This window comes from Perognathus longimembris, chromosome 3 (assembly GCF_023159225.1).
Source record: "Perognathus longimembris pacificus isolate PPM17 chromosome 3, ASM2315922v1, whole genome shotgun sequence".
NCBI classification, from domain to species: Eukaryota; Metazoa; Chordata; class Mammalia; order Rodentia; family Heteromyidae; genus Perognathus; species Perognathus longimembris.
This window is the reverse complement of record NC_063163.1, coordinates 67,214,355-67,327,878: the sequence shown is the minus strand read 5'-3', so window position 1 is coordinate 67,327,878 and position 113,524 is coordinate 67,214,355. Positions and strand designations below refer to the sequence as shown.

Below are 113,524 nucleotides of genomic sequence, written 5' to 3'. Positions count from 1 at the left end.
AATAAATAAAAATTCTGAAACCAGTTGTCCTGGTTTTGTAACCATCCAATGCAAATCCAACTTGTGAGTCTCCAGACCCCGGGCTTTTGACCAGGGCATAACATCCTCCTTTGAGGGGACTTAACCTAGCATACCCAAAACCCTCAGAGTCCCCCAAACCCCACTCCAGCCTCCCATGCCCAACTCTACATGGACAAGGGCTCCCAGATCTGAGCTGTGAGGACTCAGCCCCTGGGTTCCTGCTCAGGCCTTCAGCTCCATCCAGCCCCTCTGGTGTACCCGGAGCAGGTGCCCATGTGACACAGCGGAGACCTGCCTATGCAATCTGGGACACGAGGGCTGGCAGCAGTCCACTGGGAAAATGACACCCAGGCAATGAGCAGGGTTTTATTTCCAGCTCAACCCCAGGATGGCAGGAGGGAGGGAGGGAGAGAGGGAGCAAGCCACTGACAACCCACCCTAGGGACAAGCCATGTATTTGGGAACGTCCCAGGCTCTTGGGTCTCAACTCTTCATCCCTCCTCTGATGCCTGCTTAACTGCCTGCCTGCTTTCTTTTCCTTCCTTCCTTCCTTTCTTTTGTCCTTTTGTGTGTGTGTGTGTGTGTGTGTGTGTGTGTGTGTGTGTGTGTGTGTTGGTCCTAGGGCTTGAACTAACTCAGGGTGCTATTCCAAAGCTTTTTCTCTCAAGGCTGGCACTCTACCACTTGAGCCACAGCTCCATTTCCAGCTTTTTGCTGGTTCGTTGAAGATAAAGACTCCCAAGGGCTTGCCTGCCTGGGCTGGCTTTGTGCCTTTGTCCTCTGTTCTCGGCCTCTGGAGTAGCTAGGAGCACAGGCACAAGCTGCAGGCACTGGACGATGCCTACTTCACGATGAAGCAACATCCGCTTAGATTCAGTTTCACAGTTATTTATTAACCATCTGGTGCAGATTCTTGTGAGAGGAAACAGGGTCCCATACTTAGCACTCCAGGAGCCCCTAAACTAAAGGACATGAGGGTAGATTAAAAAGCAAATGAACAAACAATAACAGCTCCCGTATGTCAGCCAGAGGGAGGGACAGAGGGGCTGCAGGCAACCAGAGAGCACAAGGTGAGGAATGGCAGGCAGGAAAAGAGGCCTCAGCCAGCAGACAGACTGACACACAGGGCGGGAGGGGTGGGGGTGGTGGGGAGTGGGGGGAGGGGTGGCTGGACAGCCTGTGTGGGTTTGGGGAACTTGGTTGACAGGGGACCCCAGTAGCAGTGGGAGACTGGAATTGGCCTGGCAGGAGGTGGTGGTTGCTGCGTGGGGGTTCTCCGTGGGGTTCTCCCACGCCCGCCCCAGCCCCGGGCCTCACTGGGAGCTGGCCACTGCCAACAGCGGCTGTCCTTCCAGGGTTTCCGGCCGGGCGCAGCGCGTGTCGTTGAGGGAGAACATCTTGTGCTGGTTGTCTCGCAGCCAGCGGTAGAGGTCGCGCAGGTCCGGGCCACAGAGCCAGGGGTTACGGGAGAGGTCGAAGCCATACTCCATGTCCCGGGCCGGCCTCCCCAGGGCGGCCCAGAGCCCCGGGGGCACGCTGCTCAGCGCGTTGCTGGATAGATCTAACAGGTCCAGCCGCCTCAGGCCTTGGAAAAGGCCGGCCTCCAGGGAGGCCAGGCGGTTTTCTTGGAGGAACAGGAAGCGCAGGCCGGGCTGTGGCCGCAGCAGGTCCCCGGGCAGGCTGTGCAGCTGGTTCCTGTCCAGGAGCAGGCGCTGCAGCGCCAGCGGACCCCGCAGGAGGCCGGGCGGCACGGTCCGCAGTCGGTTCTCCCCAAGGTCAAGGGTGTGCAGGGCGGACAGGTTGGCCAGCAGCCCGGGCGGCAGGGCGCGGAGGCCGTTCCCGGAGAGATCCAGGAAGCCGAGCGCCGTCAGGCCCCGCAGCCAGGAGGCCCGCAGGCCCCGCAGCCGATTCTCCTTCAACACCAGGGTGTGGAGGGCGGAGGCTGCGAGGAAGAGGCCCTCCGGGAGGCTGCCCAGGGCGTTGCGGGTGAGGTCCAGCACCTGGAGCCCGGGCACTGGGCGCAGGAGCTCGGCCGCCAGCGCCTCCAGCCGGTTGCTGGAGAGATGCAGCTCCCGCAGGCCCGGAACCCCGCGCAGGGCGGCCTCCGGGAGCGCGGTGAGGTTGGAGAACTCCACAGACAGGTGCACGGTGTCGGCCGGGAGGGCGCTGGGGAACGCGGCCACGGAGAAGCAGGTGGCCGAGCTGCCGTTGCCGGAAGGCGCGAGGAGGCAATCCCCCGGGTCGGGGCGGCCGCCCTGGGCCCAGGCCGCGAGCAGGGCGAGGAGCAGCAGGGCTGGGCGCCAATGCGGGCCGCCCGCGGGGCTGCAGGCGGTGCAGAGATGCTTAATGAGCTTCTTCAGTAGGAGCACACGCGAGCGCGCACACTTACACACACACATATGCAAGCTACACTCACACTGCCACCACTTTTCTTTTTTTTTGGCTGTCAGTCTTAAAGAGCTTGAACCCAGAGCCTAGGTGCTCTCCTGAGCTCCTTCTGCTCCAGGCTGGCGCTCTACCACTTGACCCACAGCTCCACTTTTTGGTGGTTAATTGAAGATAAAAATCTCATGGAGGGGCTGGGAATGTGCTTGCCTGGCATGCAGGAAGCCCTGAGTTCAATTCCTCAGCACCACACACACAGAAAAAAGCCAAGTGGTGCTGTGGCTCACACCTGTCATCCCAGCTACTCAGGAGGCTGAGATCTGAGGATCACGGTTCAAAGCCAGCTTGGGCAGGAAAGTCTGTGAGACTTTTATCTCCAATTAACCACCAGAAATCCTGAAATGGTGCTACGGCTCAAATGGTAGAGCGCTAGCCTTGAGAGGAAGAGCTCAGGGACAGTGCTCAGGCCCAGTTGAAGCCCCATGACTGACAAAAGAAAGAAAGAAAAGAAAAGAAAAGAAAAAAGGAAGGAAGGAAGGAAGGAAGAGAAAGTTGAAAGTGGAGCTGAGGCTCAAGTGGTAGAGCACTAGACTTAAGCAAAAATGCTCAGCGAGAGAGAGAGAGAGAGAGAGAGAGACAGAGAGGAAGAAGGAGGAGGAGGGAGGGAGGGAGGAAGGAAGGAAGTTGGGATGGGGGCACGGAATGTCCCTGAGGCGGTGTGGCCTCCCCAGGATGGACAGGGTAGGCAGGGCTGCGGGGACCCACCTCTGCTTTGCACTGTGGGACACCATGATGGCTCTTCTCCTTCCTCCCAGGAGGTGTTGGGGGACCTGGGACAGGCAGCCTTATACCTGCTGGGACGGGGGGGGGGGGGGGGGGGAGGGGGACAATGGGAAGTCCCCACCCCATTCCTGACAGGCAGAGGAGGGCAGCCAGGGTTGCAACACTGCTTCCTGGCAAGGCTTTCTGCCCAGTCTTTCTTGGGCATTGAAGCCCAGTTTGTTATCTTTTATTATTTTTATGGGGGGGGGGTGCACCTGAATGTCTCCTGGGCTGGATCTCCCCTTCCATGTTCCCAGAAGTCAAAAGTCAAAGATACAAGGGCACAGGGGAGGGGCAGGGGAGCAGGAGCGTTACTTACTGGAACAACCAGGAAGCTCATTATAAGTTTTTTTTTCTTTTAATCCTCTCATTGTTTTAATGCATAAATACTTGATTATGTCACAGGGAGACTTTCAGTACAATCATGAGCCTTATTTGAATAATATAAAATTTTAAAAAAGAAAGGCCAGGACACCCAGTGGCTCACTCCGGTCATCTTAGCTGCTGCTCAGGAGACTGAGATATGAGGGTCGAGGTTCAAAGCCAGCCCAGGCAGGAAAGGCCAGGAGACTCTTATCCCCAGTGAACCACCAGAAAACCAGAAGTGGCGCTGTGGCTCCAGTGGTAGAGCACCAGCCTTGAGCACAAAGCTCAGGGACAGTGCCCAGGCCCAGACTTTTTTTTTCTTTGTTTTCTGATAGTCTCCTGTTTTGCCCAGAACAATGTCAAAAAGAAATCTTCCAGCTCTCTACCTCTTGATTATCTGAGATTACGGGTATGAACCAAAATGCAGAGCAAGAAATAGCTTTTTTTTTTTTTTTGCCAGTCCTGGATCTTGAACTCTGGGCCTGGGCACTGTACCTGAGCCCTGTGTCTCTACCAGTTAAGACATAGCACCACTTCCAGCCTTTCCTGTGTGCTATGTGGTGCTAAGGAACTAAACCCAGGGCTTCATGTAGGCTTGGCAAACACACTACTGATAAGCCACATCCCCAGCCCCTAGAAATAAACAGCATCTTTTATTTATTTATTTATTTTTCAACAGTCCTGGGCCTTGTACTCAGGGCCTGAGCACTGTCCCTGGCTGCTTCTTCTTCTTCTTCTTCTTCTTCTTCTTCTTCTTCTTCTTCTTCTTCTTCTTCTTCTTCATTTTTCCAGTCCTGGGCTTTGGACTCAGGGCCTGAGCACTGTCCCTAGCTTCTTTTTGCTCAAGGCTAGCACTCTGCCACTTGAGCCATAGCGCCACTTCCGGCCCTTTTCTATATATGTGGTACTGAGGAATCAAACCTAGGGCTTCATGAATACAAGGCAAGCACTCTTGCCACTAGGCCATATTCCCAGCACCTAAACAGCATTTTTTTTAAGCATCTCTAAAACTGGGCATCAGTGGTTCACACCTATCATCCTAGCTTATTAAAGAGTCTTAGATTTAGATAATCTCAGTTCAAAACCAGCCCAAGCACAAAAATCCATAAGACATTTCCTGCCATAACCTATTTAAAAAAAGCCACCCGAAGGTATGGCTAAAGTGGTAGAGCACCAGCCTTGACAACTGAGTGAGCACAAGGACTAAATTCAAGCTCCGTCCTGGCAACAGAGAGAAAACAAGTGCTTTCTAAATAAGATTTAGAGAATAAAGCTGGGTAGTACTATAAAGCTGGGTAGTACTATGTCTGTTTGCATCTGCTCATTTCTGGTAAATATATATGTGGGGGGGGCATGCCTGGAAGCAATATGCCAATATGCGGAACCCGGAAAGGCGGTTCTAGCTGGCCCCACCTCCCAGCCTTGGGACCACGTGTGGCCAAGATGGCACCTGATGGTGAACCTGGAGGTGGTCCTGTGGGCGGTGACGTAAAATAAGGCCACCTCTTAGGATTGGTCCCTCGGCCCTCCACCCTTGACGGATAGCTCAGGCTGCCTCTTACAGTCCCTAGATAGGTGCACGTACAGCCCTTCCCTTCCTGCCGATCTTTGACCTGATTGGCTCCTGTGCCTAATTTAAGAGCAGGATCAACCTCAATAAACGACCCTTTGCACTGACTTAGGCTCCCGGGCTGTCTGTTTGTCCTCCAGTGAAGGAGGGCTGGGTGTGGACGGTCTGCTAGAGACCCCGACATGTATGTGTATATATATATATCTCCATCCATACATATATATGTGTGTATAGTTGGTCGTGGGGCTTGAACTCAGGGCCTGGGTGCTGTCTGTGAACTTTTTCGCTCAAGGCTTGTGCTCTTCCACTTTGAGCCCCAGTGCTACCTCCTCAGCATTTCTGATGATTCTATGTGCCAGATCTTTCTAATAAACTCCAGTGAAGCACAGTGGGAGGAAAACAAAACAAAACAGAACCTCTTGTTTTGAATGGGCTACATTGCTATTGTTTCCCTAATGAGTATTAAAAAAAAAAAAACTACCAAGTTATGCCAGGTCCTTGAACAGTGGCTCAGGAAGAAACAGTCATAATACAAACTCTGCTATGAATTTCACTGCCCTGGAAATTTAAGTGACTCAGACTCAGTTTCCCTGTGAATGCAGTTGCATTGGGTTTCCCAGGGTCCCTTTCCCTGTTTGTTTTTTGTTATTGTTTTGTTGGTTTTTTCCTCTTTTTTTTTTGCCGGTCCTGGGCTTAAACTCTGGGCCTGATTACTGTCCTGAGCTTTTTTGCTCAAGGCTAGCACTCTACCACTTGAGCCACAGTGCCACTTCCAGTTTCTTGGTAATTCATTGGAGATAAGAAGCTCTTGGGGATGGGAACGTGGCTTAGCAGTAGAGTGCTTGCCTAGCATGTGTGGAGCCCTGGGTTTGATTCCTCAGTACCACAAAAACAGAAAAAGCTGGAAGTGGCGCTGTGGCTCAAGTGGTAGAGCACTATTCTGGGACAAAAGAAGTTCATAGACAGTGCCTAGGTCCTGAATTCAGGCCCCAGGACTGGCAAAAAAAAGAAAATAATCTTTTCTACTTGGGCTGGCTTTGAACCATGATCTTCAGACCTCAACCTCTTGAATAGGTAGGATTATAGGCATGAACCAATGGTGCCTGTTTTTTTTTTTTTTTTCACTTTTCATATGCTACTACTGGGGTGTGAACTCATAGCCCATGTGCTGTCCCTGAACTTTTCTGCTCACGGCTAGTGCTCTACTACTGAGCCATAGCTCCACTTCTGGCTTTTTGCAAGTTAACTGACTTGTCTGCCCCGGCTGGCTTTGAACCACGATCTTCAGATCTCAGCCTGCTGCCTAGCTGGAGTGGCCCACATGAGCCACCAGTGCCACGTTTTCTTGATTGCTTTGGAGATCTGGAGTCTCATCATAGGCTTTTCTTCCAGGGCTGGCTTTTCAAACTGATCATGTGGATCTCAGGGCACAGCCACAGGCCAGCCTGCAGAGGACTGAGGAAGGAGGGAAGGGTTGGGAAATGGAACCACAGCACCCAAACCACCTCTCCAGTGAAATCTGACCGCATACCTGGCTTACAGCCCCACAACTTCCTGCTGCACTTGCTCAAGGCCTGGAACAGGAAGAACAGGGTTGTTGTGAAGGGGAGACTTGGGTTGGGGGAGGAGAAAGTCCTGGGGTTGCATGGTGGGGACTGTTGTACAGCAACGTGAATGCAGTTCATGCTGCTGAACTGTGTACTTAAAAATGAAGAAAATGGGGCTGGGAATATGGCCTAGAGGCAAGAGTGCTTGCCTGGTATACATAAAGCCCTGGGTTCGATTCCCCAGCACCACATATATAGAAAATGGCCAGAAGTGGTGCTGTGGCTCAAGTGGCAAAGTGCTAGCCTTGAGCGGGAAGAAGCCAGGGACAGTGCTCAGGCCCTGAGTCCAAGGGCCAGGACTGACCAGAAGAAGAAGAAGAAGAAGAAGAAGAAGAAGAAAGAAGAAGAAGAAGAAGAAGAAGAAGAAGAAGAAGAAGAAGAAAATGATACTTTGTGTTATATCTAATTTACCACAATAAAAAAAAGTCCCTCTGCTCATCTGTAAGGCCCTGTTTCTCTTCACACCTCTGTAAAGTTGGCTCAGGCCTCAAAGCCCTTGTACAGTCTGCTGTCTGTGGTCTAGAGGTGCCCACTCCCCCCAAACCTCTCACCAGGTACCATTAGCATTTCATCTTTTTCTGTTACACAATTTTGTGTATGTGCCGTCTTGGGGTTTGAACTCAGGGCCTGGGTGATGTCCCTGAGCTTTTCTTAGGCTCAAGACTACTACTCTACCATTTGATCCATAGCTTCACTTCTGGCTTTTTGCTGGTTAATAGGAGATAAGTCTCACAGACTTTGCACTGAGATCCACAGAGCTCAGCCTCCTAAGTAGCTAGAATTACAGGTGCAAGCCACTGGCTCTGGACTCTTCCTGTTTTCTTTTTTTTTTTCTTTGCCAGTCCTGGGGCTTGGACTCAGGGCCTGAGCACTGTCCCTGGCTTCTTTTTGCTAGCACTCTGCCATGTGAGCCACAGTGCCACTTCTGGCCGTTTTCTATATATGTGGTGCTGAGGAATCAAACCCAGGGCTTCATGTATATGAGGGAAGTACTTTTGCCACTAGGCCATATTCCCAGCCCCCTTTTCCTGTTTTCTTGATGCTAGTGATAGAACCTAGAACTTTGTGGACTCTAGGTGTTATTTTGTGTTTGTTTTTGTCCATTGAGGGGCTTGAACTCAGGGTCTGGGTGCTGTCTGTCTGTTCCTCAGCTCAAGGCTAGCGCTCTGCCACATAAGCCACAGTGCCACTCCCGGCTAGTGGTATTGATTACAAGTGTAAGTCACCAGTGCCCAGCCCAGCCCCCATTTTTGCTATTTTTTTTGAGATAGGGTCTCACTTTCTGCTCTGGCACACACCTGGACTGTGATTAGCCTAGTGTAGGCTTCCTGGCCTTTGCTGGGGTGAGCAGGGTGTCCCCCATTCCCAGCTGTGGTTGAGAAGGGGTTCCATGGACTTTTCTGCTTGGGCTGGTCTGGCACCTCCATTCCCCATATTCTGTTTCCCAAGTTGCTAGATGAGTGGCGGGAGTCATACAGGTGCACCCCAGCATTCCCAGTTCTCTCTCTCCCCACATTTGACACCCAGCTCCCCTAGGTCTTTTTTTTTTTTTTGCCAGTCCTGGGGCTTGGACTCAGGGCCTGAGCACTGTCCCTGGCTTCTTTTTGCTCAAGGCTAGCACTCTGCCACTTGAGCCACAGCGCCACTTCTGGCCGTTTTCTGTATATGTGGTGCAGGGGAATTGAACCCAGGGCCTCATGTATATGAGGCAAGCTCTCTTGCCACTAGGCCATATCCCCAGCCCGGTCTTTATTTTTTTGTCTTTTCCCTTTGGTACTTCTGATGGAACCCAGGATGTCACACTTGCTAGGCAAGTGCTTTGCCACTGGGCTACATCTCAGCCCCTGCGCCCCCTCTCTTTTTGTGCCTGTCCCAGGGCTCTACCACTTGAGCCAGTTTCACTTTAGACTCCTTAACTGGCGAGAAAAGTGTCTGGGACATTTTCTTCCCAGGCTGGCTTTGAACCTGGATCCTTAGACCTCAGCCTCCTGAGGAGCCAGTCCCTGGTGTCTGGTGGCGGGGCCCCTAGTCTCCATCCACCCCTCACGCCACAGAGCAGAGCCAGAGTCTGGGGGCCGGTGGTTGTAAACAGAGTTTTATTGACGAGGAGGGGCAGGGTCTGGGCCTGGCGGCCACGTGGCATGCTCGGCCAGCTGGCCGGTGGAGGTCACAGGGGGCGGGCGGCGGGGACTTGTCTACACCCGGGGCCTGCGATCGATCACGGGGCGCCGGGTCTCCGCAGCACCCCTCCGCCCCCACCCGCCAGCCCTTTAGACCTACTGCCATGGCTTCTCCCCGAACCCTGCCGGCCCCTGCTGTCCTCTGCAAAGCGGGAAGGGGGTGTCCAAACTCTAACCCGGCACCTCGGAAGCCCCAATATCGGCTCAGCCAATGCCGGGGAGCCTCCTCCCCAGCTAGGGCCACCACGCGGCCTCCGCAGGTGCTCGCACGCGCGCCTCCCTCGGCCCCTTGCACACGACACAGCATGCACACGCACACACACACCCACACACGCAGGGCCGGAGGGGGCCGGGGGGGACCTGGCGGGAGGATGGGGGGGCCTCGGGTCTGCAGCTGTGCCCCGCCCGCCGCTCCACGCCGAGGTCCCCGGCCACCACCCCGAGAACGGAGTTGTGCAATTAGTTACAAAAATGCAAAAGAAACCGCAATCCAGGCGCGGGGCGGCCTCCAGTCCGCGGCCCCGCGGCCTCGGCGCGCCGGGGCGGCAGCGTTGTGCTTGCGCGTGGCCGGGCCCCCACGCGGGAGGCCGGGCCGCCGGGCGCCCCCTCCTACTCCCGGGTTGGCACCGCCGAGGCACGGGGGTGGGGGGCCCCGCTTAGGGCCCGGGGGGCGCAGTCCGGTCCCCCGCCCCATAGGGGAGGAGGTGGGCCAGGTCCGTGCTGGGCCGCGCGTGCGGGCGGCGGTGGCGGTCCCCGGGCCGGCCCTCGCCGCTGTTGAACGTGTGCGTGCGGCGCAGGGCGGCGGGCGGCGGCCCCGGGGGCCCGGGTCTCCGCAGGCTGCCCGTGGGCGGGGGACTCCAGGGCCGCGCCAGGCCGTCGCCGGCCGAGGCTGGGTCCAAGGGCCCGGTGGGCGCCGACACCACCCGCCGGCGGTCCGGGCTGGGGTGCGGCGTGAGCGGGAAGTCGCCCCCGTGGGACGCGCGTCCCGATCGGGGGGCGCCCAGGCGGCCGTCGGGGCCCGGCTCGGCGGGCGCGGGGGGCTGCTCGGGGGCCCGGGCCGGGGCCAGCAGCAGCAGCGAGGACGAGGCGGAGGCGGGGAGCAGGGGGTGGGCCAGGTCCCAGGCGCGGGGCCCCAGCGCGTGCGGGTGCGGGTGCGGAGTGGGCAGGCGCTTCTGCGGCAGCGGCGTCTGCTCGGGCGTGGGCAGCAGCCCCGTGTCCAGGTCGTGCGGGCCGCCCTGCAGCAGCGTGGCCTTGGCCCAGCCGTTCTGCATGAGGGGCGCCAGCAGCGCCTCCGGGGGCACCCCCGGCCCGCCGCCGGCCCCGCCGCGGCCCCCGCCGCCCGCCGCCCTGCGCTCGCCCAGGCGGCTCACGCTCAGCACCGCCTCGCCGCCGCCGTGCGCCAGGATGGCCTCCTTGTCCTTGCGCCGCGCCAGCTCGCGCCGCTCGCGCAGCCCCACGAACCAGCCCACGCTGAAGCCCGACACCACGGCGCCCACCACGAACGCCGCCACCGAGGACGTCACCAGCAGGTTCACCGACACCAGCCCCGCGCGCTCCTCCGACAGGCTGGCGCGCAGCAGTCCTGCGAGGGCGGGGCGGGGGGGGGGGAGAGGGGTGGGAAGGCGGGGAGGTGAGGGGCGAGGCCGGCCCCGATTCCCGGCCGGCTCCTGCCGCAGGGCCGTCCCGCCCAGCGGAGGGGTCACGCCCCCAGAACACGAGCCACGCCCCATCTCTAGTGTGTGGCCTTCTCACTGGAACCACATCCCTTAGCAGGAGCTAGGCCCCACAGCTTGAGCCACACCCATTTTAGTCTGGCCTTCAGCCACGCCCCCTACTCCCTGAGCCACGCCCCTCGGACCTTGAGTGTTATTATCACCTGAACCATGACCCCTACCGCTGGATACAAACCCAGGGTTCTTTGTGCTCTGGCCGCTTTTCAGATAGGGTCCTGGGACTTTTGCCTGAGGGTTAAGATCGATAATCTCCTCCTGTCTCCTGGGATGGCAGGCTGGAATCACTGCACCTGGCCTATTAGTTGTATGGTGGGTTTCCTGAACGCTTAGCCTCCGCTGGCTCTGAACCAAGGTCACCCCAACTTCCACCTCCCTAGACAGTGGATTACAAGTGTAAACCACTACGCCTGGCCCTAACTCTTTTTAATTCCTTTCAGTGCTGAGATTGGAACTCTGGAGCCTCTCACATCTGAAGCAAGAGCTCTACCATTGAGCCTCATTCCTAGTGTGACTGTCTATTCAAAGGCAGTCTATCTGCTTAACAGTGCCTCTGTCCATCTTTCCCCCTCAGTACCTATCCTTTGCGTCTCAGTGTTTCTGCATTTTGGAATCTGCCTCTTCCTCTACAGGTGCTCCTCCCCAACTGCAGCGTGGCAGGGAGTCAGTGTAGCATTGATCCCCCCACTACTCACCTGTGCAATCCCCTAAACCTGAAGTGCTGGCCCCGGACACGTCCTGCTCAAAGGTGGCTCTAAGAGGGACAGAGGAACAGTTAGCGGAGGCCCTCACCCAGCAGAATGGGGAGCCTCAGGGGTCAGATGCCTCCCCTCTTCTTCTGTACCTGGTTCCTGGACTGAGGAAAATGCAGGATCCATCCGGGGCCCATCCACAGTAGGGGTCCTGGCTTCCGATACAGTTCCTAGAAGAGCAATCCACAGTCAGGGGTCCCACTGTGCACTGGGCCTTCCCAAGCATGCCCAGGGGTGGCTGGTGCTCCATAGCCTTGATCTACCCACCCTGATAGAGATGGAAGCAGCCTCCATCCCATCCCCACTTCCTTCTCACTCCCAGAGCCTGTTCTCCCACAATGGCACACCAGGGTGTGCCCAAGAGCAGAGCCCCTCTGCCCACAGCCCAAGACTTCCACCTAGGCTCCTCAGAGTCCAAGTCCACCCTGCACCCCTGCCCCATCCTCTCCACGCCTTCCTAGCTCCCTCTACTCCAGCCACATGGGCTTTCTTGCTGTTCCTCCATCCTGCCTCAGGGCCCTTGCACTGGTTATTCCCTCTGTCCAGTTTGTACCCTCAGTGAGTGGGCCTTTGATTTGAAGCGGGTTCTCTCCCTTGCCTGTGTTCACCTCTCTTCCTCCCCACCTGCCGCCGGCGGGTGGAGGGAAGCACTCACTTCATGCATCCTGAGTACTGCTGGCAGCGGGCCACAGGCACGCGCACCACACAGCGAGGGAAGGCCGCCAGCAGGCCGCCCGAGGCTGCGTCCAGCTCCAGGCTCAGCAGGCGCTGTCCCGTCTCTCCACTGCTGCCGGGCCGTCCGCACCTGGGCACACCGGGCAAGGAGTGAGCCCTGGCTCTCCGCCTGCTGGTTCACCCTCCTTCCCAATGCCCGGCCTCACCTGTCGGGGCGGTAGGTCTCAAACTCCTCCAGCAAGACACTGGGTCCCGCGGTCCCAGGGAGGGTGGCATTGGGCCTGACGAGGAACTTGAGGACAGTGCCTACCTCGGAGCCCAGGAAGACCACAGTCTGGTTGCCCCAGGGGCCAGCACCCACGTCCACGGCCACGCGGGTTAGCGGATGCCTGCAGGCGCAGAGAGGGGCAGAGGGGGTGTCAGGATGGCCTTTCGCTCTCTGGGGCTCCCTGGGCACCATGCGTCCCCACTGCACAGGCGTGCCAATGAAAGTGTGTGTGCACATGTGCAAGATGAGCGGTGAGCGCACAGGGGCTCCCGCACCTACGTGCCAGAAACAGGGTCCCCAGAAAGGCGAGCTGAGCTGCACGGAGCATGTGATCCCTGTTGGGAAGTTTGCCCCGGCCGCCACACAGCCTGGGGCTCAGGCCCGCCTCGCCCTCAATTCCGGACTTGGCCCACTCAGCATCTGCCCCAGCTCTGCCGGGCCCCGCCCCTCACAGCCCGCTCAGGCCCCGCCCCCGGCGGGGGCCCCGCCCCGCGCTCACCGCATCAGCGTCCGCACGATCCAGGGGGCGTGGCCCAGCGAGGGCACCGCCTCGTCCATCAGCGGGTGCGTTTTGACGAAGTTGAGGATGTCGTCGGGCAGCGCGCTGGACGCGTTGTACTGCGAGCCGGGCGCCGCGCAGCAGCCGGGCCTGGGGGGCGGGCAGAGGACCCCACGGATGAGCCCCGGCCCCGGGGGACCTGCCGCCGGCCCCAGGGTGGGGGACCCGTGTTTCCCCATCCTTAGGACGGGCTTGGCCGCTCTGGGCACAGGATGCGCGCCCCCGGGTGCCAGGCCCGGGCCCTCACCTCGGCCTGGGCACCTGATCCTCGGGCACCGGTGTCCAAATGGATTCCGGGGATTTCTGCTCTCGGAAGCGGCCTTCAAACACCGCGGCCACCTGGGTCATGTCGAAGGCACAGACCGCCGAGCCAGGGATGCTGCGGGGATTTGGCGGTGAGCTTGGGGGGGGGGAGGGGCAGCACCAGGTCCCTGACCTCAGGGCTGCCTGCTAGGTGTTCCCTTCCCTGCACCAGAGACAGCCCCCTGTCCCTCCTCTCACCTACCCATGGCCCGTCAGCTTCCCCAGAGCCACCTATGTCCAGGCACCCATGGCTACTTGCCTCCTAAACCCATTTACCAGAGCATGTTCTGAAAACACAAGCCCGACTTTGTCCCTCTCCTGCCCCTTGCTCCCCATAAACCCCCTCAGGACACAATCCAGCTCCTTGCCACAGCTTGACCTTCCACCTCTGCTGCTGCCACCACATCCCCCCATTCCTGCCACACCAGCTGCCTCACACAGACAACACCAGACTCAGCCTCAGGACCTTTGCACATGCTATCTATCCTCCCAGCTTGGGATACTCTTCTCTCTTCCTCCATCCCACACTCACAGTCTAGTCCCATGTCTCTCGTCCTTCTGGAAGCCCCCTTTTCCTGAGGATGAAGTCCCACCTGCATGTCTACCTCTGCCCAAAGGAATGCAGAGAGTCCGTGCCCCCCGTGGCTCCCGTGGCCACTGGCTGACCTGTTGCTGGGGGTAGAGAAGACAGCTAGGATGACAGGCCGGCCCCCCAGGCTGACCACGCCCGTCACAGCCTGTAGCACGTTGAAATAGAAGTGGGAGTCCCCTGGCACAGAGCAGTTGAGCCGGGCTTTCAGGAACGATGTCCACTGCTTCTCCAGCACGCGCGGGGAGCCCCCCACATCATTCTTGCACACTCGGGCCACGCGAGACACCACCACCTGGCAAGGAGGTCTTGCGTGTCATAGGCCATACTGCCTACCCTCCACTCTGGAATGACCTTCCCAAAGCCCCACTGCACATATGGGGAAACCGAGGCACCACAAAGATAGGCGCGTAAGGCAAAGTTTCAGGAGGGGTAAGTGGACATCTTTGCGTTCACGGCTGATGGGTTTAGGGACGGGTGGAGTGATGAAGACCAATGTGGGGGAGTCAGCATGTGGGCTGGAGGGAGGGCAGACCTGAGGAGGCAGGATGACAGGGAAACAATGAGAGATGGATGGGTGGATGGATGGGTGGGTGGGGGATGGTTCCATGGGTGTGTGAATGGATGGGTAGAGGGTTGGATGGGTGGATGGAGAGGTGGTGGATGGGTGGGTGGATGGCTGGATAGAGGGGTGAATGAATGGGTGGATGGTTGGATGGGTGGGTGGACAGATGGGTGGGTTGATGAGTAGTTGGGTGGATGGGTGGATGGATGAGTAGATGAGTAGATGGTTGTATGTATGGATGTATGGATGGGTGGATGATTGGATGGATGAAAGGACAAAATGAGTACACGGATGGATGGTTGGAAAGTGGATGGTTTGATGGACAGATGGATGGGTTGATGAGTAGAGAGATGGTTAGGTGGACAGAAGGATGGCTGATAGATGGTTCAATGGATGGATGGATGGATGAATGGATGGACAGACATATGGATGAATGGACATATGCAGATGGATAAATACATGGGTGGATGGGGTGTGAGGGGACTGGTTTGCATCCTGGTGGATGGGTGTGGGATGATGGGGGGTGGTGGGTGGAAGGATGGAGCTTTGGGTGTCGGCACGCTGGCGGAGAAGTGAGAGGGTTACAGGGAGGTGGGCAGACAGCAGAGGAGGCTGGGCGAGTGGGTGGAGCGGGAGGGTGGCCTGGGCCTGGCTGCTGGGCACAGGGAGTAGCTTTGCACCCTCTGGCTGCTCCAGGAGCAGAGCCTCACCTTCTCCAGGTAATTAAACTCCATGGCGATCTCCCGGAAGAAGAAGTAGACATGGCTGCCCCACTCCACCGCATGGACGAAGTAGGGCTCTGTGGAAGCAGAGGGTCAGAACCCGCCCTGGCATCACAAGGGAGCTGGGGTTGCCAACACTGCCCGGGGGCACTTTTACGATGGAAGGGGGACTGAGGCTGGCTTCTCTGAAGTAGGAACACATTTGCTAATTTTGCCAGGTGCTGGTGGCTCACGGCTGTCATCCTAGGTACTCAGGAGGCTGAGATCTGAGGATCACAGTTCGAAGCCAGCCCCAGACAGGAAGGTCTGTGAGACTCTTATTGCCAATTAACTACTCAGGAAAAGCCAGAAGTGGGGCTGTGGCTCAAGTGGTAGAGCACCAGCTTTAACCACAAAGAGACTCAAGGACAGCACCCAGGACCCAAGTTCTAGCCCCAGAAGTGGCAAAAAAAAAAAAGCTTGCTAATTTCTTCTCTTTTTACAGACAGATTAGAAGCCTAAAATCACTCTCCAACCTCCACCTCTGCTCAGATGATATTTGCTGACATATAATATATATTCATTTACATTAATATATTATGTCTATCGGTATGTGTGCAAATGTTTAGGGCTTGACCTCAGGGCCTGGGTGCTGTCCCTAACCCTCTGCCACTTGAACCAAAGTTCCACTTCTGGCTTTTGGAGATTAATTAGAGAGGTGGGTCTTAAAGACTTTTGTGCCAGGGCTGGCTTTGAACCAAGATCGTCAGATCTCAGCCACTTGAGTAACTCAGATTACAGGCCTGAGCCACTGGCACCTGGTTGCTGCTGTATTTTGTCACCTTCTTGCTCAGAAGCCAGATTGCTGATTGCCTACAAGGCAGGGTGACTTCTACCTTGATCTCCTAAGCCACCTACTTCCAGAACATTTATGCTACTTAAGATCCTAATCTTCCCTCTAGTTCTATCTTCAAAAGGCCAGCAGACTGCTGGGCATCAACAGTTCACGCCTGTCATCCCAGCTACTCAAGAGGCTGAGATCTGAGGATTGCAGTTCAAAGCCAGCCTGGGCAGAAAAATCCGTAAGATTCTTTTTTTTTTTTTTTTGCCAGTCCTGGGCCTTGGACTCAGGGCCTGAGCACTGTCCCTGGCTTCTTTTTGCTCAAGGCTAGCACTCTGCCACTTGAGCCACAGCGCCACTTCTGGCCATTTTCTGTATATGTGGTGCTGGGGAATCGAACCCATAGCCTCATGTATATGAGGTAGGCACTCTTGCCACTAGGCCATATCCCCAGCCCTCCATAAGATTCTTATCTCCACTGAATCACCAGAAAACTGGAAGTAGAGTCGTGGCTCAAAGTGGTAGAGCGCTAGCCTTGAGCAGAAGAGCTCAGGGACAGCGCCCAGGCCCTGAGTTCAAGTTCTAAAACTGGCAAAAAAAAAAAAAAAAGAAAAAAGCCAACATCAGGAAATGGAAATAAGAGGGGTTTTCTTTGTTGTTATTGTTTGTTTTTCTTCATCTTTTTTTTGAGGGGGGGAAGGGGCTGTCCTGGGGCCTGAACTCAGGGCCTGAGCACTGTCCCTGGCTTCTTTTTTTTCCTCAAGGCTAGCATTCTACCATTTGAGCCATAGCGCTACTTCTGGCTTTTCTGTGTATGTGGTGCTGAGGAATCGAACCCAGGGCTTCATGCATGCTAGGCAAGCACTCTACCACTAAGCCACATTCCCAGGCGTGTCCCCCCCCCCCCGCCTTTTTTTTGTTCATGGAGCTTGATCTCAGGGCTTGGGTGCTGTCCCTGAGCTGTTTTTGTTCTGGTTTTCTGTTGGTTCATTGGATATAAGAGTCTCACAGCTGCCTGGGCCAGTTTTCAATAATGATCCTCAAATCTCAGCCTCTTGAGTAGCTAGGATTACAGGCATGAGCCATCAGCACCCAGCTTTCTTTTTGTCTTGTTTGTTCATTTATCTGTCTTTGGGAGGGTAAGGGCGGGGGCAGAAGGGGGGTGGGTGAACAAATGCAACAACAATGGTACTCACTGGACACTATGCTGAAAACGAACTATACAACTTGTGGGTGAGGAAGAGGGAAAAACTGGGAGAGAGCAAGGGAAGGGGGGACATTGTCAAAAAAAAAAAAAAAGAAATGTACTCTTTACCTGACTTACATAATGTAACCCTTCTGTACCTCACCTTTATTATAACAAGAATGATAACTTTTTTTTTTTGCCAGTCCTGGGCCTTGGACTCTGGGCCTGAGCACTGTCCCTGGCTTCTTTTTGTTCAAGGCTAGCACTCTGCCACTTGAGCCACAGCGCCACTTCTGGCCGTTTTCTATATATGTGGTGCTGGGGAATCAAACCCAGGGCTTCATGTATATAAGGCCAGGCGCTCTTGCCACTAGGCCATATTCCCAGCCCCGAATGATAACTTTTAAAAGGCCAGCAATGGCCAAAGTGAGGTAGGAGTCCTTTCTGCAGCACCTCTGTGCCTCTTGTTCTGGTGGAGGGATTGATGGGTGCCCCCTCCATTCCCCCCCCCCCCGCCCCCGGCCTAGGCTCCTGGCCTTCCGAGGCCTCACCTTTGAACCACTTGGAGTCGTGCTTCACAGTACGCAGAGTGGGCCGGTCCCCGAGGCTGCGGTAGATGACGGCATCGATGGCTAGGAAGTCGGTCACCGTGGCTGAGAAAAGCATTCCATCTGGATCCAGGAAGAGGGAGGGGGCAGGGGAGAGGCCCAGAGCAGGGTGGGTAAAATGAGCCTGCTCTTGTCCCCAGGCTGAGCCAGGGTGCCATCCCAACCCCAATCCAGACTGAGTCCTGATTCAGGATGAGTAGCAAACTCAGCTCTGCCTTGACATGCTGAGCCTAGATCTCTGACGAGGTTCCAATATAGGATGAGTACTAGCAAGCTGAGCCTGGTTCCCAAGTTGAATTACTGATTCAGACTGCGCCTAGGCCTAGGCTGGGCTGACCCTGTGGTGGGGAGCTGGGGGACACTCACCTGAGAAGAGGGCGACATTGGCGTGCTTGGGGTCATAGGGACAGCGTGCCATGCCACTGATGTTGTCGCCGAGAGGCTGCAGGGTGTCCATCTGTGGGATGACCGAGTCTGAGGGACCACTCTCCCCGCCATGCCTGGAACCTGGACATCCCAGCCTTCCCACTCCAGGACGGGTCCCCTCTCAGCCCAGGTTACTTTGTGACCTTAACCAGTCACTTGACTTCTCTGGTCTGTCGTAGTCAATCCTAGTCAGTCTTATGACTAGAGCCGCTCAGGGGTCCCTGAGCCCCTCAGGGCCTCCTTTGGGCAGCACTGGCCCCGGTGGAGCCCGTAGCAGGGGCCAATCCAGGGAGGCCTCCTGGGGGAGGGGACTAAGGGCACGCGCGAGGAGCGCAGACTCACACTGTAATTGGCGCACACGGGGTTGAAGGCGTTGGAGCCGCACACGAATAGCGTGGACTCATCCCGGAGCAGCAGCACCTTCACGAAGTTCCTGCACTCGCCCTGGGGGGGAGGGGACAGAGGGGAAGCCGGTGTAAGCGTGGCCACGCCCGTGGGCGGGGCCGCGCGGCGGTGGGAGGGGCTATGGCAGAGTTTGCTGCTGGGATTGGGATGGACCTAAGGCTTGCAGAGACCAGAGACGGGGAGCAAGGGGGCGGATCCAGTAGGCATTGGGGACTACGAGGAGGCCGAGCAGCTGCAGGTTGGGTGTGGCTTGGGCGTGGCCCGCGTTGAGTGGGCGTGGCCGCTGTTTGGGGCGTGGCTGGGGTGTGGCCTGGGAGGGTTGGGCGTGGTGTGGGGGGTTGGGTGGGGGGTTGGGTGTAGCTGGGGGCTTGGCCGTGGCAGGGGTGCGTCCGGGGCAGAACCCACTCACCTCCTGCTTGCCCTTCATCCTGCACACGTCTATGTCGTTAGGGTTGGAACGCCAGGTCAGCTTCTGTGGGCAAAGAGAGCTCCTGAGGGGGTGTCGAGTCCTCAGGGGCCTGCGATCCCCCTTCTGGGGCTGACTCCGCCGGGGCGCCCCTCCCCAGGTTTCTCTGGAGCTCTAGGTCCCGCGCCCTCCAGCCTGCACCCTGTCCTCACCCGCTGGTACCGCAGCTCCGTGGAAGTGGGGGGCTCCAGCTCCACCCGGTACAAGTTGTCCCTGCGGGAGGGACATCGTGATGGGGTGGGGAATCCCCGATGGGGTGGGGCTCACCTACACGCGCATTCCACACACCCAGTGCAACATGCCTGCAACTGAGAAGACTCTTCCAGGAGCAGCCCCAATACAGGCCCTGCCCCTAAAGGCCAGGTCCCCAAGTGGTCCAGGCCAGTCCTACCTACGGCCACCTGCTGTGCTTGGGGCATGGCCACTGGGTGCTGGCATGCACCTGAGGGTGTGTCCCATGGGGACTGGCACCCTGCCCTCTTCCTCTCCCCTTTTCATCCCTGCATGCTGTCCCTCCTCCACGCCTCCCCCCAAACACCGGCCTGGAGCATTTCACCACCTGGTCACCCCCTTTCCTGCACACCCCACACTTGCCTGGCTTCTCACCTGTCTCCCTGGGAGCATCCCATTATGTCCCCCTCTCTCATAGTGGTGCCGAGCTGGGGGCTGTCCCTGCCCCGCCTCCAGGCTCTGTCCACAGCCTCGCTACACCCACAAACCTATCTCTAGCCTGTGCTCTCGAGGTCCAGCTAGTCCCCCAGACCTGCATTCCCCCAAGTCTTTGTTCATGCTGAAGCTCACACTACACCCAGGAGGAATCTCAAACCCCCTCTTTCTTTCTCGCGGGTCCAACCCATGGGCAGTGCTGCGGAAGCTGTCCCCCAAAGCACCCAGAACCTTCCAGCTTCTCCTGCAGCAGACACCAGAGGGCGCCCGTGGGCACCGAGTTGGGTCCCTCCCTCCTCTGCCCACAGTCCCCACCCCACTCAGGGTCAAAGCCCAAGTCCTCCCAGGAGCCCCCAGGGACCTACACAGACTGCTGCGCCCCCTCCCTGCTCTTCCAAACAGTATGCCAGGCTCCCACCGGCCCCAGGGCCTTTGCTCAGGGTGTCCTCGGCCTAGAATACTTCCTCTACCTTAGGTCTCATTGAGTCCAGTGTCAGCTCCTCAGAGAAGCCCTCTGAGCTGCTTTTGAGAGTTCCTAATGATACATTCTTGGGGGGGGGGGCTCCCTCCCCCAAGGGCACCCCTCATTGGCTCTCAGTAGGCACCCTGTGCCCTCCAACCACATGATACCCAGCACCCTGAATCACGCTATCCTGGGCTGCCCTATCCCCCCCCCCTCCCGTACCGGTCCCCAATGAACAGCGTCCTGTTCACGCGCAGCACCCGCTGGATGTTGAGGTCCTCAGCGCCCTCGGTGGACGCCAGGCGCCCGGGCCCACTGCCCACGAACACGGGGTAGTGGCTCAGATCTGGGAGGAGGGAAGGAGAGAAGAGATGGGGGGTGGAGCTGAGGTCAATGCCGATTCTAGGGGAGGTGTGAGACCAGCATGGAAACAAGACCCCCTAGCCCTGCAAGATCAGACCCCCCACCCCATCCCCCACCCTCCCGCCCCCACCCCAACAACCACAACTCACAGTCCCGGGGGGCCACGCTGAGTGGCGGAGGTTCCTCAGGGAAGAGGCCGTGGGCGCCCCCCAAGAGCAGCAGCAGGAGCAGCAGGGCCGGGCGGGGAGGGGGCGCTCGCGGGGTCCGCATGGCGAGGGCCAGGGGGGGCTGGAGTGACACCTGGGCGGCGGGCGGGGAGGGGGGAGAGCCCGTGAGCGCGGCGCCTGCAGTCCTGCGCGCGGCCGGCAGGGGGGGCGCGCGCCGCCGCCCGGCTCCGGCTCCGGCTCCGGCTCCCACGCGGGTAGGGACTGAACAACAACCCAACGGAGGGCAAAAAATAAACACATAATAAATAAATAAAAACAAAACGCAACACACACACACACCATGGCGGCGGGGCCCGGCGCTGATTTAATAAACGGGACAACTTCCCGACCGCCCGGGAGGCAAGGCCTGGGAATGAACAACTAACACAGGCCCTGAGGGTGAAGCCTCCCGCAGCGTGCAAACCCAGCCCCACACGCACACCCGACCCCCAGCAGCATCACAGGGGATCCTCCCTTAACCAGCAGAAGCTGGGCTGGAGGCATGGCTCAAGCGGCACAGCACTTTCCGAACTGAGCAGGAAAGCCAAGCAGGCCAGAGGTCCTGAGTTCGAGCCCGGCTTGAGGCAGCTAACAACAACAGCAATCATGGAGAAGGCTCTTGGGGTTTTTGTAGACCTCCAAGCAGGAGTTACCACCGGTGATGGACAATCAGGACTCCGGTGGCACGGTGGGGGTGACCCCCTCCCCACGGCCTGCTCCCGGCCCCCCTGTCCCCCCGGCGCCGGTACCTTTGAGCCTGTCACCCCGCTACCTCTGTGGGCGCCTGCTTCTTCCTGCTCCCATTCCCAGGGCTGCGGCTGAGCCTGTGACTCCCGGCCTTCCCGGCCTGGGCGGCCTGGGTCAGGGCCTCCCTCCCTATCAGAAAGAGGGGTTCAGTCCCCGTCCTGGGCAGGGACGGGGAGGTCCACATCAGAATCGCAGCAGCCTCCTTGCTCTGGGAAGTCTCCAGCAAATCCCAGGCCTCAGTTTCCTCATCTGAGCAGCAGGGACGTTCCCCGGCGTTGGCCTGGCCTTGTGGCTCAGGGTTGGGGAATAGGACCCCCTGGGTGAGCCGACCCCTTACGGTCAGGACCCAAAACAGGAAGACCCTGCGTGGCTGGCCGGCTTTCCTCTGGGTGACCCTGGCTTCCGGGATTTGTGAGTCAGCAAGGCCGGAATCCACGTGTCCCGAGCTTTCCTCACCGGCTTCCTTCCCCGGCCCCTCCCCAGTCCCAGACTCTGCCTGGCACACAGCGATAATGACCTCTGACCCTGGGGGGCTGTGTCTGTGCGCCCCCCAGAACACCTGCCACCCCAGTGCTGGCCACCTGTGGCATCTTCTCTCCACTTGGTGACAACACAGACAGCCCGCAGGAGCGACCATCTGAGCCACATAGGCCAGCCAGACCCGGCGGCATCTCACACATGCGCCTTGCTGTACGGCTGTGCCCACCCTGCATTTTCAGAACCTTCCTTCCACCTCCCACAGGAAAGCACTGCCTCCATTCAATGTGATCACTGCTCTCCTCCACCCGCCATGGTCCTTCCCATCACCTCAGCTCTGATGTCCCGGCTGTCTGTCCTTCTGTACCCTCTCCCCCCATCACCAAGTGCCATGTCTGTCCTCCAGTCCCTCTGTGGTGGAGCAGGTGATGAGAGTCCCTTTATCATGGCTGCATAGTATTCCATCCCATGGAGATCGCAGGCTGTGTTTCAATGCTCTGCACAATGCTTGCCTGGGCTCTGCCTGTCATAAACCCTGCTGGCGCACAAGGCCAAGCCCCAGCACTCAGTTCTTGTGTGTGTGTGTGTGTGTGTGTGTGTGTGTGTGTTTCACAGCTGTGCTGGCCTGGGACCCTTGGTCCTCCTGCTTCAGCCTCCCAAGTGTTGAAGTCCTGGGGTGGGGGGAGCACCACGCCCAGGTGACATTCATCTCTAACTAAAATTACACTGGAGGCTTTGCTCCGGAGCCAAGCTGGGAGAGTTCAAATCCCAACTCCGCCACTTCTGTGCTGTGTGCCTCAGGACAGATCCTGATCCCTCTCTGGGCCTCAGTTTCCCCTCTCTAGCAATGGGAATGAGGCCCATAGGCTCATGGTGGTGGTGTCACCAGCATGGTGCCTGGTATACAGCCGGTGCCCAACAAATGCTCACTCTTACAGCTGCCTGGTAGCATCTGCAGCAGGAGGGAGCAGGAGGGGGGGGGGCTTGGGGAAGGTGGGAGCCCATTCTGCACATGGAGAAACTGAGGCTGGGCTTTGGGAGCAGTGGTCCCTGCAGAAGGCGCAGCCATAGAAGAGAGCCAGGGGCCGGGGGACCCCAGAGGTAGAGAACACCCTGGCCCCCAGCCTGCAGCGAGTGAGCATCCAGGTTCCCTCAACTTCCCAGGGCGAGCAGTGCTTGGTGTCCCGCACGTCCCTGACGAGGGCCAGCCCGCTGGCCAGGGCGGCTGCTCTGCCCCTGCCTGTTTAGTACCCCTCCCCCAGCACAAGGATCTTTCCAGAAGTCAGATCCCACCTGACCCCCATGCACAGACCCAGCTCTCGGGGGGCCTCTTGGGGCTGCAGGACACTGGTCTCTCTCTCTCTCTCTCTCTCTCTCTCTCTCTCTGACCTCCACCCTTGTGTCAGGAGCCCCTCAAAACAGTAACAGCCACATGTTTGTGTCCCCACCCATCACCTGGGGTCCCCGTGGGTTGAGATCTGCGGCTCTGCTGCCCCAAGGGCCCCCCAGTTCCTCCTTCCTGCCCTCTGTCCCCACCTCAGGCATCTACATGCTCAAGCACCCCCTCTGGGGAAACCCCACCGATCAGCCCCTTCCCAGTCAGGCAGGAGGCACCTCTGCATCCCAGGGCTGACCACCAAGCTAAGGGGAGGGCACAGTGGGTCTGTTCTGTCACTGTCACATCCCCCCAGTACCCCGAGAGTGTCCAGCGGACAAGAGGCACTCAAAATATGCTTTCAAAAACAGATAATACGCACTTAGGCAGCCCCAGCTGTGCACCCAGCACTGAAATAATCACTAAATTAGCTCGCATACCTGAAAGTTCAAGAGGCAGGCAGTATGGGCAGACAGGGAAACTGAGGCACTTCCCCACTGCCAGCAAGCAACAAACTGCCACATGAGGCACAAGTGAACCCTGCATGCTTGGGGGGGAGGCAGTGTGGGCCAGTGCAGATCTATCCACTGAGCCGGCCTCAGTTCTCCCCCCCCAACTCGGGGTGACCAAAGGCCTCAGCACCTCCCCGGCTCCCCCAAAGCCATCTGTTCCTCTCCAGGGAGCTGGAGGTGCCTGCTGCTGCATGGGGGGGTGCTCCCCCATGGAGCAGCAGTTCACCACCTGCCAGGCTGGGTGACAGAGCGGCCATGGAGCTGGTGCATGCGACCCACTGCGTGGAGACCCCACACCCGTGGGACGGTTCACCCGCCTGGGGACTGCCTATGTACCCCTGGTGGCTGGGGGCGGAGGGGCAGGTCAGAGGTCAGAGAGCGTGGCGGCAGACACCTGTGACCCCAGCTACCTGGGGATGGAGACTGGAAGGACGGTGCTTCCGGGCCAGCCTGGGCAAAAGTGAGCAGAACCATCCCAACCCACAGAGAAGTCGAGGCGGGGGCCACACCTGTCATCCTAGCTACTCAGGAGGCTGAGCAGCCAGGACTGCGGTTCCCAGCCAGCTTGGAAAAGTCCATGAGACTCTTACCTCCAGTGAATCACTGGAGACCTGGAAGTGGCACCGTGGCTGAAGTGGAAAAGTTCTAGCCTTGAGCAAAGACACTCAGGGGCAGTGCCCAGGCCATGAGTTCTAGGCCTGGCCCAGGACAGGAAAGGAAGAGAGACAGAGAGACGGAGAGACTGGGGAGTGTGTGTGTGTGTGTGTGTGTGTGTGTGCGTGTGTGTATTTCACCTCTCCATGTTCAAGGCCACCTCCGGGCTGGACAGGGTGGCCGTCCTCGCTCTGGCCTGACAGCCAGGCCCCACCATGCCGGAACCCGCCAGGCTGCCAAGGGTCACCACCCTGCCCCTTGGGAACCCCAGCGGGAGCCCCGGAAGCCTTCCCTGACTGCCTGGTCGCCCCAGCCCTGTGCCCACAGACACACACTTATCTGCTCATGTGCAGGGCGCTGCCTGAGTTCCAGGCCCTGGGTCCCAGCCCCACCCTCCCGGGGACCCAGGCTCAAGACCTTGCTGTGTGACATGGGGTGGGCGCCGCACCCGCTCTGGGCCCCGGGGCGACCCTGGCCCAGGCAGGGCGCTCCCGCTCCTCCAGTTCCGCACAAGGCCTGGCGTCCCCAGGGAGGTCAAGTGACCATGGCTGGCTGGGTCCAGTTACGGCTCTGCTTACAGCCACCGCCTCCAGCTGCCTCTGCAGCCCCCCCCCCCCCAGGCCCGCCAGGCTGTCTAGGAACTTGGCGGGGGACAGGGGGGATCCCTGCGGCTGGATCTTGGGGCAGCAAGGAGAGGCCCTGGGCCCCACCCATGACATCTCCACAAGCCTGAGGGGGGTCTTCTTCCTGGGGCCTCAGTTTCCCTACCCTCAGCCACACACCGCAGCTGTTGGGCCAGAGCGCAGGGCACACGGCACAGCTATGTACCTGGCCGGCGGCTGTGCAGCCTGGGCTCGGACCTGGCCCGCTCTGGGCTGGCCTCCCTCTCCCAGGAGCAGAGACGGGGCAGTGGGCTCCGTGGGGCCGGGGGCCCTACGGCCGTGGTGAGCCCCCAGCCCACAGGGACACGTGCTCGACAAACACCTGCTGCAGGGCGCCCAGAGAACAGCCCCGTCTATAAAAACATGCAAGAACTGAGTGCCGTGGCTCACGCCTGTCACCCCCGCTACTCAGGAGGCTGAGAACTGAGCATCGCAGTTCAAAGCCAGCCCAGGCAGGAAAGTCCATGAGACTCTTATCTCCAATGAACCACCAGGAAACGGGAAGTGGCGCTGTGGCTCACATGGTAGAGCGCTAGCCTTGAGCTGAAGAGCTCAGGGACGGCGCCCGGGCCCAGAGTTCAAGCCCAGGACTGACAAAATAAATAAAAAATCTCTGCCTCAGTTCTTTCCTGTGTTTGGAGCATAGCACTTACAGAGCATGTACTGTATGCTCAGAGCACCTATTATGTGTTCCGGACTAAGAGAGAGAGGGAGAGAGAAGTGGGGGGAGGAGGGAGGAGAGGAGACAGATGGGTGGGGAGCTGTTCCTAGCATTCCGCTGGGAAGGGAGGGAGACTCAGGCTGGGCAGGTGGTTCACTGGCACAAAGTGGCCAGGCTGGGATTTGAACCAGGCCATGTGGTTATGTGGTTCCAACACCACACTCTCCTCCTCTGCCTGGCCCTCAGCATTGCCCACCTGGTCCCCAGCTCCCACCCACCCCAATCTGTCCTCCATGCGGCCACCAGAGGGCGCACGCGAGTCCCGAGTCTGCTCCCTCCCCCCCTGGGCCCCCTGCCCTCCCCAGCTCCCACATCTCCCAGGGTCAAAGCCCAAGTCCACCCTGCTCCCCCGGCCTGCTTAGTCCCACCCACCCCCCCAGCCCCTTCTGACCCCTTCCTTCCTCTTCTCTGGCTGCCTAGGCCTCTTGCTGCTCCTCTAACTCACCAGGCTCCGTCCAGCCCCACCTCCCACCCCCTGGCCTTTGCACATGCTGCTGCCGTTTCTCTGGGGTGCTGGTTCTTTCTGCTCAGTTCTATCCCGTAGCACTGATGTCTCCTTTCTCCTCAGGGACCCCACCCCCCCCAGACTCCCGCCACCTACCCAGCCACGTGAGCCAGTCACTTCTTTCCTTTGTTTTCTAGGTCGAGACCCGGACTAAAACCTGGTACCTGCGGCCCCTTTTTCTCATTGGCTAATGCGCTACCACCCTGAGCCAGGCCTCGCCAGTCACTTCTGGTACCTCACTTGTCCTTTAGATCTAAGGTTGCTGACTTTGTCAGCAGCTGACTGTGACTCTGACCAGGGTATAACTGGAACTACCTCAGCCATTTACAGCAGATGGGGAAACTGAGACACACAGAGAGAGCGCCTGGGGGAGTTCTGAGCCACAGGCTAGGGCAGCTCTGGAGCCCATACTCTGGAGTAGCTGCCCCAGGGGCTCTGACTCCTTGGCCTGTAGCCATGGCCTGTCTCCTGGCCAACTTCTACACATCCGTCCTTGCCTTAGCTGTAACGCCCCTTTCTCCAAGCCTCTCCACCACCTCCAGTGAATCCCAGGTCTGAAACATCACCTATCGCCCCAGCTCTGGAACCTTCTCTGGGGATGAAGCTTGATGTTCGGCTTAGCACTCAAGGCCTCCATTGGCCTTCTGGACTCCATGCGGGGGCCTCCCCTCCGCTCCCCTCATACCCTCTTCCAGGCAGCCCCCTGTTTCCTCCTGGCCTGGAGTACCCCCCCCCCCCAGCTCTGGCATCGGGACCAGGGCCACACCCCGGGGTCAGCTCAGGACACTCTCCTTCCCAGACCTGCGGTGACCGCACACGGCTCCGTCCCGGGGGACCGGCTCACCTGTCCCTCTGGCTGACGTCAGGGTCACCTTTTCCAAGGGCAGAGTTTGATTGTTATCTTCCAGGCCCAGGAGCCCGGCGCCTCCTGCTGAGAGCCACACCACCTCTTGTCCTCTCCCACCTCGGTGCACGCTAGCCAGGGGCAGGAGGCCGTGATGGCGGGGACCGCCGTACCTCAAGGTGGAGGAGGCCACGGGGTGTGCGCCCAGCCCGGCCTGGCAGAGGCAGGTGAGGGGGGATGGACACAGAACCCTCAAGTCCTGGAGCCCCACGCGCGAACACAGGGGAGGCGGCACAGAGAGGGCAGGGCCAGCCGGAGGTCACACAGCCCGACTCCCACCGAGCCAGGAGAGGCTGGGGGAGGCCTAAGGGGCGGGGTGGGGGTGCTCCTGGCTTTGAGACCGCACACAGGGTCCCCTCTTCACCCTGCCCCCGCAGCCCCATGTCTGGAGAGGCCTGGCTCACACTCCCCCCCCCCACCTTTGCTCGCTCTGTGGCCTCAGTTTCCCCTCATGCTCTTGCAGATGGGCAGGCTCACGGCGGACACTGGAATTCATTTATTTATTCTTTTGGTCCCAAGCAGCTGCCGACCCACCATCCACAGCCGTCCCAGTGCCCCGGCCGCACCCCAACCCCCACATCCCGAGGCTCCTCCGGGAGGAACGGTGACGGGCGTGGGGAGGGCAGGGGGCCGCCCCTCGGGGACCCAGGGGGTGCTGCACCTTTATTCCCTGAGGCAATTGGGACGTCGGACAGGCCCTGGGACCCAGAAAAACACAGAGCGGCTGGCGCAGGGCCGGCTCTATCCTCTAGGCCCCATCCACCTGCCCGTCCTCTTCCTTCAGCCCAGACGCCCAGGGAGCCCCAACCCGAGGCCCGGGGGTCCCCGAGGACAGCCAGGGCGGCGGCGGACCTCGGGGGGCCCTGGGCTGGGCTGGGCCGTGCATCCCTCCTGGAGCAACCCCCCCACACACCCCCGGCTCTGTCGGCCGCTCCCGGGCCGGGGTCCTCGCGGGCCCAGGTGGGGGTTCACCCCGCGGCGCCCCGCGCGGGGAGCGGGACCGGGCGCCACGTGACCCCCGCCCCGGGACCAATCCGCGCGGCGGGGGCCCCGCTCCGCGCCCCCCCGGCCCGGCGTGCGGGGAGGTTCCTTTGTCCCCTTTGTCAGCTCTTGGGGGGGGCCCCGGCCCCGCGAACCCCACTGCGGCGGGGGTTCGGGCCCGGCCCCCTCCCAGCCCGGCCTCTCCCCGCCGCCGGCGGCCCGCACTCGCTGCGTCCCGGGCCCCGCGCAGCTGGTGGCGGCGGGGGCGCGGGGCGCGGGGGGGAACCCCGATGCCTCCCCGGGGCGCCCCTACCCGGCCCGGCCCGCGCCCCGCCCCCGCCGCGGCCGAGCCCCGCGCCAGGCTCGGGCCGGCGCCCCGCGGCGCAGTGGCCAGCCGGGTCCCCGCGCCGCGGCCCCGACCCCGCGCCCCGACCCCACCGGGCCCGCGCTCTATCTGGGCCTCCCCGAGGCCGGCCCAGGCCCCGTCGCCCCGGCCTCGGCGGCGGCCCCCCGAAAACCCGGCTCCTCTCCGGACCCCCGGGCCGCCCCGCCCCGCGCGCCCCCCGGCCGCGCTGCGCCCTCCCGGGGTGCCGGGCCCGGCCTCCTCGGCTCCCCGGCCGCGGCCCCGGCCCGGCCCCGCGGCGCGGCGCCCCGCATCCCCGCGCCCCGCATCCCCGCGCCCCGCATCCCCGCACCCCGGACCCCGTGCGCTCACCTCGGGGCCGCGCGGAGGAGGCGGGGGCCGCGCGCACCTGTCCGGTCGCCAGCGCGTGCTGGGCGGCTCAGCCCGGCATCCCGGGGCGGCGGGGCTCAGCCCGGGCCCTCGCGCGGGCGTCGGCTCCGGGGTCGCAGCGCCGAGGCCGGGCCCGGGCCGCGTCGCCGCCGCATCTCCGCCGCCGCCGCGCGGCCGCCGCTCCGCTCCGCGCCGCTCCGGCCCCGCCGCCCCCGCCGCGCCCGCCGGGGGCCCGCAAGACCCGGCGCGGAGCCCGGAGCGGAGCGGAGCCGGGCTCGCGGGGAGGGGGGGCAGCACGCGCGGGACGGGCGGGGCTCGCGGGGGGTCACCGCGCCCCGCTCCTCCCCGGGGTCACAAGCACCCTCGGGCTCACCCCGCCTCCTGGGGTCACGCCCACCCGCACCCCGTGGCACCCGCCCCCTCCCCGGGGTCACCCAGCCCCCTGGAGTCACCCTCAACCCCTCCTCCCCTGCCTCGCGCCTTCCCCCAAACCTGTTCCCACTGGATGCGAGGGGCGCCTGGGGCGGATGGCGTCGAGACCCCCGCCCGCGGCCTGAGGCCCCCCTTAAACGAGGCCGTTGGTCCAGTCGACACCCCGGACCCTTCATACACCCGCTGGACGTACGTAGGAGGAAACTGAGGCCTGTGCAGTCAGCGCTGCATCCCAGGTCACCCGCGGGTAGAGAGAGGCCGCGATGTGGGGGGGGGGGGGGCCGGGACGGACCGGCGTTGTCTGTCGCCCCGGCCTCCCCTAGGTCTCACAGTCAGCCCTGGAGACCCGGACACACAGCACTCGGGGTCCACAGACCACTCCAGCCCATTTAGGGAACTTTATGGCCGCCGGGTCGCCCGGTGCCTCAGTTTCCCTCTCTCCGTGAGGTTGTGCCATGTCCGTCTCCAGGCCTCTGTATCCAGCGCGCAGCAGGCGCTGCTGGCCGCCCGGGGTCTCCGTGCCGGGCGGAGACGGGCTAGGGACAGACGCCCCCAAACAGGACGTGTTGTCCGGACTCGAACTCGGATCCCAGGACCCCCCCACACACACACTCCGTACCCGAACGCCTGGGGGACCCAGGCCCAGCTACTGGGTGACCGCAGATCTGCCCGCCTTCCCTCCTGCCCCACTGGCCCTTCACAACAAAGTCAGCCGGGAGGGAGCCCGTCGTGACTACCAGAGGGGAAACTGAGGCCAACCCAGAAGGGAGAGGCCGGGGTCGACGCCCTCGGGGGGGGGGTGTCCAGCCGGGCGCCTAGTTACCTGCTGCCACCCACGGGGCGCTCTGCAGCCCAGCACCGGCCGAAAGCCGGCACCCACCGCGCACTGCCCGCGGACACCCATTTGCCGCCTGGGACCCTGACGCCCGGCCCAGGGGAGGCGGGAGGGCCCTGGACGGGGCCGGGGTGGGGTCCCCCGGGCTGGGAAGGGGTGGTGTGCGGGACCCCGGAAGGCCGGTGTGGGGTCCCCCGGGCTGGGAGGGGGTGGTGTGCGGGACCCCGGAGGGCTTGGATGGACTGGGGACGCCCAGACGGAAGGGAGCCGGTCTGGAGGAAGGCCCCGAGCGAGGCCCCCGCGCCGCCGGCCGCCCGGCCGCCAGGCCCGGCTCGGTGGCTGTGAAAGGCTCATTCACGGCCGGTGCAGCGCGGGGTCAGGCCGGGCGCCCCCCGCCTCGGCGGTCGGCGCCTCTGACCCGCAGAGGGGCGACGGAAGTTCACCGGGGCCCCGAGGGGGCGGCCGGGGAGGCCCGGGGAGGAAGGGGTGGCCCGGGTCACTCTGGCTGTGGGAAACCTCCACGCGCGCGCGCACCCCCTGGACGCGGCCCGGAGCCTCAGTTTCCCGAGCGCCACGCTCCCGTCCGGCTCCGGCCCCCGGCGGAGTCCAGGCCGGTTTTCGCGGCCGCCCGCGGCTGCCGACACCTTCTTCCAAAGCGGGGCCTGAGCTGCGGGCCCGGGTCCGAGCGGGGCTGGGGGCGGGGGACCCCGGCGGGCCCCGCAGGCTCGGGGGTCCCCGCGCAGGCGCGGCCGCGCCCCCGCGTCCCGCGGCCCCGATCGTCCCGGCCCCGCTGTGTGACCCCCGCCGCGCGCCCGCCGTCTCTGGGCCGGGCTGGGGGTGGGGGTGGGCGGGGTCACGGCGCGGCGCCCCGGGGCCTGACCAGCCTCAGTTTCCCCCGCCGGGCCCGGCACTCTCAGGGAGGGGGGAGGGGGGCTTCCTCCGTCCGGGCTGTGACCGGGGATTCCCTGGGGGGCTGCGAGGCGCCTCTGCGATTGGCCAGGCGGCGCGTGACGTCAGAGCCCCGCGGGCGGGCGCCCCTCCCCCCGGGCACGTGGGGGGCGGGGCGGGGTCCGGACGGTTTGGGGGTGTCCCCCCTCTAACCTCTGACCCCAACCCCCCCCACCCCGCCCGGGCTGGCAGCTGGGCCGCGGTCCCCCTCCCCGGCCCCCGCCCCCCCAAAACGGCAGCTGCTCCGGGCGGCAGATGCAGATGCGCCGTTAAATCCGCGCAGCTGGCCTCGGCCTTGGGGGGGAGGGGGGAGGACGCCCCCCACAGCCAGCCCTCCCCGCCCCGCCCCTCGGCCTCCCCGCAGGGGTCAGGGGTCCCCTCCGCCGGCGCCCCAGGGGTGAAGGACCCCGCAGAGGCCCCAGGGCCTTTGCACGACCTGTGCTCTGAGCCCGGCCCCTTGTCATCCCAGCTACCAGGACGCTGAGATCTGAGGACCGCGGTTCCCAGCCAGCCAGGGCAACCAAGTCCATGAGGCTCTGACGTCCTGTGAACCACCAGGCCCTGAATGACTGACCAAAGATAAATAAATACATAAATAAAACAAAATGGCCAGAGGCACCCCTCACCTCCCGGTCTCCTCCCTCTGACCCCGACCCTACCATCCTGCCTCCCACCCGCAGCCAGGAGCACTCTGGGCACGGTGGGCCCCACAGCTCCTCCAATGAAGGCATAAGGAGGGAGAGGGGCAGGACCCGGGACTGGCCACAACTGGCCACCCTTGCAAGGAGGGGAAACCGAGGCCCGGGCTAGGAGGGGTTGGGTGTGGCCATTCACGTCCCTCCTCCCCAAGCTGGGCCCCATGGTGCTTCCTCTCTAGGAGCGAGGAGGGCCATCCTGTGACCTGCTTACCTTGGGAGCATTATTGAGCACCTACTGTAGGCACAAAACACCCCTGGGGACTTCTGCCCATTTAGGTAACCTGGGGTGCAGCTATAGGGCCCCGCAGCGCCCAGGGCAGACTCTGGGTGCTCTGCACACTGGGAAATCCTTAGGAGCCATTATTAAGCACCACCTGTATGCATGGCACTATCCTTGCATTGCTTTTCCTAGACAGGACTGGATGGCCCCAGGGTTGCCTGTGGTGGAAAGGAGGAAATGGGGTCCCCCCCCACGCACATCATAGGCTTTCAGCCATGGAAGCAGTGGGAGGGCTGGGGGGCACACCCCGAGACACCTCCCCTGCAGACCCCGTTCTGTGGGAGGGTGGGCTGAGGCGCTTTAACTGGAACCCAGTTCCTGCCTTGATTTCTCCCTCTGGGAACCAGCAGCATGGCCCTCTTCCCCTCTGTCACCTGAATATGCAAATCAGGTACCAACAGCATCATCTGCATACGCAAATGCGGCATCTGACACACACACCTCCCAAAACAGTAAGTGGGGGGATCTGTCCAAGAGACTCTTGGTGGTGGTGGTGGTGGTGGTGGTGGTGGTGGGCATGGGACTTGAACTCAAGGCCTGGGAACTGTCCCTGAGCTCTTTTGCTCAAGGCTCGCACTCTACCCCTTTGAGCCAGAGAGCCACGTCTGTTTTTTGAGTGGGTAATTGGAGATAAGAGTCTCACAGGAACTTTTCTGCTGGGGCTGACTTTGAACCTCAATCCTCAGATCTCAACCAGCTGTGCAGCAGTCTTGTAGGAAATGCAGGCAGAGGGAGGGCAGGAGGGTGGGGAAGATGGCCCCTGCCCCTTGTCCCAAAGGCACCCCGGCCTGGGCTCCCCAGCCTGGCCTGGATCACACCTCCACAATCCTGCCCCAGGCCCTTTGCACAAGCTTTTCCTTCTGACTGGGAGGCTGTTTCTCTCTAATCTCAAGTCCCTGGGAAACAGCCCCCCTCTGGGGCCCTCCCCGACTATCCACCAGGGAGGGCGGAGCCCACCCTCCCTCTGCTTTCTTTCCTTCATCTTCCTTGTCCACTTTCCAACTGGAAATGGAGGGATGGATGGTCCCTCCACCGAGGTCACACAAGCAAGCAAGCAAGCAAGCAAGCAAGCGGGCGGGTTGATCCGAGGCCGAGTACTAGCAAGTGCTTAATCTAAACATGGATGTCATTTTGCTCTATCCCCTCTACCTGTTGGCTGCAAACCCTCAGAACCAGAGACAGAAAGCAGACATGGCCTCCAGGGGTCAAGAGCATGGGGGGGAAGGGATAGTACTTAGTGGAGGGGGGGGACAGTGGAAGATAGAAGGTTCTAGAAGTGGAAAGTGGGGATGGACTGCAGGCTCTTCTAATAAGGCTGTGTTGTTGTGCCCAGGGCCACTGGGCTGTAAGGGCCTCACATGTGGGCTTTTTATGCACTGTAGATTTCGCCACCATTTCAGGAGGGAGAGGGGAGGGGAGGAGGGCCCCCCCCCCAGGCCCGGGGTGTGAATGACCTCACCAGGGCCTTGTCATTGTCACCGCAGGGCTGGTAGCACAGGTGTGGCTGACGCCACCGGGTGTGGAGGGACCGAGGCTTTGAGCTCACACCCCTAGCCCCAGCCACAGACACCCCAGTTCTCCCGGGAGTGAGCCCCACCCCGGCTCCTTGGTCTTGGCCCTCGCTGGCCTCTGGACCCAGGGATCTTTAGTAACTAAGCACCTGCTGTGAGCTGGGCTCCCCCAGCCGGGACCCGCAGAGCCAGGGCTGGGGGGGGTGGGGAGGAGAGGCAGAGTGCTTGTGAGTGTGTGTGTGTGTGTGTAGATTTTGCTCAAGGCTGGAGCTCTCCCACTTGAGCCACAGCTCCACTCCTGGCTTTTTTGTGTGGTTTGTTGGAGATGATTCTCCTGCCCAGGCTGCGATCCAACTGCGATCCTCAGATCTCAGCCTCCCGGCTGGCGAGGACAGCAAGGGTGAGCCACCAGGCCCACGCGGTCACTGAGCACCTGCCGGGCGCAGCCTCTGCGAAGCTCACATCCAAAGGGAGAGGCGGGGCTGGGAATATGGCCTAGTGGCAAGAGCGCTTGCCTCCTACACATGAAGCTCTAGGTTCGATTCCCCAGCACCACATATACAGAAAACGGCCAGAAGGGGCGCTGTGGCTCAGGTGGCAGAGTGCTAGCCTTGAGAGTGCTAGCAAAAAGAAGCCAGGGACAGTGCTCAGGCCCTGAGTCCAAGGCCCAGGACTGGCCAAAAAAAAAAAAAACAAAAACAAAAACCAAAGGGAGAGGCGGCCCGGGCAGCGATGTGGAGAACCCTGGGGGTTCTTGTGGGTCACAGGGCGTAAAGGAGTGGGATGGGGCAGGGGAATGGAGCCCGGAGGCAGACAGCTGTGCAGGCATCTGGGTAAAGGGCACAGAGGTGCGGGGACTCAGCCTGTGCAAAGGCCCTGGGAAGCCCGGAGGGAAGAGGGGAGGAAGGGAGCAGAGGAAGTCTTTGGGATTCATTCCGCCCTGGGCCCCAGGCCCTTTGCACCCCAGGCTGCTCCCACCCTCCACCCCAAGGTCAACCCGGCCCACACCGCAGAGCCAGCAGGACCCCAGCTGCTCAGGGGGAGGCTTGGCAGCACCCCCAGATTGTGAGGCCACTTTTCTGGGGAGGCTCAACACCACCAGAGCCCTGCTGGGGTCCCCTTCCTCCTGGGGCTGGGGGGGGTCAGTGCAGGTGTTGGGGGCTGCAGGAGAAGAGAGGGGCTCTCCCCACCCCCCAAGCCCCAGATCCTGAGGCCAGTGGGGAAGTTCAGGAGAGAGGCCAATGCCATGTCGTTTGTATAAAATCTGCATATATTAGCATGCCCATTATAAAAGTCTACAGACCCAGGCAAGCAGGACCACCCCCCCCATGGGAGTTTGAGTCTACCCAGATCCTCAAATGGGGAAACTGAGGCTGTGGCAAGAAGGGGAGGAGGGAAATGAGAGGTGAACAATTCCATGTCCTTATGAGGGCGAAGAGGAGGGAGGGGTGGCAATTATCCAGGCAGGGCTCAGTCTGTGCAAAGGCCCCGGGGGCAGGACCCAGCTTGGGTCTTTACCTGCCAGCCTGTCCCTTTCTGCTTTGGGTTCAGTTGACGACCTCCTCCTCCTCCTCTTCCTCCTCCTCCTCTTCTTCCTCCTCCTCCTCCCTCTCCTCCTCCCCCTCCCCTTCTTTCTCCTCCTCCTCCTCCTCCTCCCCCCTGTCTGCTGAGTCTTCACTCCCCACTTCACTGCCCTGATCCTAGCATGGAGCAAAGGGACAGAAGATTCCAGAGCTCTGGGTCCATAAAAATGACGTTCTGCAGAATTTGGGGCCTGTGCACACCTCTGGCCGCCCATCAGCCTCTTTTTTCAAGTGCCTGGTGGGGGGCAGGGGTCTTCACTTGGGGGAAACTGAGACCCTGTGGGGGGAGGGCTTTGCAGCAGGGGTCCGGGGTTGGGAGTGGCTTGGGCGCCCCGTGTCTGTTTTCCTCCGTGCTGTATTAATAGATTCTCTTTGATGTTGGAGGCTGACCTGGTTGCTGGCAGCTGCAGGAGGAGAGGAGGCAGGTTCTGAGCTGCTGCTCCCCGGGGTGGGGGAGTCGGGGAGCTGCGGTGGTGGGGGGGGGAGCACCGGGGCTGGAGGAGGGGGGCACTGGGGCGGGGGGGGGCAGCCAGGTGGCTGGCGACCCTCGGGCTTTTTCACTCAAGGCTAGCACTTTACCACTTGAGCCACACCTCCACCCCTGCCCCGGCTGGCCTCGAACCGTGATCCTCACCCCTCAGCCTCCTGAGTAGCTGGGATGCCAGGCGTGAGATGCCCACTGGTTTCTTGAGTTCCTTCTGCGCTACTTCAGTGGGCTGTCCTGTGTGGCTGTCGGTGGATGTCTGAGAGTTTCCAGTGGGATGGGGGGGGACACGGAAGGCCCCCCCCCTCCCGTCTCACTCTCTCCGTGCTCTGAGTCCCAGCGAGGTTTTCTTCACAGGTATAAGAAAGGAAGCCATGAGCTCATCGTCAGCTCCTGCAGTGATTAATGATCACGGCTTCCACACCCTCCTCGGCCTCCTCGCCCCAGGCGCCCCCACAAACAGAAGAGCTCCACTGGCCCAGCACGGGTGAGTCTCCCTGCCTGCAATCCCGGAGACTGGGAGGCTGAGCTCTGGAGGATCATGGCTGAGCAGCTGGGCAAAAAAATAACAAGACCCTCCCCCCCCCAACCCATGAAGCCGGGGTGTGGTGGGGCCTGTCCTCCCAGCGCGTAGGGGTGCAGGATGGGGGGGGGTCGCAAACTAGCACCTGACTCGAAAAATAACCAAAGGAAAAATGGGGGGGGGGCCTGGGAATGTGACTCAGTGGTAGAGTGCTTGCCTAGCATGCATGAAGCCCTAGGTTCGGTTCCTCAGCACCACATACGCAGCAAAAGCTGGACGTGGTGCTGTGGCTCAAGTGGTAGAGCGCCAGCCTTGAAGGGAAAAGCTCAAAGACAGCATCCCGGCCCTGAGTTCAAGATCCAGGCCTGGCACAATGAAGCCAAAACCAGGACACAAGAAGCCAAACGTTGCTGACACCTGTGGGGTCCCCGCTGTACCCCCATGTGACTGTGTGATGGGCTGGTTCTTTAATCCCCTGGGCCTCAGTTTCCCCAGCTGTCAAGAGGGGTGTCCAGTCACCCGTGTGGTCTGGCTCCTCGTGTGTCTGGGGACAGTTCTGGGAGTGAACCCACGGGGAAGCCGGCACACCTTAGGAAGAGCACAAGGCTGTCCCTCGGGCGTGAAAGCGTGACTGTGGGCAGTAGAGGTGACCAGAGAGGTGGCCCAGCCAGGAGTGGAGGGAAGCGGGGTGCTCGGAGGGGGGTTGGGAGGAGGCCAGGGCCCTGGCCGGGTGGAGGGCCCGCAGCAGGCCCCCCAGGCCCGGCGCCAGGCTCCTGGTTAAGCCTCTTCACTTCCGAGGCTCCGGGCTCCGAAATCCCTGGGGAGTAGGGCACCAGGTGCTCCGGAACAGGCGCCCGCTCCGACAGGCGCCGCGCACATGCAGGGACAGCTGGCTGGGACAGTGGGCCACCGGGGAGGGGAGGACGGGGCACCCGGCCAGAAGGAGGCCAGGAGCTGCCCCTGAGCTCCGGGACGGGGGCAGGGGGGCACCCCAGGAGCCAGCCACTCACGTCGGACAGCATGTCTGGGAAATGTGCATTGAGGGCCTACTGTATGCCAGCTGCCCTGCCAAGCCACACGCTGGGCCTTCTGAGCAGATGGGGAAACTGAGGCTGTAATGCCACTGCTGCCGGCTGACCTCAGGGCCTTTGACTGTCCCCGGCCTCCATCTCCCTCAGGGCTCCTTCGCAGACTCCAGTAGCTTTCTTCTTAGAAGCCTGGTCCCAGACCTGCCCCAGTGACCCCAGATGAGCCACCACAAACCTCTGCTGCACCCGGACTCCCCACAGGGGCCAGGGGCTCTGGCCGGGGTCCTCCTCCATGCTGCACCTGTGAGTGGATGGAGGAAACCAGGATTGTCTCTGCCCCCCTTCACAGCTGGGGGGCCCTGTGGGAGTGTCAGTGGGATGTGGCAGGAGGGGGGGGGTTCTTCACACAGGGGCCTTCTGAGAGGAGCCAGTAGCAAGACGGGTGGGAGAGGTTTGGGGGATTGGGGTGTCTCTGCGGGGGGGGGGGTGTGCTGGAGAGATCACCTCCTCCCTAAGAGAAGGAGCTGCAATTGCATAGGGCAGCTGTGCAATATATGAAAATTATTCATATTACAAGGAAAAAAATGAAGAGATTTAAGTCCAGGTAGTCACTTGCTGAAGGTTCTAGAAAGGAAGGTTCTGGAAGAGGACTACCTAGCAAGAGGAGAAAAGTGAGGTAGAGGACGAGAGGGGAGGACGGGGTCTGGGCTTCCAAGGAAGGGCAAGACCCAGGGGAGGGCGTGTCCTGCAGTCCAGGGGGCGTGGTTTTGTGGCTGGGGGTGCGACCTCACTGCACAGGGCGTGGCTTGGAAGCATGGGGAGTGTCCTTGCAGTGTGGGCGTGGTTCGGGGCCCGGGGCGTGGCCTGGGCTTGTGGGCGTGGCCTGTGAGTCTTCAGGGCTCCGGCTTTCTCTTCTCCCCTGGGCCCCACAGGGTCGGAGTGTCTCATGTCACCGGCCTCCGGCGGAAACCTGACCACGTCCCCAGGGCTCAGGGCGCCCCTGTCCTCTCCCGGGGGCCGCCCAGGTCCCCAGGGTCCCCCCTCCGCCGCACCCCCAGCCCAGCCCGGCAGCTGTGCCCGTATTTATAGCGGGCAGCCCGTGACACTTCACTTCCGAAAGGGATCCTGGCTGTTCCTGCCGTCCACACCTGTCCCCGGGGCCGGGGCCACCTCGCCGGGCCTCCCTCCCGTCTCCTCGCGCAGCCCCGCCTGGTTCCCGGGCCCCCGGCGTCCACACCTGTCCCCGGGGCCGGGGCCACCTCGCCGGGGCCTCCCTCCGGTCTCCCCAGCCCCTCTGCCGCGCAGCGCAGCGCCGCCCCGCCTGGTTCCCAGGCCCCCGGCCCGCCCGGGCCCCTCCGCCCCTGGCCCGCGCATTGTCCCAGGCGCGGGGTCCCGGCGGCCGGGGCTGCGCGGGGGCTGCGCGGGGGGCGGCTGCCTGCTCCCCGCCGTCTCTGGGCAACGCTGGCACACGGAGGGCTCGGACACAGAGGCCGTGCTGTTCCAGGGAGGGGGACAGAGGGCCCGAGGTGACCCCGGGACAGGCGGGGGCAGCCCAGGAAGGGGGCCCAGGCAGGAGGTGAGCAGTGGCCATGGGAAAGGCCCCCATCCCCAGCTGTCTCCATTGTGTCCCCAAACCCTGTCACCACCCATCGTGCCTTCCTCCTGAATGGGGGGGGGGGGGGGTCCTACTTCCAAGGCCTCCCAGACCTGGAATTGGGGGCTGAGGGCATGACTCCGTTTCCCCAGGGGAGCCTGGCATGGCTGCAGGCCCCCCGGCCCGCCACACCCTCTGCCTGCCCAGTGTGCCCCCCCCCCGCAGCTGCCATCCCAGAATCCTCCTGCTCTGCCCTCTCCTGGGGCTGCCCCATCCAGAGGCTAAGCAACAGAACACAGCCCATGGTTCTACTCCACTGCACCAAGCCACCAACATCCACGCCTCAGGAGGCTCCTTCCGACAGCACTCAAACCCTCGACGGTGCCCGTCACCTGACCATGTCCTGTTTTTTTTTTTTTTTTTGCGGGGGAGACCACAGTGAAGAGACCAGGTCTGCTGGGGGGCTGTGCTGTCAGGACCAAGGTCCAGAGAGGGAGAGGCCAGGCTCCAGGGCCAGCTAGTGGATGTGGAGGAGGGAAAGATATCACAGCCATCAGCCTGCCTGCTGCAGGATGAGGTGGCGGGGGGGGGGGGGGAGATTAATAAGATGGGAGCATGGATGGGCAGGTGGATGGACAATGGACAGATAGATGGATGATGGGTGGGTGGTGGATGGATGATTGTGGATTGATGGATAATGGGTGGATGGATGATCGGTGGATGGGTGGATGGATGGTGGGTGGGTGGATGGGTGGAGGGATGATGGGTGGGTGGTTGATGGATGTGTGGGTGGGTGGATGGATGGTGGGTGGTAGATGGATGATGGGTGGGTGGTAGATGGATGGGTGGTGGATGGATGGTGGGTGGATGATGGGTGGGTGGTGGATGGATGTTGGGTGAGTGGGTGGATGGATGGTGGGTGGTAGATGGATGTGTGGGTGGGTGAGTGGATGGATGGTGGGTGGGTGAGTGGATGGATGGTGGGTGGGTGGTGGATGGATGTGCGGGTGGGTGAGTGGATGGATGGTGGGTGGGTGGTGGATGGGTGGGTGGGTGGGTGGGTGGATGGATGGTGGGTGGTGGATGGATGGTGGGTGGGTGGGTGGATGGATGGTGGGTGGGTGGGTGGATGGATGGTGGGTGGGTGGTGGGTGGATGGTGAGTGGCTGGATGTGTGGGTGGGTGGGTGGATGGATAGATGCATGATGGGTGGATGGATGCATGCATGATGGGTGGGTGGTGGATGGGGGTGGGTGGGTGGTGGATGGGGGGTGGGTGGGTGGTGGATGGGGGGTGGGTGGGTGGATGGATGGTGGGTGGGTGGTGGATGGATGGTGAGTGGGTGGTGGATGGGGGGTGGGTGGGTGTATAGATGACGGATGGATGATGACTGGATGGATGAGGGAAGAGGACGTATGGAGGAGTTGATGGATGGGTGGATGGATGGGTGGTTGGCTGGACAGATGGACAGGTGGACGAATGGGAGAGCTCCAGGCACTCTTTGTGCCCATGTGCCCTGCACACAGGTGGCACTGGGGTGCCTGGCAGGGTGCTGAGCTGCCCCATGCCCCTGTGGCATGGCCACACAGGAGGGAGACACAGAGCTGGGATGACCTAGCAACAGCAGTGCCCCCTCTGGCCCCCTGGGAGTGGGGAGGGGCAGGGGAGACAGCTAGGAAAATCGGGTGCCTGGAGAGGCAGATGTGGGGGTGAAAAGCTTGTAGGAATGTGGCAGGGATTGGAGAGCTAACCGCTGGCGGAGGAGATAAGCTCAATCTCCTTTTATTAGATAACAATTAAAACCATTATCCTAATGATGCTTATTATCCGTTCCTGGTGCTTTGGGCAAACCACAGATGGCTGCGGCCTGGCTGTCTCCCCCCCACCCTCAGCCTCGGAGGAAGGGCTACAGGTGACAGCAGGCGTGGTCGCAGCCCAAGGTCTTCTCCAGGGCGGGGACAAGCAGGAAGCAGCTGGAGAGGCCGGGGAGCGGAGGACGCTGGGTGGGAGGACACCTCAGATGGAGGCCGGGCCTCTGTCCCCACCCCTAGCTGCCCATTGGATAGGACATCTCTGAAAGGTGCTCCGATGCCCTAGAGATGGGCCCAAATGCCAAGTCTGCCAGGTGTATTGAGGGAACGGCATGAGCAAAGGTCCTGGGGCCACACAGAGTGTTGCAGAACTGAGGGGTCCCAATGAGCCCATTTTTTTCTTGACACATCTTCACGTGTGTGTGCATGTTTGTGTGTGTGTATGTGCGCACACTCATGCATCTGTCCACCTGTGTCATCCAACATAGTCAACAATCACTTTATTTATTTTTTATTTTTTTGCCAGTCCTGGGACTTGGACTCAGGGCCTGAGCACCGTCCCTGGCTTCTTTTTGCTCAAGGCTAGCACTCTGCCACTTGAGCCAGAGCACCACTTCTGGCTGTTTTCTGTATATGTGGTGCAGGGGAATTGAACCCAGGGCTTCATGTATACGAGGCAAGCACTCTTGCCACTAGGCCATATCCCCAGCCCTCACTTTATTTTTTTGAGGGGGGTTACTGGTGTTTTAAACCCAGGGCCTCATGTTGGCTAAGCAGGCGCTCTACCATGTGAGCCACACTCCCCAGCTCTTTGTGCTTTAGTCATTTGTTTTCAGGTGGAGTCCTGACCAGCCTTGACCACTACCCCCTTACCTATGGCACTGTGTAGCTGAGATTGCACGCATGACTCACAATGCCTGGCTTATTTGTAGAGATGGAAGAGGGGGTCTCCATAACCTTTTTCCTGGCTCTGACTTTGAACTGCAGATCATTCAGTCTCTGCCCACAAAGTAGCTGGAATTCCAGGCACAAGCCACTCAGCCCCGTCACAGCCCACCACGGTACAGCCACCTCACAGACTTTAGGATGCAGAAACAATAGACCTTACAGAGAACGCTCTGTGTGTGTGCACGTGCGGTGCGTGTGTGTGTGTGTTTGTGTGTGTGTGTGACCACAGACCTGCAATGATGCCATTCCTGCCCCCTTTGCTGTCTCCTGGGCTCTCCCTGGTCCCAGTGGGTTAGTGGCTGAAACTGTCTTCAGGCAGCAGGTCCCTGGGGTAGGACTCTGTCTTCCAGCTGGGGAAACCAAGGCAGGAAGCAGATTCCCAAGCCAGGGTGAGGATCTGAGCTGTTTGCAATGTGCAGTTTCAGTTTGGGTCTGGGCATGCAGGCTTGTGGGGGGCTCCCCGTGGGACCCCCCTGTGGGACATCAAACGGGGTGACATGTGGGAGGGGAGCCAGACCCCCCTTGTCTGCAGGCCCAGGCTGGGGCAGGAGGGTGGGACGCAGGAGTTGCTGCTGGAGCCTGCAGAGCCTGCCCTCCCACCTCCCTCCCTCCCTCCTCCCTCCCAGCCTGTGCTGGCTGGAGCCCAGCTGGCCTCTGCCCACCGCCGCCCCTGGGGAGGGAGAGGCGAGCAATCAATTAATCTAAGTAAAAGCCAGGCGCTGGGGGCCACCTGCCTGCCCGCCCCACCCGGCCTCCATGGCCCTGGGCTCCCCTGCCCCCCTAGCCTCTGTGGCCCCCAGCCTCCATGGCCCTCAGCCTCGGTGGCCCCAGACTCTATTTGCGTCACTCAGACCAGGGCAGTGTTGGACGCACACAAATCACGCACATGTATTGAGCACCAGCTGTGTGCAGTGGGTGAGACACCCTCGAGTCCCATGGGGGGTGTCACACAGGTTCCCAGGCAGGAGTGGGCCCCACCCCTGCACCCGGGGAGGGAGGGGGCTCTGTGGAGGAGGCGAGCCCCTGGGGGAGGGAAGGATGCTGAGCCCCCTGAGCCAGCTGTGGATGACACAAAACAAAGTGTGGGGGCAAAATAATGTCCCCCAGATGCTCCTGCGGGACTCCCGGGACCGCCCCACTTCCGAGATGGGTGGCAAGCGGCCACAGAAACCCAGCATGCTGGCGAACGCCTGTAGTCCCAGAGGGAAGGCTTAAGCCCCAGGACCTACCACGACCCCCCCTACAAATTCCACATGCAACAACTGTCCTTGCGTCTGTCTCTCAGTGTATAGATTTTTTTTCCCCTCCTTTTTCTCTCTTCCCCTTTTTTCTCTGTTAGTCATGGGATTTGAACTTGGAGCCTGGGCGCTGTCCCTGAGCTTTTCCCCTTGAGGTCAGCACTTTGAGCCACGGCACTACTTCCAATTTTCCGGTGGTTCATGGGAGATAAGAGTCTGACAGACATTCCTGCCCAGGCTGGCTTTGAACTGTGATCCTCAGATCTCAGCCTCCTGAGTAGCTGGGGTGACAGGCATGAGCCACCGCACCCGGCAGATAGAGAGGTCACTTGTCTGAAAGATGTGTGCAAAATGGGTTCCAGGCGGGAGGAGCCACAGCCCCTGGACGGGTGAGTGTGTCACTGGCCCTGTGACCCAGCTGCGATGGGGGTCCCCAGAACTCCCAGGGAGTGGCGCCCCGCCCGCTCCAAGCAGCTGGCTCCCGGGTGTGGCCTGTGCTCTCAGCTCCCACCTCCTTCTTCCTGCTGGGGCATCTCTAAAGAAGGGGCACCTGCAATGTGTTTTTTTTTTCCTTCTCTCATTTTTCCACGATCCTCCCTCTTAAATTTAGCTCGGTGCACACGGAACTCTGTACAGGAAAAACAAGAAGGTATAAAAATATCATTCTCTTCTATCTCGGGCAATGGAGGGCTGAGGAGTTCAGAGGACAGAGATAATGCGGGGAGATGGGCTACAGGCACAGGAGGATCCAGGACCCCAGGGGGGGCTGACCTCCTTCCTGCCTTGCCCTGTCTGTTGGTCCCCATCTCTCCTGCTGTACCCAGGACCCAGCCTTGACCCAGCCTGACCCTGCCCACAGCTCTAGCCCCACCTAACCCTGACCAGAAAAAAAACAAAAAAACAAAAAGAAGAGGAAGAATGTTTGGGGACCAGGAATGTGGGGGTGAACTATTTGCTTTCTGGCTCCAGGTACCCAGAACAGCCTGAGCAAAGGCCCTGGGGCAGGCCCCACCTGGCCAGTTGGAGGAACCAGTGTCAGGAGACCCTGCCACCTGGCCTCGCCCAGGTGTGAGTGTGCAAACCAAAGGGAACGTCATAGGGCGTAGCCCAGCCTCCTCTGGCGGGCAGCCCTCCAGGAGTGTCCGGCCCATTGGGGGCCTCTGGGAAGCCCTGGAGAAGTGTGTGGTCTCAAGGACTTCATGTGGAAAGATAGAGGAAATGGCAGATATGGCCCAGGGGTGAAGGGAAATGTCGATGTGAGACCTGCAGGCCTGCAGGGTTCGAATCCTGACTCAGTTTTCTATTTGCTTCCAGGACAAAAGCATTGCTCTTCTGAGCTCTCCTTTCTTAGCCACAATTAGGGGCAGACCCAGTACTGCCCTTCAGGGTGTACAGTCCAGGGGGGCATACCCATATGCTCTCAGGGTACAAAAATACAGAGTGATGTTGCAAGGCTGAGGTAGGAGGTTGGCAAGTTCGAGACCAGCCTGGGCTATATTGTGAGGCGATGACTCAAAAATACAAACGAAGGGCTGGGGATATGGCCTAGTGGCAAGAGAGCTTGCCTCGTATACATGAGGCCCTGGGTTCGATTCTCCAGCACCACATATACAGAAAACGGCCAGAAGTGGCGCTGTGGCTCAAGTGGCAGAGTGCTAGCCTTGAGCAAAAGGAAGCCAGGGACAGTGCCCAGGCCCTGAGTCCAAGGCCCAGGATTGGCCAAAAAAAAAAAAAAAAAAATACAAACGAAGACAGATTTTGAGACAGAAGGAGAAAAAGAGACCTATGGCTGCACCCAGACATCCCAGGAGCGATTTTATTTTATTTTATTTTATTTTATTTTATTTATTTATTTTTTGGCCAGTCCTGGGCCTTGGGCTCAGGGCCTGAGCACCATCCTGCTCAAGGCTAGCACTCTGCCACCTGAGCCACAGCGCCCCTTCTGGCCGTTTTCCATATATGTGGTGCTGGGGAATAGAACCGAGAGCTTCATGTGTAGGAGGCAAGCACTCTTGCCACTAGGCCATATTCCCAGCCCCCAGGAGCGATTTTAAAGCCTAAGAACTTCAGGTGCAGATCGATCAAGGGGCTCGGGCCAGGCCGCAGGGTGGGCTGGCCTTTGCACATGTCCAGCGGTGCATGGTGGCTCTCAGAGCTGACTTCCAGGGTGTGGATGGGCACCTGGCACTGGACACGGAGCTGTCCTGGAGCCTCACTGGTGGCTCAAGCAGTCAGTGACTCCAGCAGGAGGGGCGTAGCTCCAGCGAGGGGCGTGGCTCAATGGAATGGGCGTGGCCCCAGAGGCAAGGGAGTGGCCATGACTGTAAGGGGCGTGGCCTAAACAATTGCGGTGAGGTTCAGGGAAGTGGGCGTGGCTCCAGCGGTAAAGGAGTGGTTATGACTATGAGGGGTGTGGTCTAAGCGGTGGGGGCACGGCTCCAGGGGGTGGGCATGACTCCAGAGGCAAGGGAATGGCTATGACTGTAAGGGGCGTGGCCTAAACGATGATGGTGTGGCTCCAGCGAGGGCTCAAGGGGAATGGGCGTGGCTATGACGGCAAGGGGCGTGGTCCAAACGAGTGAGGGTGTGGCTGGAGGGGAAGGGCGTGGCTCCAGGGGCAAGGGAGTGGCCATTGCGATAAGGGGCGTGGCTTAAACGGTGAGGGCGTGGCTCCCGCGAGGGTATGTGCCGGGGGCGTGGCTATGGCAGCAAGGGGCGTGGTCCAAACAATGAGGGCGTGATTGAGGGAAGTGGCTGAGACTATAAGGAGCATGGTCCAAACGGGTGAGGGCGTGGCTCCAGCAAGGGGTGTGGTTCAAGGGAATGGGCGTGGCCCCAAAGGTATGGGAGTGGCTATGGCAGTAAGGGGCGTGGTCTAACGGGTGGGCAGGGCTCTACCCACTAGTTACCTGCGTGGTCCCCACGTCCTTGAGTGGCGGAGACCACCCCATGGCCTTAAAATTCTGGAAATCTCCCTATGTGGCCTTGTCACCCCACCCGTCCTCAGAGGCCTGGTAAACTGAGGTGCTCAGGAGTGGCGTTTCTGCCTGTCTAGGTTGTTGGGCTCACTGCTCTCGGAGGCCGCCTCCCCGCGCCTCCTGGCCGCGCATCCCTCCTCCAGTCTTCCCAGGTGTGGTCCGGATGGACAGGAGGACGGGGCAGATGGACGCTCCGGGGACGGATGAGGGCCTCCTGCAAAGCACCGGGGCTCCCAAGAATGGAGACCCCACCCCCGCCTCTCGGGACCCCCAGCCACGGCCCGACCGCGAGGCAGAAAGGGCGTCAGAGAAGGGGCGTCCGTCTCGGGATCACAGCGTCGTGGGGTGCGGGGTCGGGCTGACTTGGCCTGGGGACGCCGCCCGTGGCGAAGATCCTTTCCCGGAGGCCCGCGCCCGGCCGTGTGCAGCGCGCGCCCCCTGCCGGGCGCCGGGGGAACCGGCGCGGCCACGACGCCCCCAAGTCTAAAAGGCGCAGGGGACTCCAGGATTGAAGGAGCAGGGCCGGCTTCCAGCAGGAGAGGCTGGGGGGGTGAGGGCCCGGCCACCCCAGCTGCCATCCTGGCTCTGTATGGTCTGCGTGAGAACCCATCTCTGGGCCTCAGTTTCTCTCTCCACAATGGGGTCATCCACATGAGGCACAGGCCAGGGTCGGCCTGGATGTCGCCTCAGGAGGGGACAGCCTGGTGCTGTGCTCTCCCTACCCCCAGGCCTTCCTTGAGTCGGTGGCCCCCGCCCCCAGGCCAGGCTGGACAGCAGGCGGACACAGGACTCAGGACAGCTGGGAGCCAACCCAGGCCCAGTTCCCAGGACGCACAGCACAGCTGTTTCCGCCTGGGGGGTCCAGCTGGCTCCGCGCCCTGCCCACCTGCTGCCCCTGCCTGACCCCTCTATTCCCACGAAGACAGAAGCGGGACTAGCGGGGCCTGTGCGCCCCAATGATTCATCTCCAACCCCACTGGGTGAGGCTCAGCCCCCGCAGGCGCGGGACTCTGCCGGGACTCATCCTGGGGCTCCCGGTGGGTCTGAGCAGCGAGGTTCCCCAAGGCCCCTGGCGGACAGGCAGCGGCCCAAACTCCTTCCACCCAGCGGGTAAACTGAGTCCCAGGAGGTGCCTTGCCTCCTTTGGGCTCTCGGGTCTCTTTCGGCCGGTGTCTGCCTTCCCCAAACCCCTTCTTCCTCGATGCCTCTTTCCTCTCCCTTCCCGTCTGGGCCCCTAGACCCGCCGCGCCCCCGCATCCGGTGGCTCCACAATTCCGGAGGAATCCCCCGCCAGCTGCTCCGCCCCGCCCCAGACCCGCCCTAAGACCCGCCCCATTCTAGCCATTGGCTTCTTCATACACCACCCGAGCTGCCATTGGCTGCTTCCGCGCGATGGGGCCGCCCCTCGCTCTTTGGAGCAACGGTAGGTGTGGCCTCTGAGGGGCGAGGCTATGGGGGCGGAGACTCGCCGGCCGCCCCGCCCAGTGTCCCCGCCCCGGGCGTCTGTCTCGCCGCTTCAGCACAGACCCCGGGCCCCTGGCAGGCAGCTGGACGCATCCACGAGGGTCAGAAGCCCGGACAGACACCCTGGAGCAGGTGAGGGAGAGGTGGGTCCCACCTGGCTTTCTTGTGGCCCTCCCATCCCATCAGGCTCCTCCCCGAGCCTCTTCCTATCTGCCTGTCCATGCTCCTTCCTCAGTTTCCTAGCCTGTCACTCTGGTTGTTTGGGTTGTAGGGGGAAGGATTGGGTGTGGATTGCCCACCGTACTGGCTTGGGGCCTTGCCCCAGGACTAGTGCCCACCCTCTTGGAGAACTCTGATGGACTCTGCCCCTTTAATAGAGCAGGTGGCCAGTGCCTGGGCCAAATATTAGGTGTTCGGAGCCAAAAGTGTGGCTGAGTAGGACCCAGGGGCCCCCAGCCAGCTCCCAAGGCTTGAGGTCTCAGCTTTACCAGCAATAGACAGGGACTGGTGCCGCCAAGATAATTAGTAGGTAGCCACAGACCCTCATCCATCCTCTGCTGGCCGAGGGTGGCTTGCTGGCCCCATTTCCCAGGAAGGGTGAACTGAGGCAGCCAAGTGGCCAGCGATTTGGCCAAGGAGGCGTAGACAGAGGCAGGATGGGAAATCAGCTGACCTACAACTGATTCTACAGCTTCTGAGTGTGAGGGGGATGAGGGAGAAGGGGAAGCGGAGGACGGGGAGGAGGGGACGTCCCAGCTGCAAACTGGACTCCCAGGTCACTTCCTGAGCTCTGTTGGAGGTGGTGAAAGCATGGGAGACAAACCTGACCCTGGAGCTGCCAGGCACTTTATACAAGTAAGTCAGTTCTGGTTTCCCCCAGGTATAAAGTGGGGTGGGGCGTGACAGCCTGGGTTTGAGGGGTTCCCCAGAGCGTGATTCCTGCAGGAGCCACATCTCACTGTCCTCCCTGTGCGGTGCAGCCTCAGGGCCTTTGCCCACGACCAGCAGGACAGGTTCACACAGGCGCCAACTTTAAAACATAACAAGTTAACTTGCTGGGCTGGGCCGGGGAGGTTGCCAGCCTGGGTTGGGCTGCTGGGAGGGGGTGGGAGGAGGGACTGGCCCGGGGACAAGGCCGGGGGACACAATACCTATGGAAACCAGGAACAAAGAGACCTGGCAGGACACACCTGGCTGAGCTCCACTCACTGGGCTGTCCCTAGGCAGGAGCCCCTGGTGGTGGGTGGGAGCTGCACCCCCAAGGAGGTGGGGGGTGTTCTCCAAGGCTTGCTGTGGCCTCAGGAGTGGCCCATGGCCCCAGCCTCAGGGCCTTTGAATGTGGGGGGCTCAGGGGCCCAGAGGGTCTCCGTGAAATGGATCCAGAGAGGGTGGATCTGATAGAGGGGCCGTGGGGCCACACCTCCACTACTGCCTTGAGATGGGGCCCAGGTGAAGTTCTGGGTGCTGATAGAGGCCAAGGAGAAGGCAGAGTAGAGTTTGGCCCAGTTATGAGAGTCTTCCCTCCCCTGCCCTAGCCCCACACTTGGACAACCTCCCTGGCAGAGTCTTCCGGGCGTCAGTTTCCCTTGCTGGGGTCTCCTAAGTAGGGGCTGGGAGGGAACGTGGTTGGGGGCTTCTGTTGGGGGCTACCCTTGAAGACTTTGTGGTAGAGGGTCCCTGGGCCCACGCACAGCCTTTCAGTTTCCCAAAAGGGCTCCACGGGGAAGAGGAGACTCGAGCCCCACACTTGCAAGGTGGAAGGAGAATTCTGGAATAAGGGCTGGTTCCAAATCTCAAGGCTGTCTGTGGCCTCTGACAGTTTCCCCCTCTATACTAACGGCCCGCTGTGCAGGGCTGAGAAGAGAAATCTGGGCCTCAGGTGGTGGAGGTGAGCTGGGCGGGTAGCTTGCCCGGTGTCTGGATGTTCTGGGAGGGGCAGGAGGTGGTGAGCGGCTGAGAGATCACTGCCTGCGCAGGGCGGGGCTGGCGTGGGAGCGTGGCTGACCAGAGTGTGCAGCTCGGCCTGTGCCTCCATGGCAGGACCTTGGGGGTCTGGGCTGAGACCTCTGACATCCTGTTCTGGTGTTGGCTGCTCGTTTATTCATTCAGTAATCGGCTCCTGCAGGAAGTCAAAGCTGATGCGAGAGCACTGGGGCTCTGAGGCCCACGGGGCGCTATCTTTCTTGGTATTGGCCTCCCACAAATCTTTTATTGTTTTCCAGTGCTGGGGCTTGAACTCAGAGCCTGGGTGCTGTCCGGGAGCTTTGTTTACTCAAGGCTGGTGCTCTACCCTTGGGCCACAACTCTACTTCTGTTTTTCTTTTTTGCTGGTTCATTGGAGATAAGAATCTCAGGGACTTTCCTTCCTGGGCTGGCTTTGAACTGGGATCCTCAGATCTCAGCCTCCGGAGTAGCTGGGATAACAGGGGTGGTGCCAGGCTCACGAGTCCCTTTTGGGCCCAGGCTATTTTCCAGGGGAGCCCTAAGCCCTCTGGAGAATGTCCTGGTTCTGGATGCACCTCACTGGTGGCTGGGGCCCCGCTATTTTGGGGTGAGCTCCGGTGAGCCCTGTTTGCGAAGCCCTGGCTTCCCAGCCCTTTGTCCGCGAGCCAGCAGCAGCAGCAGCAGCGAGCCAGGCCTGCGCAGTGGAGGGCGGGGAGTGGGTGCAGCCCGAGCCGGGGGGTGGGGAGGCGGCACTGTGGCAGCATTGTGTCCCCCCACGGGCGCAGCAAGGCCGTGGGGGGCAGAGGCTGAGGCCACACTGGGACAGCGCGGCCGGGACTCTGGCTCAGCTAGGGAGCGCCCAGCTCTGTCCATCAATTATTGACGGCCTTGTGTGGGCCATGAAGAATTCATGGGCCGGAGCCAGCTCACGAGAGCCCGGCTGTGTTTTTGGGAATTTTGCCATCTGGGCCTAGACAAAGCCACCACGAGAAGTGACGGCATAGACACCGATCGTTAAGCCAACGACTTATTATTTTTAAATAAAGGGGGGGGGGCTGGGGTGTCTCCCAGTGCTCAGTGCTTGTGTAGCGAGGGTGATGGCATCCTGGGTTCCATCCCCAATACTGAAAAAAAAAAAAAAAGACGAAGTACAAAAGGTGGGTGTCAGTGACTCCTATCACCCTAGCGACTCGGAGGAGGCTGAGTAGTCCAGAGGATCCGGGCTGGAGGCCAGCACTGGCAGTCGGCGATACTGTCTGTCAGCTCCAGATTACACACACACACACACACACACACACACACAAACTGTGCTGGGGCTGGGAACATGGCTTAGTGGTAGAGTGCTTGCCTAGCATGGAGGAAGCCCTGGGTTCGATTCCTCAGCACCACATACACAGAAAAAGCCGAAAGTGGTGCTGTGGCTCAAGAGGTAGAGTGCTAGCCTTGAAGAAGCTGGCAAAAGAAGCTCAGGGACAGTGTCCAGGCCCTGAATACTGACCAGCCCCAGGACTGGCAAAAAATAAAGCTGTGCTGGAGGCACGGCTCAAGTATTAGAGCACTAGCTGTTGGGGTCCATCTTCCACTCTTAACTTACCTGCAGGTCGGGTGATTAGGGGAGAGGGCGAGAAAGGAGGGTGGAAAGAAAGAAGAGTCCCAGCCGGGAGGGGCAAAAAACCCCAACACTAGCCTCTATTTCCGACCTCCCCACCCACCCGCCCCCACTGCCCACGGGCTGAGATTACAGGCTGGTACCAGCACACCTGGCCAGACTCTGTGTGTGTGTGCGCGCGCGCATACACACAGCCAGCTGGTCCTGGGGTTTGAACTCAGGGCCTGGGCGCCATCCCTGAGCTCTTTTGCTCAAGGCTAGTGCTCTAGCAGTTGAGCCACAGCGCCACTTACATCTTTTTGTGGTTCATTGGAGATTCAAGTCTCACGGACTTTCCTGTGTGGGCTGACTTCAAACTGTGATCCTCAGATCTCAGCCTCCTGAGCAGCGAGGGTGACAGGCGTGAGCCACCGGCTCAGTCCAGACCCTCCCCCCCCCGCAAGTATCCAGTAATTGATTATATCTAGGTGGTACATACTTATTGAATGCAAGATATGTGCCTGGCCTGGTGTCCCACAGCCCCCCGTGGGATGGTGGGGGCTTATTTCCTCACTCATGTCGTTAATGGAGAGGCCGAGGCCATCAGCACACAGGATGAGGGCCAGAGGACCCGGGCAGACACACAGGGACCGTTATTTGTTATTGGGACAAAGGCCTCTTTGCATGCAGAGGCCCTGAGGCTGGTGAGTCCAGCTAGCTGGACTGGGAGAAAGGGTGTGGAAGGGTGAGCAGGACCGTGGGCCTGGAAGGTCTTTTAGAGAAGCAGGAAGGTGGGTGGGGCCCCCACAGGGTGGCTCAGCCTCCCCCTGCCCCCTTCTTAGCGGAGGCCCCGCCCCCCGGCCTTGTGCAAGTTAAGAGTTGGGAATATCTAAAACAGGGGTGAGGACAGAGTTCAGAGTGCAGATGATTTAGTGGGAGGTTCCCAGTGCCGCCCGCGGCTCAGACCCAGGACAGAATGTGGGGGGCAGGGCAAGGCATTGGCGGAGGCCGATTGTAGAGATGGAAAAGCTGTTCCCTGGTGCATGGGGCTGGTCTGGGGTCAGTGGCTGGGAGGGGCGACATGGCCCTGCCTCAGGACCTTTGCATAGGCTGGCCTCCCCCCACCCCCTGGTGGGCGGGCCAGGCCTGGATGTCCATCTATCTGTTGTCATTTGTTGTGTCAGTGCTGGGGTTTGAACTCAGGGCCTGGGCGCTGTCCCTGACCTCTTCAGCTCAAGGCCACTGCACCACTTCCGGTTTTCTGATGGTTCATTGGTGATAGGAGTCTCAGGCATGTTCCTGCCTGGGCTGGCTTTGAACCACCCTCCTCAGGTCTCAGCCTCCTGAGTAGCTAGGATGACAGGCGTGAGCCATGGGTGCCTGGCTTGTTTGGTGTTGGTTTTGTTTTTAGTACTGGGATGGATGAACCCAGGCACTGCCCAGCCAGGCGCTGCCCCCGAGTCGCGGCTGCCCTGGTGCCAGCTGTAGCCCGCGGCTCTTGTGGTCATCTCGGTGGCCCCGGGGCCTGGTACACAGATGGTGCTCTGTAATCGCTGGTTGGCTGGCAGCATGGGTCTGCGTTGGGGTGGGTCCCGCGGGGTGCTGTGTGGCTGGGTGGGCAGGGAACAGGGATGCGGTGCTAGTCCTCGGTGCCTCCCGCAGGAAGGAAGGCCAGGGTTTATTTTGGTCTGAGGCCTGGTCCCTGGGGAAGTTTCTGGCAGAACAATGGGCCCCGGGGAAGGAAGGTGTGGCGAGGCCTTGAGGCCTCGGGCTGGGCGCTGGCAGGCCACACTGCCCCCCCCCCCCCTTTTCCTGCCACGTCTCCAAAACCTGTCAACAGGGCCCACTCTCTTTTCTGAGCCGACTTGTGCAATGTCACAGCCCAGAGAGGGTCAGAGCTCTGCCCAAGGACTCACAGCCTCTGAGACGGACAGCCTGTCTTCCCATCCGTGCCTCATCTGTAATCCTGTAATCTGGGAGGCCAGATCCAAGAACTTTGAGGGGGAGGGGGGGATCTCTGGTTCCCCAGGGTCTGCATGCGTCCTCTCCTGCATGGGTGGAGGAGATAGGGTAGAATGGGCATTGCAAGGGGCATGCCAGGCAGCCAACCTGAGGATCGCACGTGGGGGCTGCTGAGGTTGGCATGACCCTCTGCCCCAGAAGTGAGTTGGTTTGTCTTTTCCTATTGCACAGCTGGGGAAGCTGAGGCAGGGGCTCTTCTCCAGGTCTCAAAACAACGGGCTTTGTGGGGTTCCTGGGGTGAGGGGCCTGTGGGACCCTGCTGTCCTGGCCGCCTGGGCTGGGTGTGATGCGTGGTGACCCAGGCCTGGGTGGGTCCCCATGTCCCTACCCCAGCCCTCCTGGGCCTAGGACTTTTTATTTTAGGCTGGTCCTATGTCTTGAACTTGGGGCCTGGGCATTGTCTCTGAGCTTTTGTTGTTCAAGGCTGGTGCTCTACCACGTGAACCAAGTGCCACCTCCAGCTTTTTACAGGTCCATTGGCCCTCAGAGTCTTTATAGACTTTCCTGCCCAGGCTGGCTCTGAACCTCCATCCTCAGATCTCAGCCTCCTGAGTAGCTGGGATTATAGGGGGGAGCCACTGGGCCTGGCTCTCAGGTGAGCCTGGTGGAAGTCAGGGGCAGTGGGGCTGGGGACAGAAGTCGCATAATTAGGGTCTCTCCTGTACCCCCACCCCAGCCGCCACCCAGGGCCTGGGACTCAGGAGCTGTGTGATCAAGCTGTGGGGCGGAGGACTAACTTGGGAACAGCAGGCTAGACTCCAAGGGGGACCGGAGCCGGTCCGCTTGGCAAGGGCTGCCAGGCCTGCCCCACACTTCCTCCCTCGCTCCTCTGACACCGGCCCTGTCTGTCCTTCTGTCCGTCTCTCCGCAGGCCACCATGGATGCGTTCAGCACCCAGAGCCTGGCCCTGAAGGCCCAGAAGAAGGTCCTGAGCAAGATGTCGTCCAAGGCGGTGGTGGCCGTGTTCGCGGACGAGGCAAGCAGCCAGGTGCTGGACGAGCTGTACCGCGCCAGCAAGGCGTTCACGCGCAGCCGCGCCGAGGCGCGCCGGGTGCTGAAGGACCTGGTGAAGGTGGCCGTGAAGGTGGCCGTGGCGCTGCGGGCCGGGCAGCTGGGCGCTGAGCAGCTGGTGCAGCTGGGCCGCTTCCGGCGCCGCGCGCGCAGCCTGGCCATGACGGCCGTCAGCTTCCAGCAGGTGGCCTTCACCTTCGACCGCCGCGTGCTGGCCGCCGGCCTGCTCGAGTGCCGCGACCTGCTGCACCAGGCCACCGGGCCGCACCTCACCGCCAAGTCCCACGGCCGCATCAACCGCGTGTTCGGCCACCTCGCCGACGGGGACTTCCTGGCCGCGCTGTACGGGCCGGCCGAGCCCTACTGCTCCCACCTGCAGCGCATCTGCGACGGCCTGGGCCGCATGCTGGACGCCGACAGCATCTGACCCCCTGCCCACGCCGCCGGCCACCCCGCGCACAGCACCCGGACTCTGCACGCAGCACCCCGACTCCACAGGCAGCACCCTGACTCTGCGCACAGCACCCCGACTCCACACGCAGCACCCCGGCTCCACAAGCAGCACCCTGACTCCGCGTGCAGCAACCAGCTCCACACGCAGCATCCTGACTCCACACTCAACACCCTGACCCGGCACACACCACCCCGACTCTACACGCAGCACCGCGACTCCACACACAGCACCCCGACTCCGTGTGCAGCACCCCGGCTCCACACGCAGCACCCCGACTCCACACTCAACACCCCAACTCCTCATGCAGCACCCTGCCTCCACACGCAGCACCCTGACTCAGCACACAGCACCCTCACTCTGCGTGTAGCACCCCAAGTCTGCACGCAGCACCCCGACTCCACATGCACCACCCCGACTCCACACACAGCACCCCAACTTGGCATACAGCACTGACTCCACACAAAGCACCCTGTGGCGTCAGCCCCCATTTCTAAGCCCCACGTCCTCCCCACCACGCCCCCTGTCCCATCCAGATCCTCCCTGACCCATCTTGGGGGTTCGGTTTGTGGTCTTGAGTCAGAGAGACCCACGGGGGTCAACCCAGGCATTTGGTGGTCCATGTCTGTCATCCTAGCTACTCGGAAGGCTGAGATCAGAGGACCATGGTTCAAAGCCAGCCTGAGCAGGAAAGTCCACAAGACTGTGGAATTAACCACCAACTCCCCCCAAAACAACAACAACAACGAAAAAACCCAAGAGCCCAGGTGGAGGCTGCCGTCCTCCTGCCTCAGCCTCCAGGCAAGGGCCGGTGACAGGCATGGCGCCCCTGCCTGGTGTCTGGCCCTGATCCAGCCTCACCCGAGCCTCCATGAAAGAGGAGGGCTGGCACACATGTGCACTGAGAGACGGGCCTCAACTCCTGGAGGCCAAGGAAGGCCCGGCCTCCACCTTGGGCAGCTCGACTTCGACCTCAGCATGGAGCTGGAGTCTGCCTGATGATCTGAGGCTCTCGCTGTGTGGGGGCTTTGTCTGTCCCCCCTACCTCAGGGAATGAATGGAGCACCCTGTGATACACGGGGGTGGGGGGGGTTGCAAACTGTCTACCAGGGCTCCTCGACTTGCCTGGAAATGGGAAGTTGTGACTTGGGGAGTCGTTGGGCTCCAACATGGTCATCCACTGTGACAGAGGCCTCAGCCTCCTGAGGTGCGCACACCTGGAATTATAACTGCACCTTTGGGAGAAACATTTTACCTTTTGGCAGTGCTGGGTGTGGATTTGTGAGCAGATCCTCATGGCTTGGGCGCCCTCCCCCCATCTCTCTACTTTTACTTTGCAGAACTGGACTTGAGTTTCTGCCCAGGGCTGGCCTGGACCTCGATCCTCTTACCACATCCCCCACATAGCTGAGATGACAGGCTTGTGCCACCCACACCCAGTTTACTGGCTGAAATGGGGTTCTCACTAGCTTCTTAGCTAGGCTGGCCTAGCTAAGATCCTCCTCATCTCTGTCTCCTGGGCAGCTGGAATTACATGCGTGCGCCACCACATGTGGCTCACACATGCCAATTTTAGAAGATAGATGGGCTGGGCTGTAGGGGTCAGAGGGAGAGCACTTGCCTATGAAGTGGGAGGCTCAGGGCTCTGCTCTCCATCTTTTGTAATATACAAGATGCTTCAACCCAGGCATTTGGTGGTCCATGTCTGTCATCCTAGCTACTCGGAAGGCTGAGATCAGAGGACCATGGTTCAAAGCCAGCCTGAGCAGGAAAGTCCACAAGACTGTGGAATTAACCACCAACTCCCCCCAAAACAACAACAACAACGAAAAAACCCAAGCTGGCGCTTGGCTCAAGTGATACAACAATAGTGTTGAGCAAAAAAGCTCAGGGACAGTGCCCAGGCCCTGAGTTCAGGGCCCAGGACTGGAGGGAGGGAGGAAGACACCTCAAAGCTCCTCCCATGCGGTGGACAGAGGGCAAGGGTAGAGAGGATGGCAGTTGTTAGAAAGCTTGAGTTAGGGCATGCCGCCCAGCACCACTGCAGGTCAGAAGGGTAATTTGGGGTGCAGACTACTTAGGGCAAAGGTCACAGACAGGAGGCCCCACTGAGCAGCTTTGGTCGTCCCCTTGCAGTTTGAGGACCAGCAGACTATGCCTGTAGCAATGGCACGCGGTCAGCTGGAGCTGCGCGGACCTTTGCTGCCCCCTGGCGGGCCTCGGAGGAGCTGTCGGTGGTCCAGCCCCAGACCCTGCCCCCTCCAGAGCTGGAGCTGAAGGCTCTAGAAGTGTCCCGCAGGGACCTCATGCCCCCATCCCAAGCTGGGGCCGAGCTAGGATGGAACTCTCTGATCCCTGCTGGACATCTGGTGGGTTTTTCTCTGTGTGTGTGTGCATGCCAGTCCTGGGGCTTGAACTCAGGGCCTGGGCACTGTCCCGTCCCCAAGCTTCTTTTGCTCAAGGCTTGGGCTCAAGCACTTGAGCCACAGTGACACTACTGTGTATGTGGTGCTGAGGAATTGAACCCAGGGCTTCATGTATATGAGGCAAGCACTCTACCACTAGGCCACATTCCCAGTCCCTGCCCCCCACCTCCCTTAAAAAAAAAAAAAACCTGAAAGCTGGGTGCTGGTGGCTCACACCTGTAATCCTAGCAACTTAGGAGGCTGAGATCTGAGGATCTTGATTCAAAACCAGCCCCAGGCAGGGAAGTCTGTGATTGTTATCTCTCCAATTACAGAGAAAGTCAGAAGTGGCGCTGTGGCTCAAGTGGCAGCGAGCTAGCCTTGAGCAAAAGGAGCTCAGGGGCGGTGCCCAGCCCCAGTTCAGTTACAACAGAATAAAAGGTATCCTGCAAGGCATCTGGGGACCAGGGCTACTGGGTCTCCTGCAGCTGAGAAATCGCAGGCCCACAGCTGATGCAGCCACCCTTGCCTTTGAGTGCTTGCATTGCATTAAGTAGTTTACTTAGTGCCAGTATCAGGGTTGAACTCTCAGCTCAAACACTGTCCCTGAGCTTTTCCACTCAAGGCTGGCACTCTACCACATAAACCATAGCTCCACTTCTGGCGTTTTGGTGGTTCACTGGAGATGAGAGTCTCACAGACTTTCCTGTCTGGGCTGACTCAACCCAATCCTCAGATCTCAGCCTCCTAATTAGCTAGGATCTCAGGCAAGAGGGTCTCACTGTGCGGCCCAGCCTGGCCTGGAACTCTCAATGTTCCTGCCTCCGTCTCCCAAGGGCTGGGATTGTGGGTGTGAACCACGGCACCTGGCTGTGTGCCTTTCTGACTTACTATGTGGCCCTGAGTGATCAGCTCGGTGACTGCTGGGTGACGGCTTGGTAGACCAGCAGAAGAGGCAGAGTATGTGCTGGCTGGGCCCAGGGTTTACCTGGAGGCCGCTTAGGCGTGTCTCCACGGTGATCACCCACTGGGGCCCTGGCCAGTCCCCAAGCTCATCTCTGGGACCCCATGGAGCCTCAGGCACTGGCACAGGGCTGGCTTTAGACACCAGAGGCCATGTGCAGTGTGGAGCGACTGGTGCCTGCCCTGGGTACCTGCAGGCCTGGCGTCCCCTCCAGTCCCCTTGTCCCTGGTGGGACAGTGTTCAGCCTCCAGGCCCCACTGAGGCAGGTCTGGAAAGTGAGCTGGTGGCCGCCTGTGGAAGGACTGAGGGGCAGCGGGCAGAGTGGTCACCAGGCAGCAGGTCAGGCCATGGGCTGCGCAGGGCTGGCTTGGGCTCCCCACTAACTGTGGTCCTTACAGGTCCAACTCTCTCGGCCTCCCTACCAGTGTGGTGTTTCACCCAACTTGGAAACCAGCCCCGGTGTGGACCGCACAGTGGCCCTCCACCAGCCCAGGGAGGGGCTGTCATCCTCAGCCCCCAAACACCCCAACAGTGCTAGGTGCTCTGGTTTTCCATTTATTTAAATATCAAAACATTCTCTCTTCGTGGTTGGTCTGAAAGGAGGTCCTGGGCCCTCAGTGGAGGGGACAATGGTGCTGTCCAGGGCCTGGCTGGCTGTGCAGGGGAAGATGCTTCCTGCTGGGAGGCCCCGGGTCCTCTGGAGAGGCAGGCAGGCTGCGGTCTCACTGTGTTGAGCCAGGCAGGGCGAACAGTGCTCCATGAGCTCCGCAGGAACTCCCATCTGTTTTGCAGGCGGCCCCTGGCCACGCTGGTCACCAGGAGCCAGGGCTCCTCGGCAGGGAGGGACAAGGCCCACCCGGTAGGTGCAGGTCACAGCTCACTGTGGGTGGCCTTGGCGACAATCACCAGCTTGGACAGCTCAGCTTTGAAGGCCCCAGGCCTGTGAGCCACTGCAGGGGACAGCACAAGGTCAGGCCAGGTCCCAAGCCACTGGGTTGGGGGGGGGGGGGGGGCAGGTGGAGCCCAGCAGTCAGGTCAGGCAGTCAGTTTGAACTTGGGGCCTCGTATGTGGTAAGCAGATGCTCTACCCCTTAGGATAGGACGTCAGCTTCTCCGCTTTAGTCATCATTTTTGATAGTCACAGGGGTGGGAAAGCCCCTAAGACTCTTTATCACCAACGTACCACCAAAAAGCCGGAAATGGAGCTGTGACTCAAGTGGTAGAGTGCCAGCCTTGAGCATAAGACCTCAGGGACAGATGCTAGACCAGTTCATGCCTACCTAGGACAGGTATCAGGGCCCTGCAAGCCTGGCTCGGCCTTTCTGGTCCCCAGCAGCGCCCCCCCCCCCCCCAATTCTCAGCCACCCCCAGTCCTCACCCACCTGCCGTCCTGGTCACCTGGAATTCCTCACTTTTCAGGGGGACGTCGTTCTCCCTCTCAAATGCTGCTTTTGACTGCAAGAACCGGGAGCCATGGCTGGAGGGCGCAGGTGGCTCTGCGCCCCTCTCCGGGGGCTCAGCCAAGGGGAATGCGGGGTCCCCGCCCCCCCTCCTCATCCCAGGCACTCACGTAGGCCATGGCGTACTCGATCTCTGCGCCGCGCACCTCGGCCCGGAACTCGGTGAAGTACAGGTAGGACTTTCCCTGCGGCCTGTGGGCCAGCGGGGGTCACTGCAGGGCCCAGCCCTCACCCATCTCCACCCAGACCTCACCCCGCCCCTCATGGCCACGCCCCTTCAGGTCCCCCCCATCCTGTCAGTCAGGACCTGGCCCCGCCCCCATCCCTCCCTGCCTGCACCCAGCCCTTGGCCCTGCAGAGCCCCAGGCCAGGTTGACCTGAGGATCCCATGCCAGGTGGAGCAAGTGATGAAGGGCAACTGCTCATGAAGATAGGGCTGCTCCTGAGGTGGCTGGATGTTCTGGAACTATCTTTGTGTAGTTCTTTTGCGGTGCTTGAGAGGGTGCTAGGGGCTGGTGTGCACCAGGCAAGCCACACTGAACCACACTCCCAGAGGGGATGCCCTGAGCTTCTTTTTGCTCAAGGCTGGTACTCTACCACTTGAGCCACAGCACCACTTCTGGCCTTTATTGTGTGTGTGGTATTGAGGAATGGAACCCGGGGCTTCATGCATGCTAGGCAAGCACTCTACCGCTAAGCCACATTCCCAGCCCTCAAACTGTATTTTTTTAGAAGGCCGAATTTCACATTTTTGAAAAGTTTAAATACTCGCCACAGAAGCCCTCTGGTGTCATAGGGGCAAGATGGTAGCTCCCCTTAACCCAGCATCTCCTCCCTAATCACAATGACCAGCCACTTTTCCCAGCTCCATGAGAATAGGCCTCATGGCCCCCCATGTGCAAGCCCCTCCATTGGAACACCATTGCACCATCCCTCTCCCCCCATGCTGGCCTGTGTCCAGTCTTTCCTGGCCCACAGCAAGCGGCAAGTCTGGGCAGGAGTGCGGCTTACCTCCAGATGGTGCAGGTGAGGTGCTGGTGGTCCTCACTGGTCCCCAGGCTCATCTGCCACTGCTGCAGGGAGAGGACAGGCGCAGTAAGCCCTCGTTCGGTGTTTACCTCTCAATCCACAGGCCAGTGGCCCTAGAGCTGGGCATCATCCGCTAAGGCCGGCCCGCCAAGTGTTTACCCTCCCATTTCCTACTGGTGGCTTGTGGCAGGGGGCCTCGGCCACCGCCCACCCTTTCCATGACACATGGTACTTCTCCCCTGTGAGATGGGAAAAGATGGCCAGGCAGGCTCAGAAGAGAAGGGCTGAGCTGACACTAACCCTGGCTGCTCCCTCCAGGTTAGCCTGGACTACTCACACAGCAACAGCCAGATCAAAACCCAGTGAACCAACATGCAGCACCACCATGGCCTCGGGAGCCGCGGGACATCAGGCTGGTCCCCAGGAAGGACTTCAGGGACAAGACATGCCCTCCCCACCCCATCCAGCTCCAGCTCAGCAGCTTCTCTTTAACTTCCAAACACCTGCTGTGGCTCTGAGGCCTCTCAACAACAAAACACATTTCAGATTTTTTATTTTTCCTGTGAAATTCGGCAGGAAGGGTTCTCTAGGGGTTCTCCAAGATGAATCAAATAAGTAACCCAGAAGAGCCTGGAACTCACCACCCTCCTGCCTCAACCTCCCATGAGCTGGAATTTCAGGCATCCTCAACATTGTCCAAGAGACCCTGTCTCCTCATGAGCAGTCACCCTGTTCCCTCCCAAGCCTGAGTCCATTTCCTGGGTCTGGATCCTCCTGTTCTGGAAGTTTCCTATTAATGGAGGCACACACTGTGGGGCCTTTTGTGTCTGCTTCTCATGCAGCAAGGTGGCCTCAGGGTCTTTCTAGGTGTCAGCAGAGGTCACAGCCTTGTCTGTTCCCAGATGAGTAATATTCTATGGTACAGATATAGCCCATATTATTGATTCCTTCATGGAGGAGAGAAGAGCCCAGAAAACAACATGACTTCAGTCCTCCTAGTACAAAGGCCTGGATCCTATCAACAGCAAGAACAAGTATGCAAGGACTATTCTCACAGTGTGAGAATGGCCAGAAAACTAAGACTTCAACTATTCAAGTCACTGAGCCACAGAACCCTGAGAATATACTAAATGCGTATCTTTTTTTTTTTTTTTTGTGGTACCAGGGCTTGAACTGAGGACCTTACACTTTCACTCCATTTTCTTACTCACAGTTGGTGCTCTACCATTTTAGTTATGCCTCCAGTTTGGCCTTTTTTTAATGCTGGTTAACTGCCCAGGCAGGCTTTGAAGTCTGATCCTCCAGATCTCAGTCTCCTGAGTAGTTAGGATTACAGGTGTGAGCCACCAGCGCCTGGTGGCTCTTTTTATTACCTGGGCAAGAATGGCTGGAAGTGTGCCAGCTGAGGCGTAACTCCAGTGTACCCTGGAGAGCATCAGGTGTGACAATCAGGGGTCCTGAATGACTCACCTCGTTGGTCCCTCCTTGAGAAGCATAAGTAAATGTGCAGGTGAATTTGTCCTGTAGAAGAGAAGGCAGACACAGGCTTGGTAGGGGGTACCCGCTGGTCTCTGGGTGACCACAATCAGGGATGGACTGTTTCCCCTGGCTGATGGCCTTTGAGGCCAGCTATACCCTGCCTGCCTCCTTTCCCTCAAGGGAGCAGAGCAATCTGAGTGGCAGAGTGGCTTCTCCAACCCCCTCCACTCCTGCTAGGAATGCAGGCTCGGTGAGTGACAGAGGCTGGACAAGTGGATTCCCGGAGCTTCCACTTCCTGGTCTGTAAAATGGGTTGGACGTGTAAAACGTCCATAGGGATAAACACAGGGATATACATGCCTAAGCAATGAACATGATTAAGTCCTGGAAGATCTGTACTGGGGCCTGGGTTCCGTCCCTGAGCTTTTTCTCTCAGGGCCAGCGCTCTACCACCTGACTCACACACAGCTCCACTTCCGACTTTTCTGCTGGCTAACTGCAAATGTGTTGGTGAAATGGGGTCTCCTGGACTTTTCTGTAGAGGTTGGCTCTGAACCTGCGATCCGCCCAGATCTCGGCCGTCTGAGTGGCTTGAAAATGACAGGCAAGCTGTGCCTACTGGCCGAGCTGCCGCGGCCGGCGGGAGGCAGCTCCCGCGCGAGTCGGGGATCGGGCCGGGGGTCAGGCCGTGGCGGGCGGGCGCCGCCCCCCGGCTCACGCTCGGTGGCCTGTCCCGGGCCCCGCCACGCTGGAGCCGTGACGAGTGACGGGCAGATGACCGATGACAGGTGACTGACAGGTCTCGTGGCCACGTCCCCGGGGGCGAAAGCAGGGCTCTAGGCGGCGGCCCCGCCCAGCGCTCCGGCGCACCGAGGCGGCGCCCCCAAGCCGGCCGGTGACCCCCGTCGGGCCCCGCCCCGCCCCGCCCCGCCCCGCCCCGCTGGCACCTACCCCGGGACCCACGTTCTGAGAGAACGAGTGCTGGATGCCGCCGGGCCGCACGTCAAACGCTACCGTCGTGGGTTCGGACACGGCCTCCGCCGCTCTCAGAACTACGGCCGCCAGAAGCAGCGCAGCCGACCAGCCCGCGCCGCCACCGCCGCTCCTTCCGCTGGGCGCCGCCATATTGGGATTGGGGCCTCGGAGGGCGGCGGGCGGACCGGGCGCGGCGAGGGACACGTGGGGCGTCGGTCGCACGCCACGTCACTGCCTGCGAGCGCACGTGACCTACTAGTACCGTCCTTCCGTAAGCCACGCCCCTTCCGCGGCCTGGCCTTCGTGTTGTGGGCGGTGCTTGGAGAGCCACGTGACCTCCCCACGCCTCTCCTGATTGGCAGTTGGCGAGTGAACGAGGCGACTGTCCTGTCATTGGGGTAGCTAGTGTCCGCGGCGTTCGCTATGGCCTTAGGAACTGGTCCGTCTACAGGTCATTTTGACTCGTGCCCCTTCTCTTGTTGACAGTGATGTCCTTTGAACCTAGCAGCCGGGGGCGCAGGCCTGTCATCCTAGCGCAAGTTCGCACTCAGCCCATACGCAGCCAGTTAACAAGCAAAGCGCCACAGGTGGCGCTGTGGCTCAGTGGTAGAACACCACCTTTGAACGAAAAAGCACCAGGCCTTGAGTCCAAGGTCCAGTCCGGGCGCGCGCACGCGCGCACACACAGCTTCATTGAGGAAAGTGAACTCTCCAACTTGTGGGTGGAGATGGAGGGAGGGGACAGATCACACTGTACAAAAGGAAAGGTATAAATGTAACCCCTATGTTTTACCCACCATAACGATATATATCTGTCCCTGTCATGCAGAGAAACCTTGGAGATGTCACCTCATGCATTTCCAAGTAGGATATTGGAGGGTATTTTTTTCTTTACGTTTTAGTTGTATTATAAACGTTTCTCCTGACAGAAATGGAGGAACAAAGGATGAACAAGAGCTGGGAATGTGGCTTAGCGGTACAGTGCTTGCCTAGCATGCATGAGGCCCTGGGTTCCATTCCTCAATACCACATACGCAGAAAAAGCCAGAAGTGGCGCTGTGGCTCAAGTTGGCAGAGCAAACTTTTCGCCTTGAGGAAAAAGAAGCCGGGACAGTACTCAGGCCCTGAGTTCAAGCCCCAGGACTGGTAAAAAAAAAAAAAAAAAAGGATGAACAAAAGCAGCAGTGGTATTCCCTGGAGGCTGTGTTGAAAATGAACTCTACAACATGTGGGTCGGGAGATAGCAAGGGAATGGGTTTCATTGTCCAAAAAGATATGGATTCTTTTATGTAACTGTAACCTCGCTATACATCGCCTTCTAATAAAATGAAAAATGGGGTCCATCCTCTTGCAACAGCCCTGGCAAAGAATCCTATGGGGCTCTGCAGTCTAATTGTGACCTGCAAGGACGTGTGTGTGTGTGTGTGTGTGTGTGTGTGTGTGTGTGTCTGCACATGAGCTGGCAGTCCTCTGGAAAAGTCAGGTCAGGCTGACCCTGGCACCCCCAGAATGTGAAGACAGTGGGACTCACTCTCTGTAGGGTCCTCAGTCAGAGAGATCTGGGAGGGAGCACTGGCCACATCGTAAGTGATGGAGATCAGCCCATGAGGTTCTTCAGCTGTTGACCCTTTTGTAGAAGGCTTCCAGCTGGGTGTTTGGGGCACCCCTCTATCCGTGCCAGGGCTGAGCCCTGTGGAGACCCTGTCAGCAACGCCCCTTGGCCTTGCCTATGCTCTGGCCCCCAGGACCCCCTCCCGTTCAAAGGACGCCCAGGTCTGAGAAGGACCCCCCCAAGCAGGTGGCCGTATTTCCATCTGGAATCGTTTAATGAGTCTACTTCTTACACGCATAATTATAAAAGAATAAGAATGACAAAAATATTTTCTTTCCATAATATGTAGAGGGATTCTGGGTTGTTTTCCTTTTTCCTTCTTTATGCCCAAACTCTTGGCGGGGAGGGTCAGGAACGGGGGATGACCCTAGGGTGGGGGAGGTTCAACCCCGGACCCCAGGGCAGGCACAGGGCCACGCAGACACACACGGAGCTGGACGGCTGGGGTGGGGGGAGCGGGGGGCTGCCCTGTGCGCCAGCTGCGCGCCTGACCCTTCATGCTCTCTGCATTCCACCTCCAGTGCTGGGCTGGAGCACCACTGCCCAGTGGCAGACCCCAAGTCTAGAGTTAGGTACTCTTTGCTTTCTGTCTTTAAATAATTGTTTAAAATGCCCCCTAAGACACAACACGAAAATGAAGTGGGAGCTGGCGGGAAGGACAGGCACTGCATGCTTGTGTGCTGGGGATGGCGGCTGGCCGGGCCAGGGGGCCACGTGGCCATGGGAGCCACACTGGGGGTGCCCAGGCCTCTGGTGGCCGGCTGACCAGCCCAGCTCCTCCGAGTGTCTTTTGGCCAAGGTGCCCGAGCGGCAGCCCTTCCAGCAGGGGTGAGGAGGTGGGGGGACAAGGGGGCCCCACCTCCCTGACAACAGGGGACTAGGAGGGGATGGCACCAGGCAGCACCTCGAGGAGGCCAGCCACTGTCACTGTGTCCTGGTAATTGAGAAGCAGCCACGAAACCAGGAGCGCCAGTGAGGACGAAAGGCGTCAGGGTGGAGGCGGTGGCCAGGCGCAGGGCGGCCACCGCTGTCCAGCGGGGTGGCGGGAGGAGGGGGCCGCGGGCCACGCGCTCCTCCCGCCGTCCAGATGCACTGGGTCGTGAAGGCTGGGTGGGGCTCGCAGGCGGGGGCTCAGAGGTGCTCTTGTAGGAAGTATAGCAGTGTGACTTCATAGTGCTCTCCCGACTCGGGGCAGCGAATGCTGTGTCTCTCGTTGGGGTAGATCTGTGGAGACAGGGTCGACAAACCACTGCTGGCATCACCTCCACCTGGGCACCAGGCTATGGCGTGCCTGGCACATGGGAAAGCTCCCAGGTCTGCTCCGGTGGGCAGGGCTCTGGCTTCTGTCTGGACAACGGGGGTCCCTGTTTTCAGCCACTCCATTTCCCACATGGCCCCACCCCCAGCTCCAGGTCCTAGGCTGTCTTCTGGGTTCCCTTACCCTCTGAAGGGGATATGGCCAAGAAGGGACAGAGATCCGTTGGGGTGCCGGCACACACCCATAGAACGTGGTCGCTGAGACCTGGGCCAGCCAATGGCCAGGCATTGGGCTAGATGGAGACAGGGCCTGACAGGCTTGAGCCATGAGAGCAGGCTCCAGGCACAGTGGGGCTCCCCTGCGCTGCAACAGCGTGAAGACAGCCCCACTCTTCAAGGACCCCACAGGGCCTGGTGCTCCTACCCCTAGCCGGCTTCCCTATGCCCAGGAGGTCAGGCCCACAGTGGTCTCCCAGCCGTGACGTGGAGCTGGTACCATTCTGCTTTCTGGTGGCCTTCATTCACCCATCTCATGTAGGACCAGACCCAGCCTGACCTCCCTTCCACACCTCACATCAGCCGAGCATTCCCCCCAACAGGGGGCCCTGCCTCTTGCCTGTCCTCCCTGCTCAGTGTGGCCAGACCTGCCAGGGCACAGGCCCCAGAGGGCTGTCCCCATCACTCAGAGGTTCTGCACCTTGAGGAGGAGTCCCACTACCTTTCTGTCGAGCCCCATCCTCTAGGCAGAGACCATCCCAGCCCTGAGGACCCCTGACTGAAGAGGCCCCGCCCCCAACCATGGAAGCTCCACCCACGGAAAAACCCTGCCCACAGGCCACACCCCTTCCCAGCTGGGGCTCTGTCCCCCAGCTCCTCAGTCCGCACACAGCAAGGGGGTCTCTCCACTCCAGCATTCCCACATGTCCGCTCCTCGTGGACACCCCTAAGTGGAGACGGATGCCCGTGTGGTCATTTCAGATCAGGGCCCTCCCCCACGTGGACTGCCCTGTGGTGGCCGCCTGACCTCCATGCCCGAGTGGATTCCCCCATGAACTGGGGAGTGGGAGGAGCAGGGGGATAGGCTGGAGGGCGGGTGGGAGGGAGGGCAGGAGGGCTCACCTGGAGCTGGTAGGGCTTCCCCGCCCGGATGAGCTGGGACACGAGGAAGTTGGTGTGGAAAAAGTGCACGTTCTCGTCGAGGAAGCCGTGGAGGATGAGCAGCCGGTTGGGCCTGGAGGGGGAGGGGGGGAGAGGGGGTGAGGCCGGAGGCAGGAGGCCAGGTAAGGCCCCATCCCCAGCACTCAGAGTGATGGAATGGTCTGGAACACTGCCCACCTGGGCCACTGAGCACAAGAAAAGCAGCAGGTAGACTGGCAAGTGACTTTTTCCTTTTACTTCAATTTTGTAAGCTCATTTATTTATTTATTTATTTTAGCAAGTTGATATTTGCTTAAAGGTGACATTCTCAGCTGCACACTATAGTGTTGGGTGGCCCTGCAATGTGCATCACATCACATCACAGTTCCAGAATATTCCACATATTCCAGAACATTCTACATCCAAGTGACCATCCCTGCTAGCAGCTGCATGGAGTAGCAGATGCAGGTTTGTCTCCACTTGAACATTGCTGGGAGGTCGCGGGGAGGGGACACAACTATGTCATTCAGCCTCAGAATGTACCAGAAAAACAGCATACCGGAGCTTTTGGTGGTCCGGAGGCTGTCCCCCAGATCACACCCCAGAGGAGGTGTGGGGGGGCCGGGAGGGCAGAGGCACGTGGCGGTGGGAGGTGGGGGGGTGAGGGGTGCAGAGGGCGGAAGGCAGGGACAGGCCTCTTACTCGTTGGGCAGCTTCTCCACGTGCAGGGCCACGGAGCCTGCCTCATAGCCCTGCTGGTTGTTCTCAGGGACGTCCATGTAGCGCTCCGTGTACCCTGTGTCGTAGGCCATCCACACGGTGACCGGGGCGCCCGCGATGGCTACCTAGAGGACCCAGGGATGGAAGGGGCAGAGGGAGGGGGGGCTTCAGGTCTGGAGCTGGCCTGGGGCGGGCACAGGGGAGGGGTGGGCATGCACATGGCGGGTGGGGCTGGCAGGTGACCCTCACAAGTGCCCCCGTGTGGACTGTGCGCGTGGGGAGGGCCCGTCCCACCTTCCTGCCTCCTCCTCCTCCTCATGGCCGCAGCCCCGCCGTGCCCCACAGTGCGGCTGGCCGGGTCCCTCCCCGATGCTCTTTGCACCACACCCCACCTCTGCCCATCCGAGGCCAGGGTCCGGGCTCAGCCTCCCACAGAGAGCTGCTGCTGGGCTTTTGTGCAGCCGGACGCCATCCTGGGGTCAGCGGTGGCGGGCAATGAGGAGGGGGGCTCGGCCCCATGGGGCTGCTGCAGGGAGAAACAGCCACGTGGCAAGGCCCCTGCCGAGGTGCCTCCCCCGGGGTCAGGCTCGTGGTGGGGACACTGGTGGGCGGCCTGGGGGAGGGGAGGGAGGAGCTGTGGCTGGCTGGGGCGGGCCTACCTTGAACACCTGGGGCTTGTGGATGAGCCCCATGAGTGAGAGGAAGCCTCCGTAGGACCAGCCGTGGATGGCGACGCGGCTCATGTCGATGAAGCCGTACTTCTGCGCCACGAACTGCAAGCCCTCCACCTGGTCCTCGATCTCCACCTGGCCCTAGGGACAAGGTAGACACCCTCAGAGCCAATTCCCTGTGTCCCGCAGGTCTTTCCTCCCAGGGCAGAAGTGGCCCTCCGCAAGCTCCATTGGTGCTGGCCTGGCTACACCCGGCCGCTCTTGTATGAGGCCAGGGCAGACCAGCCGCTCCCACCCTCGTCTGCCACCCAGCACCTGCGAGGATCTGAAACAGCACCTGCCCGTCGGGCCCTCACTCTGCTCATAGCTGAAGAGAAACATTAACAAACGGGCCCATACCACCATTATCATCATCATCATCATCATCATCATCATCACCAGTAGCAGCAGCACCTCTGTCACCACCACCACCACCAACAGCACCACCATCACCATCACCATCACCACCACCACCACCACCAACAGCACCATCACCACCATCACCATCACCCTCACCACCACCATTACCACCACCACCACCACCATCACCACCACCACCACCACCACCACCAACAGCACCATCACCACCACCACCACCGCCATCACCACCACCACCACCAACAACTGCACCATCACCACCACCATCACCATCACCACCAACAACAACAGCACCACCATCACCATCACCACCACCACCACCACCAACAGCACCATCACCACCATCACCATCACCCTCACCACCACCATTACCACCACCACCACCACCATTACCACCACCACCACCATCACCACCACCACTACCACCAACAGCACCATCACCACCACCACCACCGCCATCACCACCACCACGACCACCACCAACTGCACCATCACCACCACCATCACCATCACCACCACCAACAACAGCACCACCATCACCACCACCACTACCACCAACAGCACCACCATCACCACCACTACCACCACCAATAGCAGCACCATCACCATCACCATCACCACCACCAACAACAACAACAGGACCAACATCACCACCACCGCCACCACCAGCAGCACCACCATTACCACCACCACCACCAACAGTACCACCATCACCACCATCACTAGCACCAGCACCACCACCAGCACCACCATCACCACCACCACCAACAGTACCACCACCACCACCACCACCAACAGCACCAACATCACCACCACCACCATCACCTCCACCACTGTCCACATTAACCTACTTCAGAGGCCGCTGTCGGGCCGCTGGCTTCCCTGTGGGCTGGCTGTGCCACAGCATCTGCTGTGTCTGGGCTGCACTTGCCTCCTGGGACTAGTGTGGGTGAGTGGACACTTGTGCCCACCTAGGGCATGCTCCGAGCAAGGCAGCAAGGCGGGTGCTCCCCGAGGTGCGACAAGGCCGCATACACCATCCTCATAGGACTGGCAGTAGCCGAGGAGGTGCGCAGGGCCCACAGCTCTCTGGGCGGCACAGGACTGACCCTCTGTGCACGGTGCCCAAATGCCCAGAGCTCCCTGGGCAGCACAGAAAGGGCCCAGACAGAGGAGAGAACTCACCATTTGGTTTTTCAGGGCCCCTTCGAAGCGAAGCCCTCTCTGACATGAGCCCCGGCCGTCAATCACCACCACGGCGTACCCCAGAGACGCCAGTGTGTTGAGCCGTAGATACTTGATTCCTTTGAAGGAGTTGTTCACCAGCTGTACCTGCCCGGGAGGTGGAGAAGGGGCGGAGGTGAGAGGCAGCAGTGCGCCAGAGCCTCGGTGGGATTGGGGGCCAGGCCGGCACGCACCTGCGGGCCCCCATACACGAAGAGCACGGTGGGGTGCTTCTTCCCCGGCTGCAGGGCGTGCGGCTTGTAGATCATGCCGTAGAGCTGGACGGACGATCGCGTATGAAAATGGAAGATTTCTGGAGGCACGTAATCCGGGGGGCAGCCTGCGGAACAGGGCCAAGAGTGCTGGCCATATTGGCTCATTTCATGGCCTGCTTCTCACTGATTTGAGCAATCACCATGATGGAGCCAAGGCCTTTCCTCCATTCTTCTCTTTCTAGACAGGTTCTCTATGTGGTCCTGACTGGTCTGTTTTTGTTTTGTTTTTTGCCAGCCCTGGGGCTTGAACTCAGGGCCTGAGCACTGTCCCTGGCTTCTTTTTGCTCAAGGCTAGCACTCTGCCACTTGAGCCGCAGCGCCACTTCTGGCCGTTTTCTGTATATGTGGTGCTGAGGAATCGAACCCAGGGCTTCATGTACACTCTACCACTAGGCCATATTCCCAGCCCTGTCCTGACTAGTCTGGAACTCATGATCCTCTGGCCTCCTGAGAGCTGGGATTACCAGAGTGCACCTCCATACCTGGACAAGGCTTTTATTTTGTTTTGTTCATTCAAGTGCATTTATTTAGGAAAACAGGGTGAACAGATATAAAGGAAAATGCAGGCCAGGTGCAGTGGTTCACATATGTAATCCAGCTATTTGGGAAGTACAGGCTGGGTGCACTGTGGCTTGAGGCTAACCTGGAAGACCTCATCCCAATTAATGGGCTGGATGTGGTGGCGCACACCTGTCACCCCAGGTAGGCAGAAGTCATAGGATAGCAGTCCAGACTGGCCTGGACCAAAACATGAAGGTTTATTTGAAAAATACCTAATGGTGGGTGTTAGTAGCCCACGCCTGTAACCCTATTCAGGAGACTGAGATCTGAGGGTTGAAGTTCAAAGCAGGCCCAGGCAGGAAATCTTGTAAGACTCTTATCTCCACAGAAAAAGCTAGAAATGGTGCTGTGGCTCAAGGAGTAGGGGCAGAGTGCTGGCCTTGAACAAAAGGAGCTAAGGGACAGTGCCCAGGCCCAAAATTCAAGCTTCAGGGCCAAAAATAAATAAATAAATACCTAAAGCAAAAAGGGCAGGAAGTATAAAGTAACAACATAATACTTGCCTAGCAACCACAAGGCCCCAACACCAAAAAACAAGTTGGGAGAAGGGAGGGAAGGAAGGAAGGCAGGCCAGCAATCGTATGGATACACTTTGTGCAAGGCCAGATGGTCCTGCCTCAGCGGCATGCTGCTCAACGCTCCCCTGTAGCCCAGGCGTGGGCACAGACCCCTGGGTGGTGCAGTTCACCACCGTGGCATAGGCATCTGCTCACTGAGGCCGAGGGCCGGGGGCTCGGCCCGGCTTCGCTTGCTGGCTGTGGAGCTGTGAGGCCTCGCCCCTCCCCACGGATGAAACCACAACCCACCAGGACAAAGCTCAAGGACAGAAGAGCCTTTCACCTGCTTTTGTTTGGTCTGGAGGTGACAATGGAACAAAAACATTTTCTAGAGAGAAGAAGATGGCACTGAAACAATAGAATCACTGCAGCTCGCTCCAACCAAATAGTGAGTTGAGTCCCAACACCATCCACCGTCCCCCCCCCCCCCCGCCACAAAGAGATTGGCAACAAAGGAAATGGGAACAAGCAGAGCATCACAGCAACCAGAAAAGAGGAGGAAGAAAGCCCACACACTGCACAAAGTTGGAAAATCGGAAGACCCCTCCCCCACCCCTGGGCAGAGCTCAGCCAGGCTAGGTAAACGGCCCGTGCCCGGGTCCCTGGGCCCCAGCGACCAACGCAGGATCCAGATCAGAAAGCACCAGTGCCCGGGACTGTGGGACCCCAGAGACCGACGCAGGATCCAGGGCAAAAAACACTGGCAGCCTAGGAGCCGGACAGTGGAGCTGACAGCGCAGGGACAGAGGGCAGCAGGGCAGGAGCAGAGGGCAGGGGCGCAGAGCAGGGGCACAGGGCAGAGGCACAGGGCAGAGGCGGAGGGCAGGGGTGCAGAGCAGAGGGGGAGGGCAGGGGAGTGGAGAGCAGGGGCGCAGGGCAGAGGCGGAGGGCAGGGGCGCAGGGCAGAAGCGCAGGGCAGAGGCGGAGGGCAGGGGAGTGGAGAGCAGGGGAGTGGAGAGCAGGGGCGCAGGGCAGAGGCGCAGGGCAGGGGCACTGAGAGCAGGCGCAGAGAGCAGGGGCGCAGGGCATGGGTGAGGCCCGGCCACACCCAGGCCTGGAGAGCTCTCACAGCACCACGGGGCACGTGCAGCCCCCAGGAACAGGGAGTACCCTACTGTGGACCCTCAAACAGGAGACCAGCTCTGGCAGAGAGCCACAAGCCTTGACCTGGACCCCTCCCTCCCCCGCCCAAAAAGGAGCACCTCATTTTAAGGGGACAGAGAGACCAGAGCCCCCTTGCCCCCCCAGTGGTTGGCTCCCACAGCGGTGGGCATTAGGACCCCACAGCTCCCAGAAGACTGGCTACTGGGACCCTGGCGGGGCTCCCCAGCAGGTCGCCCAGGCCTGCGGGAGGAGGGTTCCTAACCCGCAAAGCCTTACCAAATAGGCAACATGCTAGCCCCTGTGGGGGGCTGAGGACCAACACACCGCGGTGGCAAGGCCCGGGCCCACGGAGAACACCGCTGAATCTACTGTTCACCTGTGAGGAGTGTGCACGCACCCTGGCAACAGTCTGAGCACACACACACACACACACACACACACACACACAGGACAGGCGGCTCAAGCAGTGGAGTGGGGGCCACATGTGGGGAGAAAAACAACCAGGGGCCAAGGCGCAAAAATCTCACTGCACTGGCAGGAAGCCCAGCCCTTCTGAAGCCAATGCCTAACCCTGGAGCACGAAGGCAATCAATGCAGTTCTCACAGCAGACAGTCCCCTGTCAGCGCTCCCAGCCGGCTCCCGCAGAACCAAGCCCCTGCTAGCCCTGTGAGCCCGCCCAGGGACATGCCACGCTGCCATCTGCTGGCCACCAACAGGAAGAGCAGGGGATGTGACTCCCACATCCCCTGCTTCCCAGGTGCATAAAAGGCAAAGAAAAATCACAAGATTCATGAACAGTCAAGCCAGCACGCCAACTCCAAAAGCCAACAACTACCCAGGGAAAAAAACAAAACAGTGAGAGCAAAGAAGAGATGGGGAGTAAAAAACAGTTCAGGATATGAGGACAGACGTGGCCAAGGATTAAAGCAGAATTTCAGGGCTGGGGATATGGCCTAGTGGCAAGAGAGCTTGCCTCATATACATGAGGCCCTGGGTTCAATTCCCCAGCACCACATATACAGAAAACGGCCAGAAGTGGCACTGTGGCTCAAGTGGCAGAGTGCTAGCCTTGAGCAAAAAGAAGCCAGGGACAGTGCTCAGGCCCTGATTCCAAGCCCCAGGACTGGCCAAAGGAAAAAAAAAAAAAAAAAGCAGAATTTCAAAAACAGTTCCAAGACCATGAGGAAGAAATCTCACACGGAACTTCATGAAGTCAAGAAACATATGCAAATATAGATACAGCAAGCACCTCATTAAAAAAAAAAAAAAGAAATTAATACCTTGAGAGCCAAAATGTAGGAAAAAATACTTAGTTCAACTCTTTAAAAGATGAAATTAACACCTTGAAAACTGATCTAAGAACCATAAACAGTTCATTTTCCACAATGCAAACTACAATGGAAGCCACATATAACAGAATATGTGATATCGAGGGGGAGGGGGTATGAGGGATGAGGTAACAAACAGTACAAGAAATGTATCCAGGAAGGAGGAAGATGGTGCCGCCACAGTAGGGAGGCACCCCGACTCACTCCAACTGAATAGCGAGCTGGGAACTCCAGCACCCAACACCCCATCAAGAACCCAGCAAAAACAGCAGTAAGAAGCAGTGGAGAAATTCAGGAAACAAAAAGGAGCAAAAAAAGAAAAGCCTATAGCCTGCACAGAGCCGGAGAATCTCCAGGGTACCCCCCTCCCCGCCAGGCTGGGAAAGGAGACCCAGCGAACGGCTGACTGCCGAAAACTCACACCGGGAGCGCAGAGTCCAGACAGCAGGACTCCACAGACCCCAGGGAGAACGTGGACCAAGACACACGGCGGCTACGGGAAGTTCAGGTCCACACAGCCGCGAACGGACATGAGCGGCAGGGAAACCGAGCAGCGCAGAAGGGGAGAGCCGGGGACACCACCGCCACCACGACCTTTCACCACACCCCAGCACTCCACCCCCGAAGGACCAACGGGAGCCCGGGACACACACACAATCCAGGACCAGTGAGTCCCCCATTACCCCCTCCCCCAAAGGGAGACCAGCTATCAGAGACCCAAACCCTACAAAGAAGCTAGAACTCCCTCCCCCCCTCCCTACCCTGAGGGAACAAAGAACCCCCAAATCAGGCGGGAAGGTCCCATCAGGCTCTGGGAAGAAACAGGAGCTAACAGGGGAAGGGCAGAGCAGTGCCAAGGCAACAGAGGAGCCTGAACCAGCTGCACCGGCCCCACCCCCTTCCCTACAGGGGCCGGGGGACCGCAGGCAGTGCAAGCCCCAACCGAGGCACCTGGGTCTTGCGGACTTTTTCAACTAAAATCACAGGCGCTGGTGGGCAATGCCAGCACAGCAGGGACACCTGGGCCTGATCACACGCCCCCCTCGCACTGGAGGCGCAGTCTGGGGGCGCTAACCCGCGCCTGGACAGTTGATCCCACTGGGCCCCACACATACTGCCCCCCACAGCGGACTCGCAGGAGGGCGCAAGTACAACCCAACAACCCGGGGCTTGCTCTGGTAGGTGTACCTCGCAAAGGTGGACAGGGCCACAGTGGCAGCGCCTGCTGTAGTGGGCGCACAGCCCACAGGTGGGCGGGGCCCCAGCGACAGCGCCCTATCTGGTAGGCGTACCCCGCTCAGGTGGGCGGGGTCCCAGCGACAGCGTCTGCTCTGGTAGGCACGACTGCACAGGAGGGCTGAGCTCTCCATCGGCCCGTGCCCACTCAGTTTGGCACATTTCGCACAAGTGGGTGGGCCGCCCGTCAACAACACCGGCCCCAGAGCGGTCCACACAGGAGGGCGGATCACCTGAGAGGTGAGCTCCTCTGACCAAGATACAGAGTGGAAAAAAGAACCAAAGAAGAGATAAGCCTCCACGCCACGCTGAATCAGCGACCAGCAAACCCTCACCAGGGGCACGCTAGGGTCAGCACAGCACAGCGGCAGGACACTGTCCCACAGAGAAAGACAAAGAACCTACCGGCCCTCAAGTGCAGGGAGAGTGACCACCTCAGCAACAACCGAGAAGGCCACGCTCACCCATTGGGAAGCAAGGTGCAACAGCCAAACCCAAACCCAGAGCCAGGACACCAGGGCACAAGGCTCCCACTGACAGACCGGTGGGAACCAGCACAAAACCAAACCAGGGAAGTCACCCACAGATCTCCAGATGCGCAAATCACAAAGAGCAAGCCAACTCGCCGGCTCCAAAAAGCAGCACAACTGAAGAGGAGATGGAGAATAAAAAATCAACTGAGGCCATGTTAGCAGAATGATGGAAAGCTTCAGAAACGAAATCAGAAAACAATTCCAGGAGTTTAGAGTGGAAGTCTTGAAGGACCTCCAGGAAGCCAAGAAAGAAATGGAAGCAAAAATGGATACAATGCAAACCTCCGTTAAAGAAGACCTTAACATCCTGAGAACTGAAATGCATGAAAAAATATTTAAAATACAACTCTTTAAAGGAAGAAATTTCCACGATCAGAGCTGATCTGACAACCGTAAATAGCTCTCTGACATCCATAAACTCCACACTTGAATCCACAGCACAAAGAATTGACCATATGGAATCCAGAATCTCTCTCTTGGAGGATGATGCAGCCGATAAGCACCAGAAAATTACCACACTCCAAGAAACGGTGAAGCTTCAGGGCAGACTAATCCAGGAGCTAGTGGACAAAGACAAGAGATATAATCTGCGCATAATTGGAATAGAAGAAAGAGCTGAATACCAGAGCAGAGGGCTTCATCATATTTTCAATAAAGTTATTGCAGAAAACTTCCCCAATCTCACAAGGGACCCCATCCAAGTAACCGAAGCCTATAGGACACCTGGCAGGCCAGACCCCAGAAAAGCCACACCAAGGCACATAATATAGAAGACTTCAGATCTCAAGAATAAAGAGCAAATTTTGAATGCAGCCAAAGCAAAGAAAGAAATTTACTACAATGGGAAGAGGATCCAAATGACAGCAGACCTCTCCACACAAACCTACCACGCGTGAGGAGAGTGGAAGAACACCATCCAAATTCTACAGGCCAACAACTGCCAACCTAAAATAAAATATCCAGCAAAATTGGAGTTCATATTCGAGGGGAAAACCAGATCTTTCCATAGCAAAGAGGATCTAAAGGAGTATGTGAATAAAAAACCAGCCCTACAGCAAATTCTAAGAGGGGAATCCCACCCAACAGAAATCGTACAGGACACACAGACAGAAACAGAAAGAAACTACAATAGCCAGAGCCCAACAGAAAGAGCAGCTCACTAAAGACAAGAAAAAAAAAAAGAGGAAAAACAGCCCAACAAGAAAATGGAAGGAGAAAAAACACTCTTATCCTTGATCTCTTTGAATATAAACGGTATAAACTCTCCGATAAAGAGGAGCAGACTGGCAGAATGGATCTGCAAACAAAAAGTTGCTATCTGTTGTCTACAAGAGACCCACCTTACAGCAAGGGACAAAAACAGGCTCTGAATGAAAGGATGGAGCAAGATCTTCCAAGCAAACACACCTACCAAAACGGCAGGTGTAGCCATCCTGATCTCAGACAAGCTGGACTTTTCTTTAAAATCAACTCAAAAAGACAAAGAAGGACACTACATTTTAATACAAGGAAAAATCCAGAATCAAAACATCACAGTGGGGCTGGGGATATAGCCTAGTGGCAAGAGTGCCTGCCTCGGATATACGAGGCCCTAGGTTCGATTCCCCAGCACCACATATACAGAAAAAACGGCCAGAAGCAGCGCTGTGGCTCACGTGGCAGAGTGCTAACCTTGAGCGGGAAGAAGCCAGGGACAGTGCTCAGGCCCTGAGTCCAAGGCCCAGGACTGGCCAAAAAAACAAACAAAACAAAACAAAACAAAAAAAACAAACATCACAGTGATAAATGGATACTCACCGAACAAAAGAGGCCCTACATATGTCAAGCAAATTCTCACAGAATTACAGATCAAGATAGACGCAAACACAATCATAGTGGGAGACTTTAATACCCCACACTCTCCAAGAGATAGATCCAACACCCAGAGGATCAGCAAGGGAGCTGAGGACCTAAGTAACACCATATCCCAAATGGATCTGACAGATCTATACAGAATCTTCCACCCTACAGAGACCCAATACACCTTCTTCTCAGCAGCTCATGCATCATACTCTAAAATAGACCATGTCATAGCCCACACAAAGAACCTCGGCAAATACAAAAGTACTGACGTCATCCCATGTATTATATCTGATCACAGTGGATTAAAGGTAACCCTCAATAACAACGGTTACCACAGAGGCTATACACATTCTTGGAGGCTAAACCCCACACTGTTATCCAACACTTGGGCCACAGACCAAATTAAAGATGAAATCAACGAATTTATAAGCCACAATGACAATGAAAATACATCACAAAGAAACCTATGGGACACAGCTAAGGCAGTACTGAGGGGCAAGATCATTGCCCTCAGCACTCACATTAAAAGAATGGAAGCAGAGCAGGTGAATAACCTCACAATGAAACGAAAACAACTGGAGAAACAAGAAATGATCGAATCTAAAATGACTAGGAGGAGAGAGATCACAAAGATTAAAGAAGAGATAAATCTGATTGAAAATAGAAAGACCATTCAACAAATAAATAAGACTAAAAGCTGGTTCTTTGAGAAAATAAATAAAATCGACAGACCCCTCGCAAGACTTAACAAAAAAAAGAAGAGAAGAGACTCATATACGTAAAATCAGGGACTCCACCGAAAAAATTACAAGTACACACGATATACAAACAATCATTAGGAGCTATTTCCAGAACCTCTACTCAGTAAAAAAACAATAATTTTACAGAAATGGATCAATTCTTAGAGACGTATAAACTCCCCAAACTGAACCAAGAAGATATAAATCAACTAAATAAGCCAATAACTTACAGCAAAATACAGGGGGTAATCAAGAACCTCCCAATAAAGGAAAGCCCAGGCCCAGATGGGTTCACCAACGAATTCTATAAAACCTTTAGTGAGGAGCTAATACCAATACATCTCAAACTCTTCCGTGAAATAGAAACAGAGGGAGAAATCCCAAACTCATTCTATGAAGCTAATATCATACTCATTCCCAAACCAGGCAAAGACCCAACAAAAAAAGAGAACTACAGACCAATATCACTAATGAACACAGACGCAAAGCTCCTCAATAAAATATTAGCTAACAGGATCCAGAAACTGATCAAGAAAATTATACATCATGACCAAGTAGGCTTCATCCAACAGTCACAAGGATGGTTCAATATCTGTAAATCAATCAATGTAATTCACCACATAAACAGAACTAAAATCAAGAATCACATTGTTACCTCCGTCGATGCCCAAAAAGCCTTTGACAAAATACAACATCCATACTTATTAAAAGCTCTGGAGAGAACAGGAATAGATGGAACATTCCTCAAAACAATAAAAGCCATATACAACAGACCAACTGCTACCATCATAATAAATGGAGAGAAACTTAAATCATTCCTCCTAAACTCAGGAACAAGACAAGGATGTCCACTCTCCCCACTTCTTTTCAACATAGTGCTGGAATCCGTAGCCATAGCAATAAGGCAAGAGGAGGACATCAAAGGGATCCACATCGGCAAGGAAGAAATCAAGTTATCCCTATTCGCAGACGACATGATCTTATATCTGAAGGACCCAAAAAACTCAGTCCCCAAACTTCTACACCTAATAAACCATTTTGGCAAAGTAGCAGGCTACAAAATCAATCCACAAAAGTCAGCAGCTTTTCTGTACACCAGCAATGTACAAACAGAAAAGGAAATTATGGAAACAATTCCATGTACAGTAGCCAAAAAAAGAATAAAGTACCTAGGGATCAACTTAACCAAGGACATGACGGACCTATTTAATGAGAAGTATAAAAATCTAATAAGGGATATCAAAGAAGACACAAGGAGATGGAAAGACCTCCCATGCTCATGGGTAGGCAGAATCAATATAGTGAAAATGGCCATATTGCCCAAATTGTTATACAAATTCAATGCAATCCCTATCAAAATCCCAGTCACATTCTTCACTGAAATAGAGAAAGCAATCCATAAATTCATATGGAACAGCAAAAGACCTAGAATAGGCAAAGCAATTCCAGGCAAAAAAAGCAGTGCAGGAGGTATCACAATACCAGACTTCAAGCTCTACTACAGGGCCATCATAACAAAAACAGCCTGGTATTGGTATAAAAACAGACCAGAAGACCAATGGATTAGAATTGAAGATCCAGAAATAAAACCGCACTCTTACAGTCAGCTGATATTCGACAAAGGAGCTAAAGACATACAATGGAATAAACACAGCCTCTTCAACTACTGGTGCTGGGAGAACTGGGCAGCCATATGCAGAAAATTCAAAGTAGACCCAAGCCTATCACCATGCACCAAGATCAACTCAAAATGGATCAAGGACCTCAATATCAGACCTGAATTCTTGAAACTACTGAAGGACAGAATAGGAAAGATGCTAGAACTTATAGGCACAGGAAGGAACTTCCTGAATAGAGTCCCAGGGGCACAACAAATAGGGGAGAGACTCGACAAATGGGACTACTACAAATTAAAAAGTTTCTGCACAGCTAAGGGCATAGCCACCAAAACAGAAAGACAGCCAACCACATGGGAAAGGATCTTTACCAGCACAGCAACAGACAAAGGCCTAATATCTGTCATCTACAGAGAACTCAAAAAACTAAGCCCCTCCAAGCCCAATAAACCAATTAGGAAATGGGCAAAAGAGCTAAAGAGGGACTTCACAAGAGAAGAAATAAAAATGGTAAAGAAACATATGAGGAAATGTTCAACATCCCTGGCAATAAAGGAAATGCAAATAAAAACAACCCTGAGATACCACCTCACTCCAGTTAGAATGGCCTATACTCTGAACTCAGGCAACAACAAATGCTGGAGGAGGTGCGGGGAAAGAGGAACCCTTCTCCATTGTTGGTGGGAGTGCAAATTAGTACAACCACTTTGGAGAACAATATGGAGGTTTCTCAAAAAGCTCAATATAGACCTACCCTATGACCCAGCCATACCACTCCTAGGCATCTATCCTGAACAGCAGGTCCCAAGATATCAAAAAGACATTTGTACGCCTATGTTTATCGCGGCACAATTTACAATAGCCAAAATAAGGAAACAACCCAGATGCCCCTCCACAGATGAATGGATCCAAAAAATATGGTACCTATACACAATGGAATACTACATAGCGATTAGAAATGGTGAAATATTGGTATTCGCAGGGAAATGGTCAGAACTTGAACAAATAATGTTGAGTGAGACAAGCCTAGAACACAGAAAACAAAGGGGCATGATCTCCTTGATATGACTGTTAAGGAGTGGGGAGGGGGAGACAGTAGAGACCAGGTCTGCGAAACCAAAAACTTCTTGTCAAATGGTATATACCACAGGTGTAGGTCAGCGACCCTACATTATGTATCCAAAACCAAACAACTACCCAACATATAAAGGTCAAAAATAGACCTCTCAGTGGATCACAATAGCTCAAAAGCTATGTACGTACATTCATATAAGACTACTGTCGACATATTGTCTATTGTCGACATTACATTTAAAGCCCTAGGCGAATTTTCTTCGGCGTAGGCCACGTGGCTATTGTATATGTTCTTGGTACACTGTGTATTGTATATATGTCTACCGACCTAGGGAAGGGAAAGAAAAACAGGATGTAAGATATCACAAGTAATGTACACACTTCCCTACTATGTAACTGTACCCTTTTTGCACAATACCTTGTCAAAAAAAACTTTTCTTTAATTAATAAATAAATTACAAAAAAGAAAACAACACCTGTCACAATAGCTAAAAAAGAGAATAAAATATCTAGGAATTAACTTAAACAAATATATAAAATATCTATTTAGTGAAAACTACAAAAATCTAAAGCGGGAAATCAAAGAAGACACCAGGAAATGGAAAGACCTTGCTCATGGATAGGGAGAATCAATGTCATGAAAATAGCTATATTGCCAAAGATGATATACAAATTCAACACAATCCCTATCAAAATCCCAATGATATCCTTTACTGAAATAGAGAAAACAATCCAAAAGTTCATATGGAGCAACAAAAGACCTAGAATAGGCAAAGCAACTCTAGGCAAAAGCAGCAGCGCAGGAGGTATCACAATGCCAGATTTCAAGCTTTATTACAGAACCATAATAATAGAAACAGCCTGGTACTGGCACAAAAACAGACCTCAAGATCAGTGGAATAGGTTGGAAGACCCAGAAATAAAACCACATACTCACAGTCAGCTGATATTTGACAAAAGAGCCAAAGACATACAATGGAAAAAAACAAAGCCTCTTCAACTACTGGTGCTAGGAAAACTGGGCAGCCATATGCAGAAAACTAAAAGTGAACCCTAGCCTATCACCATGCACTAATATCAACTCAAAATGTATTAAAGATCTCAACATCGGACCTGAAATTCTGAATCTACTACAGGACAGAGTAGGAGAGACACTGCATAGGCAGAAACTTCCTGAACAAAGTTCCAGGGGCACAACAGACTGGAGAGAGACTTGACAAATGGGACTGTATTAAAATAAAAAGTCCCTTCAGGGGCTGGGAATATGACCTAGTGGTAGAGTGCTTGCCTGGCATACATGAATCACTGGGTTTGATTCTCCAGCACCACATACATAGAAAAAGCCAGAAATGGTGCTGTGGTTCAAGTAGTGGTAGAGTGCTAGCCTTGAGCAAAAAGAAGCCAGGGACAGTGCTCAGGCCCTGAGTTCAAGCCCCAGGACTGGCAAAACAAAGCAAAACAAAAAGTTCCTGTACAGCTAAGGACATAGCTACTAAACTAGGAAGACAGCCTACCAATTAGGAAAAGATTTTCACCACCAATGCAACAGAGAAAGGCCTAATATCCATCATACATAGGGAGCTCAAGCAACTAATCCCTCCCAAAACTAATAAACCAATCACTAAATGGGCAAGAGAGAAGAAGAAGAAGAAGAAGAAGAAGAAGAAGAAGAAGAAGAAGAAGAAGAAGAAGAAGAAGAAGAAGAAGAAGAAGAAGAAGAACAAGAACAAGAAGAACAAGAAGAAGAACAAGAACAAGAAGAACAAGAAGAAGAAGAAGAAGAAGAAGAAGAAGAAGAAGAAGAAGAAGAAGAAGAAGAAGAAGAAGAAGAAGAAGAGGAGGAGGAGGAGGAAGAAGGAGAAGAAGAAATAATAAAAATGGCAAAGAAACACATGAGGAAATGTTCAGCATCCCTGGCAATAAAGGAAATGCAAATAAAAACAACCCTGAGATATACCACCTTACCCCAGTCAGAATGGCCTGTACTCTGAACTCAGGCAACAACAAATGCTGGAGGGGATGTGGAAAAAGAGGAACCCTACTGCATTGCTGGTGGGAATGTAAAGTAGTACAACCAGTCTGGAGAACAGAATGGAGGTTATTCAGAAAACTAAACATAGAAATACCCTATAATCCAGCCATACCACTCCTAGGCATCTATCCTGAACAACAGGATCCAGGATACCACAAAACACCTGTGCTTCCATGTTTATTGCTGCAGTGTTCACAATAGCCAAGATATGGAAACAACCCAGATGCCCCACTACAGATGGATGGATCCAAAAAATGTGGAACCCGTACACAATGCAATTTGACACAGCGATTAGAAATGATAAAATAATGGCATTTGCAGGTAAATGGACAGGACTAGAACAAACCATGTTGAGCGATACAAGCCAAGAACAGAGACAAAAGGCACATGGACTCCCTGATACGTGGGTGTTAGAAATAAATAGCAAAGAGACATGACAACGGAACAGGACCCAAGATACCAATTCACAGTGAGATCAAAAAAGGTCAGTCTTAGGAGAAGGGCACCAAAAAGTAAAATCCAAACACTACTTCATATGTACCTAAATTAATATCCAGACTGAAAAGAACTCCAAAGATAAGGAAGCAAAGGACCTCTTCTTAATTAGTCTTGTAGTATTTAGAGGACCATATAATCTGTACCTTACATATGGTGTATACACGTGCACATCTGAGGGAAGTTAGAAGGCACAGAATGAATGGGGGTGGGCATGGGAATGCAGTAGACAGGGCCCAACAGCTGCAATGGACACTGATGAGAGCAAACTAAGCAACTCAAGGGCATGGGGGGAGGGGAGAAATGAGGGAAAAAGGAAAGAAATGTGCATACCACCTGACCTGGAAGGAAATGTTTTATGGCTAATATTCGGAGTTCATAAGCATTGCAGACTAGAACGACCATGTCCATCCTAGGGGTAAGGTTAGAAAACATGATGAAAGCAAGGGGGGCTGGGGGGAGGGCAGGCGGGAGAAAAATGAGGCAGGGGTAACAAGTATGAAGAAATGTGCTCACTGCTTACTACCTTAAGTATGCAACTGGAGCCTTCTGTACATCATCTTGACTATATATAGAGAGATAGATGTACATATATACATGTATGTGTAATATATATATATATATCTTTTTTTCCCCCTAGCTCATCACACATACTTCTTACTTTCTAGACCATTTTCTAGAATGTTCTAGAAACCATGAGCATGGTGTGTGTGTGTGTGAGGGGAGGTGGCGGCGGCTTGGTTTTCCACTTAACCAGGTGCTACCATGGCACCAGATGCTTTGCTGAGCTGTTTGCTTCCGCTCTGTTTCTGGAGATGCTGAGGGGGGCCGGGGCGACAGGGAGGTACGGTGGCCACGGGTGCAGAGTACTGGCTGGCGGGCCGCTCTCCCTCTCTGGGCCCCTGGGCAGGGGTCAGCGCTGCGGCTCCCGAGGGCAAGCGGGTGCGGGCCGGGTGCCTGGCGGGGGCCCGGGTCCCGGGGCAGGGGTCGGGGTCCCGGACTCACTGGCCGCCTCCATCATGCTGGCCCAGAAACGCGGCTGCTTGTGCAGGGGGTCGTCGTCGGGCCCGCTCAGCTTGTACACGTGCACGCAGGGTGGCGTGCTCACGCTGCTGTAGTGGCTGACGAACATGTCGAAGTTCTGCAGGGGTGGGGGGAGGGGGCTCAGCGGGCACAGGCCCCGCCCCGGATTGCCCCACCCACAAGGCCCTGCCCCAGATTGCCCCGCCCCAGATCGACCTGCCCACAGCAAGGCCCCGCCCCGGCTCGCCCCACCCACAAGGCCCCGCCCCAGCTCGCCTTGCCCACAGCAAGGCCCCGCCCTGGATCACCCCACCCACAAGGCCCCGCCCTAGCTCGCCCCACCCACAAGGCCCCGCCCCAGCTCGCCCTGCCCACAGCAAGGCCTCGCCCCAGCTCGCCCCACCCACAAGGCCCCCACCCCAGATCGCCCTGCCCACAACAAGGCCCCGCCCCAGCTTGTCCTACCCACAAGACCCTGCCCCAGATGGCTCCGCCCACAGCAAGGCCCCACCCTGAGTCACCCCACCCACCAAACACGCCCCCGCCCACAGCAAGACCAGGTGCCTCAGCACCCCTCTTCCCAGCTTGGTCCTCTAGAACTGGGCCAACTGCCTGCAGTCAGCTACAGACAGGGAAACAACCCGGCTACATCCAGAGTCATCACCCAGGCCTGCTGGTCTCTCTGGCTTAACAGCCATCAAGGGCACTGCACGGGGAGGGGCCGGTGTGGCCACCACTGTTAAGCTCAGGGGGTGTACTCCACATCCCACAGCAGCAGCATGAAGGCCCAGTAGATGGGCCTCCCATCCCTGTTCTCCCCTAGAGACAGGGCAGCCTTCTGGCATGGCCTAGGGCATGGGAGGGGTGCCTGGGGCATGGAAGGGCTGCCCGGGGCATGGGGAGAGGTACGGGGATGGGGAAGGGGGCTGTGGGTGCATGAAAGGTGCCCACCTGGCTCATGGAGCAGCTGTGGGAGAAGCCGGGTGTGGTGAGGCGCACGATCTCGCCGCCACCCGACTCGTAGCTGACCACGTAGAGGTGGTGCTCCAGCGGCGTGTCCTTTGTGCCTTGGAAGTACACCAGCTTGGTCTCCTCATTGACCCAGATCTGCAAGGGACCCCGGGGCTCCTGTGAGCGGCCCTCTCCTGGAGGGCCCTTTCCTCTCTAGTGCCTGTGTCGCCCTCCCATGTGATGTTCCATGCAGCCTCAGCCCTGGTGGCTTCTGGGACAATGAGGCAGAACCTGAGAGCCAGAACAGATGCTGGGGAGCCTGCCCAGCCCCATCCCTGTCACCTAATGTTGGGGGAGTGCCCTGGATCCGTGTGACTTGGGTGGGACCCTAGTGGGACTTAGAGCCACAGGGCACTGGGCCTGAGGTGGCTGGAGTTCTTTCTATGGGTTAAGATGAGAGTGGATCCAGAAATGCTTGCTGCCAGCAAGACTGGTGACCTGAGACGGAAGCTACAGAGCATGTGTTCCTGCGGGAGGAGGCCCCCCAGGATGAGGACCCCGCGTCCAGGGCCTGAGAGGCCAAGCCAGCAGCTGATGTGTGCAGTGGTCAGGACAGAAGGAGGTGAAAGAAGCAATGGAGGGCAGGAGGTCTACTGGGGTGGGAGGAGGAGGGGCTGGAGTGGTGCTGCTGGTTAGGGGTCTAGCCAATATCCGGGAGGCAAAATATTTCCCACAGGACAGTAGGACAGGAACCAAAGTTCCATGATGAGGATGGGGGAGGGGTGGTGGTGAGCAAAGCCATTTCCTTCTTGTCTGAGCCAGGGTCTCACTGTGCAGACCAGCTCGGCGAGGATGTTCACAAGAGCCTCACGCCTCAGCCTCCCCATGGCTGGGACAACTGGACCACCACCAAAGAATGGCAAGGATGGCTGGGTGCAGTGGCTCACCCCTGTAATCCCAGCTACCTGGGAGGCTGAGAGCTGAGCAGCACAGTAATTACAAAGCTAGCCTGGACAGAAAAGTCTGCCCATCCATCAATAACAAGCTGGACGTGGAGCTGTGGCTCCAGTGGTAAAACTAGCTCTGAGCAACAGAGCTCGAGGACAACACCTAGACCCTGAATGCAAGCCCCAGGGACAGGGACAAAAACCAAAACCAAGCCAAACCAAAAAACAACAAATCCAAAGAGGGGCTTGAGCTGGGGTTCGAGTGGTAGAGCTCCTGTCTGTCAAGCACAAGGCCTTGAGTGTGGTCAAAAGAAGGCAACCACAGAGCCAGGAGGGGCCATGGGGACAGCCCAGTGCTCCCTGGGCACCAAAGAACCCCAAAAGCCCATCCGTCCGCCACGGGCAGCTGCAGGGGAGGCCTGCATAGGCTGGAGAAGAGGCTCCCAGGACAGCGGAACCATACGGGAGTGCTGTGTGTGTCGTTACTGTCCTCAGGTGCAGGCTGTGCACAAGGCTGCTGGCTGGGGCTCCTCCCCTGACCAGTCCTGTTGGGGAGGAGGCACAGCAGGACCCCAGAGAGGACTTTAGAGGACACCCTCCTCCCCTGAGACACAGGGGTTCAGGTTCGGGTGGGCCTCACACTAGGCTGAGCGTGTGGGGGAGCTTCTGACCTGGGGAAGTGAAGGGGGGGCAGGGATGGGTGGAGGCTGAGGGAGTGAAGGCCAGGGTCTGCCTGGGCCTGGAGGGCCCCACACACAGGCACTCCCTTATCCTACAGACTGGGAAGCTGAGGCCAGGCCAGGAAGCAGGGGGACGAGCAGCCCGCTGCCACCACTGAAGTCAGCAGGGTAGGGAATGGGGATGGGCGATGCTCCTTCTGACCTGCACACCCGCCTCTCTCATCTCTGGCAGGTGGGGAACCTGCCCACCCTGGGCACTCAGGGCAGGGAGGGGGACAGTGTGGGGCCCACAGGTACCTTGGAGCCGTGCCTGGCCAGGACCTCCCACTCGCCACTGGTCAGCGCAATCTCCTCTTTGATGGGGCATTTAAATTCATCTGGAAAGGAGGGGAGCAGAGGATGAAGGCACTGCAGCTGCCATGCCAGGGTCCTGAGGCCACATTCCACCTGAGCAAGCGAGGGGACGCCAACGATGGGGTGGCCAGGGCAGGAGAACCAGGTGCTGGTATTGTCCTTTCAGAGCCCGGCAGGGGCAGCGCAGGCAGCAGGCAGCAGCTGCAGGCTTGGCCAGGACCGCACTGGGACTCAGTGAGTGTGGTCAGGATCCATTCGTGCAAAGGCTCAGCTGATTTGTTTCCCTCGCCAATACTGGGGCTCAGGGATTGTCCCTGAGCTTTTTTCCTCAAGGTTGGTGCTCTCCCACTTGAGCCACAGCTCCATTTCTACTTTTTGGTGGTTAACCGGAGCTAAGAGTTTCACAGGCCTCTGTACATCACCTTTATAATGATTAAATAATTTTAAAAAAGAGGCTTACAGACTTTTCTGCTCAAACGTTGAACCAAAGCTTTGGCTTTGAATCGCAATCCTCAGATCTCAGCCTCCTGAGTGGCTGGGATGGCAGGAGGGAGCCACCAGCGCGGGGCTTTCCACTGGGTCTCTAGCGTTGTGGCCTGTGCCCACATCACACAGGTGACAGCCAACCCCGGTGCAGAGGGCCTGGCCTGGCACACAGCCGGTGCTCAGTCGATGGGCCTCGTGCTTGAAGGGAAGGACCGCCTGCTCACCTTTCTGGGGGCTGAGCAGCTCAGTCCAGTCATAGCCATTGGGCTGGAGGACAACAGTGACCTTGTACAGGTGGCAGAAGCCAGTCTTGCACTCGTTGGCACGGAGGAAGCAGAATTCCTCCTGGCCGTCCTCCTGCGGGAAGGGGTAGAAGATGTCGTGCACCTGTGGGCGGGTGGGCGGGAGAGGCGGCATCAGGAAGGGCGGGCTCCGTGGCTCAGCCTGTGGGGCCTCACCCTCCCTGTCCCAGGCAAGGCTCGTTGGGGAGAGGCAGCCCAGGCTCCATGTGCGCCTACGTTGATCCAGACGTTGGTGACCTCCTCGTACACCACATAGGGCTGGACGTCCTTGGGGACGGCCCGGGCAAAGGCCAGCCGCTGTGCCTCGCTCTCGGGGGTTGGGATGAACAGGGCCGGGGGCAGGAGCACCAGCTGGAGCCGTTGCTGGGGTCGGTCCAGGAACATGGCCCAGGCGCTGGGGGAGAGCAAGGAAGGCAAGCCCAAGGCCTTAGTCACCGGAGGACAGAGCTGCCCTGCTCCAAGCCAGTCTCGCTTCCTTACTGACCCCATGGGCACTGGCCAGAGCCTCTTGGAACCAGGAGGCTGAGAAAGCCCTTCAGCTCTGGGCTCTGCAAACCCTGCCCCACACCTGTCTGGCTAGAGAAACTTTCTCCCTTGCCAGCTCCTTGGCAGACACCTGCCATCCTTTACCACATGGTTTGCCTTTAGTAGACTTTCTTTTCTTTTTTTTTTTTTAACTAGGTCTCATTATAAAGTCCAGGCTGACTTTATGCCTACTTCTCCTGCCCCAGCCTCCCCAATTCTTGGCCTGAAGAGTTCTGTGGGGAGGGGTCACTGGTGTTTGAACCCAGGACATCCACCTGCTAGGCAGGAACTCTAACACTAAGCCACCTACCCTTCAATGGATGTCAGGGGCTCTGCTGTTGTTCCTTTTTTGTCTTTTATACTGATCCTGGGGCTTGAACTCAAGGCCTGAGCTGTCCTTTTGCTTTTTACTCAAAGCTGATGTTCTACCACTTGAACTATGGCCCCACTTTTGGTTTTTTGGTGGTTAGTTGGAGATAAAGGTCTCATGGAGCATTTTAAAGCCAGCACAGGCAGAAAAGTTCCTGGAAGACTCTTAGCTCCAATTAACTAATCAAAATCTGGAGGTGGTGTTGTGGCTCAAGGAGTAGAGCACTATCCTTGAACAAAGGAGCTCAGGGACAGCACCTAGGTCCTGAGTTTCAAGCCCTATCTCTCACACACACCTCATGGACTTTCCTGCCTGGGCTGGCCTCAAGGCATGATCCTTAGATTTCAGCCTTCTGAGCATTACAGGTGTGAGCCACCAGTGCCTGGCTTCAGCAGGCAGTTTGTAAGCTTTGGTTTATCTGCTCATCGGCATGGAGTGACAGGGAAAGGAAGAGGGGCATCAGCCACATGCTGAGCCTGGAGCCCGCCCGCCGCAGGGTAGGGAGCACAGAAGGTGGGGCCACACTCCTGTGTGGTGAGACAGGCAGCAAAGGCCACGCCTCAGCTTTGGGGGCCATGGCAGGTTGACGGGACCACAGGCCCTCAAGCCTGCGCTGACAGCTCTGCGAGCTACGTTGTGGATTTCCCATTAGTGTGCTTGTTGTACGATCGGCGTTGGAGACAGGGACATTTGACATGTGGGGGTAGAAGGAGCACAAGATCTCCATGGACACCCCATCTCAAAACAAACCAAATCCTCCCAAACTACCAAGTTTTTAGGCTCTCGCTCTGATCATGAGAGTGGCCTGGGCAGTGGGCTGTGGTAGGGCAGGGGTGGCTGGTGACTTGGCTCTGTGGGGTCCCTGGCTGAGGACGGTGCTGGAGACAAGTCTGTGGAAAGGCTGGAGAGTGGGCCAACACCGCCCCTGCCTGACTCGGTCACCCCTGCAGGACAGAGCCCCAGGCTCCTGTGCCCTCACCGCTGAGGCTGGGAGAAGCCCGAGGAGCAAGGCAGTGGGACAGGGCCCAGCCTGGGAGCTGCCACTAGGAGAGGCCGTGGGAGTGGATGCCGCCTCGTCCTTGCCCCGCGGGCGACACTCACTACTTGCCATCGCGTGTCCACCCAGCCCTGGCGATGTACTCCACCGTGGGGAAGAGGGAGCTGAAGGGCTGCACCAGCTCCTTTTCTTGGGCTGCAACAATCTGCAGAGACAGACATGGGTCACCAGTGTGGAGATGGAGGAGGAACCCTGTGGGCTGGAACTCAGGTGCCCAGAACCCCAGAATGCCATCTGCTTTTAAAGTGCAGCAGCTACACACGTCACAGGTTATGGTGACAATGTCACCTGGGGGAGGACGTGCCTCATCCAGTGCAGGACATGCGGGACACCCACGGTCAGCCACGAGGGCATGGCCCTCCCATCTGTCTGAGCTGCCAGCCAGCAGCACCAAGCTGCAGCTGCCCTGGCCCCTCGGCTGGGCAGGAATGGGCAAGGCCCGCTGCGCACCAGGGGGGCTCTGGGAACCAAAGGCTTCAAGGGGCTGTCCGGGCGGAGCCCCCTGCCTCGGGCAGGCACATCTCCTGGCCCCTCGCATGGACACCAGCCCCCTAGCCCATCAGCTCTGTCCAGACCCAGGGCAAAGGCAGCCCGAAGCCGTCTGGGGGAGGGTGGAGTCCTGCCACAGCACCTGGGGGAGACCCACCTCCCACTGGAAGCTTCTGGCTAGCCGTGAAGGAGGTTTGGCAGATGAGGACACAATGTGTCCCCAAATGCACGCTCTCAGATCTGCTCCGGCATGTGCAAGAACATACAAGATGTGAGAACTTGGGTCTGCTCTGAGACACGTTGGGTATTTTGGAAAAGCCTGCGTGTGCGGGTCTCTAACGTCACCTCCCCGTGTCCCATTTCAGCTCCTCTCTGGGCGCCCAGGGCATGCAGGGCCTGAGGCTGTGACAAGGCCACGGCAGCCTTGGCTGAGGGTCACAGAGCTCAGGGATGATGGCACCTTTCAGCCACAGGAGGGATGCGGACCCCAAACTCCATGCCCATGGGAGGATGGAGAAGTACCCAGAACACTGCCCATCCCCACAACTACTGGGACAGCACAGTCCAAGATTCTGGGGTGAGGAAGCTGCCCTGCGAGCTCACCAACCTCTCATGAACCTCCGCACCTGAGCCCCTCGAAATCTGAGCTCTGGGGGGCTACCCGGCTCCCACCACTCCCAGCTGGGGGGGCCACGGTGGGAAGCTTGTTCATTCTAGCCAGAGGCTCAGAAACAAACAGGCTCAGAACTAGGCTCTTGGCAGAGGAAGGGAGGAGAGAGGGAGGGGCGTGTGTCCCACCCCTCTCCCTGCTTCTGCAGGGCGGCCGCCTCTACCTTGCCCTGATTGTCCGTCTGGAACTCGGCCAGCTTCAAGGCGATCTTCGGGTTCTTGCTGCCTGTGGCAGGAAAGCGAGTTGGACAGCCTGGCCAACAGGGCCCACATAGTAGGCCACGGGATGGCATGGTAGTGTGGTGGGGCATGGGGGGAGAGGGGTACACAGGTCTGTCTGCCGTGTGTTCCCTCCCTGACATGCTACCAAGTCCCCTTGGGCAGGGACTCTAACTTCAGGCCTGGACCTCTCTCCGGACAAGGACTCCATGTTTCCAAGACTGCCAAACACAGGACAGAGGCGGTGCTGGAGGCGGAGCTATGGGCAGGCAGGGAAGAGCAGACCCCACAGGCACAGAACGGGCCCAGGAGGCAGCAGCCACAGGTGGGGATGGTCAGCAGGATTTGTGAGGGGGGACTTAGTTCAGGCTTCAGTAGAGGGGGAAACACTGATGGACCTTGTCCTGGGCCTAGGCTCTAAAAGGGTGGGAAAGTCTCAGTTTCCCCATCTGCCATGTAGCCAGGGGCAGAGGTGGGTTGTCGCACAGGAGAGGGCTGGAAGCACCCCTGGGAAAGTGTGGTCAGAGCAGGCACAGTGGTGGAGCCTGCAGGCACGGCCCGGGGTTCAGAGGGGGCTTTTTATTTAGTTGTTGGAGACAGGGTCTTGCTGTGGTGGGCCTAGAACTTGCCTCTCAAGTGCTGGGATTACAGGTATGTGCCACCACGCCCAGCCCAGGAGCCATTTTAAAATATCCGTGAGAGTGGCCAGTCTGCCAGTGGTGCCTGGTCTTCCTCCTCCAGGCAGAGCTGGGTCTGCAGACAGACACTCAATGGTGAGAAGGGAAGACACCACAGAGGAGGAGGAGGCTGGAGGACCAGCACGAGGCAGCCCACAGAATGGCAGGCACTTGACAGAGTTGGTGAACCCTGAATCCTGTCTCCCAGTTTCAGATGGCTACAAGACTTCCTCTTCTTCTTCTTTTCTGAGAAAGCCTGGCTATGAGGCTCAAACTACCCTCTTGGCTCAGCCTGCTGAGTGCAGGGAGCACAGGCCTGAGCTACCACGTCCATCTCACAAGCACACAGCCATGCACTGTGGCATGGGCTGCAGGGTCTGTGACGGCAGAGCTGGGCAGGTGGAGACAGGAGCAGCCGAGACGGGAGCCTGCAGGGCTCTGAGCTCAGAAATGGTGAGGCTGGGCCGGGCCAGGGGGAGGCGAGCCCTGGGCAGACGTACCTGCCCTCGAGTGGCTGACATGTGTGCAGACGAGCCCAGGGAGGCCTCACCTGTCCTGGGGTAGCGGTAGGAGTCAGTCTTCCTCTCCTCCAGGGCCGGCGAGGGGACATGGATGACCTCCACCTCAGACTCGTCCACCTCCTCATACAGGATCCGCAGCGTCTTCAGGCCTTCAGAGCCTGCGAGGAAGGGGACACAGTGGGTAGCCATGTCTCCCACACATGCACAGGGCTGGGCCTGTGGCTCGAGACCTGCACTGCCTGCCAGACCGTCCATGGCAACCATCACCGCACATAGGTGGCCCCCATGCTACGTGTGGTGATGTTTTCTTTGTGGCTGTACTGGGGTTTGAACTCAGGGCCTCACATAGGCCAGGAAGGAGCCTCCCTCAGTCTTCAAACTGTGTCGAGCCCACAAAGTTCATATCCTAAGGGCCAGGCCTTGGAAAGGGGGCTGTTAGGTTAAGGCACACGAGGCGTAGGCGGCTCAAATACCTCCATGGATTGCTAGGGGAGAAATGAGGAATGAGTGAGCATGTGAGGCCATGAGAGGGCTCAGGAGGAAGTAGCCCCACACCTCGGAGCCCAGGGACAGCAGAACCATGGATCCATGTCACCGCTCCATGGTCTGGGATGGCAGCAGCTGAGCAAGCCCACAGGGGAGGGGCCAGGAAAGGCCATACCCCACCCCACCTCTTAGCCACTGCCATCACTAGACCCCGGGGGGTGGGGTGGGGTGCAGTGGGGGAGGCTGCAGGGGTCACTCATGCTGACCCTGGGGATGCTGCAGGTGACAGGGACAGTGCAGAGACAGACACCTCAGGGTGAGGGCAGCAGGGCCCTGGGTGGGGAGGGCACTCACCTTCCCAGGAGGCCGTGGGGCACCACCAGCACCCTGTAAAGCGATCGAACTCCTCCTGGATGACGAAGGTGGCCACGCCTGCAGACTTGGGGTCGTCCAGGACACTGGATGATCCTGGGGAGATGGCGGCATCTTAGCTCACTGGCCAGATGCTATGGACATGACCAGCTTGCTCCTGGGAGGGGGGGTTGTCCTGGGCATGGTGGGTGCTGAGCCCTGGCCCCTCCCCCTCCTTGCAGAGACCACACCCCCAGGTGCACAGCTGACCACGGCTCCATATTCAGAAGGGCCCCAGGAGCCGTGTCCACCGCCAGCCAGGGAGCGGGTGGGGGCTGGCCGGGGCTGGGAGGTGGGCAGCCCAGGGGTAGCAGCCAGCACACTGGGGAAAGCTGCACCCCAGGCAGAGATAGCCTCTGGTTTGGGGGTGCTCTGCCTGGGAAGGTAGGGACGAGGAAGGTTTGAGGGCTTTCTAGAAGCAGGCCCGTGGCCAGCCTCACCTCGGTGGCAGAAGGTGAGGCGCCGCTCCTCGCCCGTCTCGATATTGGCCACCCACAGGTCACTGTTGTTGATGAAGGAGAAGAAGGCGGGGTCGGCGGGGCAGATTTTGGGGTCCATCCGGGGCCCTGAGCACTGGGTCTTGATCTCCAGTGGCTTCATGGGTGTCACCTGGGGACAGAGCCCAGGTCAGGGGGAGCCACACCCCCTGCACCCACCTGTGCGTGCCCCACAGCCCCTGGACAGGCCCCAGGCCCGCGCCTCCCTCCCGACTCGGGGCCCCAGACCGCACCATGAAGCCGTTCTTGCCCCCGTCACGGCAGTGGAAGAGGCTGTTGCTGGCCTGGAAGAGGAAGAGGCCGCTGGCGCTGTGGAAGTCGTAGGAGGTGATGCCGAACACACCCAGGCGCTTCCGCTCCCGGAGCAGCTCCTCCTCCCTGGAGTATACCCCATGGTGTGGCGTGGCCTGGGGACACAGGGACAGGTGGCCGGCTCCAGCAGCGTGCAGACCCCCAGCCTGAGAGAGCTTCCTGTGAGTCGAACCTGTGGCCAGAGGGGCTGCCCGGCGCCCACACAGGGCTCTGCCCCATTCTTTCTTTTCTTTTTTTTTTGGCCAGTCCTGGGGCATGGACTCAGGGCCTGAGCACTGTCCCTGGCTTCTTTTTGCTCAAGGCTAGCACTCTACCACTTGAGCCATAGTGCCACTTCTGGCTTTTTCTATATATGTGGTGCTGAGGAATCGAGTCCAGGGCTTCATATATACGAGGCAAGCACTCTACCACTAGGCCATATTCCCAGCCTTCTGCCCCATTCTTCTCTGCCAGCTCTGGGGATTGAAGTGGGGGCCTCAGGCTGGCCTAGCAAGCGCTGTGCCACCTCAGCACTCATAAGCTCTGTGTGCCGACCACGCCAACCCTCCGGCCTCACTCACAGCTCCACCCCACCCACCCACAACCATGACAGAGAGGGCACAAGTTCAAGACTCCCAATGGCTTCGTGCTACCAAGCACACCTGGAATACACAGAATACATAGACAGATATGGATCATCTACCTACCTGCCTACCTATCTATCTTTGTCAGTACTGAAGCTTGGCCTCACACTTGGGAATTGCCGGACTCCGCTCTACTCCTCCCCATCCACGTGGGGACAGGTCCTGGGCTTATCTATCTCTTCCGTGTGTGGGATCCATACTCACTCTCTCACGTCCCCCTGGCCGATAGGGTTTAGATGCGGGAGCGGGGTCCTGGGTGCCTCGGTTCGCGTGTGGTCGCGAGAACCCCTTGCCCGCCAGCCCAAGGAAGACACGGGCGCATGGGGTCTCGGAGACCGTCTCTGGGATGATTCTGATTTTATTCAAATGAGGAGGCATAGATATACCCCAAAAGGCGGGCACAAGAGAGGGAGAACAGGTTGGCCACGAGGGGTGTCCATCAAGTGATGTCAGGGGACTTCCCTTGTGGGCGGAGGCCCAGCCCCCACCAAGGATTGGGTTTCTGGGATTCCCCCTGCCATTGCACACGTGCTCGCCCCAGGGGCTGGGGGCTTCTCTTCCTGTTAAAGGCGGAAGGGGAGGGGACAGGCCAAGCCAGCTGTGGCCTCTTAAAAGCACAGCTGACCCCAACAGGGAAGCAGGTTATTTCCATGAACTTCCTTCTTTTTTCTCTTCCTATCATAGCTGGGATGACATGTACACACTACCATGCCCAGATTTTTCAACTGAAATGGAGTCTCATGGACTTTTCTGCCCGGGCTGTGCAATCTCAGACTCCCATGCACTGAAGGGCAGCGCGTCCTGGCGGAGGAGCCTCAGGTGCCTGGGCTGCCCTGGAGCTGCAATCCTCCAGATCTCCTGGGATGACTTTTTAATAAGAGCAACGCATTTTTAAGACTGGAGCAATGGCTTGGTGAGTAGTTAGCGGGTGTGAGTCCCTGGCTTCTTATAGAACAAAGGTAAATGGAAGAGCAGAGCCAATGGCAAGACGACCCTAACTGCACAGAAAGTGTCACTAACTCAGCTTGGTCATCTTGGGGACTGTGCCCAGTGGCGACTCAAGCACACTGCGCCGCCAGCCACCTTGTGGCTATTTTTCTGTGTTGTTGTTGTTGCTGTGTGTGTGTATGTGTGTGTGTGTTTGTGTGTGTGTGTGTTTTCTAGCACTGGGATGAACCCACGGCCTCAGCATGCCAGGCTAGCACTGGGCAGCAGGAAGTCTGCTTTCTAGTTTGTTTTTTTTTGTTTTTGTTTTTGTTTTTTGCCAGTCTTGGGGCTTGTGGGGCTTGAACTCAGGGCCTGGGCACTGTCCATGAGCTTTTGCTTAAGGTTGTTCTACCACTTAAGCCACAATGCCACTTTCAGCTTTTTCTGTATATGTGGTGCTGAGGAATTGAACCCAGTGCTTCTTGCATGCCAGGCAAGCACTCTACCACTAAGCCACATTCTCAGCCCTGCCTTCCAGTATTTTGTGGCACAAAAGAAGTCAACACACCAGTGCCAAAGGCAGTCCCCTCAAGTGCCCTCCACGGGGCACCCCAGGGCCCCTCGTAGAAGGGTATTAATCATTAGCCAGGCTCCAGGAAGGGCCTCTTTCCTCCTAGAGGTTCCTGACCCTTCATGCAGTTAGTAAGTGCAGACGCTGGGATAAGAGCTCTTCTGGTGTGTGGGCAGGAGGGGCAGCCTGGGCACCCACCTGCCCGCTGGGCCCCGGGTGTGGCTCACCTGGAAGTGGTCCAGCATCTGCTTCCAGGTCAGCAGCAGCTGGGCCTCTTTGCGGACCTTCTTGGGGATCTCAGAGTAGAGGAGTGAGTTCTCCCGGCTGCCATAAGGCATCCCTGGAGAGACAGGACAAACCCAAAGTGGGGATCCTGGCCAGCACCAGGAAGCGGTCCTGGGCTCCCTGGAGACTCCGCTCCACACACACACTCCATACACGGGGTTCTGTTGATGTGGGATGAAGGGGAGGGAAGGCCCAAGGAGAGGAGTGGGAACGTGCCCGTGTCAGGGTCTCCGCAAAGCCAAGGCCAAGGCCATCCACTGACCGGCCTCCTGCCAGGATCATCTGAGTGGCATCCTGTGTGCAGGGTGTGCACAACATCCACTCCATGTCAGAAGCACATGAGTGACAGGTGTCCCCACACATCTCCCAGCATGCCCGGGGGCAGCCATCACCTCAGTAACCACCACTGAGTTGACCTAACCTTTCCTGTAAGATGCCAACATCTTCCGAGTGAGGACTCTGTGCTGACTGAATAGCAGACAAGACGTTTTCACGTTTTCATTTACCTGGCTCGGGACACTTTGAACCACAGCATCACTTCTGGTTCTCTGGTGGTTAATTGGAATTAAGGGTGAAGCTAGCTTCGAACCATGATCCTCAGATCTCAGCCTCCTGGGTAGCTAGGATTATCTGTTTTTTCCTGAGATTTTGTTTGTTTCGGTATAGTCCTAAGGCTTGAACTCACGGCCTGGACATGGCCCCTTAGCTGTTTCACTCAAGGCTGGTACTCTACCACTTGAGCCACAGCTCCACTTCTGGCTTTTTTGGTGGTTAACTGGAGATTTTATGAACCTCCCTTCCTGCCCAGGTAGGCTTTAAGCATGATCCTTAGATCTCAGTCTCCTGAGTAGTTGGGATGACAGACCTGAGCCACTGGCATCTGACCTGCACATAAATGCTTGTGAGGCTCTGTCTCATTCAATGGCTGCATAGGGTTGCGCCCACGTGCTATCCCAGTAACATGAGGAAGCACAAATAGGAGGACTAATGTCCAGGTTCTGCCTAGGCATAAAGCAAGCCCATAGAGCCCTTCTAGTGAGCAAGGGGCCCTGAGTTCAAACCCCAGTACCACCCAGAAGGACCCTGTGGGGCAGGAGGACAGGTGCACTGTGGGGACAGCCCTGCCTGTGGGGACTCCCTGGACCTTCCAAACAGGAAGTAGCCAAGTACAGCCAGGCCCTGCCATGGACACTGGAGCCACCACACCCCCAGCAGCTGATTAATAAGTGACCACAGCGAAGGTGCCAGCCAGTGTGTTCCAGGACATGCTGATGCTGGCACCAGTGCCCATGACACCTGGCACTGAGGCGAGGCCACTGGCGACAACCACCACGGTCTCTCTCTGGCTGCTCTTTCCAGCTGTGCCCTCCACCATCACCTGCTTTGCAGTTACATCATGGCAGGCGCCGGGGCCTGCACTGACATCCTGTCCAGTCACTGGGGTGTGGCCTGTCAGTGTCAGTAACGAGGACAGGACTGTCACCCCAACAGAAAGCATGGTTCTGAGGATGCAGGCAGGTTTTGGGGGTCTCTGCCAGGCGCATACCCCTCTCTGGAGCCACAGCCAGCTGCCAGGCAGGGCTCTCAGCAGCCTCCTCTTTCTCACTAACCCAGACACAGCACGGGGAAAGCTGATTGGACCATCTGACCCAGGCTGAGCCAATCAAATGCCTTCTGGAAACCTGGGGAAAGCTGGTGAGGACTCACCCACCCCAGATAAGCACAAAAGCAGATTGGTCTCTCTGATCTACAATGAACCAATCCGATCCCTTCTCCGGGAGACTTGGGTACAGGTTACTCCATTTCTGCTGGCAGCAGGAGCCCCAGGGCCTGGGAAGTGGGGGAGGGGAGGTGGCAGCCCTAGAGGGGTAAGCCCAGTACACTGGGCCCTGCCTGGGTTCTGGAAGGTTTCCAGTCTACTTCCTGAGGCCAGTGGGCTTTGTGCCCATGGCTTCTCTGTACCACACTACATCCCGATTCAGAGGTACCCTTAGTGGCTGAAGCCAGCTCTGGATGTCTCCATCCCTTTCCAGCAGTTCTGTCCAGGCTGAATAGCAGCCTCCAAATAAAAAATGGGAAAGAGGGAACAGAAGACACTGTGTGAAAGGAAATGGACTCATCACCTGTTGTGTAACTGTAATCCCTATGTACATCACCTCTATAATAACAATAAAGTAAATTAGTTTTTAAATGTTCCTTTCCTCCAGGGCCAGGATGCAAATGCCACCCTCTGTGGTAGGACAGGGCTGTGAGCTGTAACAGATCAGGACTCAAACTGGGGTGAGAATCCTGTGTCCTGGGTCCAGCATCACCCTCTGTGCTTACAAGAGGGAAGCAGAGGGAAACTTCCAAAGCTGCATGAGCAGGGAGGCAGGACTGGCAGGGTGAGGCCACAAGCTGAAGAGCAGAGGAGGGGCCTGGGTTGAATCCAATGCCATCCCGCCCCTAGGACAGTGGACGGGCCCCGTGGTGGGGTCATTTATGGGAACACGTGGCTGTCTCCACTGGGGAGCTCCTGGCAAGGAGTGGGTGGAGTCTCACAGTACCCGCCTAGCACTTTGCAAGGCCCTGGATGCCACGCAGAAGAACGACACGTGGTCCCCGCTGGGGCCCTGGGGCCTGGGCTGCTCTCCTCAGAGCACACGCAGAGGCGCCTCTCTGCTCGTGGAAGGCCAGGCTTACCTAGGTAGTAGAGGCGGTGGGAGTGGGGGCCGGACTCGTCCGTCTTCTGCACAAACTGAAAGTCATGAGGGGCCTTGTTGACAATGAGGCCCGAGTACTTGCGGCTCCCGTGGATGATGCCCCGGAGGCCGTCCCACGAGTGCTTCTGCACCTGGAAGCGGCTGGCCGCCTCATCCATGTCGCCCGCAGCCTGCTCCGTGGGCACAGCCCCAGACATCCTCTCGGTCCCCTCGGTCCCCTCAGAAGGCAGTGAGAAGCTGAAAGGGGAGGACCCAGGTGGGGAGATGGTGAGAGGGCTCCTGTATCACCCAAGCTCGTCCTCATTTTGCTTTTGCCAGTCCTGGGGCTTGAACTCAGGGCCTGAGCACTGTCCCTGGCTTCTTTTTCTCAAGGCTAGCACTCTGCCACTTGAGCCACAGCGCCACTTCCAGCTTTTTCTATTCATGTGGTGCTGGGGAATCAAGCCCAGGGCTTCATGTATAACAAGGCAAGCACTCTACCACTAGGCCACATCCCCAGCCCTTCAGTCCTCATTTCACACCAGCCCACACAACCTGCCTGTCCCCCGAATAGGGCTCTGTCACTCCTCTTCATAGGAGGCCACCAACAGCTCTGCCACCCAAGCCAGTGCCAAAGCCATCTTCCCAGACTCTCCCCACAAAGCACCCATCTCAGCCTTACAGCCCTTCCTGGGTTTCCACAGTCCCCAGGACTAAAGCAAGTCTGTGGGCTTGCCTGGTACGGGCGAGGCCCTGCACCCATCCTCAGCATTGCAAAAGAAAGCACCCCAATTCCCAGTCCTCATCATGGCCTTCAAGGCTAGCCCTATCTCCCCTCCCATCACTGTACCCCCAGAGAAACTAAACTGGCCTTTGGTGGACTGTGCAAACAGGCTAGACCTTTTCTCACACACCCCAGGGCCCTTGCACATGCTATATTTTCTGCCTGGAACATGCTTTCCTCTTTCAGCTTGACTGACTTCTGAACAGATAGCTTAACTATTTTGGCAGGTGCCTCAAAACCTTTGAGGCCTTCCAACCCAAGCAAACCTGGTTTTTCTGGTCATCTTCCACTTCCACATGTGCCCTGACTGCCACTGCCCCTACGAGGCTGGGTCACTGTGGTTACTTGGACTTGCCCCGCCCCCATCTATCCCATCCACAGCTGTGTCCCCAGACCCTGATGTGGGGTGTGGCAGCCTACAAGCTGGCTCAGGGAGAACTGCAGAGTGACTCCCGCCATGCCTTACGGGAGGCACAGGCGCGAGGGGCAGGATGAGGAGCTCCAGCCACTGAGACGACTGCGCGGGAACACCCCCAGGTGAGATGGAGTCCCTGCATCCTGCACCCTCACAGAGGACGTCCAGCCAATGCCCCCGGCACCCCAGCAGCTACTCCCCACCCACCCCCAACTCCCTCCCCCCATGCTGCCTGGCCATAGGCTTAGCACACAAGCTTGACTGGCCCAGACCGAGCAGGTAAATATTTGTTTTAGGAAATTTAAACAGCCAGCTATGGGGACCCAATTCTGGCAGCGCCAGTGGTCTGGCATGGAAAGCCAGCACAGCCGAGCTCGTTTGCAGTTCCATGACTCCCAACATGGACTCCCAACACAGCCCTGGCCTGTTGATACCCTCAGAGCCCGGCCCAGGGAGCCGCTGTCACGAAAGCCTACCGAGGCTGAGGAAGGAACAGCGCGGGCTTTAGGGCAGCCAAGCTGTATCAAGAAACAAAAAGACAGATCCACAGAGGAAGTGTCATTAGAAGAACCCCAGCCAACCTGGCAGGGAGGGGAGGGGAGTCTGAAGCCCTGGTGCCCACCCACTCCACAGGAGTGGGGAATGAGAAAGGGGCTTCACGAGAAGCAGCCTGGCTCCCAGCCTGCACTAAGGGGCTGTAGGCAGGGACCCCAAAAGCCCGCCATGTGACCCTGTGTCCCATGCAAAGATACCACAGTGTGCCTCCCTAGCATAGGGCCAGGCGGGGGGCATGGAGGACCATGACCTCTGGGCAGGTGGCCCCCAAATGCCTCATGGTGGGCTGTTCACGAGGTGCCCACACCCCCGGTGAGGACAGAGGCATGTCCTGTGCTGGCAGGGGACTTGGGCCGGTCAGCCCTGTGCTTGGGACATGTTACCAAGATGTGGGACACGGACCACCATGCTCCCAGAGCCATCACACACTAGGCCTACAGAGGATGGCAACTCTCACCCAGGGCAGTGTCAGCCAGAGGCTGGGCTCAGGACAGGCCAGGGGCTCAGGAACCCGCAGGAGCCCAAAGGTTGGCTGGCAATAAACCTGGAAAACCCAGCCAGAGAGCGGCATCTTTGACCTGCGTAAGCACCCCTCAAACTGTGCCACCCCGATTCAAGCCTTGTTTAACAGGAAAAAAAGAAAATCACAACTCCAGACCTGAAAACCTGGCAAAGCCCTTCTGAAACCCCATGGTTCGTTTTCATAGTTAAGAATCCTCTTGCCTCCAATCCCTGCAGGGAACCCAGGAAGCAGAGCTGCAATCCAGGAGGCGGGAGACAAGATGAGACATAGGGAGACACAGCCAGGAACCCTCTTCCATGTGGCTTCAACTGTCCAGTTCGGGCTCCAGGACAGGCTGAGACCTGGGGCTACTGCCTGGCCCCCTGGATCACGCCTCTGTACCCAGAAGCAAAGCTGAGACTGTAGAGAGGCTGAAGGAGCAGGTGAGAGGGGAGGCAACAATGGGGCTACTATGTGCCACAGGCGACTGCGCTGAGCAGCTCCTTGAGTCAAGGGTTTTCCCAGCTTGCCCAGGGGTGGACTGCGGGCACTCAAGCCTTCCAGGCACCAAGCTGCCAGAGACCACTTCAGTCTTTTTTTTTTTTTTGGCCAGTCCTGGGGCTTGGACTCAGGGCCTGAGCACTGTCCCTGGCTTCTTTTTGCTCAAGGCTAGCACTCTGCCACTTGAGCCACAGTGCCACTTCTGGCCATTTTCTGTATATGTGGTGCTGGGGAATCGAACCCAGGGCTTCATGTATATGAAGCAGGCACTCTTGCCACTAGGCCATATCCCCAGCCCCCCACTTCAGTCTTTTTGATGAGGTTACTACTAAAGCCCAGCTAAGGTTCGGCGTTGTCATTTGCACTGGTGCTCCCAGGGTTAGGGAAACAGCCAAGGCCCTGTGCATTCGCCCAAGACCCCCAGACACTGCCAGTTAAAAAAGACAGCTACAGACAAGAAGAAATTGTGGGTTCTCGGCACTACTGCAGCCCCTGGGGCTCCAGGGCTCCACAAAGGGGCATGGCAGCAAGGAGGAGGAGTAGGGCTTGCTGGGACCCACTGTGGCCATCTCTGTCACCCTAGCCTTTGGCTTTGTCCTCTGCCCACCTGGGACTTGGGCAAGGATGACCATCCATTAGGGTTGTCCCTAATCCATCTGTCCATAGACACCAACTGCCCGGCTCAGAACTGTGCTGTCTGCACTTGCCTAGACCTCAAGGGCATCAGAACATGGGTACTGCCTGGGGGTGGTAGCACACACCTATGGTCCCAGCTACTCAGACACAATCAGGAAAATCAGAGGTTTGAAACAGGTGACAAGTACAACAGATAGTAACCAAAATAAAAGAAAAAGAAAAAAACAAACAACTAGGTGCTAGTAGCCCACGCCTGTAACCCTAGCTATTCAGGAGGCTGAGATCTGAGGACGGCAGTTTGAGGCTAACCTGGGCAGGAAAGCTCCTGAGACTCTTATCACCAATAAACTACTCAAAAAGGGCTGGATGTGGAGCTGTGGCTCAAGTGGTAGAGCGCTAGAGAGGCTCAGGGGCGGAGCTCAGTCCCTGAGTTCAAGTGCAGAACCAGAAAAAAAAAAAAAAAAAAGGCTGAGGGATGCGGGAGGAGGCTCCAAGATGGGGAGTGGCTCTGCAGTGGGAGGTGGGACTGCAGGATGGGGTGGAGCTCAGTGATTGGATATGACTCCGCGAGCAGGAGGCGGGGCCTTCACGGTAGGAGATGGGATCCATGAGGGGTCCGGCTCTGTGATTGGGTGTGGCTCAATGGTGGGAGGGGGAAGGGGGTGGAGAGAGGCAGGGGGCGGAGTCTCAGCAGCAGCGGTCCACCTAGCAAGCGCAGAGCCCTGAGTTCAAATCCGAGTAACAACAAAAGTAAACAAAGGAAAAATGTGTAGGGCTGGTTCACGCAGTGCAGGAGATGCCGCAGCTTTTCCACTCGAGGCCTTGGACTCACGGTTGAGCACAGTTTGCTGTGTGCTAGAGATGGGGACGGCCCTGGGGCGAGGAAACCTGGGGGAGGGAGGTCCGAAGGTCTACCATCCTACCAAGTAAGAGAAAGAGGCAAACCCCAGATCCAGGATCGCCGCAGCCCACACCCTGCCAGCAGGCCCGCGGGTCTGCAGGCGGTGTCCACGTCTGGGGACACCGAGTTTGTCACAGCGGAAGGTTGGTGGCGTGACGGCGTCTGAAGGTGGCGGGTGCTGCGCGGGACCCCAAGGACCCCCGCTCCGCGGCAAGGCCTCGCGGCCTCCTGCAAACCGGCGGTGCGCAGCGGTGCGCCGCACCAGCGGAACGCGGCCCCGGCCTACCCTTACCTCGGCCAACTTCCCGCGAACTCCTTGTCCACGCGTAACTTCTTGACCTTCTGCATTAACCGCACCGGGTGACCGGGAGGGCGCAGGGGGGCAGCGGGGCCGGGGCATGGGCCCGGACGGAGTGGGGCCGGGGCCGCGGCCACATCGGCCGCACAGCCGGCCGCGCATCGGGCTCCGCGAGCGTACCCCGCCGGGCCGAGGGGCCGCGGGGCCGCGGCCGCACTGCCTTGCCGAGCCGGGACGTGCTCTCCCGGCAAGGAGTTCCCCATGGCTGGCAGCGGGGTGCCTGGACGCGCCTCCGGGTGCGCCCCGATGCAGCCCGGAGACCCCCGGTACGCGCCTCGGCCCCACAACCGGAAACCAACTCCCTGCGGAGCTCCCAGGGGCTCCGGCGTCGCCGTCCGCGCGGCACTTGCCGGAAATCACGCCACGGCCTCGGCATCTCCCGACCCCGGCCGCGGGGGCCTCGGGGGGCCGCGGGGGCCTCGCGCTCCCCCGCACGCGCCGGCTCCGCCCCGCCCCGGCCGCGCGCTGCGCTGGCGCCTCCCGCCCCAGCCGGCGCCCAGGCGCCTCCCCCGTGCATTCATCCACCAGGCCACCTGTCGGCTGCCGCAGCCTGGACCAGTGCTTCGTCGTCCTGGCAACGCCCGCTGTTGTCCCCCCCACTGCCCGGCACGGCGGGGCCCCAGGCGCCCCCTGAGGTTCGGCGAGGAGGCCCCGGCGCAGGAGGCCATCGCTTGGACGACAGCCGCTCGGCGGTAAGTCCATTTGTCACTTCTCCTTGACACCCCAGCCCAGGCCCAGATCCCAGCAGCAGCCCCTCCCCCATCGCTATAGATAGAAGGCCCAATTCCATGTCTGCCACCTAGGGACCCTAGAGCCGGGGCCGCCCAGTCCGCGCACAGAAAAGCCAGACTCATGCCAGGAAGGGGTTCCGAGATGAAGAATTAAGACGTTCACAGATTAAGGTATCTCAGGAGGCTGAGATCTCAGGATCGCGGTTTGGAGACAGCGGGGGGGGGGGGGGGGGGGGAAGGAAAGTCCACGATACCCGTAATCCAATTAACCACCAGAAAACCAGAGGTCGGGCCTGTGGCTCAAAGTGGTAGCCTTCAGTAAAGGAGCTCAGGGAGAGCGCCCAGGCCCGGAGTTCAGGCGCCACAGCTGACAAAAAAAAAGAATATCACACTGAGCTGGGTGCCTGTCACCCTAATTACTCAGGAGACTGAGATCTGAGAATCTCAGTTCCAAGCCAGCCCAGAAAGTCTTTTCTCTAATTAACCACCAAAAAGTCAGATGTGGAGCTGGGGCTCAAGTGGTAGAGCACTAGCCTTGAGCAAAAAAGCTCAGGGGCTGGGTGCTGGTGGCTCACCACTATAATCCTAGCTACTCATGAGGCTGAGATCTGATGGTCATGGTTCAAATCCAGCCAGGGCAGGAAAGCTGTGACACCCTTTATCACCAATTAACCATCAGAAAACCAGAAGGGGTGCTGTGGCTCAAGTGGTAGAGTGCTAGCCTTGAGTGAAAAAGCTCAGGGACAGCGCCCAGGCTCTAAATTCAAGCCTTGGGACAACCACACATACAAAAACAGATTGTTGCATCAGGACATGGAACAGAAGTCACAGCTGAAGGGGTAAAGCTAGATTGTTTCAAATACAGTGGATGGGGGCTCCATACTAAAGAGAGTTGGGTTTGATTGGTCACTGGTAGCTCATGCCTATAATCCTAGCTTCTATGGAAACTGAGATCTAAGGATTGTGGTCCAATGCCAGTCTGGGCAGTAAAATCTGAGACTCTTATCTCCAGTTAACCACCAAAAAGTGAGAGATAGGGCTGTGGCCCAAGTGGTAGAAGTCTACTCTTGAGCAAAAAAGCTCTGTGACAGCTCTCAGGCACTGATTTCAAGCCTGAAGACTGGCACACTGGCATGCACACAAGTGTGCACACACACACATACACATGCAGCTTTTATGACACCTGGCATGATAGAAAGTAAATGACTGTCAGAAAAATATATCACTAGCCACCATAGCAAGGTGAGCACCAACTCGGGGAGAGGCAGACATCCAGTTGCATCAGCCCTTGTCCCATTTGATCTCCCTGGTTAGGCTCTGACCAGGGACAGCTGGGTGGGACATTGTTTGGAAGGCAAAGCCTTTGTCAGATCCACAAAGTTACAGCCATGGTCCTGGGTCAGTGACCCCAGGGACCCCTTGGAAAGCCACTTCCTGTCAATCCCAAATTCCAGAACAAGGCACAAATCTGCCCACTCCCCTCCCTTAGCCTGCCCCGCTCCAGCACAAGCAACTTCCTAAAGGCTCCAAGAAAACGCCATTTCAGCCACAGGCAGAGCCCTGAATCTGGATAGAAAAAAGGTGTCACAAAGGCAGGCCACAAGCTGATGGAGAGGCTAGCTAGGCACTGGCCACTCTCGGCCTGCTTATTTTCCGCCCCGAGATCATACTCTGACTCCACATTCAGGAATCTGCAACCCCTGGGATTTGGCTCCCTTGGGAGACAAGGCATCCCAGCTGTCCAGTTCCCCCCGTTTACCCGCCCACCCCCCCAGTTGGGGACTCCAGGATCTGGCGAGTCCAGTTCACATCGGCTAGCCAATAACCCCCAGCTCTTGGAAAGCAAGTTGGTTCCTAATGTTCAGACCAGGGATTTTCTCGAGATCCCCCCCGAGGGGCTGCTGCCTGAGATAGAGACTGGACAGGGTGGTGATGCGGCGGGCGGGGATGGGGGACAAAAGGTGGGCGCTGAGTCGACTGGCCCGGGGGGGAACCCAGGGATGAGGACCAGGTGGCAGTTCGGGGGAATCGGGCCTGGGAAAGTTAGGGGGTGGCGTGCTGCTAGTCCGGGGACCTGGCCGCCCCTCAGAGAGGGTGTGCGAGGGGAGAGGGCGGGCGCCGCCTCGGCGGGTCGTTGGGCGCGGTTGGCGCACCGACCCGAGCAGGGGCCTGGGCCAGGGGGCCGGGGCAGCTCCGGGACGGCCCGACCGGACACGGGTGGGGAACCGAACCGGACAGCCAGGTGTGCCCCTGCCAGCGGCGGCGCTGAGGGGCGTCCGAAAGCGAGAGGGCAGTGCGGGACGCGAAGGAAACTGAGGCGGCGGGGAGACGCGCCAATGGCGGGCCCGGGGCGCGCGGAGGCCCGGGCGGAGGCCAGGGGAGGCCGGTCCGCGGCGGGTCCAGGGCCGTGGGAGCGCGGGGACGCGGCGCGCGAGCGCTGCTCACCGGGATGCGGGGCGGCGGCCGCGCTGGGCAAAGGCGTCCCGGGGCCCGCGGCGCCTCACGCGCGAAGCTCCATGCCCCGGACTGCGGCCCCGGAAGTGGCGGGCGCGGGGGGACGGCGGCGGCGGCGGACACGGGGACCCGCCGGCTCAGGTCCCTTTGACCCGGAAGCTGAGCTGCCCAGGCGGCGGCCCGGGATTGGTTGGGGCGTGGGCGGTACCAATGCACTCGCGGCTGCGGGGGAGACCGGCCGTGCGGCCAGCGCCGCGGGCGGCGCGTTCACCGGGGCGGGAGGGAGATCCCGAGATGAACACCCCCGCGAGGCTTGGTGCGGCTCAGGCGAACCGATGACATTTCAAATAAATGGACTGAGAACGAATCCCCGCTCGCCAGGGCGTTGGTGGTATAGTGGTGAGCATAGCTGCCTTCCAAGCAGTTGACCCGGGTTCGATTCCCGGCCAACGCACGCTTTTTGCACCCCTTCATTTCTTAATTCTATTAAAAATTTAAAAAAAAATAATAATAATCCAACCCAAAACGACGGGCGCAAGGATTACTGTAAGACATTTGATTTCATTAAGGAAAAAAGAAAAAGTTCTTCAATGAAAAAAAAAAAATAACCGCAGTGTTCCCGCCCGGGATCGAACCGGGGACCACTCGCGTGTGAGGCAAACGTGATAACCACTATACTACAGAAACCCACGGAAGGCGACTTTTCCGGTCCTGTGACAATGTAAGTACAATGTTGCAATCTGCGCTACATTGTAACTTCTTGGTGTCAACGTGGTTGCCCGCGGCCAGACCCGGCATTTCCCCCGCTGTCCCCAGTGCTGAGGAGCTGAGGAGCCCGGAGAGGAAAACACTGGAGCAGAAAGGTAAATAACACTGCCCAGCACGCACGCGTGCGCGCGCACACACACGAGCGCACACACGAGTGAGACCAAACAAAAGAAGTTTGCTAATCCATTGCAAGTCAAGCTCACCTTTCCTTTTTTTTTTTAAATAACAACAAACAACAAATGCCGTTCATTTTAATGAGGCTGGTACAGTGTCCACTTGAAACCCAAGCCCTAGGCCAAAAAGTACAAATAAAATCAAAGGAGCAGTGTTCTGCTGTATACACTTCTTCATGAACAACTTCATTAACTTCTTATGAAAATCAGAACTTCTGGGTTCTTCTGACAAGAAAAATCTTAAAACACCTTCTCTTCCGTGAAGCCATCTTTGGAGTTAAGCACCACTCTTACCGTGTCTGCCAGCTTGAGTCCAATCCTGATATATTCCACTTCTTTTGGTCCAAATCCTCAAACTTTAAAAAGTAGCCTCAAGCTTTAAAAAGTAGGGGAAGGTCATTTTCCCACAGTTCAGTTCTATGAAAAACTTCCATCTACCACTGAAAGCCCAGGAGTGAAGCAATCACACACTAGAACTTCAGGGCCAATTGGAAAGCCTTTGTGAACACTTGTTAAAAGTGCAGTCCTGAAATGTGGTCTCCCTGTGCACATACGTCATTTTTTTTTAAATGAGAGGGCAGTGTGAAGGGACCTGAGGTTTGATCACCAAAAATCAGCACAATGAAAAGTAATGATAATGAATAATGAGCCCTCAAATTCAAATTAACAGATGTTGTATTCAGTTCCATTTTGAACACCACATTGCAAAGGAACTATTTTTTTTCTTGGTCAGTCCTGGGCCTTGGACTCAGGGCCTGAGCACTGTCCCTGGCTTCTTCCCGCTCAAGGCTAGCACTCTGCCACTTGAGCCACAGCGCCGCTTCTGGCCGTTTTCTGTATATGTGGTGCTGGGGAATCGAACCTAGGGCCTCGTGTATCCGAGGCAGGCACTCTTGCCACTAGGCTATATCCCCAGCCCCCTGGCATCTTTTTGCTCAAGGATAGCACTCTGCCACTTGAGCCACAGCGCCACTTGCAGCTTTTTCTGTTTTTGTGGTGCTGAGGAATCGAACCCAGAGCTTCATGTGTGCTAGGCAAGCACTCTACCATCAAGCCAGCCCCTCCCAGTTCTTTTAGAGTATGATTATCAGCAATTCTCTGACCATCCAAGGGAAACCTGAGTGAATTCGTTGAAACGCCCTGTCTTTGACGTATGATTCATTGAATCGCTGGAGATGTGTTGTCGTTTTCACTTTGAAGTGAACCTCGCTACTATCCTGTCTGAGGGCTTCGGGTTTCGTGCATTCTCCCTCTCCTTATCCCCGAGTCCTTGGTTGGAGGTTTGTGCCTCCTGGTTGGACGTGGAGGCAAGGGCTTCACCTGGAGGTGCCCCCACAGCAGCAGTCTCGGGCAAATGGACCCTCATTCTGGGGTTCACCTCACCTTCCCTCAGCTCCTGTCATAGGCACCGTCAGCATCAGGGTTACCTTAGGTTTCTGCGAGGACTCATCATTTCATTTCCAGCTCCAATCCCTTCCTGAAGGAACTTTCTGAAAGAAACTTGCCACTCGTGTGTGTGTGTGTGTGTGTTTGTGTGTGTGTGAGAGAGAGAGAGAGAGAGAGAGAAAGAGAGAGAGAGAGAGCACTCAAGACCCAAGCTGGGGAAAAAAAGGAAGGAAGGAAGGAAGGGAGAAGAATCAAGATAAATTATATGTATATATGAGGATAAGCAAGATAAATTATATATATATATAGAAAGAGAGAGAGAGAGAGAGAGAGAGAGAGAGAGAGAGAGAGAGAGTGGGGGGGGGTGCTGCTCCTGGGGCTTGAACTCAGCCTGGGCACTGGCCCTGAGACTCTTTAGTTCAAGGATTGTGTTCGACCACTTGAACAACATCTCTCCCAGCTTTTTCAGTAGTTTAGTGGAAAGAAGGGTCTCACAAGCCTTCCTGTTCTGGCTGAAACTGGGATCCTCAGATCTCAGCCTCTAGAATAGCTAGGCTTACAGGCGTGAGCCACCGACATGTGACTAGGACAAATTATATTTTAATGTAATAATCTAAAATTTTTTAAAAACATGCTGCATGTGATTTCTGTGGCTACACTAACGAATTATCACGAGTTTCCCGGCTAGAAACGATGCAGGGTTTTTAATGTAACAGGTATGGAGCTCAAGACCTGGCTCAGGTCTCCCTGTGCTAAGTGCAGGTGGAGCCAGTGGGCGGAGCCGGTGGGTGAGGCTGGTGGATGGGGCCGGTGGGCAGGATAGGGGGATTGTAATACAGGCAGGGACTTAGGTAGAAGATGAAACCCTATCTCAAGAATAACCAGTTTGAGGCTGGGAATGTGGCTTAGTAGTAAAGTGCTTGCCTAGCATGCATGAAATCCTGGGTTCAATTCCTCAGCACCACATAAACAGAAAAAGCCAGAAGTGGTGCTGTGACTCATGAGGTAGAGTGCTAGCCTTGAGCAAAAAGAAGCCAGGGACAGTGCTCAGGCCTTGAGTTCAAGCCCCAAGAGTTACAAAAAAAAACACCAAAAAACAGTCTTAAACAAACAAAAAAAGCAAGGTGGTTGTCCTGGTCAAAGGTGCTTAACTGATATGGACTCATTTCACACATTTATGTTGGCACAATGTGATAAGTCAATTCACTCAGTGTTTAGTCATTAAATTAGCATTATTTGCATTTGCAGGAAACATCAATCACTTCTTTGAACTCCTATTTCTATGAGCTCTTCTTATAGTTGTGTGTGTGTGCACGCACATGCATGCACACACACACAACCGGTCCTGGGACTTGAACTCAGGGCCTGAGCACTGTCCCTGACTTGTTTTTGCTCAAGGCTAGGGCTCTACTACTTAAGTCACAGCACCACTTCTGGCTTTTTCTGTTTATGTGGTGCTGAGGAATCGAACCCAGGGCTTCATGCATGCTAGACAAGCACTCTACCACTAAGCCACATTCCCAGCCTGTCCTAGAATTTTTTTCACTCAAGGCTGGCTCCCTACCACTTGAGCCACATCTCCACTTCCAGCTTTTTAGTGGTTCTTTGGTGGTAAGAGTCTCACAGACTTTCCTGCCTGGGCTGCCTTTGAACTGTGATCCTCGGATCTCAGCCTCCTGAATAGCTGAATAGCTGAATAGCGCCCAGGTCTTGGTACACTTTGAACCCAGTGTCACCTTGTATTCTATCATCCTTCCCAGCAGTTCTCTTGAGACACTGTGTTGACAGGGTCCCAGGCCTCTGTGACCCCCATTTCCCTGCAGGGGCCCAGCATTGGGGGCTGTACCCACACACACAACCATGCTTGGCTGTGCGTCACAACCCCCTCAGTGCTTGTTGGTACAGTCCCCTTTCAGCCTGGGCCTCTCCTAACACTGAACTTGGGGTTCCATTGTCACTAGATATCTCCAGATCCAGGGGGTTTGTGGGCCTCACATTCAACATGGCTATTTGCACCTGACCAGTCCCGCTGAGTATAGCTCTGAGGCCCTGGGGCTCAGCCAGACCTGGGGCGGGGGGGGGGGCGTTACCCGGACTCCCTGCCCCCATCCCATCACTGAGTAAATCAACTAAGAACTAAGTACAGATTCCATCCTTCCCCTCAAAACGCCAGGCGCCTTCAGCGGGACCTCTCAGTCCTCCCAGCAGTCCTCCCTGCAGCCAGAAGGCAGAGGGTGCTGGGGAGGGGTACTGAGTCCCGCGTCTCCCTCCTCCACCCACAGCCCCCCAGACTCCCACCTTCCCATGGGGTCAAAGCCCAAGTCCTCCCTGAAGGCCCCAGAAACCTGCACATCCCACCCTGTCCCCTCTTCCCTCTCTGCCCCTCCCTCCCTCTGCTCCAGCCCCTTGGGCCCCCCCCTGCTCCATCCTGCCCCAGGGCCTTGGCACAGGCTGTGTCCGCTAAGCCTCTGCTCCTGGCCTTGGCACGTGGAGTCCCTGAGCACTGCCATAATCCCAGGCTTCCCTCTGCTCCTCCTTCCCCTCCAGGCCCTGAGCTCATAGTGCAGAACCAGCCCCCAAACTGTGTATCCCTTGCTCTTTGAATCCAGATAGTTCCCTGTGGAAATCATGGATCAACAAACCAGTAGTCAGAGAACAGAAGGGACTGGCATTAGTGAGGCTGGGGAGTCATTCCAGTGGGCTTCCTGGTGGAGGAGAACACAAATTAGAATCTAAACAATATTCCTTTTGAATGAGGTATTGGCTGACAGCAGAGCCGGGCTTAGCCTGTCTGGGGCCTCGGGGTTCCATCCACAGCATCACGAAGAAAAAGAAAAAAAGAAAAAAAAGTGGTTCCCACCATTGTAGAGAGACCAACCCAGCTGCTGTGTGGCTGGCCCAGGTGTTGCACCTTCCTGCCGGGGCGGCCAGGGGACCTGGGTGGGCAATGCCCTGTCTTCCCACTAGGTGGCAGCAAGGAGACAGGGGGCTCCGGTCCCTGCTGGGCTGTCATGGGGCTTGAACTCTGGGCCTGGGTGCTGTCCCTGAGCTCTTCAGCTCAAGGCTAGCGCTCTACCGCTTGGGCCACAGTGCTACTTCCAGTTTTCTGGTGGTTCTTTGGAGTTTGGAGTCTCATGGACATTCCTGCCCTGGCTTGCTTTGAATCGAGATCCTCCAATCTCAGCCTCCAGCCTGGTGTTGGCTTTGGACACCAGCAGGTCTTCCGGTGGAGAGGGCTGGCCACTTGCTCTCCCTGAAGCCTAACCATCTAAACCTGCTTTAGCAAAAGTTTAGAAAGGAAGGGAAAAATGAAAACAAAGGACTTGTAGAGTGCTGGTGGCTCCTGCCGTCATCCTAGCTGCTAGGGAGGCTGAGATCTGAGGACCATAGTTCGAGGTAGCCTGGGTAGGAAAGTGTGAGACTCTTCTCTCCAATCAACTACTGAAAAAGTGAGAAGTGGAGCTGTGGCTCAAATAGGAGAGCGACAGTCCTGGGTGAAAATAGTCAGGGATAGGGCAGGGGACGTGGCCTGGTAGTAGAGCACTTGCCTCGCATGCATGAAGCCCTGGGTTTGATTTCTCAGCACCACATACACAGAAAAAGCTGGAAGTGGTGCTGTGGCTCAAGTGGCAGAGTGCTAGCCTTGAGCAAAAGAAGCTTAGGGACAGTGCTCAGGCCCTGAGTTCAAGCCCCAGCACTGGTGCACACACACACACACACACACACACACACACACACACACAGAGTCTGGTTTGTGTGATCAGATGGTAAAGTGCTTACATAGCATGTGGGAATAGGCTCTGAGTATCACGCCAGCACCCGCAAAAAATAAAATAAAAACAATGCCTGGTCCATAGGTGTTACTACGTGGCATTTTCTTCACACACTCCCATTGCATCAGGTTTAGTTCATATGAAAAGCCATGCCTGCTGCCTTTTTGTCTTGGCTTTATGGTAAGGGGGGATTCAAAACTCCTCTCTCTGGCTGTGGCAGATCTGTATCTCCCCTGTGATCGCAGTCGCCCCACAGAACAGCAACCCCCCTTGACCCAGGGTAGATATTTATTTCTAGGCCTTTCCACAGTGCCAGGGAGAGGATGACTAAGCTGGCTTGCTATTTTTGTCCCCGGAGAATTTTAAACAAGATGGGGGGTGAGGGGAACATGACAGGACCTCCCTCCCTCCCTCC

The 113,524-nt window shown here is 58.0% G+C and overlaps 6 protein-coding genes and 2 non-coding genes across 16 annotated transcripts; 3 read left to right on the top strand and 5 right to left on the bottom strand.

Moving 5' to 3' along the window:
* Positions 1–1,160: 1,160 nt before the first annotated feature.
* On the bottom strand, positions 1,161–3,396 carry Lrg1 (leucine rich alpha-2-glycoprotein 1). Its single transcript, XM_048341981.1, has 2 exons — positions 3,172–3,396; positions 1,161–2,343 (listed from the first exon to the last, which is right to left on the bottom strand). The coding sequence occupies exons 1-2, from the start codon at positions 3,195–3,197 to the stop codon at positions 1,335–1,337; spliced, it is 1,035 nt and encodes a 344-aa protein (XP_048197938.1). The 5' UTR covers positions 3,198–3,396; the 3' UTR covers positions 1,161–1,334.
* A 5,455-nt stretch (positions 3,397–8,851) lies between these two features.
* Sema6b (semaphorin 6B) lies at positions 8,852–30,068 on the bottom strand. 3 transcript variants are annotated; one of them, XM_048341942.1, is made up of 17 exons: positions 30,046–30,068; positions 20,667–20,817; positions 20,377–20,500; positions 19,178–19,238; positions 18,969–19,031; positions 18,497–18,598; positions 18,095–18,185; positions 17,672–17,791; positions 15,103–15,191; positions 13,905–14,122; positions 13,183–13,314; positions 12,876–13,025; positions 12,315–12,497; positions 12,089–12,238; positions 11,526–11,603; positions 11,377–11,435; positions 8,852–10,533 (listed from the first exon to the last, which is right to left on the bottom strand). In XM_048341942.1, exons 2-17 carry the CDS (start codon positions 20,785–20,787, stop codon positions 9,608–9,610), a joined length of 2,667 nt encoding a protein of 888 aa, XP_048197899.1. In that variant the 5' UTR covers positions 20,788–20,817; positions 30,046–30,068; the 3' UTR covers positions 8,852–9,607. The 3 variants fall into 3 exon arrangements, with proteins under 3 accessions (XP_048197899.1, XP_048197898.1, XP_048197897.1); XM_048341941.1 differs by lacking the exon at positions 30,046–30,068 and adding an exon at positions 28,977–29,100; XM_048341940.1 differs by lacking the exon at positions 30,046–30,068 and adding an exon at positions 21,473–21,881.
* Positions 27,375–38,982, top strand: LOC125347644 (basic proline-rich protein-like). The gene is made up of 4 exons (XM_048340634.1): positions 27,375–27,447; positions 28,065–28,240; positions 28,455–29,619; positions 38,249–38,982. Exons 1-4 carry the CDS (start codon positions 27,375–27,377, stop codon positions 38,980–38,982), a joined length of 2,148 nt encoding a protein of 715 aa, XP_048196591.1.
* Positions 38,983–47,383: 8,401 nt separating this feature from the next.
* On the top strand, positions 47,384–54,997 carry Tnfaip8l1 (TNF alpha induced protein 8 like 1). 5 transcript variants are annotated; one of them, XR_007210391.1, is made up of 2 exons: positions 47,384–47,492; positions 53,365–53,395. XR_007210391.1 is itself a non-coding variant. In XM_048341989.1 (2 exons), exon 2 carries the CDS (start codon positions 53,781–53,783, stop codon positions 54,339–54,341), a length of 561 nt encoding a protein of 186 aa, XP_048197946.1. In that variant the 5' UTR covers positions 47,384–47,481; positions 53,775–53,780; the 3' UTR covers positions 54,342–54,997. The 5 variants fall into 5 exon arrangements, 3 of the variants coding, with proteins under 3 accessions (XP_048197946.1, XP_048197945.1, XP_048197944.1); XR_007210390.1 differs by lacking the exon at positions 53,365–53,395 and adding an exon at positions 49,745–49,776; XM_048341989.1 differs by lacking the exon at positions 53,365–53,395 and adding an exon at positions 53,775–54,997 and having other exon boundaries at positions 47,384–47,481.
* A 3,279-nt stretch (positions 54,998–58,276) lies between these two features.
* Positions 58,277–62,866, bottom strand: Mydgf (myeloid derived growth factor). Its single transcript, XM_048341990.1, has 6 exons — positions 62,654–62,866; positions 61,694–61,744; positions 60,206–60,267; positions 59,305–59,386; positions 59,117–59,189; positions 58,277–58,684 (listed from the first exon to the last, which is right to left on the bottom strand). The coding sequence occupies exons 1-6, from the start codon at positions 62,825–62,827 to the stop codon at positions 58,605–58,607; spliced, it is 522 nt and encodes a 173-aa protein (XP_048197947.1). The 5' UTR covers positions 62,828–62,866; the 3' UTR covers positions 58,277–58,604.
* A 1,615-nt stretch (positions 62,867–64,481) lies between these two features.
* On the bottom strand, positions 64,482–107,142 carry Dpp9 (dipeptidyl peptidase 9). Of its 3 annotated transcripts, none has more exons than XM_048341938.1 (20): positions 107,001–107,142; positions 99,174–99,430; positions 96,434–96,546; positions 94,007–94,180; positions 93,717–93,885; positions 93,220–93,333; positions 92,409–92,537; positions 91,127–91,188; positions 89,849–89,949; positions 88,069–88,246; positions 87,775–87,937; positions 87,008–87,087; positions 85,084–85,239; positions 84,115–84,250; positions 69,910–70,055; positions 69,677–69,823; positions 68,063–68,215; positions 67,386–67,528; positions 66,666–66,777; positions 64,482–65,513 (listed from the first exon to the last, which is right to left on the bottom strand). In XM_048341938.1, the coding sequence occupies exons 2-20, from the start codon at positions 99,388–99,390 to the stop codon at positions 65,421–65,423; spliced, it is 2,586 nt and encodes an 861-aa protein (XP_048197895.1). In that variant the 5' UTR covers positions 99,391–99,430; positions 107,001–107,142; the 3' UTR covers positions 64,482–65,420. The 3 variants fall into 3 exon arrangements, with proteins under 3 accessions (XP_048197895.1, XP_048197893.1, XP_048197894.1); XM_048341936.1 differs by lacking the exon at positions 107,001–107,142 and adding an exon at positions 103,759–104,770; XM_048341937.1 differs by lacking the exons at positions 64,482–65,513; positions 66,666–66,777; positions 107,001–107,142 and adding exons at positions 67,796–67,929; positions 103,759–104,773 and having other exon boundaries at positions 67,391–67,528.
* A 249-nt stretch (positions 107,143–107,391) lies between these two features.
* Trnag-ucc lies at positions 107,392–107,463 on the top strand. The gene has a single exon. It is a non-coding gene; the product is annotated as a tRNA-Gly (tRNA).
* Positions 107,464–107,623: 160 nt separating this feature from the next.
* Positions 107,624–107,696, bottom strand: Trnav-cac. Its single transcript has one exon. It is a non-coding gene; the product is annotated as a tRNA-Val (tRNA).
* Between the last annotated feature and the right edge of the window lie 5,828 nt (positions 107,697–113,524).

Bases quoted from the DNA above. Each gene is read 5' to 3' on its own strand.
- LOC125347644 (XM_048340634.1), top strand. From the start codon at position 27,375: ATGGCGGGGACCGCCGTACCTCAAGGTGGAGGAGGCCACGGGGTGTGC. The intron at 28,241-28,454 runs GTGGGGGTTCAC...GCCCCCTCCCAG, and splicing joins CGGGGTCCTCGCGGGCCCAG to CCCGGCCTCTCCCCGCCGCC. The intron at 29,620-38,248 runs GTAGGAGGAAAC...TGGGCCCCACAG, and splicing joins CATACACCCGCTGGACGTAC to GGTCGGAGTGTCTCATGTCA.
- Sema6b (XM_048341942.1), bottom strand. From the start codon at position 20,787: ATGCGGACCCCGCGAGCGCCCCCTCCCCGCCCGGCCCTGCTGCTCCTG. The intron at 18,186-18,496 runs GTGAGTCTGCGC...GTCATCCCACAG, and splicing joins CCGTGTGCGCCAATTACAGT to ATGGACACCCTGCAGCCTCT. The intron at 17,792-18,094 runs GTGAGTGTCCCC...TCCTGGATCCAG, and splicing joins CAATGTCGCCCTCTTCTCAG to ATGGAATGCTTTTCTCAGCC.
- Mydgf (XM_048341990.1), bottom strand. From the start codon at position 62,827: ATGGCGGCGCCCAGCGGAAGGAGCGGCGGTGGCGGCGCGGGCTGGTCG. The intron at 60,268-61,693 runs GTGAGTCATTCA...CTCTCCCTGCAG, and splicing joins CTCAAGGAGGGACCAACGAG to CAGTGGCAGATGAGCCTGGG. The intron at 59,387-60,205 runs GTAAGCCGCACT...GCTGGCCCACAG, and splicing joins CTCACCTGCACCATCTGGAG to GCCGCAGGGAAAGTCCTACC.
- Dpp9 (XM_048341936.1), bottom strand. From the start codon at position 104,027: ATGGGGAACTCCTTGCCGGGAGAGCACGTCCCGGCTCGGCAAGGCAGT. The intron at 87,938-88,068 runs GTAGGCGCACAT...ACCCGCCCACAG, and splicing joins TCACCAACGTCTGGATCAAC to GTGCACGACATCTTCTACCC. The intron at 70,056-84,114 runs GTGAGTCCGGGA...CCTGTTCCGCAG, and splicing joins CAGCATGATGGAGGCGGCCA to GCTGCCCCCCGGATTACGTG.
- Tnfaip8l1 (XM_048341989.1), top strand. From the start codon at position 53,781: ATGGATGCGTTCAGCACCCAGAGCCTGGCCCTGAAGGCCCAGAAGAAG.
- Lrg1 (XM_048341981.1), bottom strand. From the start codon at position 3,197: ATGGTGTCCCACAGTGCAAAGCAGAG. The intron at 2,344-3,171 runs GTGGGTCCCCGC...CACCGCCTGCAG, and splicing joins TCCCACAGTGCAAAGCAGAG to CCCCGCGGGCGGCCCGCATT.